Source organism: Podarcis cretensis (assembly GCF_951804945.1).
Source record: "Podarcis cretensis genome assembly, chromosome: 5".
Taxonomy (NCBI): domain Eukaryota; kingdom Metazoa; phylum Chordata; class Lepidosauria; order Squamata; family Lacertidae; genus Podarcis; species Podarcis cretensis.
The window spans coordinates 99,764,759-99,908,937 of NC_137174.1; the positions used below are offsets into that span (position 1 = coordinate 99,764,759).

The 144,179-nt window shown below is 46.5% G+C and overlaps 1 protein-coding gene and 2 long non-coding RNA genes across 8 annotated transcripts; 2 read left to right on the forward strand and 1 right to left on the reverse strand.

Annotated features, from left to right (window-relative positions):
- Positions 1-6,206: 6,206 nt before the first annotated feature.
- Positions 6,207-82,136, reverse strand: BCL6 (BCL6 transcription repressor). 6 transcript variants are annotated; one of them, XM_079977871.1, is made up of 11 exons: positions 25,809-26,093; positions 24,589-24,701; positions 23,335-23,373; positions 21,413-21,585; positions 20,872-21,093; positions 19,022-20,017; positions 17,060-17,241; positions 15,003-15,170; positions 12,943-13,097; positions 10,339-10,476; positions 6,207-7,774 (listed from the first exon to the last, which is right to left on the reverse strand). In XM_079977871.1, exons 4-11 carry the CDS (start codon positions 21,571-21,573, stop codon positions 7,631-7,633), a joined length of 2,166 nt encoding a protein of 721 aa, XP_079833997.1. In that variant the 5' UTR covers positions 21,574-21,585; positions 23,335-23,373; positions 24,589-24,701; positions 25,809-26,093; the 3' UTR covers positions 6,207-7,630. The 6 variants fall into 6 exon arrangements, with proteins under 6 accessions (XP_079833997.1, XP_079834001.1, XP_079833999.1 ...); XM_079977875.1 differs by having other exon boundaries at positions 12,943-13,073; positions 25,809-26,064; XM_079977873.1 differs by lacking the exons at positions 24,589-24,701; positions 25,809-26,093 and adding an exon at positions 81,791-82,136.
- Positions 28,185-38,431, forward strand: LOC307217213. Its single transcript, XR_013839437.1, has 2 exons — positions 28,185-28,959; positions 29,063-38,431. It is a non-coding gene; the product is annotated as an uncharacterized lncRNA (long non-coding RNA).
- On the forward strand, positions 41,421-52,334 carry LOC307217199. Its single transcript, XR_013839420.1, has 2 exons — positions 41,421-48,875; positions 52,204-52,334. It is a non-coding gene; the product is annotated as an uncharacterized lncRNA (long non-coding RNA).
- Positions 82,137-144,179: the final 62,043 nt, after the last annotated feature.

Here is a 144,179-nt window from a genome sequence, read left to right on the forward strand (position 1 = left end):
CAGTTTAGTCCTGCTGGCCACATGACCCGGAAAGCTGTCTGTGGACAAACGCCGGCTCCCTTGGCCTGAAAGCAAGATGAGCGCTGCAATCCCATAGTTGCCTTTGACTGGACTTAACCGTCCAGGAGTCCTTTACCTTTACCTTTTTTACTCCAGCAATTAGACTTATCAATTCTTAGTTAAATTCTCAGGAGCCCCTTAATTTGTCCCCTCTCAGCAGACTTGCCACTGTAAAGATGACAACCCTTCCTAAACTTTTGGTTTTTATTTATTTATTTCAAGTTTATGTTTCTGGGTAATCTTCCCTGCCCTTCTGTTTCATATCGCTAGGTTGTTCTGCCCATCACTTGTCTGCGCTTCATATCCTGGCCAAATCACCTGGACCAACTTTGAGAGCAAAATAAGTGCCATTCCAAATCTGGGGTGCTTGGATTTCTGGTGTCCTACTGAATATTCGGTGCAGTGCAGAAATATTAAGAACAGCTGAAGATTCTTTGAGCTAAACAGCTCTTGTTTGATGTTGGAGAAATCAGGTACTCCTCTGCCCTCCACTGGGTATCAGGCTCTATAGCAGGCATTCAACCTTTCTTTATATCCTAAATTTTTTTGAGTTGAACATTAGAGTGACTTTAACAGCCTGCTTTGGCACCATAATTGTCTCCTATATGGATTTGCCGCTACTGTTGCAGAACTGGCATTGTCACGGGCGCCACATAATACTTGCTCTGCAGTTGCAAGAATCTGATCTTTGCGACCTGTTGGAATGTAATGTAAAAGCGCTGTGTAAAATGTATCTTCTTCTTTTTCTTTAGCGATCCCTTGTAGCTGAGTAAGATTGTCTTCCATAAACACGGTCTTAACAGCGAGTCCGTAAGTAAATGAGAAGGCCAATTCTGGATCCACATGTCCTTCCACAGTGGGGACATTGGTTTCCGGGCGGGAGTTGATCACGATGTGGATTTGCCAAGTGTGCCTTCCTCTTAGCATGTGTCTCCCTTTCGTCCTGAGTTCGAGGGTCTTCAAAGCCCATGACACCTTTGGTAAAGACTGTTCTCCAACTGGAGCGCTTGCAGGCCAATGTTGCCCAGTTGTCGGTGTTTATACTACATTTTTAAAGGTTTGCCTTGAGACAGTCTTCAAACCTCTTTTGTTGACCACGGCATTATGCTTGAACTCAGGAGGCAAGGGAGAAACGTGCTAAGAAGAAGGCACCCTTAGCAAATCTACACCGTGATCAACTCTTGCCCGGAAACCCATGTCCCCACTGTGGAAGGACGTGTGGATCCAGAATTGGCCTCCACAGTCACTTATGGACTCACTGCTAAAACTGTGTTTATGGAAGATAATCTTACTTGGCTATGAGGATCGCCAAAGAGGAAGAGTTAAGCACCATGCAAAAGGATGTAGGTTGGGGCAAAATGAGTACCATCTTACTCAGCTACGAGAGATCGCCAAAAAAGAAAGAAGACTCCGAGTAGACTCATTGAAATGCATGGTAATGTTCATTAATTTCAGTGGGTCTAGTTAGTTGACTGCATCCCAATGCAAGTAAAGTTACCCCCCAAAACATATTTACTGTTCACATGATACTTAAATCTTGCCTCAATCTGCCACCTTGTGGTTGTAGTGGAAATTGTCATTCTTGCTGCCAGTGGCATTTGATTGGCCCAGTGGTGCCCAAACTCTGTGGCGTAGCATGGGGGGTGCAGGAGGGGCCAACCGCACCGGGCGCAACATCTGGGGGGGGCGCTCACCGCCTCCGGAGCCGCCGAAGAGCCTCAGGCGCAGGCTGTAGCAGAGCCCCATGTCTCGCGGAACCGACAAGCTGTGCGTGCGTCCGGGCTGAAGGCGTCCGGCAGGCAGCGGCTCTCAGCGCTCGCCACGGTCCCCGCGCGTCAGGGCCGTGGAGTGTGCACCAGGCAGCCCCTCCTCACAGCCCCGCCGCCGCCGCCGCTGCTGCAGCTGCTGGGCCATGTTGCATTTTCCTCGCCTCTCTGCCCTCCTCCTCCTCCGGGCAAGAACTCGCCTCAGATCACCTGACATGGACCCGCCACCGCCGCCGTGGCTACCTTACCGTAAATACCCCAGCCCAGGCAGCAGCAAGAAGAAGCTGGCAGCGGCAGCAGGTTAGGGGTTAGGGGCGCAAATTACTTGCCTTGCCCCAGGTTAGGGGGCACAAATTACTTGCCTTGCCCCGGGTTAGGGGCGCAAATTACTTGCCTTGCCCCGGGTGCTGACAGCCCACACTACGCCGCTGCCCAGACTTTTTTCAAAGAGGGCCAGATTTGATGAAGTGAACATGCATGAGGGCCGGCAGGATTAGGCCCCTGAAACGGACTTTGGACATTTTTATTTTGCAATACTGCTTGGACTTGAAATATTGCCGCAAGCTGCTTTTCTGGAGAAGGGCTCCAAAAAGCACTGTGGCCATTTTATCAAAATGATTAGATAATAATAATAATAATAATAATAATAATAATAATAATAATAAATAATAAATAATTTATTATTTATTATTTATACCCCGCCCATCTGGCTGGGCTTCCCCAGCCACTCTGGGCGGCTTCCAAAAAAATATTAAAATACTATAATACATCAAACATTAAAAGCTTCCCTAAGCAGGGCTGCCTTCAGATGTCTTCTATAAGTCTGGTAGTTGTTGTTCTCTTTGACATCTAGTGATAGGGCGTTCCACAGGGTGGGTGCCACCACCAAGAAGGCCTCTGCCTGGTTCCCTGTATCATGGCTTCTCGCAGTGAGGGAACCGCCAGAAGGCCCTCGATGCTGGATCTCAGTGTCCGGGTAGAACTATGGGGGTGGAGACGCTCCTTCAGATATACTGGGCCGAGGCCATTTAGGGCTTTAAAGGTCAGCACCAACACTTTGAATTGTTCTCGGAAACATACTGGGAGCCAATGTAGATCTTTCAAGACTGGTGTTATGTGGTCTCTGCAGTCACCCCCAGTCACCAGTCTAGCTGCCGCATTCTGGATTAGTTGTAGTTTCCGGGTCACCCCACGTAAAGCGCATGGCAGTAGTCCAAGCGGGAGATAACCAGAGCAAGCACCACTCTGGCCAGACAGTCTGTGGGCAGGGAGGGTCTCAGCCTGTGTACCAGATGGTAAAAATGTGGAAAATTAATTTTAAAAAATTAAAAAAAAGATTATGGTGTACGTTTTCACAGACTATAAGTTTCCACTTCATCAGCCGTGTTCATGCTGTTGTCCCCAAATCTTAAACTGGTGGTTCCCAAAGGGGATAGTGAGGGTTACCTAGGGGAGGTACAGGGGTCCCTCGGATTAAGTACTTAATTTGTTCTGGAGGTCCGTACTTAACCTGAAACTGTTCTTAACCTGAAGCACCACTTTAGTTAATGGGGCCTCCTGCTGCTGCCGCGTCGCTGGAGCATGATTTCTGTTCTCATCCTGAAGCAAAGTTCTTAACCTGAAGCACTATTTCTGGGTTAGCGGAGTCTGTAACCTGAAGCGTATGTAACCTGAAGCATTTGGGGTTTTTTTGAAATATAATTTTTATTAACAGGCCAGTCAAATCACATCAATTCCAAATCACATTAGTTCCAAATTATAGAGCCAAATTTTTAAAATTTTGTTGTGGGTACCCATACTTCAAGCTCCGAAAGGGATCCAAACATCACTCTTGCTGCTGCTTTAATTAAACAGTTCTATACAGTTCTGTCCAGATAGTCTCTTTGTTATTTTCCTCATCTTCTTGTTGTTATCATATATTCCTTTCTTTGTGATCTCTGAGAATCTTCACAAGCGGGTTGAAAACAAACATATCCTGTGTGGGTTTTACACTCTCCAAGAGTCCTATCACATAAAGGACAGACGCCATTTCCACACCTCCATAAAAAACATTCCCACACTCTGTCCGTTGATTTCCACAGGCTTGCCAATCTATATCTCAGGGGGCTCTGCCAGGTCAAGATCACATTCCGATCACCATACATTCACATTCCGATGACCCTGGTCCTCCCCCCCCCCCCGTCCTCCTGTAAGCAAGCCTGTCTTAACGAAGCTCCATTAGTAACTGCGTTATAAAGCTTTCTTTCCATTCCCAGATGTTTCCACCAGTCCTCTCTTTAATCAATAATTTATTTCCACACAGTTCTTATTCTCCTGATTGTGATTAGTAATTTGCAACGATTCTTCTCTCTGGAGGGGAAGGTTATTAATACTCACATAAGACAAAAAAAGAAAAGTTTTTTCCTCCCCCCCCCTTTCCGGTTCAGTCCAACATACCGATCTTTTAATGATGATTCTTCACTTGATTTATTGTCCAGCTCGTCGCTCCGCTCACAGAGATCCCATTATTCAGCAGTCTTTACTCCCGATCTTCACTTGATGTATGTGCATTAGCTTCTTTCCAATTATATGTTTCCAATTATATATTTTGAGCTAATGCAACCAGTGCGCGATTAGAGACAGTGTCAGGGAGAGCTGACCTCACTCAAGGGCTTCGTGCCAAGTGCCCACACCCCCTTCTTTCGAATCCGGGGGTGAATTATGGACACAGCTGGCAAGGCACTCCCCCCATTCCCTTGGGGGGGGGCAAGGGAGGCTGCATACTCCCATATCAGCCTCTTAATTACCTCGTGTGAGTCGGAGAGATGTTATTGTCGGCCATCTTCCAATGCGCCCCCTGGTGGCCCCCAACCTGAAGCATTTGTAACCCGAGGTACCACTGCAGTAAGAACCAAGCAGCCACAGCTGTTGGAAGATAAAGGTATAAATGGCTATTGGACTTTGGAAAACTGCTATCACTGGATCAAGTTCATTAATTCCATTGAATTCATTAAACTAAATAGTTTTAGAGTTGTGCCTCGGCTCCCAAATCCCTTGGGAGTCAAATATTCCAGCTCCCGAACTATCGAAAACTGGAAGTGAGTGTTCTGGTTTTCAAATGTTTTTTGGGAGCCAAACATCCGGTGTGGCTTCTGCTATTGTTTCCAGTGCCCCTGCGTAATCAGAAACCAGTCGGAAGCTGTGCCTTGGTTTCTGAACGTTTTGGATGTCAGATGGACTTCCGGAACGGATTTTGTTTGACTTCCGAGGTACGACTGTACTTGTTAGCATCTGTCTGTCTCAGGAGACAGTGGAAAGTGTGCCTTGAGGGGTGAAGTCAAACCTGTGGCTGTAGAGACCAATACAGGAGAGACATATTTTGTTGCAGTTGGGGCAGGTGAAGGGACCGGTTTTCAATGAAGTTGCAACTGCTTCAAATTTTATTGAGTCCTTATCTTCCTTAGTGGTTTAGCTTTCTACAGGGTAGTAGCCACTGGGGAGGAATATATGGAACTTGTAGGGGGGAGGGTAAAAAAGTTTAGGAACCATTGGCATAACCTATAATAAATTTGTTAGTCTTTAGGATGCAACAAGATTCTTTGTTGAGTTTCCTGCAAGACATGAACAGAGCTCCAGCCCCTCTGGAAGTGGTTAACCTTGTCATGTTACCGGGGGGGGGGGGGTAAGAAGTTGTTTGTGAAGAGAGGATTTCACAAATTAATACATGTGGACTGCTTTTTATTTCTGTATGGTTCAGCTGACTACGCCTTGGTATTCAGAGTGGAAGGGAAGAAGGGTCACTGATATCTTGAAGTTACAACTTTTGTCATCTGTAAGATAGCATTTGACTGATACGTGTGGATACACCAGAACCCACTCGGTCAGGTTAGGACAGGGATCAGCAAACTTTTTCAGCAGGGGGCCGGTCCACTGTTCCTCAGACCTTGGGGGGGGGATGGACTATATATTTTTTTTGGGGGGGGGAATGAACAAATTCCTATGCCCCACAAATAAACCCAGAGATGCATTTTAAATAAAAGGACACATTCTACTCATGTAAAAGCACGCTGATTCCTGGACCGTCCGTGGGCTGGATTGAAAAGGGAACTGGACCCGATCCAGCCCCCTGGGCCTTAGTTTGCCTACCGATGGGTTAGGAGGAATCATTTGCAAGACTTGTCTCTGCATCTTCCACTTCCCATCAGCTCCAGGCAACATGAGAGGCCAAAGGAGAATGGTCTTGCTGGCTGGGAATGGGTGAGAGTTTGAATTCTGGGCACCAGGAGGGCACCAGGTTGAAGAACGCTGCATTGGACCTTGAACTGGCACAAAGGGATGCCTTCTCAAGAAACAACTGCTGGGGCAGGTAGGAAGGAAAAGAAACACACCACACAGCCTTGCTCATGGTTGCTTTCTGCCGTTTTATTTTTGAATTTGTACAGCTATATTTTACAGAACGCATTAATGCAGTTTGACACACCCCCAAACCCTGTCACCCGAGATTGACTGATTGCAACACAAGTGTATAAAATGAGACCAAATTATTATTATCTTAAAAAAAAACACAACACCTGACATTCTCCATCAAGAGTCTGCAACGACCCCCTTTATAGCGACACCGTACCTCAAAACTGGGCTCTAATTTAGTCGAAAAGAAAGGCACTGTGAGAAAACGCAAAAAAAGAGAGAAATAAAAATAAAACCCCAAACGAACATTATACATATATACAGACTGGGGGAAAGGAAATAAAGAAAGAAGGAAAACAGAACACAAAATTACGTTTTTTTAAATTATTTTAAATTCCTTCTGCAGCTTTGTTGGTTTAATACACACTCTTTTTTTTTGTAAATTGTAAACCTTCACTTGCAAAAAATACAAATACACACTCAATGCTCTTAGACAAAATATTTTCTCACTAATACAGATGCAATACTTTTAAAATATCTTGTTAAGTGCTTTGTCACAATAAAGACTCCCGGATCAGCCATCTGCCTGCAGAGGCCTAGCAGGAGACTTTAATGCATATATATATATGTATATGTGTGTGTGTGTGTGTGTCTCTCTGTGTGTGTATATATATATATATATATGCATTTAATATCTCTCTTTTAAAGGTTTATATTTTTTATATATTTATATTTATATATATATATATATATATATTCATATATTTACAACTCTGCCATAGATTCCATCACCTTTGGTTAAAAAGTTAAAGCCCTCTCCACTCTGATAGCATATACAATCTCCCCGCCCGCCGCCCCCACTCTTTCGTTAAAAAACACACAATTTCATTTGCGAAAAAAAAGGAAAAAGAAAAAGGAAAAGGAAATAACAATTTGTTCCCATGAAACGATCTACATTCCTCGTCTCCTGGCTGCGAAAGGGTCAGGCCTTTTGCAGCGCAGACTTTTAAAAGTCAGGGGTTCTTGCCCCCCAGCTCCAAAACCCAAAATCTCTTGCACGTAAACACACACACACACACACACACACACACACATACACAAAATGTTGATCTGACTATATATATATAGATATATATAGAGAGATATATAGATATATATATACTTTTTTGAAAATTCACATAACTGGGAAGCAGGAGAAAACAAAAAGGAAATGTAAAACCCGTGACATTATACTAGTTCTCCTCCTCTGCAACTGCGCTCCGGGCTTCGAGAGGCACTCCATTGTGTGACAATAAAGAATAATAAAGTTTTTGTCCCGTCCCCCCCCCTAAAGTGTTACAAGTTTCCTTTGGACATCGCCCCACTGCCCTTCCTCCTCCTAAGCCAGACCCTCTTCTCCCGAGAAGCAGATCATTCCTTCAGCAAGCCTTCGGGAGCTCAGCGGCGCCTTCCACTGTCGAGACGCGGTACTGCACCTTGGTGTTGGTGATGGCGCCGTGCTTCTGGCGCAAGTGCAGGCGCAGCTGGCTTTTGTGGCGGAAGTGCAGGTTGCACTTTTCACACTGGAGGGAGGGGGAGAGGAGAAAAAAAGCGAAAAGGCATCAAGTCAGGGCTCTAATAACAACAGGGATAAATTGTCTTGTCTGGTCTTTCTGTATGCAACAGCAGCAGCAGCTGTTGGTAGCCAGTCATTGGAAAGGAAATTATATCCCAACAAAAGGGGAATGGTTAAGTAAACTGTGTGAGTACCTGGAGTTAGCAAAACGGACGGATTTAATAAGGCATAAACCAAAAATTATAATTCAGTAGCAATGGGAACGCTTAAATGAATATTTATACAAGCAGGTTTCCTGAGGTTTCCGCAACCTGAAGACTGCTTCTGTGCATGCATAATAATAATAATAATAATAATAAATTTTATTTATATCCCGCCCTCCCCAGCTGAAGCTGGGCTCAGGGTGGCTAACAACAATCAAAATAATCCAACAATTCTAAAAACATTTCATTATAAAAATTAATTAAAATCAAATTGATGGCAACCAATAAGCAAAGTTCTGTGCAGGTTGCCAGAGGAGGGGGGGGGGTTCAGGCTGCACCCTGACCAAAGGCCTGGTGGAACAGCTCTGTCTTGCAGGCCCTGCGGAAAGATGTCAAGTCCCGCAGGGCCCTAGTCTCTTGTGACAGAGCGTTCCACCAGATTGGAGCCACGGCCAAAAAGGCCCTGGCTCTAGTTGAGGCCAGCCTAACTTCTCTGTGGCCTGGGATCTTCAAGATGTTTTTATTTGCAGACCGTAAGTTCCTCTGTGGGACATACCAGGAGAGGCGGTCCCGAAGGTACGAGGGTCCTAGGCCGTATAGGGCTTTAAAGGTTAAAACCAGCACCTTAAACCTGATCCTGTACTCCACCGGGAGCCAGTGCAGCTGGTATAGCACCGGATGAATGTGATCTCGCAGCGAAGACCCCATAAGGAGTCTCGCCGCGGCATTCTGCACCCGCTGGAGTTTCTGGGTCAGTCTCAAGGGCAGCCCCACGTAGAGCGAGTTACAATAATCCAGTCTGGAGGTGACCATCGTGTGGATCACAGTGGCTAGGTCAGGGCGAGAGAGATAAGGGGCCAACTGCTTAGCTTGGCGGAGATGAAAAAATGCCGCCTTTGTTATAGCTGTTATCTGCGCCTCCATAGAGAGGGAGGTATCGAAGATTACACCCAAACTCTTAACGGACGATGCTGGCACTAATTGCACCCCCGCAAGAGATGGGAGTTGCCCCCTCAATCCCATATCGCCCCGTCCCAGCCAGAGGACCTCTGTCTTCTAAGGATTTAACTTCAACCGGCTCCCACGTAACCATCCAGCCACAGCTTCCAGACATCTGGTCAGTGTGTCTGGGGCCGAGTCAGGATGGCCATCCATCAACAGATAGATGCACAGACCATTCTGATGCCCAGAACTGGACACAGTATTCCAAGTGTGGTCTGACCAAGACAGAATAGAGTGGCGCTGTGGTCTAAACCAGGCATCCCCAACCTTCGGCCCTCCAGATGTTTTGGACTACAATTCCCACTGGTCTTGTTAGCTAGGGATCATGGGAGTTGTAGGCCAAAGCTTCTGGAGGGATGCAAGTTGGGGATGCCTGGTCTAAACCACTGAGCCTCTTGGGCTTGCCAATCAGAAGGTCGGCGGTTCGAATCCATGCGATGGGGTGAGCTCCCATTGCTCGGTCCCTGCTCCTGCCAACCTAGCAGTTCGAAAGCACGTCAAGTGCAAGTAGATAAATAGGTACCACTCCGGCGGGAAGGTAAACGGTGTTTCCGTGTGCTGCTCTGGTTCGCCAGAAACGGCTTAGTCATGTTGGCCACATAACCCGGAAGCTGTATGCTGACTCCCTCGGCCAGTAAAGCGAGATGAGCGCCGCAACCCCAGAGTCGGCCACGACTGGACCTAACGGTCAGGGGTCCCTTTTTACCTTTCAATAAGCAATGCTTTTTCTCTGTATTAAATTTAGTGCTTTTGATATGTAAGTTTTATCTACGTTACATGTGATTTACGCAGTATTTTTAAGATGCATACTTCTAAGTAGAAATGTGATTTTATATAGTATTTTATATTGTGGGTTTCTGTGCTATACCTATTCATCTTATACATGAATGGCCTGTGGCCTGAGAATTACTGTATTTTTTGCTCTATAAGACTCACTCCCCCCCCCCTAAAAAGTAAGGGGAAATGTGTGTATGTCTTAAGGAGCGAATGCAGGCTGCACAGCTATCCCAGAAGCCAGAACAGCAAGACGGATTGCTGCTTTCACTGCGCAGCGATCCCTCTTGCTCTTCTGGCTTCTGAGATTCAGAATTCCCCCCCCCTCTTGTTTTCCTCCTCCAAAAACTAGGTGCGTCTTGTGGTCTGGTGCATCTTATAGAGCGAAAAATACGGTAATAAAACCACAACTTTTAAAGCCATCTAGGTTTTTGGGCCACTGCTAGCTGCTGGGGGAGAGCACCAGCTTGGCGAAGCCTGGCTTACAAGATTCTAGAATTGTAGAATTGGAAGGGACCCCGTGGGAAATCTAGTCTAACCCCCTGCAATGCAAGAATCTCCAGCCACGGGGCATTCAGACGCTGCGACTTACATGGTAGGGCTTTTCCCCAGTGTGGATTCGCAGGTGGCTCTTGAGAGTCTGCAGATGCCGGAATCGGGTCCCACAGATTTCGCACGGGTAGGGCTTCTCGCCGGTGTGTATCAGCACATGAGCTCTCAGGTGTGCTACCTGGCGAAAGGAATACAGGGGTCAAGAGGGGCGGTTCCCATGAGTTCATTTGGGTTGTCAAAAGAAACAGGATTACAGTGGTGCCCCGCAAGACGAACGCCTCACAAGACGGAAAACCCGCTAGACGAAAGGGTTTTCCGTTTTGGAGGCGCTTCGCCAAACGAAAATGTCTTGCGAGTTCCTGCGGGTTTTTTTCCCTCCCCCCCCCTTTTTCTAAGCCGCTAAGCCACTTATCAGCTGATCCGCTGATAAGCCGCTTAACAGCTGATCGCTAAAAGCCGCTAAAACACTAATAGCGCTAATCCGCTAAGCTGTCAATGGTCTTGCTTCGCAAGACGAAAAAACCACTATACGAAGAGCCTCACGGAACGGATTAATTTCGTCTTGCGAGGCACCACTGTAATAAGAAATCAAGGTTAAAAAAAGAATGGAATTGCTTTTTAAAGATGAATAGGAACCCTTTACAAAGAAACAACAAAACAAACTGGACTCCTTGGCAGGCTTTGAATAAACATTCACAAACTTTTTATTGATAACATTTAGATAGATACCGTATTTTTTGCTCTATAAGACTCACTTTTCCCCTCCTAAAAAGTAAGGGGAAATGTGTGTACGTCTTATGGAGTGAATGCAGGCTGCGCAGCTATCCCAGAAGCCAGAACAGCAAGAGCGATCCCTCTTGCTGTTCTGGCTTCTGGGATTCAGAATATTTTTTTCTTGTTTTCCTCCTCCAAAAACTAGGTGCGTCTTGTGGTCTGGTGCATCTTATAGAGCGAAAAATACAGTCAATTAAGGATCTGTACATTTTTGTAACATGCAGAAAATAACATATGTTGATAAACCAGAGAGAGGAGCGGAGAGAAGTCTGGGGGGGGGAGAGTGGGTTATGTTTTGGGGGAGGGGGAGGGGACAAACAGAGGGGGGAATTTAAGGATGATATGTTTTTTGATAAAATGTGATGTTGAAATTACTAATAAAAAATTTTTAAAAAAGAAAAAGAAAAAAAGCTACTTGACAAAATAAGATTCCAATAACGATACTTGGTTGTGTGACTAGATTAACTTCAGAGGAATAAGGGAATTTTCTTTTTATAACTGAATAGAGATTACTTAAATGTAAGAGAAGTGTTGAAGCCACAAAGAGATAGAGGGAAGTCAATAAACATATAAGGGACTCAAGTCAGTTTTGGGGAAGAGAAAGAATGTGACTGTAAGGGGAGGGGAGGAGAGAAGAAATATGAAGGTAACTTCTTTCTATGAATTTTGTGTATAGAATATTCAAATTATGGTTTGTACTCCTTAAAGAATTTTGTGTATTTGACAAATATCTTTTTCTTTTTATAATTTCCTTTAATGTATTTTCTTTTTTTAAAATATACGTGGGTGTAAGGCTGAATGTTTTCTCTTTTTTTGTAAATTTTATAAATGCAATAAAGATTATATTACAAAATTTAAAACACACAAAAGAAAGACCCCCTTTGGTGCTGGCAAAGGGGTTCCAGAAGGGCCAAATTCTCTCTCTCTCTCTCTCTTTAAATAATCTTTATTAATTTAAATTACACACATATACAAAGAATTTACAATCTCATACTACAAAAAGAAAATTAAAGAAAAAACAATTAAGAAAAAAGAAAAGAAGAAAATACAGGAAAAAAGAAAGAAGAAAAAGCAGATTTGTGTGCATAAAAAAACCCCTTAATCTTCCTAATTACAGTCGTACCTCGGCGGGTTGAATACGCTTTGAGTTGAGCGCATTCGTGTTGCGCTCCGCGGCAACCCGGAAGTAATGGAGCTCATTACTTCTGGGTTTTGCCGCTTGCGCATGCGCAGACACTCAAAATGACGTCACGCGCATGCGCAGAAGCGGTGAAAAGCGGCGCGCGCTTGTGCAGACATGCCGTCGCTAGTTACGTTTGCTTCTAGATGTGAACGGGTCTCCGGAACGGATCCCGTTCGTATCTAGAGGTACCACTGTAATACTTAAATAAACACTTAAATAAAAAAGACTTCTGACAAAACAAGTCTTCCAATCATTCTCATTGTACTGTTTATACTGTCGTTTTTTCTGCAAAGTTTTATATTCTTTAATATTGTTCCCGTCTACTCCACAAACGGTATTGGTTGTGTTTACAGTGGTGCCCCGCAAGACGAATGCCTCGTAAGACGAAAAACCCGCTAGATGAAAGGGTTTCCCGTTTTTCGAGGCGCTTCGCAAGACGAATTTCTCTATGGGCTTGCTTCGCAAGACGAAAACGTCTTGCGAGTCTTGCGATTTTTTTTGCTCCCCCCCCCTTTTTCTAAGCCGCTTTGCCGCTAATAGCGCTAATCCGCTAAGCCACTAATAGGGTTGCTTCACAAGACGAAGAGACTCGCGGAACGGATTCTTTTCGTCTTGCGAGGCACCACTGTACAAGTATCACTCAAGTTCTGCTAATACGGCCAAATCCTCTGCCTACCAACTACCCACCTGGACAAACCTCGCCCCGCAGGTCTCGCACTTGTAGGGCTTTTCTCCCGAGTGGATCCGCGTGTGGGTCTTCAGGTTGGCCGGCCGGTTGAACTGGGCCCCGCAAATGCTGCAGCGATACGGCTTCTCGCCTGTCTCGACAAACAGAACGGAGCCTGTTTAGTGTCGCAGTATGAGGCAAAAGAAAGAAAAAAAGAGAAGGTGCTTCTATGAAAGTGCGTGTGGCCCGCCTAGAAGGGAGGGCGCTCCTTTGGGTAAGAAATGGGGCCTGGGCGACTAGGGTGCCCCCTCGCCTTCAAAACTCTCAGCACCAAGGACCCAAACAGATAGGAAAGCCATAGGAAGTTGCCTTATACGGAGCCACACCATTGGCCCCTGCAGCTCAGTATTGTCTACACGGGCTGGCTGCATCTCCTAGCCCTGGCCTGGAGATGCCATGGGACCTTAATAATATAATAATTTATTATTTATACCCCGCCCACCTGGCTGGGTTTCCCCAGCCACTCTGGGCAGCTCCCAACAGAATATTAAAAGCACAATAAAACATCAAACATTAAAAACTTCCCTAAACAGGGATGCCTTCAGATGTCTTCTAAAAGTCAGATAGCTGTTTATTTCCTTGACATCCTCCTGGGAGAGACATGGTGGCTCCGCGCTGCCCAAACGGTCCACCCACTGTCTCCCCCCCCCCCAGCTGTAGGGTGGCTGACTGGGAGGAAGCAGGCAGACTCTGGAGGCCCCGCGTTGCGCACTGCCCCTATGGGTGGCTTGCCCTGCCTCTGGGTGCGCTGCCCCCGGCGCCTGAGCGGCTTCCTCTGTCTCCACCCCCATCGTTATGTCTGGACACTGAGGTCCAGCGCCAAGGGCCTTCTGGAAGAAGCCAAGTTACAGGGAAGCAGGCAGAGGGCCTTCTCGGTAGTGGCGCCCGCCCTGTGGAACGCCCTCCCACCAGATGTCAAAGAGAACAACAACTACCAGACTTTTAGAAGACATCTGAAGGCAGCCCTGTTTAGGGAAGCTTTTAATGTTTGATGGACTGTTGTATTTTAATATTTTGTTGGAAGCCGTCCAGGGTGGCTGGGGAAACCCAATCAGATGGGTGGGGTATAAATAATAAATTATTATTATTATTATTATTATTATTATTATTATTATTATTTACCTGCATCCAGCGCAACCAAACCTACAGCGTACAGATACTTAGACTGCGTACACTTTTTTCCACGTTACATGTGAATAACTCTACAAGGATACAGCTCAGCTTTTTGCGTACCCAGGTTGCATACTCGTTAAAACGTTACATGTGAGCGCCCCTCATGATTTCCCCAGAACCGGATAAGGGTTTGCCCCCATTTTACAGATGAGGAGCGGAGGTTGCAAAGGCCAGCCAGAGAGTCCATGGCCAAGGCAAGGTCATTTGAACTGCTGACTCCCTGGCTCAAAGCTCGCTCCCTTAACTCAATGATGCTGCTTGTCTCAGATCCTTCCGCTGCCACAGATCACAAAGTGCTTTACAAACAGAAACAGCTTTGTCCCTCGAAAAAGGGCACCTCAACACTGAAGGTTTTTGGGGTTTAGTTTCATTTCAGCCAGACATACGGGGGGAAATGGAAGGTGGAACGGACTCCTTGAGGAGCTGGTGGACTTGTTTCTTGGAGGTGCTTTAGAAGAAGTTGGACGACCATCTGCCAGGGATGCTATAGCTGAGATTCCAGCATTGCAGGGGGTTGGACTAGATGTCCCTTGGGGAGCCCTTCAATGATTCATTGGATGTTTTCAAACAGAACTTGGGTGGGCAACTGTCGGGGTTCTTTAGAGTTCTAGGATTCCGTGATCCTATGACCTCGGAAGGTGGTGGATCCTCCTTCGCCAGAGACTTTTAAACAGAGCTCAGAGGGCTGTCTGTCCAGGATCCCTGCATTGTAGGGGGTCAGACTAGATGACCGCTTGAGGCCCCTTCCAACCCGGCAATCCTGCGGTTCCGCGGCTCCCTCGGCCTGACCATCCACCATCCCGACAGACCTCTCCCCTGCCCCTGTGGCGGCCCGGAAGCGCAGTACCTGTGTGCACAGTTTTATGGCTGGCAAGGTTCCCTTTGTAGCGGAAGGAGGCCTGGCAACGGTCACACTTGTAGGGCTTGTCGCTGTGCATTTGGAGGGAGTGTCTCTTCAGCGACGCCTCTTCCGAAAAGCGGCAATGGCACTCGTTGCAGAAAAAGGTTCCGTTCTCTGTCGGGGGAACCGAAGGAGGAAGAGGCGGCCGGGAGTCAGAGGAAGCTAAGCGCAAGAGCTAAGCACACACAAACACACACATACAGGGGGCTAGCTTGTGCTGGTATTGCTGCTTGGGGAACGGGAAGATCCAGTGGGACCCTCAATCCCTCCTCGCTGGAAATCCTTGTCCGCCAGAGACAACGTGTGCTGGACCTGGGTTTGAATCCCCATGAACTCGCTGGGTTTGCCTTTTGGCACCAGACACTGCCTTCTCTGAGCCTAGCCTACCTCGTAGAGTTGTCGTTGTGGGGTTTAAAGGGGGGAGGCAGGAGGCGGGAGCCACGTGCTCCACCTCAAGCTCCTCTGTAGGAATGATCACTGGGTGCGGAGCACACCCGCCCTCACAGATAAGGCCACAGCTGTCTGAACATCTTGCCCTCTGTCTAACCTTTTGCGGTCTCAGAAGTCTGCTGTGTCCTGTCTGTGACCTTTGTCCCTGAGACCTTTGTCTCCTTCACCACACACTGTGCAAGGGGGGAATGACGCGGTGGAAACAGGTGCCAGAATAGCTTTGTACCACCCCACGATCTCGGGACTGGAAGATGTGCAAAGGTCGCAGCCCAAAATGTATCTGCCTGGGTTTGCATATTGTGTCAATAAAAGGAGCCTCCACAGAGCTGGCCGGCAGCTTGCTTACAGCTCACCTGTGCGCAGCTCACCTGCATTATCAACTCCTGCCTCATGTCCTTCACTTCACTCCTCGGAGGAGGAAAAGGTGAGATACAGATGAATTGGGTAAGATAAAGTGCTGCTGCTTGCTCTAGGGCAGAGGCGAAATTGCACGGCGAATGCAGGCGCCGGCTTCTCCTGGCAGAGTGGGGCAAATGCCAGGAGACCCTGCCGTTAATATAAAGCCCCGTTGGCACTGGTACCAGAGCTGATCCGGCTCAGCTAGTGGGGAGGGGGAAGGGGCGCCGTGCAAAACTCCAGGCTTGCGGGTGGAGCAGAGGACCTCAGTGCTAGATGTCAGCAGGGTGGCGCACAATGTTGGATGCATGGCTTGACACTCCCCCCCCCCCAAATCCAGGCCTTATCCTACAAAAGTCACGTCTGGCCTATGCAAAAGAGGTTTGTACAGCACTATGTGATCCGAAAGGATGTGAAACGGCTTTGCCCACCCCATCCCCACAAATAGAGATTCTGAACCAGATGTTGCTGGAGCTGGAGAAATACATTTTGGGTGGTTGTTGTTTTTTTAAATCCAATTTGAAAATTATTCAGTCCAATTTTGGAGAATTTCAGAGCCTTGGATCGCTTTGGCTTTAGGTTTTCGGAACCTGAATTCGGGACGTTCTGAATTTCCGAATTCCGGCATGCAATATTTGGGTTGCGAGGATGCGACTCTGAAAGGGATATGCCGCACAGGAATGATCTGGTTCCAGAAACAAACCATTTGACTCTGATTTGGTTTTTTAAGAGACCTTTTTTTAAAAAAACCCAACAATCTTTGAATTGGGAAAGGCACCAAATCATGATCTGAATGGATTTCATTGGCGGAAAAGGGGTTTCCTGCTTGCTACATGTTGTATCTTATAGGGCCAGAGATCGGCTTCTGGGTACCTATATATTGTGTACCCATAGAGTGAGCAAGCAGGGGAATTGAGAGCGTGCAGGGAACATAGGGAATCTTGCTTTATGGCGAATCAGACCATTGCACCGTCTGATCCGCTATCGCCCACAATGCTCTCCAGGGTTTCAGGCAGAGGGCAATCCCAACCCTGCCTGGCAGCGCCAACCTGGGATTGAACCCGCCGGGGCCTTCTGCAAGCCAAGCAGGTGTCCCTGCGCCGAGCTACGGAACTCCTTTGCTGAAATAACCATGAAATGGATTGGTCTGGGCTTACCACAACTGGAGTCGGAGTATTCCGATTGCGTTTCTCCCATCTCCTCTCCGAAGTGTGAGCCGGGGGTATGAAGGCACATCTCAGAATGCTGGGGGGATTGCGAACCGCAGGAGCTGCACTTGGAAGAATGCAGGTACAAAGGCGACTGGTCGTCGCTGCCGCGAGGAGACCCATCTAGGGACCTAGGCAGAGCGGGTGGGGGAAGGAGTGTAAGCAACGTAGACGGAATCACAGAACTGTAGACCTGGGAGGGGGCCCCCCGAGGGTCATCCAGTCCAACCCACGGCAGTGCAAGGAATCCCAGCTAAAGAACCCCTTTGGCAGATGGCCCCCTGAATCCTGTTTCATGGCAACCCCTGTTTCATCTCTCCTCCTTCTCTCATGACACAACCAGAACTCGTGGACATCCAAAGTGTTGGAAGATTCAGAGTAAATATAGTGGTGCCCCGCAAGACGAACGCCTCGCAAGACGGAAAACCCGCTAGACGAAAGGGTTTTCCGTTTTGGAGGCGCTTCGCAAAACGAATTTCCCTATGGGCTTTCTTCGCAAGATGAAAACGTCTTGCGAGTTCCTGAGGGTTTCCCCCCCTTCCCCCCCCTTTTCCTAAGCCGCTAAGCCGCTTATCAGCTGATCCGCTAAAAGCCGCTAAACCGCTAATAGTGCTAATCCGCTAAGCTGTCAATGGGCTTGCTTCGCAAGACGAAAAAACCGCTATACGAAGAGCCTCACGGAACGGATTAATTTCGTCTTGCGAGGCACCACTGTAAAAGAAAGTCCTACTCCACGCGTCGTAGAGTTAAACTGTGGAACTCCCTCCCACAGGAGCCAGTGACGGCCAGACAGCTTTAAAAGAGGACTGGACAAATTCATGGAGTAGGGGGACTATCAATGTCTTCTAGCCACCATGACATGCTGTGCCTCACACAGTTGGAGGCAGCAATGTTCCTGGAAGCGTCAGGAGAGGAGAGGGCTCTCGCACTTGGATCCTGCTAGCAGACTTCATGAGAACAGGATGCTGAGCAGATTGGGCCACTGGCCTTATCCAACAGGCTATTCTGATGTTCTTATTGGGGGGAAATGGGATCCCACAGCTAATTCTCCCCCGGTCTCCTCACTGGGCCAAATAGGACTAATTTAGCCAGCTAGCCCTGGTGATCATCTAATGTTTATTGAATGGATTCTCCCCCTAAATTGATTTTTGAATTTATTGTTATTCATGTTTTATACTGTATTTTATGCTGGTTTTTTGTTGCATCAATTAAGTGTTTTAAATTTGTTCAAATATATTAGTTTTAATGAGAAATAAGATTAAACAAAGTAAAAATGGATGGATAATTGGTGAAAGAGAGAATGAAAAATTACAGTATATTAAGATAAATTATTAGGATAAAAACAAAGATGAAGGATTTGCTGAAATACCTATCTGAACTGGAATATAAAGAGGGGAGGTGCGAGGAAGTCAAGGAAATAAGTTAAAGAAAGAAAAATATGTAAAGGTTTGATTTGTTCTTTTTTTCTTTTTGATTGTATGTATTTTTTTAAAAAAAAAACTTTTTTCTTTTTTATCTGTTTTCGCTCTTTTATTTTTATTTTTTGGATGTGATTTGCTTTTATGTATTGTTTTGTTTTCCTTTTTTGATTTCTTTTGTAACCTTTAAAATTTGAATAAACATTACTTTAAAAAAATAAAATAAAAATTGTTGTTAGACGCCCTGAGCCCGGTTTTCTGAACCGGGAAGGACAGGGTATAAATAAAAAATTATAATAATAATAATAATAATAATAATAATTTTAGGAAAAGGCAGGCCTGCCTCTCATCCCTCTTTGCTCTGCCCGAAGCTGAGGGCTTCAGTGATGGGGAGGAGAGTGGAGAAAGAAAATGGAAGCTCTCCACCTCTTTGCCACACTCAGTGGGCCTTTGGTGAGCTCGTAAGGAGCCCCAACCAACCGGGAGCTTTTACCTGTTGACGATGTTGTTCAGCCTGCTGGCCTGAGGGATCGTCGAGTCCTCCCCATTGACGCTCATCTTGGTGGGGGACTGCACATCCAAGCTCTCAGGCTCCATCGACTGCTGGCAGGTCAGGGAGGGGGCATAGGTGTGGGGGGAGAGGGTCCCCGCCTCGCCCTGCTCCGGGCCGTCCGCCTTGGCGCTCTGGTTGAGCGAGTTGAGCACGATGAACTTGTACTTCTTCCAGTTGCAAGCCTTGGGGTCGGTGGGGCTTTTGGCCGAGGGTGGCCCACCGGGCCCTTGCCCGATGCAGGCGTTCTTGCTGCTGCTGGACTCGGTGGGCGAGTTGGGCTGGCAGTCTGACTTCTGCGGGCTTTGAGGGCTGACCAAGATCTTGCGGTTCATGGGGGCGTTGCTTGCCTTGAAGCGCTGGCTGATGTCATCTTCAGCAGGGGACCTTTCCTCCTCTTTCCCTGCCTTGTCGCAGGGGAAGTAGGCACTGTTCCGGGCTACCAAGGGGGCGGCAGGCTTGGGGGCAGGGGCGCCGCTGTAGTGCACATCACTTTTGACCTCTTCGGCAGCAGCTTTCTTCGGGGAGTAGATGGCAGCCTGGCACATGCCGGGCGATACCTCGGTGACGCTCCGGGCATAACCGGCAGCGCCCGTCCGGGAAGCGCCGCACGGCAGCGCCCGCTCCCTCGGGAAAGGGTTGGCCCTAGAAATGTCCGACAGGGGCATTCTTGCTTCCCGCAGCTCATCGTCTGAGAAGAGGTACCCGCCAACGGGCATGGGGCTGTATCCAGTGTAGGAGATGGGGGAGCCCGAAAGGCCGCTGTACAAGCCGGGGACGAAGGCTCTTCCATCGCAGATGGACCCATTTCGGAGAGGCAGCCCGCTTTCGGAGACTTCCCTGCTGCTCCTGTATGCCATCATGTCCGGGTGGCTGGCCAGGCGGCCGCCCAGAAAATCTTCCCGCTGGGTCTTCACGGCAGACATCATCTCTGTGTCACTGGACGTGGTGGGAAGGGAGAGAAAGAGAGAGGGAAATGTTGGAATAATTGATAGATCATGGTCACAACATGCAATTCCTTCTTCCTACATAAGAACACAGATAGAAGATACTGTCCTCTGCCCCAGCTGCAACCAAGCATGTCTCTCCTGTATCTACAGCCACAGCAGGCACTGTGACTCTCCAACAGTTTCATAGAATTGTAGACTTGGAAGGAGCCCCGAGGATCATCTCGTCCAACCCGCTGCAAGGCAGGAATATTCAGCTGTCCCCATATGAGGATCAAACCTGCAACCTTGGCATTAGCGCCATGCTCTAACCAACTGAGCTATTGACCCCCGAAGGTGTACTCTTCTTCCATTGTCTCCTGAGACAGATGGATGCCAACCAACATAAGAGGGTAAGATGAGCCTGCTGGACCAGGCCAATCTAGTCCAGCATCCTGTTCTCATGGTGGCCAAGGGAAACCCAGGAGCAGGATCAGAGCACAACAACAGCACTCTCCACCTTCTGTGGTTTCCAGCAACAGACCTCTCTTCCTCCAGGAATTTGTCTCCTCCTCTTTGAAAGCCATCTAGATCAATGGTCACCACTGCAGGAGCAAGTTCCATAGACAGATAAAAGAAGAACTTTTGTTCTTCCAACATTCTGCTTCCTTGGATGTCCACGATTTCTAGTGTTTCCTACTTTGGGGTGAAACCAGGGCTGGTGGTGGTAGAGTTAACACAGCAGACCCCTAACAGTGAGGAGTGCTGGACCCAGCAGTAGAAGGAGCTACCCTAAGAGCACACAACATTCTCGAAAAATGCATAACCATGGACTGACCTCGCTGAGGTTAGCCCAGGCCAACTCACCTGGTGTTGACCAGCCTCCGGCACGTATCTACCACGTGTTCCATCTGCAGGTAGAGAGCCGTGGTCATGACAGCCATGATGTTGCTTTCCCGCAGGTTGAGACGGGAGGTGTACATGAACTCCAAAAGGATACCAAAGCCTTCGGGGTTGATCTCTGGGTCCAAGTTGATGACGTTCAAATTGCACTTCAGCTGATCGGTGAAAATGCTGTAGAAAAGGCCACTGGGATGAAGAGAAGAAGAAAAAACAGAAGTGGAGGAGTGTTTATTTATTCATTTTACAGCCCACCTATCTTCCAAGGAGCTTAAGGTACATGGCTCTTACTCAGAATTGCAATCTCTGAGTAATGGCCAAGAAGCCATTGATAGCCCTCTGCTCCATCAATTAGCCTCCAGCCATCCCAGTTGGTGGCCGTCCTGTGGCAGTGAGTTCCACAGTTAACTACGCGCTGTGTGAAGAAGGAACTTCCTTTTATCAGCCCTGCATCTCCCAGCACTCAGCTTCGGGGGACGTTGGCGAGTCCTGGGGTCGTTCTCCTCACCTGCAGGCCATCAGGACTGTTTTGTGGGCTCGGAACTGTTCCCGGTTGACGATGATCACCACGTCCGTCATGATATCCCTGCTCCTGAGGCGGTTGAGATTGAGGAGGACGTCGCTCGCGTGTCGGGTGAACTGGATGCAACTGTCTGCCGGTGAAGCCATCTTGGGTCTGTCCTGTCGGCGTGCAGAAGAAGGGAGCAAAGGCGGAAATTATTACAAGCACTGCAAAGAGGTCCTGGCTGCAGGTGTTCCTGGGTGGAGATCTATGGGGTCAGGAGGGCTCTTCATTTCAGCAGGGTGAGCTCATCTATAGAACACACACCTGAGGCTCTAGTCAAGACTTCCTGAACCTGGGGCCCTCGAGAAGATTCGGACTACAACTCCAATCAGCCCCATACACTCCAAACACATGGTTAGGCCTGTTTGACTCCCACCACAAAGCTGTTGTGAAGGAGCAGCAGCCCTTAGAGAAACAGGCCTGCTAGATATTACCAGCAGTGCATGGGACCTTAGAGTAGAACCTCCATAGCCAGAGAGAGTGTACCTCTAACATAGATTGCAAGTGAACTGGTGGAACTGCAACACCCCTCCATGCCCTGCTTCTAAGCTCACAAAGGCAACTGGAAAGTGAAGCTTTAACTGGTTGGGACTGGCCTGATCCAGAAAAGGCCACGCCAAACTGGAAAGATGCCATGCCAGGCTGGCAGTGGCTGGGAGCTGAACATTTTCACTGGTGGAAATTCCTTGGAGCGGATTTTTTTTTTTTTTTTTTTTTTTGCCTAAGGAGGATTGTCAGCTTATTTCATCCGCCCCAGAAATTTCTTCGAAGGCTCGTTTTGAATTTTAGAGCCGGATGGCTGAATGCTGGCGATTGTCCTCATTGCCTTTTAATTGCACTTTGAAACCATCTTTTTAAATTACCATATTTTTTGCTCTATAAGACTCACTTTTTCCCTCCTAAAAAGTAAGGGGAAATGTGTGTGCGTCTTATGGAGCGAATGCAGGCTGTGCAGCTATCCCTGAAGCCAGAACAGCAAGAGGGATTGCTGCTTTCACTGCGCAGCGATCCCTCTTGCTGTTCTGGCTTCTGAGATTCAGAATATTTTTTTTCTTGTTTTCCTCCTCCAAAAACTAGGTGCGTCTTGTGGTCTGGTGCGTCTTATAGAGCAAAAAATACGGTATTTCAAAGTGTATCATGGTGGGTCTTATTTGCCGTTTCTGGTTTTGACTCTGCAAAAGCTGCTCTGAGGCCCCGGGGGGGGGGGGGTCACAAACATGGCCAAGAAATTTAAGAAAAACCAAAACACCAAGAAGTAGAGACCGCAAAGTACCGTATTTTTCGCCCTATAGGACGCACCGTCCCATAAGGCGCACCTAGTTTTTTTGGGGGGAAATAAAGGGAAAAAAATTATTTTCCCCCAAGCTTCCCTCGACCCCAGTCCCCAAACAGGCAGCTCTCTGCAAGCCGTGGGAGCCCAGCGCTGGCTCCTGCTGCTTGCTGAGAGGTCCGCGAAGCCTGGACGTGCTGATCTCAGCGCGCGCACGCTTCGGCATGCAGGTGCGCACCGACCCCTCTCGCTCTCCAGGCTTCAGCGAAAGCCTGCATTCGTCCCATAGGACGCACACACATTTCCCCTTCATTTTTGGAGGGGAAAAAGTGTGTCCTATAGGGCGAAAAATACGGTAATTCCGTCCCGAAGAGGGGCAGGTGGAAGGAAGCCTTCGACACCTGACTGCGGGAGGGCAGCCTCCATCAAACCCACCCACTCGGTTCCCATTAGCAAGGGAGGGAGGACGCCACTTGTGTTTTTATTTCCTTAAATCAAGCCAGACGCCCTCCTGAAAAAGGCTTCCAGCTGAGCCGGCTGCAATATTCCATTCGATACACTTGAAGGAATGAGGCATGCAATTACGGAGCCATACCTCCTGCTTCAATTCACAGTCGAAGGGTTTCTTTCAGACCTGCACAGACAAAACACAAAGAACCTCGTAAGTATGTATATAAGCAGAGCCTGCACGATTGAGCCAGTGGCTCATTTAGTCTACCATTCTGTTCTTACAGTGGCCAACCAGACACCCCAATGGGAAAACCACAAGTATTCCTATAATTATCATTAATTGTGTTTATATTCCGCCTTTCTCCTAAGCTGGGATTCAAGGTGGCTCCTGACATTTAAAAACAACATTATAAAATGCAAAGTAATGAATGCAAACTGGTTAAAAACAATAATTAAAATACACCAGGACACACTGAGAACCAGCAATTAAAAATACAGTTTGCCCCGAGAGCAGCCCAGCGGTCAGCGATGTCTGCACCTTCATCTCCAAAGGCCTTTCTGAAACCAGGAGGATAACAAAGAGGGAGCCAGGCTGGCCTCTCTTGGGAGTGAATTCGTAGGATCATAGAGTTGGAGGGACCCCAAGGAATCTCCTTCCTTGTAATCATAGAGTTGGAAGGGACCCAAAGCACAGCCAGTGCCCCAATATGGGAGCAGCCACAGAAAAGGCTCTGTCTAGGTCACCACCAGCTGTGCTTCGGATGTTGATGAGACTAAGGGAACTCAGCAAGACCGAGAGAAGATGCTCACCCAGGGATCTCAGCATCTGGGCAAGTTCATAATGGGAGATGTGATCTTTCAGGTAGCTTGGACACTTTGAATTGTGCCCAGAAACAGATCAATAGTGAGTGAAGTCGTTTTAACAAGGGAGTGGCATGTTCCCTTTGTCTGGCAACATTCAGCAGTTTGGAATTGCGGTCAACAACAACAACAACAACAATTATTAGCTGCCCATCTGACTGGGTTGTCCCTGGCCACTCTGGGTGGCTCTTAACAAAATATTATAAACAAAATAAAACTACAGTGCTAGCCAGGTATTAACATGATGGGGACCCAAGTGGTCAATGCTTTTTTTCTATAGTACAGTGTGAAAGTTATAACTCCATAGAAGATGCTCAGTGCATGACCAGTAGTTGTCTTTCACCTACTCTGCCCCAAAGGTCTTACAAAGGCATTTGGACCACAAAATCAGGGTGGGGTTTGTCAGAGCAGCAACAAAACCCAACACACACTTCTGCAAAACTCCCTCCCAGGACCTTTTCCAAACATCACAAGTCACACAACAGATGTGTGGTTGTTGTTTTTAATAAAAAAAATAATAGAGGTGTCAGGCTCTTACACAAAAAGCACAGAAGAATCTTGTGGCACCACAAATTTATCATGGCATAAAGCTCCCATGGACTCGAGCCTATGTCGTCAGATACCCGGTGCGAAATCTTAGGTGGCCGGTATCTAAAAGGAGAATATCGAAAGGTGGGAGTTGAATGGCAATGGAATGCAAAGATTACAGTTGGTGAAGATTACAGTTTAAATATAGTTTTGCTGCAACAGATGCAGTTTGCACCTCAAAAGCCTCTCCAGATTCAGAAGGGACAGAGAGATGGAGCTGAGTGCGAACCATAGATTGATGACACTTCACTCCAGAACTCCTGATCACAACTCCCAGATGTCAGACAGCAAAGGGGACAAAATGTGGGACCCTGTGGGAAACCATAGGACAATTCCTGTGGTGCCAACAATAGCTTCCCATCAATAGTCATCTTCAAATATCTCAAGGGCTGTCACATGTGAGATGGAGCAAGACTGTTTTCTGTGGACTAATTTGGAAGGTGGTGGACTCTCTTTCCTTGGAGACTGTTAAGCAGAGGTTGGATGTCCATCTGTCATGTAAATTGCATCCAGCTGAGATCCCTGCATTGCAGGGGGTTCGACTAGATGACCCTTGAGGGTCCCTACAATTCTCTGATCTGCAGGGATTGGAATGGAGGTGGAACCAAAAGCATCCCACACATTATTATTTTTTAATTCTGCAGTTCTTTCTTTTAAATCTAGCTGGGGACGGATGTCCTGTCTTCCCAGCGTTGCATTTTGAAATCTCAATAAAAACCACACTGTAAAAAAAAAAAAATCCTCTGTTATGTGGCTCTTGTGATCTGGCCCATAAAAACACTCCCACACCCACAAAGGAAAAAACAGTGTGGGACGTGTGGCGCTGAATTGCAATGCAGCATCTAATTGCCAGCGTAAAAATATGTGTGCCATTACGATTCCATTTCGGAGACATGAAAGGGAGAGCAGCCCCTCCACAAAGCCGCCTGGAATCTTGCATAATTGCCGCTTCAGATTTTGAAGGCTCAGGGGAGAGCCTCTCTTGACACAGCTTGTCTCAAGCCATCAAGCTTGAAGAGGGAGTGCCAGGGGCGCGTTGCGGCTGTGGCAGTTGTGATGACACAAGACGCAGGGAGCTACCGGCAGCTAGAACAGGTGTGCCAGCGCCTAACATCTGGGCTTATTAGCTACCAGACCAAATCCAAGGCGTTCCTCTTGGGAGCAGTTTACCTGTGAGATTGCTTCATCCTAGATGTGCCCACCTGATCTCTTCAATCAGTAGAACGGGCAGCCCAGGTGCCAAATCACATCTGTTCTGCGTGTGTAAGAACTCAATGTTTGAGTGTGACAGTGCCCGTACTTTGGAACTCCCTGCCTAGTGATATCAGTGTATTCTTTTCAAGCCTATCCTGATGCTTAGAAACTTGATGTGAGTTTCAACCTGTTTCAGTATTTTAACTTTTTGTATGTTTTTGAGGTACAGTGGTAATTTTTTCTTGATTTTCCCGTTTTATCTTTTCGTAAACTGCTCTGAGGATTTGGTTTCTTAAAAAAAACACCCCATCAAGCATTGTATAACTCCCATGAAATAAATAAATGGACAGCAACAAAACCAAGAGGGCCAATTGCTCTGCTTCCAGATTCCTGCACTCAAGCGGGAAAACGTTTGATATTTTTAAAAATCAATGTTTTTATTAGGAATTTTTAAAACAAATAACAAGTCTAGTCTAGCGAAAACATCAATCATGTTGCAAAAAGATTTGCCACAATTGCAAAAAAATATTGCATAGGAGCTGATAAGGTATTTTGGAAACAGTTTGTGGAAGATTGAACAATAAAATCTTGCTGGCGGCCTGCAAAGTTTAGCAACTCCTGCAAAGTTGGCAGAATTGATGCCTTGTGAACGGTACCCCATGAACATGCAAGCACCCTTTCCGAACTCCTCATTCCTCCTTCAGTTTCTAAAGGGAACCACCCCCCTTTCCTGCTCATAGCCTACTCCTGCTTTGCTAAAATGTGCAAAAGCATTGCTCCAGTCGCCCACTGATATGCCCTCATCACCACCTGTTTGTGGACAACCCAGAGGCGTCTTGGGTTTTCTTGATCTCTCGACCAGAGTTTCCACTTTTAATAGTTGGGTTGTTTTACCGAGATTGTTTTATAGTGCGTTTTAATTACAGGTGATATAATGTTTGTGTAATTGGCGGCTTCACTGTGTAAACCACTCAGAAGCCTATTTGGGCATGTAAATGATATATGAATTAAATTATCGTCATCAACTGGTTGGCAGCTGCGGGACAAAAGGCTACTGGCCTCTTCTGATTTGCAGATCTTTCGCCTTTTTCCCCTTGCTTAAATCAGCTGCACCAAAGGCTGGGGCAGGTCACAAACTCCCAATTATATACCCATTTGGATGTTTGTCAGAGCTTCTCATTAAAAGCCATCAAGGGAAGCTGTGATTTACTTGTTAGGGATTGGAACTATATTTTGCTATTGTTGACCAGCCTGTTTCCTATACCAACAGGAAGAAGAGAAAGCACGTTGACCATTAACTCTCCAGACCAGATCTCACTTTCAGAGGCAGAGAGAGCCGTTTCTGTGCATCTCCAACTCAGCTGCCATCCTCCACTTTAACACAAAAACCGCTATGCTAAAATTAATCATCATCGCGCTTGCCCTCATCAGAAAGTTTCATACTAAAATTGTAACCACTTTTCTCTCCACAAGAGGGCAGCCTTGCATGAGAAATACACCCAAGTCCCTTTTTGCAGTTCCTTTTATTGAAGGAATTTAGATCACAAGCCAGCCTTGCAATCATTTACCAGCTACCCACTTATACAGCTGGCACAACAGAATGGCTACACACAGAATGGAAAGCTACCGGATCCAATCATCCAGTCGCCTGCCTTCCTGCTCCACACAATGTCCCGGCCTTCCCTAAGCTGCAAATCCTTACACCAACAGAAGCTGGCCCAATAAAAGATAAGACATCAAGATCTCCCAATGCTTCGGGGAAAGAGGATAAAAAAACGCTCATGCAATTTCTCACCATGCACAAGAGAAATCCAGACTCCTACAGGGAAATTGTAGGACTGTGTCCACAATTTAAGAAGGATGTTGACGAACTGGAATGTAGGGTGACCAAGATGATCAAAGGTCTGGAAACCAAGCCTGATGAGGAACGGTTGAGGGAGTTGGGGATGAGGGAGTTGAGACTACGAGGAGAAAAGATAGCCGCCTTCAAATATCTGAAGGGCTGCCACATAATAATAATATTTTTTTATTTATACCCCGCCCTTCCGGGTTCAAAAACCGGGCTCAGGGCGGCTAACAACAAATTTAAAACACTTAATTATAAAAGCAGCATAAAATACAGTATAGAAACATGAATAACAATAAAATTCAAAAATCAATTTAGGGGAAATAAGCATTAGATAATCCCCAGGGCTAGCTGGTTGAATTGGTCCTACTTGGGCCAGCAAGGAGGCCAGGGGAGAATTAGCTGTGGGATCTCAGAGCTTCATAAAAGGGGAGGGGGAGGGAAGGGAAGGGAAATAAAAGATGAGGCTGAATTCAAATTAAAGGCCAGGCAGAATCTTACAGGCCCGACGGAAGGAGGTTAAATCCTGAAGGGCCCTGGTCTCATGGGACAGAACGTTCCACCAGGTCGGAGCCATCACTGTGAAGGCCCTGGTGGAGGATAGTCTGACTTCCTTAGGGCCCGGGACCTCTAAACTATGGTTATTCATAGACCTTAAGGTCCTCTGCAGGGCAGACCAGGAGAGGCCGTCCCGTAGATACGGTCCCATAGATATGGAAGGCAGAGCAGGAGCCAAACCAATGCATTCAAGTTACAAGATTCCAAGAAAACATTGGGAAGAGCTTTCTGAGACATTGGAACGGAATTCCTCCAAAGGTTGTGGACTCTCCTTCCTTGGAGGTTTTCAAGCAGAGATTGCATGGCCATCTGTCATGGATTCTCTGGCTGTGGTTCCTGCGTTGCAGGGGGTCAGGCTAGATGACGCCTGGTGTCTCTTCCAACTCTGCCTTTGGACAGTATCTGGAAAGCAATTCCATCATCCCCAAACATCCTTCATTGTCCCCCTTTCTGAAGGCAGCATCACCTCTGCTGCATTTGGGTTCTTTTTCACGGAATCATAGAATTGGAAGGGACCCAAAGGGTCACTGGGTTCAAGGCCTTGCAGGGAAGGAATTTTTAACTGCATTCCGTACTGTTTCATTTCAGTTGCAAGGCACGCCCTCGCCAAAAAAGGTGGTTTTTATTTTTAAAGTATATTTCTTATGCTTCAGCACCACCACTGCTTGGAAAAATTTTAATACATCATTTCTGAATTGTGTTAATTGTTTTGATGGATTTGCTGTCGCCGTTTGCTTTGTCTATATGCTGTTCGGCTTGATACTTCAGCGGCTACAATGTGTTGTTGTTCCTTAATGTTCCTTAATGCTACTGCGATCCTTCTGAGCTACCTTTTTGCCCAACATTTGTTTCTGGGAAAGCAAAATGCAAATGCCAAAGCAAATCCGAAGGGAACCTGGTATCCCTCAGAAGGAATACAGCCACAGTTGTGAGGCTCCCCCCCCCCCGAAGCAGATCTGCAATGGCAAACAAGCCTCCCAGGACAACTTATAGGCCCTCTGCATAACGTGACCATAGGAGTAGCAGGTGCTCTCCTGTCTCTGCTCTCGGCTCGCCCAAGGCGATGCTGAAATCCTAAAGTTCTGGCAAACGCAGGAAGATAGGAAACTGCTTTAGATAGAGCCATAGTGCTGGTCTGACTAGCTCAGCATTTCCCACACTGACTGGCAGCATCTTCTCTCCAGGGTTTCAAGGCAGATATCCCAGGGATGGAAGGAGACCTTCTTTCTGCCTGCTGCTCCGTCACTGAGCTATGGCTGTTCCAGCGTTAGAAACTCAGATATATAACCTAGGCGCCGAATGGCACCTTGAATCTAGATTGCGGTTGCCAATGCAGAATGTCAGTTTGCCCAGGGGTTGGACTAAATGGCCTTTGGGATCCCCTAGACAGGTGACTGGGAGTGGCCGCCGGGACCACATAACACCGGTCCTGAGAGACCTACATTGGCTTCCAGTACGTTTCCGAGCACAATTCAAAGTGTTGGTGTTGACCTTTAAAGCCCTAAACGGCCTCGGCCCAGTAGACCTGAAGGAGCGTCTCCACCCCCATCGTTCAGCCCAGACCCTGAGGTCCAGCGCTGAGGGCCTTCTGGCGGTTCCATCATTGCGAGAAGTGAGGTTACAGGGAACCAGGCAGTGGGCCTTCTTGGTGCTGGCTTCCGCCCTGTGGAACACCCTCCCACCAGATGTGAAGGAAATAAGCAGCTATCCTATCTTTAAAAGACATCTTAAGGCAGCCCAGTTCAGGGAAGTTTTTAACATTTAATGCTGTATTGTTTTTAATATTTGATTGGGAGCTGCCCAGAGTGGCTGGGGAAACTCAGCCAGATGGGCGGGGTATAAATAATAAATTATTATTATAATATTATTATTATTCCAATGCTACAATTCCACGATTCTTTGATATTGCGCTTGCTCTTACAATTTGCTTGTCCCAGTATGCAAGAAAAAGAAACACGCACAGTGGAAACAGAAACAGTATTGACTACAGAGTAAGGCAGAGGTTTTTAAACCTGGTGCCCAGAAATCTCCATGTGGTTGCAAATGGGACCTGCACCGGTAGCAAAACGCGCCTGGTACCCGGCTAATTTCGAACACTGGCACTGTTCCTGGTGCTCATGAACTCTGTGCAAGGCAATTGGACCCCAACCAGGAGTTCTGCAGCAAGCAGATTGATGCAGAAAGAGTTCTCGGAAGAGGGGAAATTTGGAAGTCACTGATCTTCGCCACAGCATTTCTCGCAATGAGCAAAGATGCTTGCTGGGTTTTCCCCCTCCTGGTAGACGGACTTGAGAGGCCTTTTTTCTCTCACTTCCCAAGTCAGCCGTCCCTGTCTGCTGTCTAAGACAAGCGACCGGAGATTCGATAGCAGCAGCGAGAGGAAAATGGAGTTGGGGGCGACGAGAATGGAGGCCAACCACGGCTCTCAGCATCGAAACTCCTTAGTCAGTGCAGATCAAAGAGACTTTGATTCTGCCAGCTTCCTCCCCTCCTGTACTGTGCGCCTAAGAGGTTACCACACTGAGCATTTTCTTCCAAGCTCCTGCATGATCCAGTTTCCTGCCAGAGCAGACACAAATGCTTCTAGGAAACACAATGGCAGAGAAAGGGGGCAGGTTTGTTAGCCTGTAACCAGGAAAACAAAAAGCCAGACACACACGCACGCGGTCTCCACTCAGAATTGCCGAAAGGAGAAGACTAGGGAGGTGGGAAGCACTTTTTTTTGCGACGACTCAGGTAAGGAGGCCTGCAACTTTGTACGATGTCCTCGTTCCTCCACTCTTCAAAGCGTTAGGAAGGTGAGGAGAGGCTACTGGATTAGGCCAGTGGCCCCATCTCATCTACCATCTTGTTCTCGCAGTAGCCAGCCAGATGCCTGAAGGAAACCCGCAAGCAGGATTCGAACACAACACCCCTCTTGTGGCTTCCAGCAGCTGGCGTTCAGAATCATTTGCTGCCTCCAACCGTGGAAGGCAGAGCATTGCCATTGTGGCTAGTAGCCACCCTCCATGAATTTGTCCAGTCCTCTTTTAAAGCCACCACCACCTCTTGTGGGAGGGAGTTCCGTAGGCTAACATGTGCTGCACGAATAAGACATTTCATCCAGCCATCCAGAATCTCCCAATGTTCAGCTTCATTAGATGTCTACAAGTTCTACGCTCAGTGTTAAAAGGGCGCCGTCTCTGGCGGCAATCACTGCCCCCTGTGGCAGTGAGTTCCACAGTTTAACTCTGCACCGGGTGAAGGAGGAGCTTCGTTCTAAAAACATCACTACCCTGCTCAGTGTTGAGGCACGTTTTACTAAATCCACGCTCTGCTTTTCAACTCAGGAGACCCACAAACCAGCTGACCATGAGCACAAACAGTAATACAGCCAGTTACAAATGCATGCTGGCCATGCAAAACCATTACGAGAAGGTTGCATGCAAGAAGATCCCAGGTTGAATTTCCAGCATTGTCAGTTAAAGCGATCTGAGCACAGGAACATAGGAACCCACTGGCCCATTGAGCTCAGAACTGTCGGTCCTGAATTGCAGCGGCTCTCCGTGGTTTTAGGCGGAGAATTTTCCCAGACCTACCCGGAGATGCTGAGGATTCGAATCTGGGACATTCTGTTTGCAAAATGCATGCTCTGCTACTGAGCTATGGTGCTTCTTCCCACAAAGGTGCAGGCTACGTAAGGTATACTTGAATTCAGCAGTAGATCTCCCTGCAAGGATTTCTGACTCAAGCCCATTCTCATTGGCCAAGTTGCTCACCCCTACAGAACAACAAACCCCTGTGTTGCAAACTTAACACAACAAACAATACAAGCAACACGAAGACCAGTATACTAGACAGCACTGCAATTCTTATTGCATAATATACATGATTTAGTACAACAAAAACAAAACGTGTACACTTGTAAATTCTCTAATATATTTGTAACCAAACAAACACACGTCTGCCAAGCTTTGAAAGTCCGTAGAAGTATAATAAGTCTATGATTGAAACAAAGTAATAGATGCTATCCTGTGGGCTAAGCGGTAAAACTTTTTTTTAGGAGTTCATGGTGCCGAAGTAGTAAGTGAATAACAACGTAGGACAGTGATCCCGGATAATCTGACTGTTTCGCTGGAATCTTTTTCAGCACAACCCATAGGTTAAAAAAATGCACAAGAAGCAGTCATCATAAGGATATGTAACCACTGCTCACCCTGATATGCCCAGAACTTGCCAACACTCCCTCCTTTCTTTCTGCTCAGGGCACCCCATGTCCGCCCCCCCCCCTTATCACACAGGCTGCCTGACTCACGCACAGACACACTCTCTTCTCGTGTGCAAAATGTTTGAGTTGTTGCTGCTTTCCCAAAGGCCAATTCCCGTACACAAGAAAATTAGTCTCCCCCTGTACACATACATATACGGTAAAAGGTCTGATAACAGGTCTGGAAACCAAGCCTGATGAGGAACGGTTGAGGGAGTTGGGTTTGTTTATCTGAGAGAATGAGAATGAGAGCCATCTTATAAGCAGGACCCAAACCAATGGATTCCAATGACAGGAAAGGAGATTACAACTAAACTTCAGGAAGAACTTTCTGTTGGTAATAACTGTTTGATTCCATGATTTCACAAACACCCTCCTCCTCTGCCAGTTCGCAGGGATCAGCGATCCTCCCCGGTGGATTTCAACCAGGGATGGAAGCTCAAAGTCAAATGTTCTGACAAAGAGGATCAGCTATGGATCTGGGTTCAAATCCTGGCTCGCTTATGCAGGGGTGCCAGCTGGTCCTGGGGAAAGTATGATCACTACGTCGCAGCTGTCAGCTGCAGAAGGGAAACCTCAGCAGAGATGTAGCAAAAGAGGACGAACTAAGGGTTAGAGTCCATGGCGATTTCCTTACAGATCAGGCAGGCTACTTAATTATAGAAGAAGAAGAAGAAGAAGAAGAAGAAGAAGAAGAAGAAGAAGAAGAAGAATAGTAGTAGTAGTAGTAGTAGAAGTAGTTTGGATTTGATATCCCGCTTTATCAATACCCTAAGGAGTCTCAAAGCAGCTAACAATCTCCTTTTCCCTTCCTCCCCAACAAAAAACACTCTGTGGGGTGAGTGGGGCTGAGAGAAGTGTGACTAGCCCAAGGTCACCCAGCAGCTGCATGTGGAGGAGCGGGGAAGCGAACACAGTTCACCAGACTACAAGTCCACCCCTCTTAACCACTACACCACGCTGGCTCTGATTTTATTCTATAATCAATGGACACTGGGGGGCAGGGATCCGGGTGGATGCTAAGAGGCAAGAGGGAGGCAAGGGGGCACTAGAGGTGTAAATGACTGGCAGACCATCTTCAGAAGCAGCCCCAAATATAACACGTTGCCTTAATCTAACCTAGAGGTTACAGGAGTGTGGACAACAGAAGTTTGGCAATCGTCACCTAAAGGGTGCCCCATTCCCCATCCCCGGGCTCAACAAAGGGTTGGATCCAGACTTAAGTTATGCTTAGAGGAGACCCAATGAAATTGATTAGATTTCCCCTCAATTACAGTGGATCTGCTAACAAATTTACTAAGGTCTGGAAGTCAACTGCAGACGTCTTCAGAAGGGGAGAATTTCTTAACGCCTCTGGTTCATTTGGGACACTTGACTTACAGATTCTTACCCTCCTGATATTTCACCTATCCCTCCCCCAGAAAGGGAAAACGGTAGTAGCATTGCCACCAGGAATATTTTGATGGGGTGGGGACCTTGGACCCACATTGGGGCTATCACACAAAGTTATAAAGACCCCCGAGCAAATCGGAAGTTGTCTATCTTAAATTTTCACTGTAGTTAATTTTGCACTGCGGTCATTTTATTGCTTTGTCTTTTAACGAAAACCGCTTTGAGGTTTTCTTTGCAATCAAGCAGGGTATAAAATTACTGAAATGGGTAAATAAAATCAAGCTTTGTGTTGGGTGGCTAAGTTTCGTGAGAATTGTTTGATGAATGAATGAAGAGCACAGAAAATAAATCAGTAACCATAACATGCAAGGGGTTTTAATAATAATAATAATAATAATAATAACAATAATAATAATAATAATAATAATAATAATAATAATAATAATGTTTTTATGCCCACAATGAGTAAGAGAACAGATTAGAAGTGGTGGAGGGGGACCTGCAAACAGAGAGTTTTTATATAACCTGCCACTGGGAGAGTGAGAGCGAGAGTGAAAACAGGACTCCGTGGCCGTAACCACTTCCCCAAAGCCATCTCTTTCTTCACCCCCTCCTCCCGCTCCCTTGCCTCCCCAGTAACCACAAGTGATACTGACCCAAAAAACAAAGTGAAAGTTCGTGGGAGACGAAGGAGGAAGAGTAAACAAGCTTCTCGCATGCTGACCACCGTGCTAAAACCAGTGTTGCATTTCACTCCAACCAGCTCAGACTTTGCTAATGGGATTTCTTCCAGTGCAGAGCAGCCTTTGCCAAGCCGGTGCCCTCCAGATGTTTCAGATAAAACACCTGGAGCGTGCTGGCTTGGCCAAGGACAACGCAGAGCCAACCTTGACGGGCCCAGTTCTGAATTGGCTCAGTACTTACGAGTACATATTTGGAGGGAGGTGGAAAGCATTGTTCAATTTTCCAAGGGTTCCTCTGCACACAGAGACTTCAGTGCAACATGAGCAACACAAAACCCATTAATCCAGCCTATCAAGCACACAGAAAGTCCATTCATTTCAATGGGAGAGCTAAGCACGCGTTTCCTGAAACTGAAATGGCTGAAATCCTAGGATCAGGTTTTTTCCTGATTGACTGGTATTTTGGTTTGTTTGTTTTAAAAAAAGGCAACTCTGATGTGCCCTGCTGGCTTTCCAGTTACCAGCACCCGATCTCCAAATTCAAGTTTCAAAACTGACCCCAGCCCCCACCAATTAACACCCCCACTCACCTCTTCACACCTTTGCAGAACTCAAAAAGTTTTCTTAAAATTAAGCTACAGCTCTTGGCATCCTTTAGTTTGGGAAGCTGAAACTTGAGGCTTCATCCACTGTGTTGCGCAAACCCCATTGAAATGAGAAGTTGTGCAAGGCAAAACAGTGGGTGTTGACATATATGGGGAGACATAGTCCAACAAGTAGGTCTCTTGCTGCTGCCCCCAAATCATTTGACTTCTGGTATCACAGAATTGTCAAATTGGATTACCCTCCAAGGTAATCTAGTCTACCACCACACGGTATCCCTCACAGGTGGCCATCCAAGCTCTGCTTAAAAAACCTCCAACAATGGAGAAACCATCAGCTATATTTCCACTCTCAAACAGCTCCTACTCTCAAAATGTTTAGTTGGAATCTCGCTTTCTTGCAATCTGAATCCATCGGTTTGAGCCCTACCCTCAAGCAGCAGAAGACAAGCTCGGTCCTTTGCCGACCTTGCGCCCTCCATAGATTGGACTACAACTCACATCAATCTCCCACAGGGGCTGATGGGAGTTGTTGTCCAGTGCCTGGAAGGCACCAGGTGGGCCACGCCTAGGTTAAGGGGCCATGCTTTGAGCCGGGAACCCACCAGTGCAAATAAAGCTACTGTTCTTCCAGAAACCTATCTGGAAGAGGGCACCAGGATGATGAAGGCCGATTTTAACCAAACCAGGTGATCTTTGCACAGCAGCCAAGAGTCATCAGAAGACCCAACACTCAGGTGAAAAAGATGTATTTCCTTTTACAGGTTGTCTGATAAACTTCCCTGAGATAAAACAAAATTAAAAAAAAAAATCCCTTCTAGTAGCACCTTAGAGACCAACTAAGTTTGTTATTGGTATCCGATTTGAAATCAAAGGTAATCCTGAGAGTTGATGGACCCTTTCCCTTCTGAAGTTCTGCACTTTCCCCCCTACCTATATGAGAAGACCTTCTACTTGAGAGTAGTTACCCATCCATTCAGCTGGATAAATGTTAGTTATTGATGCAGTTTCTCTCTCTTTTCCAATAGATTGTCTCAATTTACTCTGAAGCAAGCTTGGACACCCCCTCCCCTACTCTAAGGGTTGAAGGCAGACTGTCCTTTGTATTCCTCCTTTAAATCTCTCCCTGCGGCGTCGCAAACAATAATTAAAACATTTTTTTAAAAAAAACAAACAAACCTCCGATCAAGCCTCTCTTTGTGTTTTGATTTGATGGAAGTGGAAAAACACAAGCCTTGTACTAGATGGTAAGGAGGTTTCTCCCACTGCCAAACTCTAGTGTGTCAAACCCTGGAGCTTCCTGGTTTGATTTTAAGACCCAGGAGTGAGGAACCTGAAGTTTTTCAGATGATGCTGGACTCGAACACCTGCCTGTCAGTCAGCCTGAGGATGGCCAACAAGATGAGGAGAAGAGGCCAGAGACCATCTAGACGACCACAGGTTCCCCATTCCTATTTTAGACCCTGCAAAATTCCTTTCTATTGCTCATATACACAGTTTAAATGTGGGGCAGAATCACACGTAAGAACATAAGGAGAGCCTGTCTGGATCAGGCCTAGAATCCAGAATCCTGTTCTCACAGTGGCCAACCAGATGTCTTTCTGGGGAAACCCACAAGCAGGATCTGAGCACAAGAGGAACCCTCTCCCCTTCTGTGTCTCTAGTACCTGACATACAGACACCCATATTCAGACTCCCTGCTCTGCCCGTGGTTTTGAAGCCTCAGTTTCCCCATCTGCAAAATGGGCCTGGGGTTATTTTAAACTCATGTTTCAAATTTTGATACAGCCCTTCATTTGAGGGTCACAGGGCGGGTTTGCTGGTGGACAGAGACGATCCAGAGCCCAAAAGAAAACTCCGCAAACAAACTCTAGGCCTTTTGCAAAGCATTGTGAAAGTTGGGCAAATGCGGTTTTATATAAGAGGCAGCACCTCACCCACAGCACAAGGGCAAACCCCAACAGGGCTCTCTACATTTCACAGCACCCACAACTCAGGTTATTTTGCAATACAGTACGCACACCCCACAGATTTGCCAAATAGGGGGCAGGTTGGGGGGGGAGGGGAGAGCGATCCTGCTCCGCTATTCCACATTTAACCACCAGGGGTCAATCTTGCCCCACACACAAACATACCGATTTAAATCAGAAGTCTCTCCCCCCCCCACCTCCAACTCACAACAAAGTTTTCCCACCCCCCCACCCCCCACTCCGGAGGAGAAGACACACCTAAACACACTCTGTCATGCGAAGGACGGGGAAATCCTCGATTATTATTATTTTTTTAATAAAGAGGTTGGATTTCTAACAACTTTCCCTTACACCTGGATAACTTTGTCCCCAAGAGAACATGATTCCCCCCTCTCCCCCCCCCCGTAAATATAGACCCCTTTATTCTAAGGAAGCGCTTTAAGAAATTTACAAAAAGTGCCGGAGGGGGAGAGAGCGAGGATTGAACTCTCGGAGTTGGCTGCGCTCGATCTCCTTTCGCCTTGGCCGTTCCTTAAGCAAACAAACAAGACTTCGCCGCCTTCTCCACGGCCCCGCTCTCGCCCTCCAAAGCATTTTAATTTGGGGAAGGGGGGGGGATACCAAAACAAACAGGCACCCCTGACTCGTGGGTCTTTGGCTCAGCAGAGGGGGCAGTTAGTTGCCCTGGTCTTTAGGGCTTTGGAGAGGGCTCCCCACCCCCACCTTGTCCAAACCCAGATCCTAAATTTTGCCTCTTTCTCTGCAGGGATTAAGGAGATCAGTTTACAGACGGGTAAGTGTTAATAAATGCGTCTCCTTCCCCGCTATTAATTCCTGTGTTCCCTTCCAGGAACGCTTCTTCAAGCGTCTGGGTTTGTTTGTTTTTTAAAGGGGCCGTCTGGGCCATTCTGGAGAGATAGGGGAAGCCTGGAGCAACCAGCGAGGCTTAACTGCGCGGTAACTGCCCCACTTCCATAGTCAAGGGGTAGAGAAAGCTGGGGTCTCCCATCTCCCCACACATATTTCAAGGCTTAATGTCTAGGGGAGCGGAGTGGCAAAATTTGGCTAGCATGGAATTGGCGAAGGGGTCTGTTATTCCGGGGTAGGTGACTCCAGAATAAGAGCAAAAAGACCCTCCCCCCCCAAAAAAAAATAAAACCGCACCCCAGGCTTGCCTGATCTCCCCATCACCAATCCTAACGTCCAGCAATAACATCTACAGATTAAATTCTAGTGTCCCCCATATCGGTTACAGTATATTACATGTATCTTTCAAATGTACTGGTTTTTTTTTTTTCTTCTTCTAAAAATTGGGCTCGTGTTTCGGAAACCAGACTTCCTTACATCCTCCAGAGAGGCTCGTTTTTTAATTGTTTCTTGAAAATAAAGTCGCCACATTTGCTGTCTGGCGAGGGAGGGGGGGCGAAAAGAAGAGAAAACAGGGATTAATATTAATCCAACAGCCACCTCCACCAGGCAGACTCTGTTTTCATGGCACAGCTTCTGTTCCCAGGCTCAGCTGGCTGCCTCCCCCCCCCCCCCGCCACCATCCCCACGCACACACACGCCGGGGAGCCTGGAAACATTCGCGCGCCGGCAGGACCCGACCCGCGCCAGCCGATATCGAACGCAGATGGAGTCTCCTCGGGGCCGGGACCTGCCTATTTTTCGCTCAGGAAAAACACAACAACCCGGCGCCCCGCGGAGGCAGGGGCGCGGATATAAATAAACAAGAGGGTCTGTCCCCTAACATTTTCTATTCACCCCGCCCTACCCAAATATAACCCACCCTGGAGAATTCTGCTGCGTGATAAAGTCCCCCGGCATCGCCAAAGTATCCAAGATGAAGGATTTCACCTTTCCTAATATTTTTCAAAGACACGAGTCCCCCATATATTCATATTTTTAAAGAGAGAAACAAAACGCATCATGGCAAATATTTTTTCCTGCAGCTCCATTTTAAAATATATATATATTATTTATATATATATATACTGTACATGCACATGTGAAATTGCGATGCGGGGGTAGAGATGTTGGGAACTGCCTGCCTCTCTGGGTTTGCGGCAGAGGCTGCCGGCGGAACCAGACAGGTTTTTTCCCTTTTTTTTCTGGGGCTGTTACGGGAGGGAAGCACCGTCCTACGTTGGGCTCGTGCGCGCATCTTGCGCGCCGGGCCAGGGACCTCCGCCTCCCGCGCTCCTCCGCGCGCGCGCCCGCCTTTGGAAGAGCCCCGGCGCTCTCCGGCTTCGCGCGCGGCGCTCCGGCGGCGGCTACCCGGGCCGCGCCGGATGACAGCCGGCCGAGAAGGAGAAGGAGGAGGAGGAGGAGGAGGAAGGAGAGAGGAGGAGGCCGGCCCGGCCATTGGGAGGCGAGTGGCAGGCACGCAGCCCCGGCCGCCGCAGAAATACACACACAGCGCGAGGCCAGAGAGGCGCCCCCCTCCCTCTCCGGCCCCGATCCCGGGAGACGCGCCGCGGCAGGTGCCCAAAGCGTCGGGACCCGGCCGATCTCTTTAGGGGGCGAGTTGCCCGGACATAAGTCAGTCGTAAGCTGGCTTTTTGTCTGCCCCCGAGAAAAGACAAAAAGGGAATTTTGGGGGTGCGTGTTTTCTATCCTCTGCATGTTTCCTCGGGAGTAAGCCCCATTGGGGAAACCCCTTCACCCCGGCGCGCAATCCTATATATACACGCTTTGGTGGGTTTCGGAGCGCCAGCCGGTTGCATGTTTACTTGTGCTTGTTTATTTATATTTGGGTCGCCCGGTGGAACAAACAAACAACCGTCCCCTCCTCCTCCTCCTCCTCCTCTGCTTCTTTCCCTTCCGCGGCTGCCCTTGTGCGCTTCGCCCGCGCGCCCGCGAGGCCCTGGTCGGTGGAGCGGCGCCAGGCGAGCGAGGCGAGCTGGCGTTATCGAGCGCCCGAAAGGAAAGAGACTAGAGGGGGGAGAAGGAAAAAACAAAACACGTTTCGGGGGACCCAGTTTTGCAAAGTGATTGAAAATGAAAATAAAAATAAGAGGGTGGGGGAAATATGAAAAATGCCTCCATGGCCAAAAAATATTAAGACCCGGTCACGATGGGACAAACACGAGCAAAGGCGGCCGCCGGCTCTGTGCATGGGGGGGACTCGCGGAGAAGAGGTGCCCTGCTCGGCTCGCCCGATCAGAAGCACCACCAGCTTCCCCCAGAGCTCTCTGGCGCTCTCCCTCCCTCCCTCCCCGCCAGCTTCCTTCCACGGGCAGCCCTTCCAAAAAAACAGCCCAGGAAACACGCGATCCTGACACAACAGCCACGATCCTCGGCAAAACGCCCCGCGCCTCCTCGCCTTCCAAAATGAAACTGACAAGCGTCAAAACAGCCACCCTCTCTGCTCCCTGCAAGCAGAAATTGACTAGCTCAGGAGAGGCAGGCAGGCAGCAAACCCTGCCGGGGAGACTGACAAGGCTTAAGAGCCAAGCATGGCTTTCCCCCCCCCCCCTCCTGGTGGCTCTGGGCGATTGGAGAGCAGGGGGAGCCCTCTGCGCGCCCGCCCGCCCGCCTTCCACCTGCCGCGCCAGGGAGAAGGAAAGAGAGGGGGACACACACATACAACGCGAGAAACAGACCCCCCCTTTGCAAAAGCACCAGCAGCGCCGAACGGGACCAGAGCCTCCCCCCCCCTCCAGCCACCTCCCCCTCCTTGCTCAAAAAGCCCCCGATTTCCAGGCAACAAAAAAGGTGGCAATGGGATGGATGGAAATGAAAGAGGCGCAGCGCGCAACGGAGCCCTGGCACCGCCGCCGTCGCCGCCAGCATCTTGGCTGCGTTGCTATTGTTATTGCTCTCAATATTATTATGGTTATTATTCTGGTTATTATTAATCATCCTCATCCAACGAGGCACGGCGCAGGCAGCAGCAGCAGCAGCAGCAGCAGCAGCAGCCCGGACAGCGGCAGCAATGCAAAGCAGCGAGCGAGAGCGAATCACCTGGTCTCCGCGCTTTCCTAGAAACTCCTTGCATCACCACTTCTAAGAACCCCAGTTCTAAGAATCAACACAGCTCAATTCTCGGAATTTGAGCGGCAGGCGCTACCATCGCAGGCAGCCCGGGGAGGATCCAGGGGAAGGGCTTTCTGCCAGGAGGGGCCAAAGGGGGCCCGGAACCCACTCGAGAACACCCCCGAGTTTGTAGAGAGACTAATGGAAAGGGTCTCCAAGGAGACCCCCGGGAAAAAGCTTGCGGGAAGGGGCCAGGAGGGAGGTGCGGGCCCCGGGCCCCCCCGTCGCCAATGGTAGGCTCCTCTCTGGCAGTCACGTGGGGACCTTGCCTACCGTGACGTCAGGGATCGGCCTCAATACAATGTTGCAGAGTTCTATTCGCTTTCCTCCCCCCCTCCTCCCTCCCGCCCGCCTCCCCCCGCTGGAATTCTGAGAACTAATTTGCTTGGCGGTGACATAAGAGAAATCCGGGGATCCGGGGCGAATTCCATTTCGCAGCTTCGGTTCCCACCCCCCCATCCCAGCATCTCTTTAAGGGGAGAAAAAAAAAAAAGCTTTAACAACCCCCCCCCTCGTTCCAAAGGCTTTTGCATTTGCTTTTCAGGTCCTAAGCAGAGAGAGAGAGAGAGAGAGAGAGACCCAAAACATGGTGATAATAATATGCAGCTTTTGATGAAGGGGGGGGGGGGTTGCTTTGACTTTTTGCTTTTTCTCTCCCCGCCCCCCACCGCCGCCAGCAATATTCAGTAGGAAAGGGGAGAAAAAGAAACGAGAGCAGGAGGAGGGCAAAGAGAAATCCTCGTTGCGCCGCAGGCGCTGTTAAGGGTGAAGAATTGGAGTAAGTTTCGTATTTTTAAAAAACTGAAAAAGGAAGAAGCGGGGGGGGGGGGGGACACCCAGACCTGCAGTTTTTCGGGCTGAGAGCGAGGAAGAAGGAGGAGAAGCCCGTTCAGAAATAAGACGCTTTTGTTTTTTGCTTTGTTTTGTTTTTCTTCTTTGCTCTACTGGGGAATTTTGCGTGTGTTTGTGCGTGCAAATACCTTGTCTTTTTTTTTAATTTATCGACAGTGCGTTTGTGGAACGTTCCTTTCGAGAGAGACCTGGGACTTGCTTTTTGCTTTTTTGGAAAACATCTCCTCTGGGCTCTTGTGATTTCAGAGAAGGGGGAGGATTCGCTGCTGGAGAAACAAGGTCGTGGCTTGTTTGTGGATTCTTGTTTTTGTTTTTCCGTTCTAGATACTTTTTCTAGAAGTTTTTCAGTTTCGTGGGGTTCCCCCTCCGTTTCAACTGGCTCTTCCATAAATCAAGGACTCTTGATCAAACTCAATTTGCTGGGAGGACTCACTCGGCTTATCTTTCTGAAGGATTCTGGCGTGGTGGTTCGGTTCTGGGACGCTTCACTTTTCCCCCCTTTCCCCTGTTCAGATTGTGGGCCTTCGGGGGCTCCCAAATGGACCAGCTCCTTTCACTCCTTTGCAGTGGGGAAGGCAAGAGGAAAAGTTGCAGAAGGAGCCCACTTTGCTTATGGTGGAACCGCAAGCGGGCCTTGCAGTACCCACGCCTGGGTTGCAGCTGTGGGGTGGGCAGCTGGGTGACGGGGCAGGGGAGATCCAGACTCCCTTGTGCCCTGCAGGCTGGGTCATAGCAGATCTCTGGCTTTGAAGGGGAGTTGTGTGTGTTGGGGGGGGGGGTGTTCCATCTGGAGCAAATGTAAAATGAAACCAAGGTTTGGGAATCCCTGGCTGTCAAAACAGTTTTCTGCCTCGAAAGCTTGTCCTTGATTAGAAATGAGAGCAGTTTAATGCGGATCGTTCTGCGTGCTCCAGAGTCTCTGCAAAGCCTTTATTTTAAAGTTGTAGATTGAAAATTATTGCTAGGAATTTTTTTTTTTGGGGGGGGGGGTTATTTGTTCGCTTTGTAGCATTTCAGAACTGCCTGTGTGTTTGTGTGAAAAGGCCTCCCATCTTTTTAACTGTTGAAGGAGACTTTAGACCTGGAAACATGTGTGGCCTGTTGGGTTTTATCAAGCTAAATAGATTGTAAATATATATATGTATCTCTGCATGGCCTGAGAGGGGGCATGGAGGGGGAAGACGGTTTGCCAAAACTTTGAGGATCAAAGGTGTTGTTGTTCTTGTTTTGGAACGATGCAGATGTCTTTCCGACTTTCACTATATCAGGGCCTAACCAGCATGCCATCCTATCAAGCGGAGTTCTCAATTATTTGTTTATTTAATGATAATAAACCTCTAATTGTTATGAGATTGTGGGAGGATCTATAAATAGCTCAGTGACTCTTTCTCTCTTAAACTCCCCCCCCCCTTTGACAGAAGGGGGAGGGGAAGAGAATCAAGGAAGCTCGATAAACTATGAATGGGAATTTGTTTACAACAATCTCTCCAAGTTTGAATCACAGCACAGTCACACTGGCTAATCAAATTGCTTAGGGAAACTGATTAAATGACATGCAAATTGTTTGAAACACTCAGCTGTAACTTCAGTGTGTGTGTTTAATTCTCAGTATAAATATTGCATAGATCCTCTCAGATCTTTGAGAAAGGAAGAAATACGTATGATTTGGGGGTTATGCACCTTCCAGCGATTAATGTCTTGCAGAGAATCCAGACCTTAAATGCAGTTTAAGAAAAACTGCAATTCAGGAACATGGATTTATCTCATTTTGTCAATTGCAGAGCAAAGGGCACAATGTTTTGGTGGATGTCTGCAAATAGAGCCATAAATCAGAGGGACGATTTGTCCTTGCGTTTGTTTGCTTGTGTGCAGATAGATAACAACTATATTTACAAGTCATTATTTTCCTGAAAATAAAAATCTATATTTTCCTGAAATTTAAATCTCTCGAGTTTGAGGCAGTGAATGGGCTGTTCGAACGGTTTGACATTGACCACTTTAATGCTTTAGCACAATCGCAGTTTGAAAGGGGAGACAAAATTCCTATTGTGTTTCCTTGGAGTATGAAAACTCGTTTCAAATTCATTATTGCGAACCATGCTCCCACCCACTAGATGACAGGATGTCAGCCAATACAGAGCCAAAAAGAATATAAATGCATATGTGTGTTGTAAATAATGGACCAAACTGGCTGAAATTATTTACTTGGATGTCTGCCTGTGGCCCCAAGTAAAATGGACCTCAAGGCTTTGAGTGCGCCTCCTATTTGCGCTCCTCCCTGTGTGTCATTGTCTGCCCGCAGCCTAATATTTCCTCCCTATAGGCTGATTTTAAGTGGGGAAGAAATGTATTATTCTTCAGAGCCATTCCCCTTCAGAGGTCAGAGGGTAGTGTTCCTAAAGTAGCCAGAGGGGGCACTGCAGAGCAGGAGGAAGAAGCCATGAATCGCCTTTGCAAGTTCCCAGCTGGGTTTCAAGCGCTGTTCTCAAGGGACCAGATTCCCCCCCTGCCCCCCCCCAAGCCCATCAACCCTGCAAAGCGAGCGTCTTTTAGCAAGTGCACACAAACACACACATTGCACCTGCTTCCATGTTTTTAAAGCCTCGGTAGAGAGGCCCCGAGAAAAGGATCTGGGTAGGAAACAGCTGTTTGTTTATTTGCAATAGCCCCTCTGTGCAAAAGAGAAAAGAATGGGGAGGAATATCTGATTTTGCCATTTTCCCATTGCATGCTTTGAAGTCCCAGTGTTTGCAAATATCCCAGCAAGGTGTCATCTCCATAAGTATCTGTCAGGGATGCTTTAGCTGAGATTCCTGCATTGCAGTGGAGCTGGACTAGATGACACTTAGGGTCTGTCCCAACTGTACGGTTCTATGATTCTAAGTATCTGGGAGGGTCCCCAATTCTGTTACACCCCATTCCCCACTTTGAAAGTGGAACCTGCCATTTTTAATATGGGAATCGCGAGACTGAATGCCCTCGCACAGTTGACTGTGAGGGGGAATTGTCTTACCGAGATGAACAACATTGAGAGCCCTGGAAAGGCACAATATAAATGCAAAGCCAAAGTGTATATGGGGTAAAAAGGTATAGACAGGAGCCTTGATCGATAGGTGGCTATGGAATTCGACCACCCACCATGCATACTGGAGATGAGGGAGAAATTGAGTTCGGTTTTGCATTTAAAGGCAAACCGACCTAATTCGCACTTTCTGTGAATAATAAGCAAACCGAAAAGTGGAAGTATCCTTCGAAATTTGCACTTTTCTGAATTCTGCAAGGCAGTTCTACAGCGGAGTAATGTGTACGGAAATGCATATTCTGGTGCAAAGTATGTATGCATTAAAGGCATACATTACTGGTTTTTTTCTTTCTTAAAGAAATCGTAACATTCTTTTCAATAGTAGCAAAAGAGAAAAATCATGGACAACTCTGGCACAATGCAATGCAACAGAATTACATACAATATTAAGTCTGCTATACACCTGAAAGCCCAAACTAAGTCACTAATATTTTCAAATAAAACTGCCATGAAGATGACTGAATCACTGGAGGCTCTCTAAACTCACCTCCGCCATTAATAAACTTTAAGAAGGGATATTATTCTTTATCAAACAAGCTGAGTTCAGTCTCCCCTTGAATTACTCAGCAGTGGTTAGATGTTTCAAGAGATGTTTCGATGTTTCGAGGGAACTCTACCTCATGCATTGTTATAACACATCTCTTTTACATTATATTGTAAATTACACTGTGATCTTCAGATGAAGGGCGGTATAGAAAGTTAGTTAGTTAATAAATAAATAAATAAATAAATGTTGGCATTTGCCCTTTAGATTTCCAGTCCTTGTCTCACAGAAGCTAACAGCAGAACTGTCTGAGTCTTACGTGCTGCTGCAGAATGTATTGGAGGGAAATGTTTTTGCAAAAAATATGTTTATTAGGCAGATCTGCATGCAGAATTGTGTATATTAGGAGATATTTGCAGTAGCGATGAATATTTATGAAAACTTTGAAAAGTGGTTTTTTAAAAAATAAAAACTGATATGGAAAGGTGAAGTGAATTTAACATTTGCAAAAAATGAGAAACTGAAGGAAACTGAAACTGACCATTTTGCCCACCCACCCCTCATGAAATACAATAAATAAGGTCCCTTATATTTTAAAATCTTAGTTCTGTCTCCAGCTGGTTCATCTATATATTTTCATCCAGCTCTCACTGTGGATCCTGCCCTCTCCATCGATTTTGCTTCATGCAGCTGAGGAGGGAATTTAGCTTTCACCCCAGGACCCTGCCGGATAAGTCACTGATTTTCCCATATAAGTGAATGGAGGGGCTTTTGTTTCATCTGAGAGCAATCAGGAGATAATGGGGTGTGGGACATCCACTGTGGCCAGTGGGGATGGCTTGGCCCTGCGTGCAGGAAAAAACCCACAACAACAACAACAACAACAACAACAACAACAACAACAACAACAAGTGGGCATCTGCTTTGCATTTGGGTTGGAGCTGCTATTTCTGATCGGATGGAAATTAAAACGGGCATATTTGAGCCTTGGCTCCGCAGCCAAATGGCTCACTCTTGTCTGCCCACTCCCTGGCCTCGCATTCGGAGAAGTTAGCCTGCTGTTTCCCTTCCTGGAAAAGCTCTGTGCAGGGATGGCACAAAACATTTTAGCCATTTAATTGTCGTGCTCTTAAGTGACCGTTCGATGAGCAGTCAGGTTAAAATGCACATTGCAGGACCCCAGCAAGCACCCTCGAAATAACCCTCCTCTCCAAAGCTTTACTGATCCAGAAAATGACTTAAACACAGGAGTGTTCGATGATGCCGTTGAGACGTGAACATGTTTACTTGGAAGTAAATCCCAATGATTTCAACATGCCTTGGAGGAGCTTAGCCAGAGTGCTGCTTCTAGGAGCAGATCTACACTCAAATTCATCCCTTTAAATAAGCTGACATCCTGTCACTAAACTTGTTTTTTTCGATTGGAGGAATTAAGCAAATGAAGTGTCCTCTGAAGGATGGTGCCTAAATCACCAAAAAGGCACAGATATTTTGTAACGAGGGCCCTGTCACGGGATCTTTTCCTAAGAGGACTGAAGCACAGATTATGAAATACACATTTTAAAGTCACAATTTATTCTTACGGTACAATTCTGTTATGCTTTTGCAACTGCAAATAATTTCTATTTTGATACAGTGGTACCTCGGGTTACAGACGCTTCAGGTTACAGACTCCGCTAACCCAGAAATAGTACCTTGGGTTAAGAACTTTGCTTCAGGATGAGAACAGAAATCGCACGGCAGCAATGGGAAGCCCCATTAGCTAAAGTGGTACCTCAGGTTAAGAACGGACCTCCAGAACGAATTAAGTTCTTAACCTGAGGTGCCACTGTACCTTCTCTTGTTTCCCCTCACCCAAATTGTATGGTTCAGAGGGAGCAGAACTTTAGCTTGATGATTTCTGGGTGAATAACTGATGCAGTCCATTTTGCATGCCACAGTGCCCCCCAAAACTGAGAGCTGGGACATTGGGAGGGGCAAACAAGAGAAATCATGCAACTGTCTGGAACTCAAAAGAAGTGTTTGCAAACCTCCAAACTTCAATCAAGTCCCAAATTGGAATCTCCGGCATTAGAAATCTGAATGTGAAGCTTTTCAAAATTTGAAACTCTAGCCTTGTGGGTGTCTTGCGGATTGCACTGGCAGGCATGAAATGTGAAATCCCGTAAGCTGTCAGCTGTCAAGTGCTAAATGCTGGGCCATGCCCTGCTAGCAAACAGCATTGCTTGTCAGCTATCAAACAGTGTCGACTGGCAGTCATCAAAAGGTTTGGAATCAAATAATCATGAGGCTGGTTTCAATGCAAGTTAAGAAATCTTTGGTGAATATTGCTTGGCAAATATTCGAGCATTCAGGGAAGAGTTAGCAGCCGTTTTGTTTGGGCTGCACTTTTGGTTCTACGGCCGTCCCAAACCCGATGAAGGCTGTTCAGTGATCTCACAGTCCAAGAGGAACTGGCCTTAGATAGGGTGATCTCCAAGACCCTGAAGGAAAGCTGCCGAATTTATTCCTCGGTTTTCTTCCTGGTTCTTCACCACATGGTTTAAGGGCAGGAGCGACAATAGAATAATGTGCAGTTCTAGGGAGCAGAACGAGTCCAGTTCCAAAAGAAAGCAAAGCCCTTCCAAATGGAGCAGGGCAGCTCACGGGAAATTAAACCGGTTGCATGTTTGTGTTGTGTTGACTGCTGTCCTGTCCTTGGTTGTGACAGACGCACACCTTTCCCTCTCTGACGTGGAGGCTTGACAGCAAGGCCCACGCGGTAACATGACAGCTGTCATTACATGCAATCAACCCTACCTTCCATGGCAGGACATAATGGAACTTGTAATATGTTTCTTCTTCTTTTTCTCCTTCCTATTTTCAAAATTAACCTCCACCTACGTTCCTCACTCTTCCCCCCACGAAAACGAGAGAAGAATGCGTATTTTAATAACCCAATTACATCTTCAATTGCAACAATTTTAGGGAGGGGAAGCATTAACCTATTCAGGGAACACAGGCTCATAAACGAGCTTGATAAGTTGCCCTGTAGCACATCTCCACTGTGGTTTAGAGACCCTCAAAGTGATTTATGTGATGCACAGAGGGAAAGTAGATTTTCACCTTTTTCAGACCACAAAAAATATTTATGGGAAATTATCTCTGGAATTTTAATCCATGCATTTTTTAAAAATTTTAAAACTTTGATTTATATCCCACTTTTAGAAGCCAAGGCAATGTACAAGGGGTTCCCCAGAAGTCTCCCACCTGGATTATGACAAGAAGACATGTTTAGCATCTGCAATGAGGTAGCTTCATGAGTCTTCGGATCATGTATTATTATTATTATTATTATTATTATTATTATTATTTCTGCGGATACTCAAAGGTATGCAGTACTGGCACCATTATATCTGGAAGAAAAGCACTGGTTAAAAATGTGGCACTTACTGTAATGACTTCATGAAGAGTACCAGTACCATTTTTTCTAGAAGAAAAGCACTGGTGATTATTATCTAAAGATATCTAACAAGGAATGTGTGTGCATATGTGAAACCGATAGTCATTCCTGACTGATTAACCCAGATTAAGAACAGAGTGGGCATATTCCATGCATATTATCTGGTGGATATAAAACCCATCTGCTTTTGTCCTTGCAGTGGTGAATATTATGGGCTACATTTTAATGGTGTCGGGTTGTTTTTTTTAATTAAATTGAACGTTTCCTCTTTTTCTTCTTCTTCGCATGAGCCCATAAAATACAAACAAGGGCATCCACCCTTGTTATCCCCCTTCATCCCTCAATATGTCAAAACAACATAACTATTGCACTGCCAGCTTTGTACTAGCTGCCTCTTGAGCATCCTAACCAAAATGTGGATTGTTTGCACATTAGGGAGAGCCCTGTTGCCTGCTATTTGTCCAGTTAGTGAGCACTTCAGCCTTACGTTGCAATCGATCTAGCTTTCTTCGTTTTCCTCCTCCTCTTCTTCTTCTTTTTAAAAAGTTTGAGGCTGGGTGGCAGCTTTCTGTACAGCCCCTGTGCTATTTCCAGGTCTGACATATAATTTTCTCCTGCTACTACCTTTCTTATTTGTTTGTTCCCAAGCGTCGGTATAATTCACAGCAGACTGCTTGAGGTGTCCCAAGATCTTATCTCCCTGATGTTCAGTTTTTAACTGCCTGCTTGCTTGCTTGCTTAATGTACATAAACATCACATGGCCGTATGATTTTTATTTTTTTTAATATTATGTGTCTTCTGGTTTTATAGCATCAGCAATACATGTAACCAGGCTGCTAGGGTTTGCTTTTCTGCTCCTTGCCTGGACTACAGATGCACTTAAATAATTAGCTGAGAGCAAGCCTCCAACTGATCTCCAAAACAGCATTCTAGTTTATAATACCAGTGATGGCAGAATTGTTTTGAAATGGGCGCTGCACTAAAGCTGAACTTTTGCAAAAGCATCATAATGTGTTCCTTCGTATGATGCAGCCCAAACATTTCCAGGCCCCTTGTTCCCATAAGCTCATCTCCTCATGCCCCTTACCCAACTCTATAAAAGGCATTATTCGGAACAGCAGTTTGCACAACTCACTAAGCAATACAATTCAGAAACAGCAACAATTAATTGCACGGTTATCCAAAATCCAATTAAAACTAATTTGTTTAATTCAACAAAATTGATGATCCAACTTTTCTGATAGTCATTTATCCCTCCGGGACCGCCCCCCCCTTGCCTCTTAACATCACCTAGGTTACTCCCCTCCCCTCGAGTGGTACCACCCAATTTGGTAACCAGTGTTTTAGATCATTTAAACGAGTGGACTGGCTGATTTAGATACATCCATCATTGCTTAACCCGGTGCTGAGTGTCTAAAGTTGGGAAGGAGAAGATCTGTACCTCTTCAGAGCTGCTTGGAGGGATGCAAATGTTCCCCACCCCAGATCCTATAGCCCTTGGGCAGGGGACAAACCTTAGGATCACTGCAGGGGACAACCTGGGTGCTGAATTTAGGACTTAATACATGTAGAACTTTGCATCTCCAAACATGACCTCCTCTCTTCCTATGAGTAGACCCAGGGCCGGATTTAGGTTTGATGAGGCCCTCAGCTCCTGAAGGTCATGGGGCCCTTTCTATGTCCAGCTGTCCTTTGTCAACAACGAATAGCCACTGTTTTTTGTGTTGAATGTATGCTATATGGTAATTTATGGACCTCATAGGAGCCTATACAACACAAAACACTGTTGCTATATGTAGGTTTTATTTTATTCGTCTTTTATCTTGGAAATGTGCATCCAGGGTTTGTTTTCCCTTCCTTTAATTTTTTGGGGGACCCCCCCAAGAGAGTGGGGCCCTAAGCTAGAGCATGTTTAGCTTATACGTAAATCTGGCACTGAACAGACCCCATCGTTTTCTTCCCCTAAGAACATGCATGTGTCACAAATGCCTTTCTGCAACGAGAGGCGTGGTTTGAGCATTCCTGGAAGTTAGGCTTTTTAAACCAGAAAACCCTTTGCTACCTCAGAGGTGTGGGAGCTAATTGTGGCTGCTTCGTGGTGACAATCCCTTAAAAGCTTTTGTTTATTAGGCGTGATGGCTTTTTTTTTTTTTTTTTAAAAAGAAAGATTTCCATTTGCAGAGTCAGTATACCTCCGAAAGCCAAACGCTTGAGCACAAATATTGGGGAGGGGGCATTCTGAGGGCCCCACACTCTGCTGGTGGAGAATCTGCTTGGGCAGAAGATGCAGGATTAGGTGGGCAAATGGCCTAATCCAGGATGAGCCTTCAGTTATTCCTACGAAGGAAAGGCACAGTCCTCTCCATCTCTCCAACTGAACTTTGGTAATGATCAAGCCTGGGTAAAGTTCCACATGAAGTATTACAATCTGGGAGGATGTAGGCAGATTTATATAAATAAATTTCTGCTATTAGAGGCCAGAATGCTCTGTGCTTTAAGTGCAGTATTTTCCCGTCTATAAGATGCCCCCATGTATAAGATGCCCCTTATTTTGGGGGACTCCGATTTAAGAAAACGAGGGGAGATACTATCTGTGTATAAGATGAGCCCAGATTCTGAGCATTATTGTAGAGTAAAAAAACTACATAGTCTTATACACGGAAAAGTACGGTATATTGCCAGGGTGAATATTCTATCACCGCCTCATTTCCCACTCTTTCATTTCCCCCTCTCTGGTTGTTTTGCCAAATGTAGGAATACATTTAAGCTTAACCATTTGGAGCTCTGGTATTCAAAGGTTTGGCAAATTGCCCTTCTGGAAAAGATATCTCAGAAACTGAAAGTATCTAAAGAACTTGATGGCATGATTTTATTCCATATGCAAATACTGAGTTTCTACCAGCATATGCAAAGGTCTAGCTCATTTAAGACGAGATAGAACCTTTATTCTCAATAATGATGGGACTCACACCAGTGGAGAATGCTTTTATTTTATAAATCTTTATTATTTGCGAAGGGAATCTTTGCAGGAGTTAAGATATTATTATTTCCTTGGAGCTTCCCTGTGCCTTTGTGCCCTTTCAGACTGTGACGCTTTGTGGTTTAAACGTCTGATTCTTTGTCTTTCTTTTTCTGTTTTTGTTATGTTTGCCCTTTGTTCATAAATCAATAAAAGAAAATAAATCCGGAATATTAAAGTGGAAAACGCAGCATTTAGAAATTATAACAGAAATGTGTTGGAAATATCAAAATACCATGGCTAGTTTTCCAGAGCTCAATGAATAAACATGAGATATATTGGCAAAACTGTATCTTCTCTTGTCTTCTTTCTTTGAGTTAAATTATTTCTGCTAAGTTTTGACATTTCCGTGACGTGCCACACTTTGACAGATAGAGATGTACTGCAACACCGATTCTTTGCAACAATTATCTTGGTCGCTGCCTGAAGCTTTGGGAATCCGTAAAGGAGTTGTGCTCTGCCTAATAAATCTAAATAACCCAGCCAATAGATCTGACGAGAAAACCCACAGTCTCATTAATTTTATTTTCCTTTCAACTGCAGTCCTACTCACACCGATCTGAGAGTAAGTCCTATCGAACTCAGCGGGACTTTGGAATAAACATGCTAATTTCTAAACTCAATAATATTGTGGTCCGTTCTACAGATGTGTAGGAAAACTGCAAACAAACAGTTGTACCACCAGGGTTTATTAAAGTGCTCTCTGTATATTTTTTCCAATTCATGCGGTGCGAAATGCAAATTTGCAAAGCATCCCACAATGGCTTTTCTCTAAGGGAAATTCCTTCGTGAAGTTCTTGCACAACTCTGATCCCATAATGCTTCTCCCCCGCACAATGTCCTATTTTGCTGGACATTATTTCGAGACAGATAATGATGTCAGTACCATATATTATAGTTGAATAAAACTTTGATCGTACCGCTTTGAATTCTGTGCCACAGTTAATCACTATGTATCAATTGAGCCGAGGGAGGACCCAATCCCATTTACTCTCTGATCATTAAGGGTATCTTCACATTCAAATTATTGAAGCCAGCAGGGATTTCCCCCTCCCCTCGTAAAATGCGTAATCAATTGATAACCGATTAAGCAAGTCCTCTTTTGAAATACACCCTTGACTCATCCCATCCCAAATTTTCTTATCCAGTGTGTGGTGAAATACATTTCCAATTTGATTTATTTACTTCCTTATTTTCTTTCTTTCTTTCTCTCCTGCAATAACTGGCACAGAGGCCAGTTGTGCCCAGGGAGGAATTTCCTTGCCGTTTCATGATTCTCAGAGACTTATTCATTTATTATTTCATGTATTTATTGCATTTATAACCTCTTCTCTCCCCCCCCCAAGGAGCTCAAGGTGGAAATACGTGCCTTCTTCCCCTCCTCATTTAATCCCCACAACATCCTGACAAGGTAGGACAGGCTGAAAGGTGGAGACTGGCACCCAGCGAGCTTCATGGCCCTGGCACTGGTATCTCCCAGCCCTTAGTCCAACAAATCTAACCACTACACCACACTGCCTCTCTCAACAGAGGCAAATAATTGCTCACCTTCTAACATTGTGCATGCCATCAAATGCCAGCAGTGCCCTTCAGCTCTCTATATTGGACAAACAGGACAAACCCTACGCCAAAGGATAAGTGGACATAAATCTGACATCAGGAATCGCAAGACAGAGAAGCCAGTAGGAGAACATTTCAGTCTCCCAGGACATTCAATACAGAATCTCCAAGCAGCTGTCTTATTACAAAAGAATTTCAGAAACAGGCTTGAAGGAGAAGTTGCTGAATTACAACTTATCACTAACTATGGAAAACTATGGAGAGACCTGGCCTGAATAGAGATATGGGATTCCTGTCTCATTACATATGCTAATCATCTGCATACTATCCCTTGCTTTTTCCTGTAGGACTAATTGCAGTCGTTAACAGTCGTCATGAGTCAATCACCCATCTCCTAAAACCCCACCCCACCCTCCCACTATATATAAGGGTCTGGTGACTTCTGTTTCAGTGTATCTAAAGAAGTGTGCATGCACATGAAAGCTTATACCCAGAACAAACTTAGTTGGTCTATAAAGAGCTACTAGACATTTTTTTATTATTTTTATTATTATTATTCCAGAAGCAAATAGTTAACCAAAGAGAAAAAGTCCTTCCTGGTTCTGTTCTGATTTTGTGGGGTGAGGGAAGTGACGCTGAGCTTAAAGAGCCTTACTCTCGAGTAAGTCCACAACTTCGGAGACCCTTTAGAGGTGCTGGCTTAAAAGAAGACTATGGATGGCTGTGATATGTCTGGTTATTATTTATGGATAGCATTTATGTGTCCCAAGTCTGCAAGGTTTATAATAGCAATGCACACGTCTGCACACAGACAACAGACACATACAAAAATCAGGTTGCAAATTTGGGAAAGTCCCGCTGGAGAAACACTGTCAATCAAAGCAGACAGTTCTGGACTAAGATGGATCAATGGATTTGATTCAGGATACGACAGATTTCCATTTCCAATCATTGCATTCTTAAACTTGCCCCGTACCACTAAAACAGAATGCTTCCATTATATTTGATATTTCTCTAAGCAAACCATGGTGATATTTCAGATCCCTTCTTCTGTTGCAGATGATGGAGACACGTTAGCTGAATATAATTATCAATATATAGCAAGACAGCAGTGACTTTGTATTTGCTATAGGGTCCTTTCGGGTCGGGGGGAGTTCTCTGCAAGGCGGTAGGGCTAAGTATTTCCTCGGCTGCAGAGAGTGTTTTGCCAGATGTTAACTACTGAGATTTCAAGAGTGTGGACCTGAATGCAAAATCTGGGCTTTCTTAAATAGAGAGCATCTCTCAAGGCACATTTATCTCAACAGTCGCCGTTCTGCCTAACCACATAAACTACAGGCAGCAATCTCCCGGGACGTCTTCTTGAACCCGGTTTTTCACCTCGGCAATGAAAATCCCCTAAACCAATTGCCGGAGAGCTATTGTAATAGTTTTGAGGGCCTAAATGCATATCAAATTCCATCGTAATTCTTTTTACCTCTTTGAGGGTTTAGAATGCATAAAATGTATGAATTGTATTAAATGAAAAGTAAAAATAAGTAATATTCCTTTTTAAAATAAATAAATAAATACAGGATTTATATAGTAGCTCTGTCCTAATTTTGCTGATGCTATAAACTGGAATTTAACTTTTAATACTCGTTGGCATATTTATTCATGATTTCAGGCCGTATGCAGTGTCAGCCCTACTCAGAGTAAGCCCACTGACTGTAAGCGAGCAATCCCTATGCACAAGAAAGGGGCATAGAGGTAAGTGTCGTAAATTAAGCCAGCGTAAATTTACACCGGATCCAAACCCCAGTCACCGACGGGGCTACTAAGCCTGGCAGACAGAAAATAAAAACTTTTAAACTGTGCTCTGCTCCGTGACTCCTCTGAATGGGCTTAGGATCCGACCTCTGTTGCCATCTCTAGTCCTGCCTCTTCCATGCCCCCTTTGTGGGGGACTTACGCCAGCCTCGACTCAGCACAGGAAAATATCATTTCCGGATCAGGTCCACTGCCCATCTAAACATGCATCCTGTCGCCACAGTGGCCAAGCAGATCTTGCTCCAAATGGGCCGTGATCACCCCCAAAATCGGTGCCACTGGCAGTGGTGCTTCTCCAACACTGGCGGAGGTGGCGATCAGGCAGGGCACCCATGGGTCTGCCACCTTGATAGCTTCTGCTGCCTGAAGCAGGGCCAGATTTAGGTTTGATGAGGCCCTAAGCTACTGAAGGTAATGGGGCCCTTGATATGGATAAAAGCCCCCCATCCAAGCAATGACTATCATCAATGCAGGCAAGGAAAAAAAAAATCATTTTCATTTTTATCATCTACAATGATATTTATTTATTCATTTATTTTACTATTTATTTATTTATTTATTTATTTATTTATTTATTTATTTATTTTAATTTATTATTTGTTTATTAGAAGACATCTGAAGGCAGCACTCTTAAGGGAAGCTTTTAATGTTTGATGCATTACTGTATTTTAATATTTTGTTGAAAGCCGCCCAGAGTTGTTGTTGTTGTTATTATTATTATTATTATTATTATTATTATTATTAATTTTATAGTACAGTACACTGCTCATTGCTTTCATTTTATGGATCAGTGGTCCCGTTAGATAGCAAAATGCATGTTCGATTGCTGTTTTAGGGGTTGTTTTTAAAAGTCTGGAACGGATTAACCCGATTTGCATGACCTTCTATGGGAAAGCGCGCCTTGGTTTCGGAACGCTTTGGTTTTGGAACGGACTTCCGGAACGGATTAAGTTTGAGAACCAAGGTACCGCTGTATATAGAAATGAGCAAAGCAGTGATATTTTAGGGAGCAGGCTAGCAGGCGGGGCCCATGATGTACATCATAGGAGCCAACACAACACAAAACACAGTTGCTGCATGTAGGTTTTATTTTATTTGTTTTTTATCTTATATTTTGGAAATGTACATCCAGGTTTTTCCCCTTTAAATTTTTTGGGGGGGCCCCCAAGAGAGTGGGGCCCTGAGCTATAGCTTGTTTAGCTATAAATCCGGCACTGGGAAACCTGCAGACATCCTCCTTTTATTTCCAGCAACTGGTATTAGAAACATCGTCTGATACAGTTCAATGTCTGGAGCAGTGATTTCTCCTTCTGCTTATTTATTTGCATTTTATTAGTTTCACGTACTCAACTAATTGCAACAATATCGATTACATACCGCAGATGACACTATGGTAGGGAGAAAAACATAGGTTCTAGGTTCATTAGGAAAACTTGTCAAAAAGCTCAATTTAGCTCTATTTCAGGCCCTGTTTTCAGGAACCAGAATTTAATGTTCATTGTGCGACGATATTTCTGGTTTTCACAACCATCGTTCTTGCTGTGGTAGTTGGGGTGCCAGCCAGTCCCCTCGGTCTTGCCATTTAATAATTCCCAGAGACCGCGAGGAGGTAAACGTCCCACTTAATTGTGCTATTAAAAGCAGATTAGATCATTAGACAAATTCGTGGGTGAGAAAGGCATGGGGGCTGTGTACCACCTCCACCATTTGGGATATTATGGGCTGTATTCAACTGTGTTCTCTTCTGCGTAAGAATTAAGGCACCTCAGTTTGTCATCTCTGTTCATTTCAGTGGGTCTACTTTGAGTAAGACCAATGATGCACATGCCTCTGAATTCCAGTTACTGGTGATCACAAGAGAGAGAGCTGGCTGTTGGTTTTATGCATGGCTTCTGGACTTTGCAGAAGACAAGATACTGCATTTAATGGGCTGTTGGTCTGATCTAGCATGCTTTTTATTATTTAATAATAATAATAATAATAATAATAATAATAATAATAAACATTAGCTAAACTTGCAAGCCTCAGTCAGTTTGATCAGTATCTAATCAGCTAAAACTCTAGAAGATCATCAGGGGAGAGGCTCATTTTAATTGGCAGGGCTGAGAACTGAGTTATTTATGTATATTTTTACAGAATATCTCTGCAGCCTTTAAAGTTTTATACCGGCTCTTAAAGTTGCTCATAAGCTTGAAGGCAAAATAAAAAATATTGGAAGCAGTACTGGTTTTGGAGCTGACCAAAACCTTTCTCTCTCTCTCTTTTTTTTTTTTTACCAAATATGTAAATCTGAACTGGAATTTAATATATATATATATTATAAATTTTATTTTATAATGTATATTTTAAAACTACAGATTCCCCTCCCTAAAAATTAAGCCTAACTTTTTTTTAACATCTAGCTTTTATCAGTAAATTTAATGCAAGTTTTATATATTTTTGTAAACCACTTAGAACTTTTGATGTTTCAGTGACAGAGAAACCTGGTTAAATAAATAAATAAAAGCAATATTTCTGTGATATGATTATTAGTTTTATCCAAGTAACTTTTTAAATTACATTTTATGAATATTGTGTTATCTATTTTACATTTGTAATTATGTTTCTATGTTGTAAACCAAACTGTGGCTTTCCGGTGAAGAAAAGTCAGCAAAGTAAAAACAATCATCAATTCACCCAAGTAAAATCAGCCACAACAGTTTATTTAATTTTTTTAGTTTAGTCCATTGAGCTTCTTTTGATTCAGGTTTGTTACTTGATCAAGGACGTAAACAGAGCACGAAGCATCATTTACTGCTTCATATTGAAAGGTAACCTGCATGGAATTTGGCTAACCTGCACATTCATTTTGATTTAACAGATTAATTAATTGATCCATCACTTCACTGGCAAATGATCAGTCAACTGACAAATCTCGTAACTGGTTGACAGCCCTGGATTTAGGGCTCTTTCTCAGACCCTCCAAGTGTCCCTATTTTCCAGGGACAGTCCCGGATTTGCAGAAGCTGTCCTGGTTTCCAGTTTGATCCTGGAATGTCCCACTTTTCCTTCAGACATCCCTATTTTCACCGGAGAAATTTTGGAGCGTATGGAGTTAGGGGATCCCTGAGCTAAGGAGACAAGGAACTAAGCAACCTTTAGAAGACACCTGAAGGCAGCCCTGTACAGGGAAGGGGTGTTTTTTAAAAAAATGTTTAATGTTTTATTATGTTTCTCTATATAAGTTGGAAGCTGCCCAGAGTGGCTGGGGCAAACCAGTCAGATGGGCGGGGTATAAATAATAAAATTGTTATCATGATGGAATAGGATGCCCCTGTTTTAACTGGAGAAAAGTTGGAGGGTGTGCTTTCTCACAGATCCTAGAATCACAGGGACCCCAAGAGTCATTGAGTCCAGCCCCCTGCAATTTTCAGCTAAAGCATACCCCCCTTTTAAGCCATATGTAAAGTAGACCCCTCCTCTCAATTGTATGTTCTCAGTTATCTACATCAGTGCAGATAACAACAACAACAAAAACAATTTATTATTTATACTCCACCCATCTGGCTGGATTTCCCCAGCCACTCTGGGCGTCTCCCAACAGAATATTAAAAATACAATAAAACATCAAGCATTAAAAACTTCCCTAAACAGGGCTGCCTTCAGATGTCTTCTAGAAGTCAGATAGCTGTTTATTTCCTTGACATCTGGTGAGAGGGTGTTCCACAGGGAGGGCGCCACCACCGAGAAGGCCCTCTGCCTTGTTCCCTGTGACTTCGCTTCTCGCAATGAGGGAACCACCAGAAGACCCTCGGAGCTGGACCTCAGTGTCTGGGCAGAACGCTAGGGGTGGAGACGCTCCTTCAGGTCTACTGGGCTGAGGCCGTTTAGGGCTTTAAAGGCCAGTACCAACACTTTGAATTGCCCTCTCCTCCTCCACGAATCTGTCTAATCCTCTCATAAAGCCATCTAGGATGGCGGCCATAATTGCCTCTTGTGGGGAAGAGCTCTGCGGCATAGTTTCTTTCTTTCAAAGCCAACTCTACTTCATAGCCATCATGTCTCCATTATATTGACATGGTTCTCATGCGCTCCATGCAAGTTGCACCCCAATCCAACCCCTTCCGGGCATTTCTGCCCTTCTGGCGACCATGAAGCATATTTGTGGTGTCTTAGTTGTGGGCACAGACCTTTCCCTATCAATGCTCATGTGTTGTGGCCTAGATAGAGTTACTAAATGCAATAATCCCACTGGAACAAGCTAGCCAGTGACTTGAGAGAACGTGCAGCTCTCTGGGCATTTAATTTTGGTTGGGTTATGAAACAGATTCCACCGAGCGGGTGCCACCACCGAGAAGGTCCTCTTCCTGGTTCCCTGTAACCTCACTTCTTGCAGGGAGGGAACCACCAGAAGGCCCTCTGAGCTGGACCTCAGTGTCTGGGCAGAACGATGGGGGTGGATAATAATGCTATCAGTCATACTGAGATTCCTGCATTGCAGAGGGCTGGACTAGATAACTCATTGGCTCCCTTCCAAGTCTACAATTCTATGATTTTATGAAACCACAGGAAGGGAGAGTTACTATTGTGTTCGGATCCTGTTTGCAGGTTTCCCACAGGTATGTGGTCGGCCAATGTGAGACCAGGATGCCAGACTAGATGGGCCATGGGCCTGATCCGAGGAACAGACTCCCTTGGGAGGTGGTGAGCTCTAATTCCTTGGAAGTTTTAAAACCGAGGTTAGATGGCCATCGGCCAGAGATTCTTTGGCTGCCATTCCTGTGTTGCAGGGGGGTTGGACTAGATGGCCCTTGGCATCCCAATCACGCCATTCCGTGATCTAGCGGGCTCTTCTTATTTTCTAGCTCGGATTGGGATGTTTTCGAAACCACAAGGCTGCTGCGACCACAGAAATGGGGGCAAAAGAGGAGCTGTTCCAGATTAATTAATCCGATCCAAATGGCGTGACTTTCTGCGACACACCCTTTCCGAGGAACAAAAAAAGCAGGCCAGTGAGACTGGCGCTTATAAATCTCGCAGACTGTCTCCTGGGCACATTTGGAAGCGGGGGGGGGGGGGGAGAGGATGTGCAGAGGGGCAAAGTTTGGAAATCTCAACAGCTGCTCCCAGAAGCGTCCCCCGGAGAAGCTGGCAGCCAGTCCTCATGAATTTTATTTGACTCTTTGAAATGCCAGCTTGCGTTATTTAGTTTAATAAGTTATAGGAGGGGAGAGGAAGGGAGCTGGTGTGTGTGTGTGTAGATGTCTAACACTCTCTGCCCAGCGAGCCGCAGATGTTCTGCTTTTCCTCGCCACAAGTCAAGATCTCGCTGTGACGTCGGGAGAACTCCTCGGAATCCAGAGGCTGCTTCTTCGGCCCGCCTGAGAGCTTTTGAGTCACCACTGCACGGTTGCAAGAAAAGAAAGTAGCAGGAAGAATGTGCAGTATTGAGCTGGTGCAGGGAGAGAAAGAGACTATTTCTCCTTGTCAAAACGAAAGAAAGGGTCTGGCATGACTTTTGCTCATTAGCCAGTCCTATTTGTTTGACTGTGGAGTGTTTTGGTTGCATGACTGGATCTTTTCCTGCCAGCCCAAGGGAGGGGAGCAGTCAAACCAGACTGGCCTGCCTTGTTTTCGTGCAACACGCCCTCCGTATGAACACACACACACACACACACACACACACACACACACACACCTGCCTGCACAAGGCAGGCTGCTCCACACTCCGCTCTGAGCCAGGCCTGCAACGTGCTTTGGGGAGTAGAGAGACGTTGTAGTTTTCCATTCCTGCAAAGTTCCCTTGTTTATCCCAGGCAAGAACCTTTAGACAGGGTGAGCTGCTCTTTCAAGGTGCCCCTGCTCTCCCTCTGGACAAAGTGTGCTCAAAGTCGAAGGGCAGATAAGAGGGTTTTTAAAAGGGGGGCTCCAAGGATGGGTGGTGGGCGATTGCGAACGGACAGAGGTCTTTCGCAGACTCCTTCCCTGAGACAATTGCAGTTCCCACCACCACAACCCTCAGATGCACGGAGCAATAAACCACAATAAAAGCCACAAGGCATCATGAAACAGCATCAATAAAAAATTCAAAAAAATTGCACGGAGCAGCAAAGAAAAACATTGCCGCTTTGGATGGCAAACAACCGAATGGCAAACTATTAAAATGAAATTTCCATCTCGGCACGAGGCTAAAAGCAAAATCAGACGTGGAAAAAGAAAAGGAAAGGCGGAAGGCGAAGGGAACAGTCAGGCATATGATCAGGGTGTTTGGGTTTAATTTAATGTGATATTTACATAGTATCCAAAGCCTTTAAAAAAAGAAGAAGGCAACAACTGAAATGTGGAAAGTATTCAAAACACAAGCGGGTTCAAATCCAACCCCCGCCACGATTTCTGAAGTCACGTGAAATTTGTTTTCCATGCTCACAGAAGTTATGCAGAGGGAAGTGAGTGTGATTGCTGTTGGAAATTTGGGGGTACCATTTGTTTGTTTGCATTTCAATCCCACCATTTTTTTCTGAGGAGCTCACGGTGGCAGGCCCACTTCTTCTTCCTCTCCTCATTTCATCCCCACAATAACGCAGAAGTAGGTCCAGCTGAGAGTCAGTGAATGGCCCAAAGGTCATCAATCATAGAATATCTCACCGGAGTGGTGCATGCTCTGGTTATCTCCCGCTTGGACTACTGCAATGCATTCTACGTGGGGCTACCTTTGAAGGTGACCCGGAAACTACAACTAATCCAGAATGTGGCAGCTAGACTGGGGACTGGGGGCGGCCGCCAAGACCACATAACTCCGGTCCTGAAAGACCTACATTGGCTCCCAGTATGTTTCCAAGCACAATTCAAAGTGTTGGTAAAGGTAAAGGTAAAGGTACCCCTGCCCGTACGGGCCAGTCTTGCCAGACTCTAGGGTTGTGCACTCATCTCACTTAAGAGACCAGGAGCCATTGCTGTCCGGAGACACTTCCGGGTCACGTGGCCAGCGTGACGAAGCTGCTCTGGTGAGCCAGCACCAGTGCAGCACACGGAAACGCCATTTACCTTCCCGCTATAAAGCAGTACCTATTTATCTACTTGCACTCAAGGGTGCTTTTGAACTGCTAGGTGGGCAGGAGCTGGGACCGAAGACAGGAGCTCACCCCACCGCAGGGATTCGAACCGCCGACCATACGATCGGCAAGTCCTAGGCACTGAGGTTTTACCCACAGCGCCACCCGCGTCCGTGTCAGTGTTGGTGCTGACCTTGAAAGCCCTAAATGGCCTGGGTCCTGTATACCTGAAGGAGCGTTTCCACCCCCATCATTCAGCCCAGACACTGAGGTCCAGCTCCGAGGGCCTTCTGCCAGTTCCCTCCCTGCGAGAAGTGAGGCTACAGGGAGCCAGACAGAGGGCCTTCTCGGTGGTGGCACCCGCCCTGTGGAACGCCCTCCCTTCAGATTTCAAGGAAATAAGCAGCTATCCCATCTTTAAAAGACATCTGAAGGCAGCCCTGTTTAGGGAAGTTTTTGATGTTTAATAGGTTATTGTATTTTAATATTCCATTGGAAGCCACCCAGAGTGGCTGGAGAAACCCAGCCAGATGGGTGGAGTATTATTATTATTATTATTATTATTATTATTATTATTATTATTATTATTATTACTTTGCGGCCAAGCAGGGATTTGAACCCTGATCTCCCAACTCTTAGTCTAACACTCTAACCCATGGGTAGGCAAACTAAGGCCCGGGGGCCGGATGCAGCCCAAGTGCCTTCTCAATTTGGCCCGTGGACGGTCCGGGAATCAGCATGTTTTTACATGAGTAGAATTGTGCTTTTATTTAAACTGCATCTCTGAGGTATTTGTGGGGCATAGGAATTCGTTCTCCCCCCCCCCCCAAATTGGCCCCCCACAAGGTCTGAGGGACAGTGGACTGGCCCCCTGCTGAAAAAGTTTGCTGACCCCTGCTCTAACCATTATGCAACGCTACCTGTGCAGATTATTTGGTCACTTCCCAGCTTCAGGAATCGCCCGCCTCACCCATGTCAGGCTATTCTCTCTTACACATCTGCAATGGCCTTTCCAGTCTTGTGCAGTCTTTCCATAGAAAACCAATCCTTTACCCATCAAAATTTTGTGAGTGCTAAGGCTCCTGGGCCCCTTGGAGTTGGCACCACTGCTTCCAGGGTCAGTGGCAAGTGATGGATGTGGTTTCTCACAGCTCAAACTAATAAAAACTTACATGTGCACATGTTTCCAAAGAGACCAGTTTGCTTGGCCAACTATATCACTTGAAAACACCCAAGTATCGGCACTTGACCCGAAGGAACTGGTGATAAAATTTGCAAAGGAAAAGGATTTTGAATCGAAACTTTTGAGAAACTTGCATTACAAAACCGCAGTCCAGAAGCTTATTCAAAATGACCCACGTGCTAAAACATTTCTGTCAGGGAACTGCCATCGGAGCCAGAGGGAGAGGGAGGGCTCCAGAGGGATTCCGGAGAGCGTACCGGGAGGGAGAGAAGCAGCCCATCTTCTGGGGAAAGAAATCAGCGTAACACTAGTGGAGAAGGGGGGCAGATGGGGGAATCGGCGAGGTGGCTCCATGACTCCTCGCCGGAGACCAGCGGGGAGAGCACGGGTCCTCCGCTGCCCACACCCTCCTTGCGCAGAAGGCTTCCGCGCAGGGAGAGTAGGCGGAGACTAGGCGTCAAAGAGTTTCTTTGCTGGAAGAAGTTCAAGAAACGCCCACTGACGGATTGTGCCAGCGATTGAGACAGCCACGGGCGAGTGGCTGTCCAGACAGAAAGGGTTCACCCAGGTAACTCAGCCAAGCGTGGCGCTGATTTACACACGAGCAACCCCTAGAACCATTACAATTTCCTTTTGCATTTGAGAAAAAAACAATCAAATATCATTGCATCATTTGTTTTTGCAATTTAAAATAAATTTAGTGGTTTCAACTTTTGTGCTTTTCCATTTTTTTCCTACAAGACATCTGTTTTTGAAAATGGAAATGAGCAATGGGGTGGGGATTGCAAATAGTTAGCATTGCGTATTGGCATGATTTTGAATACTATGCTCACAAAAAGTATCCTGCATTGTGCACTTATTAAAGGTAAAGGGAGCCCTGACCATTAGGTCCAATCGCGGACGACTCATCTCGCTTTATTGGCCAAGGGAGCCGGCGTACAGTCTTCTCTTCTCATGAGGAGGCCAAAGTATTGGAGCCTCAGCTTCACGATCTGTCCTTCCAGTGAGCACTCAGGGCTGATTTCCTTAAGAATGGATCGGTTTGTTCTTCTTGCAGTCCATGGGACTCTCAAGAGTCTCCTCCAGCACCAGAATTCAAAAGTGTCAATTCTTCGGTGATCAGCCTTCTTTATGGTCCAGCTCTCACTTCCATATATCACTACTGGGAAAACCATAGCTTTTACTATACGGACCTTTGTTGGCAAGGTGATGTCTCTACTTTTTAAGATGCTATCTAGGTTTGTCATTGCTTTCCTCCCAAGAAGCAGGCGTCTCTTAATTTCGTGGCTGCTGTCGCCATCTACGGTGATCCACTGCTAAGTAGTCATTGCTATTCTCTGCTGTGTATCCCCTGCACAATCTGACTTAATGAGGAAGCAACAGGCCTGCCAATTAGGAGGTGTTAAGCCAATCAAGGGCAATTAATCTCCCTCACTGACCCACCTTCCTCCAAATCAATTTTTAACTCCTTGCTGAGCAAAGTCTTTATTTTGCTTTTTACGCTGAGTAAGCAGGTGGCAGGACGAAAATAGGTCTCCTGTCGGCAGTGGGAGGGAAGGCGGGCAGAGCTCTGCCCCAGTGTGCCCTACTGATTTTGAATATATTGATATGCAGTCATATGCGCGTACCCACCCACACGCAAGGTGCGCTTACAAATATGCCTTTCCAGGAACGCCTCAGCTTGTCGCTTGCAAAGGTTTGAAATGCAAAAATAAGCGTTCCTCCCACCCTCATCGTTCTAAAAGTATTTATTTATTATTTTGCATATTTATAAAGCACAGCAAGAAACGACCGAAGAGGTCCACAAGAAGACGGAACAGGGAAAAATGCAAAAGATAACAAACTCTCAAAACAGGTAAACCATTTCTGAAAACTCTAAAGGCAATCCTAGAATTGGAAGGGACCCTAAGAGTCATCTAGTCCAATCTCCTATAATGCAGGAATCTCAGCTCAGGCATCCACGACAGATGGCCATGGTCACCATTTCTGCAGTTCTGTGGTTAATATTCCATAAACGGACAGGCCCGCCCTTTCTAGGGAAACCCCCCCCCCCCGACAGGAGAGTCTGGATGGACAAAGAAAGGACCATTAACCTATGGAACTCTCTGTCTCAGGAGAAAGTGATGGCCGCCAGTTTAGATGTCTTTAAAAGAGGATTAGACAGATTCCTGGAGAGGGCTCTCGATGGTTACTGGGTGAAGCAAACAGGGGTCTCCTAAACAAATCTTAGCAGCATCCTTTATCAAACGACAGTTCCCAGGATTATTTGAGGGAAGCCATGACTGCGAATGCAGTGGTATAAGACTGCTCCCCTTCCCCGGTGGCGCGGCATTACCGGAGGACATCCAGGACCTCACAGTGAATTGGGAGTGGCCGGAGGGATGCTCCCGGTGGTGTCATGCCCCCCCGGGTGACCAATCGGGTTAGCCAGGGGGCGTGGCCCCTTGCCGTTTAAACCGTGGCGTGGCTGGGAGGCAGCTTCCACTCGCCTTCTCGCTGGATCTCCCAGCCCATCCACCCTCTACTTCATGTGTTGCTTGACTTTGGCCTTGCCAATTTCCCCCCTAATTTTTAAAGCTGGATTTTAATCAATTGCTTGGTTGTGTTTTAATGTACAGTGGTACCTCAGGTTACAGGCGCTTCAAGTTACGCATTTTGGGGTTGTGCACCGCTCCAAACCTGGAAGTACCAGAACGGGTTATTTCTGGGTTTCGGCGCTCGCGCATGTGCAAAAACACTAAATCACGCTTTGCACATGAGCAGTAGTGCCAAATCGGGACGCTGCAGGTTGCGAACGCTGGGGGTTGTGAACGTGCCTCCTGCACGGATCAAGTTCGTAACCCAAAGTTCCACTGTATTTGATGTTAGCCGCCCTGAGTCCAGTCTTGGCTGGGGAGGGCGGGTATAAATAAAAATCTACTTACTTGCTTGCTTACTATGGACTAACGTCGGTCACCTGGTTGTGGGGGCCAGATAGGAATTTTCCCACTTGGCAAACTGGCACCAGCCATTTGGTTTTCACCCCCTTTGTAGCAATCATCACAACTTTGTAAGGTTAGGCAATGGGTAAGCCTTGTTGATGGGAGGGGAGATTGTTGCATCCGCCTGCCCCTCCTTGTTAAGGGCGTCCTGTTAAAGGGATCCGGGGATGTGGTTCCTGTCCGAAGCCTGGGCATGGGCTTGGGCCATGGCACGACCCCATCGGGGACCCCAGGGTGCTCCGATTTGATGTACAGTAGACCCTCGTTTGGCATGGGTGGTGCTGTGGGTTAAACCACAGAGCCTAGAACTTGCCGATCAGAAGGTCAGCAGTTTGAATCCCCACGACGGGGTGAGCTCCCGCTGCTCGGTCCCTGCTCCTGCCCACCTAGCAGTTCAAAAGCATGTCAAAGTGCAAGTAGATAAATAGGTACCGCTCCGGCGGGGAGGTAAACAGCGTACCGTGCGCTGCTCTGGTTCGCCAGAAGCGGCTTAGTCTTGCTAGCCACATGACGTGGAAGCTGTACGCCGGCTCCCTCGGCCAGTAAAGCGAGATGAGCGCCGCAACCCTAGAGTCGGCCATGACTGGACCTAATGGTCAGGGGTCCCTTTACCTTTACGTAGACCCTTGGGTTATGTTACTCTCGAGTAATGTCAACTTTGGGCCGCAAAAGCGGCAAACCCAGAAGCACTTTTCCGGGTTTTGCCACTCGCGCATGCACAAAAGGGCTCTATCGCGCCACGTGCGTGCGCTGAAGCGGCGTTCTGGATATGGATTTTTGGGGTTGTGCATGGACCCCCGGAACAAATTTAATTCGTATCCAGAGGGTCCACTGTATATCATCGGTGGTTGACCCTCGAGAGACTTCCTGAAGTCAGATAGGAGAGTCAGGATATAATCTGGCTTCACCCAAATGCCTCAGCCAGTGGCCTAATTTATCCCATTAACCCAACATACTCATGTCTGTGTGTTTGTTTCTGAGGGGAACTGCAGGGCCCGGGGCCCCGCCAAGCAGAAGTGCTTTTAAGGTAAGGTGCAGATGGGGCCTAAAATCCACCCACTTCTTTCTCTTGGAAGATAAGCTACTGTTGTGCCCTTGCCGTAATTCAATTATTTTAGCACTGTTTTCTCAACGGGAGCTGCTCTGCGACTCTTATCTCAGTCAGATGGAGCAGTGGATATAGACACGGGCCCCGATCCAAAGGGCTGTGGGGCTCTGAGGCACAAACAGGTTTGTTAAATCACCACGTGCGCTTGGGGTATCAAGTCGTGTTCTGTGCATGTGTGCCACTCTGCTCCCAGATGGGTTTCCTGGCACTGCAGAGAGTGGGAAAAGAGAGAATTAGATCTGCTTTGAAGATTATAGCTCACCGAGGGCATATCTCATGATACAGGCCTAAACCGGTTCAACAGACATTTCCTCTCTTCAAGGCACCTACGGGAACTTGAAAGTGGCTACAGCAGCCTTTGCCAACTGGGTGCCTTCAAGATCTTCTGCACTACAACTCCCATCAGTCAAGGCCAGCACTTAGGACAGATGAAAAGAAAGAAAGAAATTCAAAGAAAGCACTTCTTCACACAGCGCAGAGTTCAACTGTGGAACTCCCTGACACAGGAGGCAATGATGGCCACCAAGCTAGACTGATTTTAAAGGATTGGACAAATTCTGCTGAAGGCAGCCCTGTTTAGGGAACCTTTTAATGTTTAATAGGTTATTGTATTTTAATATTCCGTTGGAAACCGCCCAGAGTGGCTGGAGAAACCCAGCCAGATGGGCACGGTATAAATAATAAATTATTATTATTATTATTATTATTATTATTATTATTATTATTATTGGAGGAGGAGAGGGCTACTGATGGCTTCTAGCCGGGATGGCTCTGCCCCACCTCCACAGTTGGAGGCAGAAATGCTTCCGAATACCAGTTGCTGAAGGGACGCAGGTGGCGCTGTGGGTTAAACCACTGAGACTTGGGCTTGCCGATCGGAAGGCCGGTGGTTCGAATCCCCGTGATGGGGTGAGCTCCCGTTGCTCGGTCCCTGCTCCTGCCAACCTAGCAGTTCGAAAGCACGTCAAAGTGCAAGTAGATAAATAGGTACCGCTCCAGCGGGAAGGTAAACGGCGTTTCCGTGCGCTGCTCTGGATTGCCAGAAACGGCTTAGTCATGCTGGCCACATGACCCGGAAGCTGTCTGCCGGCTCCTTCAACCAATAAAGCAAGATGAGCACCGCATCCACAGAGTCGTCCGCGATTGGTTGTTGGAAACCACAGGAGGGGAGAGCCACTCTTGTGTTCGAATCTCGCTTGCTGGTTTCCTACAGGGGTATCTGGTTGGCCACTGTGAGGCCAGGATTCTGGGCTTTATAAAACCCGCTGACATGGTCCAGCACACTCTTCTTATGATCTTGTGGGGGGGTGGGGGTGGGACCTTGTGGCGATGCAGCTCTGCCATTCATTTCAGCTGCACTCACTCAGCACTCAAACCCCAACAGCAACGAAAGCCTATAGAGATTGCCTGGATTGGACTGACACACTTCACCCTTGGAAGAGATAAAGGCGACAGTTTGCTTTCTAGGATCAAAACAGATAGCTCATCAGCCGGCTGTCACAGAGGCGATAGATAAGCTTTTTATTGGGCTGCTATTAATTGTTTGCACCGCAGTTTGGTGCCAGAAGGGAAACGGGTAGCTGTTGCAGAAGGCAGTGACATTATTCATGCATCTGTTTTTAATATATTTGATTGCAAATATTTGATTTAGAATACGGTGGATCAGCTGTGGACAAGGTAATGGCAGAGAGAGAGGGAGAGATGTTTCTTTTACAGCCATTGGATCCTTACTGCTAATATGCAAAATCTTGGAATCAACAACAGTGATGCATTTGGCAACGTGCTAACAGGAACCCTGCAGTCACTCAAGGAATTGTCTCCGTGTCTTTTGCAATCTATGTTGATGCACTTATTAATAGGAGCACTTACAGTTTCCCTGGAGCTTAGATAGACTCAAGAACTTCCAGCAGTTTAGATAAAGGTAGGAATCGCTTTGACATGTGAAGAGGCTCTATGGGTCTCACATGAGTCCACCGTGTGATGCAGCTGCGAAAAAGGCTAATGCGATTCCAGGCTGCTGCAACAGAATTCTAGTGTCCAGATCAAGGGAAGTTATGTTGTTGTTGTTTAGTCGTTTAGTCATGTCCGACTCTTCGTGACCCCCTGGACCAGAGCACGCCAGGCCCTCCTGTCTTCCATTGACTCCCGCAGTTTGGTCAAACTCATGCTGGTAGCTTCAAGAACACTGTCCAACCATCTCGTCCTCTGCCGTCCCCTTCTCTTTGTGCCCTCCATCTTTCCCAACATCAGGGTCTTTTCCGGGGAGTCTTCTCTTCTCATGAGGTGGCCAAAGTCTTGGAGCCTCAGCTTCAGGATCTGTCCTTCCAGTGAGCACTCAGGGCTGATTTCCTTCAGAATGGAGAGGTTTGATCTCCTTGCAGTCCATGGGACTCTCAAGAATCTCCTCCAGGACCAGAATTCAAAAGCATCAATTATTCCGCGATCACCCTTCTTTATGGTCCAGCTCTCACTTCCATACATCACGACTGGGAAAAACAGAGCTTTAACTATACGATAGGGTTGGTGATATGGTTGGTGCAGTGCAAACGCACCAGCAGGCACACCGAACCAGCTCTGCCAGTGGAGTCTGTAACCTGAAGCGTATGTAACCTGAAGTGTATGTAACCCGAGGTACCACAGTAACCAAAAAAGCCTAAAAAAAACAAAACTCCAAATAAATAGCAAAAACAAAAGCACCAAACTTAATCCGTTCCGGCAGTCTGTTTTACTTCCAAAATTTTCTAAAACCAAGGCGCAGCTTCTGATTGGTGCAGACGCCCCGGAAACAATAGCCGACAGCCGCATCAGACGTTCAGCTTCTGAAAAACGTTAGAAAACTGGAACACTTACTTCCGAGTTTTCGGCATTTGGGAACCAAGGCGTTTGAATACCAAGGCACCGCTGTAGTTTTGGCACCCTGTGGCATCCCCTTCGCTTGGCAACCAGTGCAGCAGAACCGATTGTGCTGCCCTAAATCTGCCTCTGCATTAGGAGAATGCACAAAATCATTGCACTGGGAGTGAGGGCGAAAGCATCGTCCAATACACCTCTATCATGCTCCCCAACTTGCTTGCCTTTTCTCCAACCCCTAATGCCTCAAAAGTTGTGTTTGGCTTGGAGCAGCAAGAGGGAATGTCTGTGCTGCATCTAACCACTCTGAAGTAGGGGGTGCAAGAACCTGCCAATTTCAGTTTCCCTCCGTTCCTCATTTCTGCCGTCTTAAGTTTGGTCCTCCACATTTGCCGTTTGCAAATACTTTATCTAAGTTCATCGTGAAAATTCACCAGCACTCAAGCGCGAATGTCTCCAAATCAATCAATCTGTCAGAATCAAGGAGCTGGAATTAATCCAATCTATATCTATCTATCCAATTTTGCCTAACATGCATATTTTTGCAAAGCAATTTCCCTCAATACAAGGCATTTTTCGCTTGCACGTTCACTAATAACTGCATTTTTATGCACATGTTCACCTTATGCACACATCTGCATTATTATGATTTTTTTGCACATTTCTCAACCGGAGAACTGCATTGCAAAATTTGGAGAAATGCTAATTTCGAAGGATGGATGCGTTTCGTTCCACGTATTGCTTTTGGAAACTGCCAGTTAGGTGGTGGGGTTATGGCTCTGCCTTGAAATATGAACTGAACTGAATTTCACCCTCATTCCTAAACTGATCTTAATTCCCACCCCTACCCCCACCCTGTTTTAAGTCTGTGTTGATCAAAATGCACCTTTTCCTGGGTGCTCCCCATACGAATGCAGTGAGGTGATTAAGAAGTCACAACTAAAATTTCAGCTTGAGCTTGCACTCCCTGGGTGGCCCCTGCCAAATCGCCGTCTCCCAGGTCTCCATCTCCCACGAAGAGAAAAACAGCAATAATGCTGGGCCCCTAATAGGTTGATTAATCTACTGATTGGACAGATTAAATCTTGCCGCCTAATTATTTCTCATATGAAAAACCGAAGACTGAGGTTCAGATTGTACGGTTTCTCTAGACCTCACAGGGAGTTCAGGGCTGAAGAAAGGACATAGCTTTCTGGAGGAAATGCAGAAGATGTGTTTTATCTACGGACGCGGATGGACAGGTAGCTGTTTTGGGGTTCGTGAAAGTTTTGCATGAGCCATAAGTCATGAGGACATAAGAAATGCCCTGTAGCTGGATCAAGTTACAAGCTCATCTAAACCTCTTCTCATTAGTAAAGGTAAAGGGACCCCTGACCATTAGGTCCAGTAATGACCGACTCTGGGGTTGCGGTGCTCATCTCGCTTTATTGGCCAAGGGAGCCGGCGTACAGCTTCCGGGTCATGTGGCCAGCATGACTAAGCCGCTTCTGGAGAAGAAGAGCAGCGCACAGAAACACTGTTTACCTTCTTGCCAGAGCGGTACCTATTTATCTACTTGCACTTTGATGTGCTTTCGAACTGCTAGGTTGGCAGGAGCAGGGACTGAGCAATGGGAGCTCACCCCATCGCGGGGATTCGAACTGCTAACCTTCTGATTGGCAAGCCCTAGGCTCTGTGGTTTAACGCGCAGTGCCACCCACGTCCCCTCTTATCATTACTGCCCCCTAAATCTGTTCTGGGGGAGGGGGTTCTCCAACCCTCCAGAGCAGATTTGGGGGCATTGTGGGGTGTGAGCGGGGAGGGAGGAGGGAATCCTTTTGCACAAGTGCTAATCCTTGCACTTTTACACAAAGTTAGTTGAAGGTTCATCATCTGAGTCAACACAACACATATGAAATAGAACCAAAACCCACAGCTCCGTTTGGCTCGAAGTGCAGAGTGTTTGAGGACCAGGACATTCACGTGGAAATCAAAATGCTTGTTTACAGAGCTATTGTACTACCAGCCTTACTGTATGCTTGTGAAACATGGCCCACTTATAAACACCATCTCCAACTCCTCAAAAGATTCCATCAACGGTGTCTCCAAAAATTTTTACACATCACTTGGGAAGACAGGAGAACTAATGCCAGTGTACTGGAAGAAGCAAAGATCTCCAGTGTTGAAGCAAGGATTTTTCAACATCAACTTTGTTGGACTGGTCATGTTGTGCGGATATCGGATGATCGTCCTCCAAAGCAACTACTCTATTCCCAACTTAAAAATGGAAAGCGTAATGCTGGTGGTCAACAAAAGAGGTTTAAATAATCTTTTAAAATGTAGTATAAACACCAACAACTGGGAAACACTGGCCTGCAAGCGCTCCAATTGAAGAACAGCCTTGACCAAAGGTGTCATGGGCTTTGAAGACACTCAAACTCAGGACGCAAGGGAGAAACGTGATAAGAGGAAGGCATGTTTGGCAAACCCTCACCGTGATCAACTCCCACCCAGAAACCAATGTCCCCACTGTGGAAGGGTGCTCGGATCTAGAATTGGCCTCCACAGTCACTTACGGACTCACTGTTAAGACCATGTTTATGGAACACAATCTTACTTGGCTACGAGGGATCACAGAAGGAGGTGGAGTTGGAGGTACATTTTGCATGGCTCCCTCCTAAGCTTGGAACTGAGGGGTGGGGGTTGTCAGAAGGGAGACTTCCCAGATGCTCCAAACTCCTCAATAACACAACATGATCATAGAACTGGAAGCGAGCCCAAGGGTTATTTAGTTCAGCTCCCTGAATCCAGCACTGCAGAGTTGGCACTGAGGAGGGGGGTTGGGATAGATGACCTATGGGAACATTTCCAATTCTGTGGTTCTGGAGCCATCACAGACTTGTAGGGAGGAGTATTGGCAAAATAATGGTCCTCGTGCAACATTATTAATTGCATGGGTCTCATGCAACACCATTTACCAATATTACTGTTAACAAGCTGTGCTATCATAATGATTAAGGCCTTAAATGATAATTTTAGGTTATATGTTAGTGACTAAGTTTTAATTTATATTTTTTTTAACTGTTGCTATATCTGTAGTGTCCCTGTTATACGTAATTGCAAATTCAAATGTATCCCTATTGTTTTTTATGACTTCCTTGATATTGTATGTGGGCTGGAACTGGTCTGTGACCGAAATAATAAAATTCAATTCAATATTACTGTTATATCTGTTTTGCAAGCAATACAAGAGCAAACAGCAATAAACGTTGAATTAGGGCACAGCTCCTTCTGCACTCCTGTGCAGCTGTACTGAGTAGGCAGGTTGAAAAGAAAGCAGACAGATGGCCTTGATAGGAGACTACAACAGTGGCCCTCAATATTTATATAGTTGTTTACAGTTATAGACCGCTCTCCGCTGTGTATTTTCAATCCCAGAGCAACGAAGAAAGTGAGGAAAAAACAACAGGAAGACAATGACCAGCAAAATTAATTCAAACAAGAAAAACAATAGAATTAAAAAGAAAAGAGCAATATGCAATAATCACAAAAACGCATGAACAGGTCCAATAAACAACAAATTAACTCTTCTGCCCTAAGGTTGACAAGCAAAACTACGAGAAAAATTAAGATTCCCAGTTTTGCCAACTTCCTAGGATAGAAAACCAAGCCCAGGACAATCCAATTGGATTAAACGGCCAACCGTCTTCTTAGCAACGGTTACCACCCTGACAACAACAGCATAAAACTTCCTTCCTCTTCCCACCCATCCACCTCTTACATAACCTGCCACGAATGCCTTGAAACCGCCTCTTCAAGGAAATCTCTTTCTAGTAAAATACCAGTCCTCTCAACCCACCTAGCTGCAACCAAAAGCAGCAGACAGTGTCTTATTTTCCTTCTACAGGGGATCAACACATCAAGACACAGCTAATAGAAGAAGTGGGGAGGAAATCCAAAGGGCATCTCGCAATTGAATATGGCGGCTAATTTGGTGCTCGCTTCTGTGCCAAAGGCAATTTTTTACTTCTGTAGTGCAGCGGAGGGACCCGGGAGCAAATAATTCACTTTCTGCTTGGCACGGAGGCTCAAGCCTTGACTTCTAAAATCCGAGCTCATATCTAGTAGACTGCGCCACGCCGGTCTGCCAAGCGCCATCCCTAGCTGCCTAAGTTTGGCCAGGATCATCATCATCATCATCAAACCTTTTATTGGCATCACATACATACATCCAAAACAAATCAATACAGAATTGCCACTTCCCCAGTGGCACAAAACATTTGCTAAAAGAAAGGAGGCAGAGCAGTCTATTGTCACATCTCTTGGTCTCCAGGGAGATCAGGCGTCTGCAGTGTATTTCGACGACAATAAAAACAATCCGAGATATTTAGCCACTCATTTGGTGAGCTCCTGATCATTCCCCAGTAATAGAAAATGTATGATCTCCGACTCTGGTTTCCATTTGGGGATACAGAGTTGGTCTAGAAATTGCTGGCAGAGATCAACATATACCGTATTTTTCGCTCTATAGGATGCACCCAACCATAGGACACACCTAGTTTTAGAGGGGGAGAACAAGAAAAAAAATTTCTCTCCCTCTCTGCGCAGCGCCCCTTCAGTGAAGCGGCAGGAGAAACGGAGCCCCTTCCATTTCTCCTCCTGCTTCGCTGAAGGGGTTCTTCGCAGAGAGGGAAAGCTGCGTAGCGCCTCTCCAGTGAAGCGAAGCCAGGAGAGCAACGCGAAGCCTCTGGAGGCTTCGGGTGGCCATCCCTGAAGCCTGGAGAGTGAGAGGGATCGCTGTGCACAACCCCTCTCGCTCTCCAGGCTTCAGCGAAAGCAACGCTGCACTCCGGTGGCTTTGCGTTGCTTTCGATGAAGCCATGGAGCCTGCTTTCACTCCATAAGACTCACACACATTTCCCCTTAATTTTTGGAGGGGGAAAAGTGCGTCTTATAGAGTGAAAAAATACGGTAGTTTACAATTAAGAACCATATGTGTAAGGGTTTCCACCAGATGGTTTTCACATGGGCAAGTTCTTTCTCCTTCCACCAGGCCTGAGAACCTTCCCCAAAGGAGGTTTGATGGATTTGAATTAAACCGGGCCAGGATCAATGCGATGCATCCTTCGTGATGCAAAGGGCTAAGGAGGCGAGACATATTCCCAGCTGGCTTTCATCCCTGCCAGTTCCGCCCATCCCACCCATTATTTTGTGATTCCTGCATTTCAGGGGGTACCTTCCGACTCTACAATTTTATGATCCTATGATCAAGCATAAAACTTCCTACCAGTGCGGACGTCCTTGTTCTAGAGCAGGTGTTTCATAACTTCCTTGAGTGTTTTGGCCTTGCCGGGACATATCCTCAAACTCCAATAATTCCTCCAATAAATCCTGGGATCCCGAGGTCAGTATATGGTTACCAGACCTTTTTCAATGAATCCGGGGAAACTGGGCAACGGCTGCCTGCCCGCAACTCCCGAGCCTTCCCTGATCTGTCCAAACAAAGGGGGAAGGGGGCAGGAGATCGGGGGAGGCTCGGGAGTCATGGGTGTGTGGCGTGCCGTAGCCTAGTTCTTTTCAAAAACTGTGCATTTATATTTCACAGGGTGTGAAAGAACTGCTTTGCACCTTGCCCGGCAGAAAAACCACACACAAGAAACATTATGGGGACTTCCGAAGAGGAAAAAAGGCAGGCGCCATGGCAGCGAGCAGCTCCTGAAGCCAGCCAGAGCCAACTGTGCTTCCAGGCTGGCTCCAGGCTGCTGAGGCTGCCGCTGCCATGTTTCCTAGGAACAGATTTGCAAATCTGGGGACTGTCCCCGGGAACCGGGGACGTCTGGTAACCCTAGGTCAGTACCCACCCAGACAGTGGAATTCCGCAGGTTCCTTAACTGGACCTTTGTCCAAATTTGCATCTTTTGCCAGGAATCGAAAACCATTTCTTGACAATCACCTGCAGTGCCAGCTTTCATTGCCTCAAGTTTTAAGACGTAATATCTTTAATCCGTGCTGCTCTCGGGCTGTTGTTTCACCCTTAAGTGTTAATTGCATTATTGTTCACCGGAGGTTTTAAAACAGAAGTTTGCATGGCCATCTACAGATAGGTAGCCGTGTTGGTCTGCCATAGTCAAAACAAAATAAAAAAATTCCTTCCAGTAGCACCTTAAAGACCAACTAAGTTAGTTCTTGGTATGAGCTTTCGTGTGCATGCACACTTCTTCAGATACACTGAAACAGAAGTCACCAGACCCTTCTATATAGTGAGAAGGTGGGGAGGGGTATTACTCAGAAGGGTGGTGGGATTGGGTGATTGGCAGATAGCTGTGATGAGCCTGTTGACGACTCTTAACGACTGCAATAGGCCTTACAGGAAAAAGCAAGGGGTGAGAAGGTGGAAAATGGCTTTGTCATGTATAATGAGATAAGAATCCAATGTCTTTGTTCAGACCAGGTCTCTCCGTGGTTTTAAGTTTGGTGATAAGTTGCAATTCAGCAGCTTCTCTTTCCAGTCTATTTCTGACATTCCTTTGTAATAGAACAGCTACTTTGAGATCTTGTATAGAATGTCCTGGGAGATTGAAGTGTTCTCCTACTGGTTTCTCTGTCTTGTGGTTCCTGATGTCGGATTTATGTCCGTTTATTCTTTGGCGTAAGGTTTGGCCTGTTTGTCCAATATAGCAGTGTTTCCCAACCTTGTGCCTCCAGCTGTTTTTGGACTACAATTCCCATCATCCCTTGCCACTGGTCTTGCTAGTCAGGGATGATGGGAGTTGTAGTTCAAAAACAGCTGGAGGCACAAGGTTGGGAAACACTGCAATATAGATAGCTGAAGGACACTGTTGGCATTTGATGGCATACACAATGTTAGACGATGAGCAATTAAATAGTCCCGAGATAGTATGTGTGATGTTGTTGGGGCCAGTAATGGTGTTGTCCGGGTGTATGTGGCAGCAAAGTTGGCATCTGGGTTTATTGCAGGCTCTGGTGCCAGTGTCCGTGTTAAGTCTGGTTGTAGTATTATTGTGGGTTAGGAGTTGTTTAAGATTGGGTGGCTGTCTGTAGGCAATGAAAGGTCTTCCTCCCAGAGCTTGAGAAAGAGAACTGTCGTTGTCCAAGAGAGGTTGTAGATCTCTGATGATGCGTTGTACTGTTTTAACTTGGGAGCTGTATGTGATGACTAGAGGTGTTCTGTTATTTTCTTTTTTGGGTCTGTCTTGCAGCAAGTTCTCTCTGGGTATCAGTCTGGCTCTGTTGATCTGTTGTCTAACTTCATCTGCTGGGTATTTTAGTTCTAAAAAGGTTTGTTGTAGATCTCTTAGGTGAGAGTCTCTGTCTGTAGAATTGGAGCAGATGCGGCTGTAACGTAGTGCCTGGCTATATACAATGGACTGTTTGGTATGTTTGGGATGGTAGCTAGAGGCATGTAGATATGTTTGTCGGTCAGTTGGTTTACGGTATAAGGTGGTGTCTATGCGCCCATCCTGTATTTTTATAGTAGTGTCCAAAAAATGTATTTCTTGCATAGATTGATTCATTGTTAGGTTGATTGTGGGGTGAAAATCATTGAATTTCTGGTGGAAAGTGTCCAGGGTCTGTTGACCATGTGTCCAGACGATAAAAATATCGTCAATGTATCGTAGGTACAAGAGAGGTTTGAGTGGGTAGGAGTTTAGGAAACGTTGTTCTAAATCCGCCATGAAGATGTTGGCATACTGTGGGGCCATGCGGGTGCCCATTGCTGTGCCGCTGATCTGAAGGAACAGGTCATCACCGAATTTGAAGTTGTTGTGGGTAAGGACAAATTGGCAGAGTTTGGTAGCAAAGTCCGCTGTGGTTTTATCTGAAATGGTGTTCCTTATAGCTTGTAGACCATCGTTGTGTGGGATGTTGGTATACAGAGATTCCACATCTGTAAGGGATTATTCAGTACAGTGGTACCTTGGTTCTCAAACTTAATCCGTTCCGGAATTCCGTTCCAAAACCAAAGCGTTCCAGAACCAAGGCGTGCTTTCCCATAGAAAGTAATGCAAAATGGATTAATCCAGACTTTTAAAAACAACCCCTAAAACAGCAACTTAACATGAATTTTGCTATCTAATGAGACCATTGATCCCTAAAATGAAAGCAACAAACAATGTACTGCAGTCACACAATCAATCAATAGCTGAACTAGGTTCCACAGTCACAAAAACAAAAAAAGAGCCACAAAAATGCAAAATAAATAGCAAAAACAGACAGACTTCAGCGTAACACTCAAAACGGAATTGTGGCACTCAAATCGGAAGGCTAACACTCAAAACGGAGAACGTTCGGCTTCTGAAAACCAGAACACTTACTTCTGGGTTTGCAGTGTTTGGGTTCCAAGTTGTTTGAGTACCAAGGCCTTTGAGAATCAAGGTACCACCCTAGTTTGCTTTGGACTGGCCTAGATGACGCTTTGGGTCCCTCCCGACTCTACAGTTATTTACTGTATGTTCTGGTGTACAATATGACTTTTTATCCCTGGAAAATCAGCCCAAAAGTCGGGGGTCGTCTTATACGGCAGGTATACGCGTTGGAAAGGAGGAGAGGGAGCCGGTGAGCAGAGGTGCCCCTTCTGCCATCGCTCCTCCTCCCTCCCCTCAGAAGGGGACGCGGAAAGTCCTTCCGAGCGCAGTGCTTACCCGCCCGCCCGCAAAACGCCTTGTCTCGGGCTGCTGCTACTGCTGCTGCGATGGCAGAGGCAGCAGAGGGGTGCGCGCTCTGCCCCTGGTGGCACTCAAACTCTATAACTCTAAAACTCTAAAATTGAACATCAAAAGTTGGGGGTCATTTTATATGCCCAGTCACCGGAATCTATGGTATGTTTCTTCTATACTACGTCCAGAAATTCTTTGCTGGACATCAGTGGGGCAGTGGTCTGGGGTTGCAGACCTCAACCTATTTCTGCACCATGGTCCCACCCAATTGGCATGTAAAAGTGTGTTTGAGTCACTGAGAATAAGTCCTATTCCCCTTTGTGCTGGCTGTAGCTAATTGGAGTAAAAGGAAGTGAGGAATGGCTTCTAGGATCCATCTGAGAGAGAGCACCCAGGAAGAATACCAAACAGTTCTTATTCTTTGTGCTCCAAAGCTAAGCATTTCTGGACACCAGAAGCACCAGGTGCTTCAGTTTTCAGAGAACGGTGGGCAACTCCTGCTAAGTATTAAGGTTGCTACACTGGAAGAAGCTGCTGGAGCATGCCAAATGATTTGCCTGAGTATGTTGCACAGAAAACAGGTCTGGCTGAAGGGCAACGCAGGGAGAGCTGTGCTAATTGTCGGCGATGCACTCCTCGTTGTTAACGTTGTATAATTACAGAATTCCTGCATAAACCCAAAAGGATATGTAACCTTAGCAGAGGCATGGCCGTCAGAGGGAGTGGCTGAGCCTCTCGCGAAGGAATCACTTCTATTGATTACCGTATTTGCCCGAATATAAGCCGCACCCGAACATAAGCCACACCTTTAAAATTCAAGGAGGGGAAGGGAAGGGGGAAAAGACAATACCTGAATATAAGCCAGCCCTTTAAAATTCCACAGGCGCTCACACCCGTTCTGTTTTACCGTATGTCTGTTTCAGCAGCGATATCGTAACAGCCGATTTTTGCAAATTTAAGCCGCACTTTAACTCACTTTTCACGTTCAGAATTTGGAAAAAACGTGAGGCTTATACTCAGGCCAATACGGTATGTGACATGGTTTAGGAAAACAGTTCCCAAAGTGGTCCGTACCATCCACTAGGCAGAGGGATATCCTAGGGGTGTGCTAAGACAAGGAGGCAGCTGTGGAGGGGAGGGTGCTGAAGGTGTAAATAAAAAACACTATTCTTCCTCATTTGTTAGTAGCACTATCAGTAGTGTTCTGACCTTAATACCTGGGCAAGTTCATACAGGGTGAAGTGGAAACCTGAGTTTGAAAAATGAGGAGCAGCTCATGGAATAGACTATTTGAATTTATATGTTTAAATAATCCCCCCCCCCAATTATATATTTTTAGTTTTTCTCCATTCCTCTCCTTTACTAAATTTGCAAATAATAATTCATGAAAAGTAAGAATACTCAGAGCAGACCATTATTATACTCAGTGCTGGATTTACGTATAAGATAAACCAGCTATAGCTTAGGGCCCCACTCTCTTGCCCCCCCCCCCCAAAAAAAAAAATAAAGGAAACAACCTGGATGTACATTTCCAAAATATAAGATAAAAATAAATAAAAATAAATCCTACATACCGATGAGGTCCATAAATTACCATATAGCATATATACAATACTAACAATAGTGACAATTTGTTGTTGACAAAGGACAGCTGGACATATAAAGGGCCCCATGACCTTCAGGAGCTGAGGGCCTCATCAAACCTAAATCCGGCCCTGATTATAAAGGTAAAGGTAAAGGTACCCCTGCCCGTACGGGCCAGTCTTGACAGACTCTGGGGTTGTGCGCCCATCTCACTTAAGAGGCCAGGGGCCAGCGCTGTCCGGAGACACTTCCGGGTCACGTGGCCAGCGTGACATCGCTGCTCTGGCCAGAGCCAGAGCCGCACACGGAAACGCCGTTTACCTTCCCGCTGGTAAGCGGTCCCTATTTATCTACTTGCACCCGGAGGTGCTTTCGAACTGCTAGGTTGGCAGGCGCTGGGACCGAGCAGCGGGAGCGCACCCCGCCGCAGGGATTCGAACCGCCGACCTTTCGATCGGCAAGTCCTAGGCACTGAGGCTTTAACCCACAGTGCCACCTGCGTCCCTGGCCCTGATTATACGATGCTTCAAATGGGTGCATCTAAGTGGCTGACCACAACATCCTTATGTAAAATACGAAGTAGGTTCAGCTCATGTTATAAATCTCGATAGCAAGAAGAATCTAAACACTGCTCTGTTCCACTAAGAATAATGTGTGGATGCAGTTAAGCCTTGCAGTTAAGCCTTGCAGTTAAGAAAGGTTTGGGAAGAAAATAAAAGGGTTTGCAGAAGGCAACCAAATGTATAGAGTTATGGAGCCTGCCTTCTCTGCACAAGGATGTGAGTAAGCGATTGGTCTCACAGCTTCTAAGAACTCGTTCCTAGAGATTGCCTGCCATTAGACCATCTGTTGATCCTCGTGGGCATTGTTGACTGAGATCCTTTCCATACTTGCGTCAAATAAAAAAATGTTGTGTGTTTCTCATTCTGCATCAAAGCACGGGGTTTCAGGTTAGCAGAAACTGTTGATCACAGGCTTACCTTGCCTTTCTGAGGGTGCTACAGTCGCATCTTCGAAGGTTCCTCCTTGCCTCTGTTGACTCCGGTTCAACCACTTTCTACTCCGAAGTCGCCACTCTGGTTTCCACACATTTGCCAGCTTTTACAATGCCTGCCGGCTCTTTTCCTGTCTCTGAACTTGGGCAAGCTCCCAGTACCATATTGAATCTAGTCAAGTAGGGGTGTGTCCCCGGGACACCTCATGCTTGCCTAAACAGCCAAGGTTGTGTCCTGGTGGAGCACAGATCCTTGTGGAAGCTGCCAAGTCTCCCCGGTTGAAAGCACAAAAGCTTTTGGGACGCCTGATTTCAGTCAACAGTGAGAAGGTGCCTTTCCAGTTCACCAAAGGCAGGTTTGGAGAGACACGCCCCAAGATGTGAGCCAGTGATTGAAAGGCAAACAGCTCACTCTAGGAACCAGCCTCTTGGAAGGATGAAACCAAATGAGACAGGAGTCATAAGATGAATGCTTGGCCAATGGAATCTGCAAAGGTTCAGGATTTTGAGGCTCTTCTCATTCTAAAGGAACAGTGCATGCCTTGTGGTTTAATCTCAGGAATAAGGAGAGAGCCAGGGGATGACGGATAATTAAAACGAGCAATTTGCATTTTGTTTAAGGTGAGAAAGAGATGCTTCTCTTATGTGGAGCCAACTATGAGCGAAGATGATCAAAGGCGGTACCCATGATACGATAAAATTAAAAAATAATCTTACAAGCCACCCCATTCTCTGAGTGGTGAGAGATTCCAGAATTTCCCCAGGGTTCTGTTTCCAGAGAATGGAGGTCAGTGGAGACGGTGGAGTTTTTAGGACACATGGTTTTACTTACACACATGTACAACCTGAGCATAAGGTGGGGGAGCTCAGGGCATCAACACCCCAACAGATCTTGCAAATCCATTAGTCGCAGCTTTGGATCCAGCACAGAGCAAGCAGGTCTCTGTGGATCCAGCTTCCAGCCTGTTCCAGCTCAGCTCAAACACCTTCTCTGTCTACAGTTCTCCTACTTCAGAGGCGCCCAAACCAAAGAGGGCCAAATTTGATGAAGTGAACGTGCGTGAGGGCCGACCAAAATTATTGACCTTTTTTAGGATTGAGGCTGTTGAGCTTTTTTGGGGGTTTTACCCCAAAATTGTTGAGCTCTTTTTTTTAGGATTGAAGTTGTTGGGCTTTTTTAAAAAATAAATAAATAATTTTTTATTAGTTTTTCAACATATCATTTTCAACAATAATTAAACATACTTTCATATCTTATACCATTTTTTTGACTTCCATCAATCACATCTGAAAATTTTCCAATCTATTCACTTAATATACATTTCTTACTTTGACTATTACATTTAAATCTCATAACTAATATCTCTATTCTTTCTCTACTTTGCAATATTTCATATATTTCTCCTTACAAAACTTCTTGTAGTCCTACTAGCGTAATTTGTTGATTACAGTTGCTCTTCAAATAGTTCGTATATTTCTTCCAATCTTCTGTGAATCTCTGGTCCCACAGGTTTCAAATCCTTCCTGTCATTTTATCTAATTCTGTGTAGTCCATTAATTTTGTCTGCCATTCTTCTTTCGTCAGAATTTCTTCTTGCTTCCATTTCTGGCTAACAATACTCTTGCTGTTGTTGTTGCATATAAAAACAATTTAACATCTTGCCTATTAATATATTCACCTATAATACCAAGTAAAAATGCTTCTGGTTTTTTTTAAAAAATGTATATTTCAACATCTTTTTCATCTCATTATATATCATTTCCCAGAAGTTTTTTTACTTTCTTACATTCCCCACCAGAAGTTGTTGGGCTTTTGGGGGGATTTTACCCCAGGAGATAAACTGCCCCAGGATTATTTTTTTAAAAAAATAATATTTATTAAAGTTTTAAATGTTACAAAAAGAGAAAGAGATAATTCCAAGTTAAACAAAAACTTAACAACACATGACAATAAAGAAAGAAGAGAATAGAAAAAAAAACACCTGCCCCAGGATTGAACTGACCGGACGTGTCTGTCCTACCTAATATCTAGGTTAGAAGGGAAGCCCCCCACCCATTTGCCCTATGGCACAGAGCACCTTTGTTGGTTACGCCAATTGTGCTTAACCAATCAGCCAAAACCATCACCTAGACAAAGTGACTGGTTTGCCAAGCTTGCTCCCATACATTCTACCACCCCTCCAGACACAGAACCCCAGGAACTGGAAGGGATGCAGGCAGGGCTGGATTTAGGTTTGTTGAGTCCCTAAGCTACTGAAGGTCATGGGGCCCTTTATATGTCCAGCTGTCCTTTGTCAACAACCAACTGTCACTGTTCTTTTGTGTTGAATATATGCTGCATGGTAATTTATGGACGTAATTACATCACAGGAGCCCACACAACACAAAACACTGCTGCTGCATGTAGGTTTTGTTTTATTTGTTTTTTATCTTATATTTTGGAAATGTACATCCAGGTTTTTTTTCCTTTAAATTTTTGGGGGCCCCCAAGAGAGTGGGACCCTAAACTACAATATAGATTGTTTATTTTATATGTAAATCTGGCAGTGGATTCGAGGCATCATCCAGACTGATACTTCTCCAAACTCATAACAATAAATTGAAAACACTACCATGACAAAAACCCTATACAGTGGTACCTCAAGTTAAGTACTTAATTCGTTCCGCAGGTCTGTTCTTAACCTGAAACTGTTCTTAACCTGAAGCACCATTTTAGCTAATGGGGCCTCCCGCTGCCGCCACGCTGCCAGAACACGATTTCTGTTCTCATCCTGAAGCAAAGTTCTTAACCTGAAGCAATATTTCTGGGTTAGCGGAGTCTGTAACCTGAAGCGTATGTAAGATGAAGTGTCTGTAACCCGAGGTACCACTGTAGTTTTTGTAAAATGTGAAGTCCCCCCCCCCCCCATTACCTAGGATACGACATTGATACTCGGCTATTTCCTTCATGCAATGTGCTCAGATCCAAGGCATCACCACCCATCCTCACATAAGAACATAAGAAGAGCTTGCTGGATTAGACCAGTGCTCTATTTAGTCCAGCATCTTATTCCCACAGTGGCCAATGAGATGCTCGTGGGAACCACGCAAGCAGCATTTGAGTACAAGAGTTGACTCTCCCCTCCTATGATTTCCAGCAACTAGCGCTCTCCTCTTCCATGAATTTGTCTAATCTTATTTCAAAGCCATCCCAGTTGGTGACCCTTACTCACTGCCTCCTGTGGGAGGGAGTTCCATGGTTTAATTACATGATGCATGGAGAAGGGCTTTATTTTATCTGTCCTGAATCTTCCAATGCAACACTCCTCGCACAACTTGTGTCAACTGAAACCATCCCATTTGCCACTCCCCCCAAAGACACAACCATCTCTTTGGAGAATACCATATTTTTTGCTCTATAAGACTCACTTTTCCCCTCCTAAAAAGTAAGGGGAAATGTGTGTGCGTCTTATGGAGCGAATGCAGGCTGCGCAGCTATCCCAGAAGCCAGAACAGCAAGAGGGATCGCTGCTTTCACTGCGCAGCAATCCCTCTTGCTGTTCTGGCTTCTGAGATTCAGAATATTTTTTTTCTTGTTTTCCTCCTCCCAAAACTAGGTGCGTCTTGTGGTCTGGTGCATCTTATAGAGCGAAAAATACGGTATATGGCATGGTACCTTCCCCAGGTCACGTTGGCTTGCTGATTCCAAATCTTCAAAGAAATGAGATCAAGGCATGCTGGCAGACAGGGTGTTGTGGGTGGAGGCCAGGCCTGCTGCCTGTGGTAGATTTATTTCAAGAAGGTCCAGGGTTGCCAGCTCTCTGTTGCTAAATCTGTTTCCCAACCCAACCAAAATTAAATGCCCAGAGAGCTGCACGTTCCCTCAAGTCACTGGCTCGCTCGTTCCAGTGGGATTATTGCATTTAATAACTCTATCTAGGCCACAACACCTGGGCGTTGATGGGGAAAGATCTATGCCACAACTAAGACACCACAAATATGCTTCATGGTCTCCAGAAGGGCAGAAATGCCCCGAAGGGGTTGGATTGGGGTGCAACTTGCATGGAGCACATGAGAACCATCTTAATATAATGGAGACATGATGGCTATGAAGTAGAGTTGGCTTTGAAAGAAAGAAACTATGCCGCACATGGTTAAACTGCAGAGCTCTTCCCCACAATAGGCAATTATGGCTGCCATCCTAGATGGATTTATGAGAGGATTAGACAGATTCATGGAGGAGGAGAGGGCAATTCAAAGTGTTGGTGCTGACCTTGAAAGCCCTCAACAGCCTCGGTCCAGTAGACCTGAAGGAGTGTCTCCATTCCCATCATTCAGCCCGGACACTGAGGTCCAACTCCAAGGGCCTTCTGGCGGTTCCCTCACTGTGAGAAGCCAAATTAGAGGGAACCAGGCAGAGGGCCTTCTCGGTGGTGGCGCCCGCCCTGTGGAACGCCCTCCCATCAGATGTCAAAGAGATAAACAACTAGCTGACATTTAGAAGACATCTGAAGGCATCCCTGTTTAGGGAAGTTTTTAATGTTTGATGTTTTACCTGTTTTTAATGTTCTGTTGAAAGCCGCCCAGAGTGGCTGGGGAAATAATAAATTATTATTATTATTACTTCTAACCATTATGTAGGCTGTGCTCTGTCTCCACAGCTGGAGGAAATAAATGCTTCTGGAACCCAGTTGCCATTCTTGTGCTGAGATCCTGCTTGTGGCGCTCCCATAATGGGCATCCGGTTGGCCACTGTGAGAAGTGGACGAGTTGGGCCATTGGCCTGATCCAACAGCCTCTCCTCATGTTCTTAATCCTAAACCAATGTCGGTTGCTTTGGACAGGTGTGGGTCTGGTCTGGGTTGAAGCCCAATGTCTCCAAAGTGCTCCAAACTGGGATGGAGGATCTCTAAAGTCTTGTTGGGCAATTCAGAGGTTTCAGAAATCATGCAGGGTGCCTGCCCAAAATCGAAGCATTTGTTCTAGCTATAAAAGGGAAACAACATGGCGGGGAGAGCCAGGGGCAGAGTTCCCTTGTGAGTGACAGGTTGTTAGCATAAAGTGTTTATTTTTGTTGTTGTTGTTTAGTCGTTTAGTCGTGTCCGCCTCTTCGTGACCCCCTGGACCAGAGCACGCCAGGAACTCCTGTCTTCCACTGCCTCCCGCAGTTTGGTCAAACTCATCATGGAAGCTTCGAGAACACAGTCCCACCATCTCGTCCTCTGTCGTCCCCTTCTCCCTGTGCCCTCCATCTTCCCCAACATCAGGGTCTTTTCCAGGGAGTCTTCTCTTCTCATGAGGTTTATACGCAGCGGTAAAAGTTGACTTCAGCTAAATGAATCCATGCTTGGAACACACCTTCGGTTGAAACGTACAGTCATAGGTAAAGGTAAAGGGACCCCAGACAATTAGGTCCAGTCGTGACCGACTCAGTGGTTGCGGCGCTCATCTTGCTTTATTGGCCGAGGGAGCTGGCGTACAGCTTCCAGTTCGTGTGGCCTGCATGACTAAGCTGCTTCTGGCAAACCAGAGCAGCGCACAGAAACCCACCAGAGCGGTACCTATTTCTCTACTTGCACTTTGACGTGCTTTCGAACTGCTAGGTTGGCAGGAGCTAGGACCGAGCAATGGGAGCTCACCCCATCGTGGGGATTCGAACCTCCAACCTTCTGATTGGCAAGCCCTAGGCTCTGTGGTTTAACCCACAGCGCCACCTCGGGATAAATATGCTTCAAGATAAGTATTTTCGGGTTGCGCTTCACGGTGACCCAGAAGTAACGGAGCGTGTTACTTCCGGGTTTCGCTGCTCGCGCATGTGCAGATGGTCAAAATGATGTCACACGCATGCGCGGAAGCGGCGAAACGCGACCCAGGCACGCGCAGACACACTATCGCATCTTATGTTCTATTCAGGATGTGAATGGGGCTCTGGAACAGATCCCATTTGCATCCCGAGGTACCAATGTATTGGACATGTCTAGTAAACTGGATCGGTAGTTGGGTTCCTGTTGTCGAGCCAACATGACAGCGAGGAGGGATTGAGGATTGGAGTGATTGTTCTGTGATATTATGGCAGTGGACAATACTATATTGTAACTTTTGAATAAATGTGTTTAATAATAATAAAAAGAAAGGTATTCAGAGTGAGACTTGGTATAAAGTAAGTTCTTAATTTAAACCAAGTTTCCATCTAAATACCTTAAAATATGCAGGGATTTATGTTATGCAAATTGAACCATGGAAAGAGAAGAAATAAATAATAATAATAATTTTAAAAATGATAATAATGATGATGATGATAATAATAATAATAATAATAATAATAATAATAAAATTATTTATACCCTGCCCTCCTCAGCCAAGACCGGGCTCAGGGCGGCTAACACCAGGTATAAAAACAATTGATTAAAATACATCTTAAAAACAAGATTAAAGGTAAAGGTAAAGGTACCCCTGCCCGTACGGGCCAGTCTTGACAGACTCTGGGGTTGTGCGCCCATCTCACTTAAGAGGCCAGGGGCCAGCGCTGTCCAGAGACACTTCCGGGTCACGTGGCCAGCGTGACATCGCTGCTCTGGCGAGCCAGAGCCGCACACGGAAACGCCGTTTACCTTCCCGCTGGTAAGCGGTCCCTATTTATCTACTTGCACCCGGAGGTGCTTTCGAACTGCTAGGTTGGCAGGCGCTGGGACCGAGCAGCGGGAGCGCACCCCGCCGCAGGGATTCGAACCGCCGACCTTTCGATCGGCAAGCCCTAGGCGCTGAGGCTTTAACCCACAGCGCCACCTGCGTCCCAGATTAAAATACATTAAAATGCAAGATTAAAATACATTAAAATGCAGCCTCATTTCAGTAGAAACTCAAATTAAAAACTTTTGTGGATGAAAACATCAAGTCTTCACCAAGAAAGGGAAGTTACTGATATTTTAAGGTTGTTTAAATTTATATTCAAAAATGTAAAACAGAAAATTTAATAAAAATTATGAAGGGGAAAAAAGTGTTACGCAACCATTGGATGAGGGGAGTCTTTGCACCTGAGAGACTGGGGCAGTTCAGCAATTCCTAGAAAGTGTAGCTGTTCTGGTGAGGTCACGATGAATGGAGTTTCTTCACAGGCAATGGAAGGTGGCAACTTTGGGGGAAGTCATGGCCTTTTGGGGTGGTTTTGCAGTGTTTTAAATCTATGGTGTGAATGCGGCCAGACTATTGGTCCGCCTGGTTCAGTATGGTCCACATTGATTGACAGCCGCTCTCCAGGATTACAAAGCGGGAGTCTGCCTGGAGATGCCATGAGGGATCAAACTGGAACCTTCTGCATTCCAGGCAGATGTTCTGCCACTGAGCTATGGCCCTCCCCAAATCTCGGGCTTTTGAGATGCACAGCACAGGGTTGGTGTGTCGTGGCTGAAGCACTTGAGAATCTCTCTGAGCAAAAAGAAAATGAATTGTGCAAGAGGACACTCAACCTCTCCATTGATGGGAGATCCCACACATTTATCTCAGCGTTGACCTTGGTGCTTGGGTGGAAGCTGAAGGAGGACAACCATGTTGCCGTCTGGAGAGATGAGGGCAACAAACACCACATGACAGGTCTCCCCTGTTGTTGTTGTTGTTTAGTCATTTAGTCGTGTCCGCCTCTTCGTGACCCCCTGGACCAGAGCACGCCAGGCACTCCTGTCTCCCACTGCCTCCCGCAGTTTGGTCAAACTCATGCTGGTAGCTTCAAGAACACTGTCCAACCATCTCACCCTCTGTCGTCCCCTTCTCCTTGTGCCCTCCATCTTTCCCAACATCAGGGTCTTTTCCAGGGAGTCTTCTCTTCTCATGAGGTGGCCAAAGTCTTGGAGCCTCAGCTTCAGGATCTGTCCTTCCAGTGAGCACTCAGGGCTGATTTCCTTCAGAATGGTTTGATCTTCTTGCAGTCCATGGGACTCTCAAGAGTCTCCCCGAGCAATCCTTGTTTAACCTTCCAATGGGAAGCCACGCCTTTCAAACACAGCCGAGTACCTTGGGTGCTCTAAGGACAGCTCCAGGAGGTCAACTCAGATCCTCTCTTCAGATGAAGTCTTGGTCAGTTCTCATTTCTTCCGGGAGATGGACCAGTTCATTCTGCTCCTGTTTTCACCTCCAGCCTTGGTGGGGTTCTGGCATCGCTCCCTTGGCTTTTGGACAAGTTGAGGTGCTTCAGAAAAGGGAAAATGAAGAAGAGGAGAAGCAAGGCTGGAAGCAATGGGGAGACAAAAAGGTTGGGAGTCCTTCATGGAGCCTCAGTAAAGCTGTGAAGCTCCTGAGATGTGGGCAACACCAGGCTGTGCCTTGATCGCTTCTGGATTCCCAGGTTGTTATAGATAGCTCTGGAGGAAATCTGGAGACATGAAGGTTCCTTGAGGGGAGGCAATGTCCGTCTTTACACTGCTGCCATTATTATTATCTGTCACATTTTCTCTCTGCTCATTTATCAATTTATTTTAAAAATAGGGTGTATTTATTTTTAAAATATGTGTACAGTGGTACCTCGGGTTACAGACGCTTCAGTTTACAGACTCCGCTAACCCAGAAATAGTACCTCAGGTTAAGAACTTTGCTTCAGGATGAGAACAGAAATTGTGCTCCGGCGGCACAGCAGCAGCAGCAGGAGGCCCCTTTAGCTAAAGTGGTGCTTCAGGTTAAGAACATGTCAGGGAACTGACATCAGGGCCAGAGGGAGAGAGCGGGCTCCAGAGGGATTCCAGAGAGCGTTCCGGGATGGGGAGAGGCAGCCAAACAGGGACAGCCGGAGAGACGGAGCAACAAGCCGTGGTGTGAGGTCTGGTCGAGAGGAACCGAGACCTGGAGGCGCATGTAGCTACCCTGACAGCGCGGCTGGAGGAGAGACGGGCTCAGGATGCACAGGTCAGAACCACCCCCATCGCAAGGAAGGTACCGGGGCTGGTACACAAGTTTGGGGGAAAGCCCCAAGACTACAATGCTTTCCGAACGGTAGTTCAGTACGCTTTGGAACTGCAGAAAAATGACTTTGCTGATGACGGGGAGAGGGTGGCTTACATTGTGGGACATCTGCAGGATGGGGCGCGCGAATGGATCAGGCCCCTCCGAAGAGGAGGGAGGGGAGGTGTCAGAGGGAGAATAATCATATTTAGCAAGTAATATAATTTGGATAAAAAAGTTGGCTTCCAGGTGGAAAAATCAAAATTGGAAACAGAATTGTTAGATCCCAAAACTAAGAATTTGTCAAGAATGTATAATTTGCTGTTGAAATGGAACACTCAGGATGAAACGGTGAAATCAGCTATGATTAAATGAGCACAAGATGTTGGACATAACATTATGATGGCTGACTGGGAACAGTTATGGACCACAGGTATGAAATTTACGGCATGTAATGCCCTAAGAGAGAATTTAATGAAAACGATTTACAGGTGGTACATGACACCAGTCAAGCTTGCAAAAATTTACCATTTGCCCGAAAATAAATGTTGGAAATGTAATGAGACTGAAGGTACATTCTTTCACCTTTGGTGGACATGCCCAAGGATTAAGACATTCTGGGAGATGATTTACAATGAAATGAAAAAGGTATTTAAATATACCTTTCTGAAGAAACCAGAGGCCTTTCTCCTGAGCATGGTCAGCCAATTGGTGCCAAAGAAGGACAGAACTTTCCTTATGTATGCAACAACAGCAGCAAGAATACTCATCGCGAAGTATTGGAAGACACAAGATTTACCCACCCGGGAAGAATGGCAGATGAAGTTGATGGACTATATGGAATTGACGGAAATGACTGGCAGAATCTGAGACCAGGGAGAAGAGTCGGTGGAAGAAGATTGGAAAAAAATTAAAGATTATTTACAGAAATATTGTAAAATTAATGAGCTATAGAAAAATGGTGGAATGAAGTTATATGGCTTTGGCAGAAATGTTATAAGGAACTAGGTACAGATAGATTGTTAATGTATTAAAGGGAAAAAACAAGGTTAGAATATGTTAAGATTAATTACAGGACAGAAAATAGATGAAGATGGAAAGGAATTTCTGAAACAGTTAATTGAAGTGGAATACAAAAAGGGAGGCGTGAGGAAGTCAATGAAACAAGTGAATGAAAGTTAAGATTGAAAATATTGGAAGTGTTTTTAATTGTTTTTGTTTTGTTTTGTTAATTCAATGTTTTAAGTAGTGTTTTTGTTTTTGTTTTTGTATTTTATTATGTTGATTTGTTTAATTCTTTTTCTTTCTTTTTGTAATCTTTAAACTCTTAATAAATAATATTTAAAAAAACAACAACAGAGGGAGAAGAATCAGACTGGGAGGTTCAACCTGCGGGAAGAGATCTGAGCAGATGGGAGGCTGGTTTTGAATCCTCAGAGGATGATGACAGCTCCTTCAGGGGATTCCCCGCATCTACGGCCAAGGAGAGAGAGGAGGTTGTATCGGAAAATAGCGCAGGGGGTGGAGGGGGTCCTGGGGAGGAGGTGGATGTCAGGGAACTGCCATCAGGGCCAGAGGGAGAGAGCGGGCTCCAGAGGGATTCCAGAGAGCGTCCTGGGATGGGGAGAGGCAGCCCATCTTCTGGGGAAGGGAATCAGCGTAGCACCAGTGGAGAAGGGGGGCAGATGGGGGAATCGGTGAGGCGGTCCCATGACTCCTCGCCGGGGACCAGCGGGGAGAGTAAGGGTCCTCCGCTGCCCACACCCTCCTTGCGCAGAAGGCTTTCGCGCAGAGAGAGTAGGAGGAGACTAGGCGTCAAAGAGCTTCTTTGCTGGAAGAAGTTCAAGAAACGCCCACTGATGGATGCTGCCAGCGATTGAGACAGCCACGGGTGAGTGGCTGTCCGGACAGAAAAGGTTCACTCAGGCAACCCAGCCAGGTGTGGTGCCGGTTTACGCACGAGCAACCCCTAGAACCATTACAGAACAGTTTCAGGTTAAGAATGGACCTCTGGAATGAATTAAGTTCTTAACCCGAGGTACCACTGTATACTGCTGTGTCATATATGGTTTAATAAAAACATAACACCATGCAACAAAAACAAAAAAGTTAAAAATAGCCATCATTTAGCCACTGTGTTAGGCTGTTCCTCCTTCTTTGCAACCATAAGTTTAGTTCTCCACATTAATTTGTGATTCGCCCACAAAAATCTCTCACAAAACTCACCAGTATTTTAGTGCAGATTCCTCCCCTTATATACATTTTTTGTATGTGACTTTCCCTAATATGCACAATTTTTAAAACCAATTTCCACTACTGCGATGCAGTTTTGTGTGTTATTTTCACAAATGTGTGCATCTTTACGTACATTTTCCCCTGATGTACATACTGAATTCCACCAAGAAACAGTGGTCTTATAGTAATACAAGAAACAGTGGATATAGCAATTAAATAAATAAATAGCACTTCATTAATGGTGGACCACTCGCTATTTAGAGGTGAAGGCTGCCATTCTGGTTCCACCATATGCAAAATTAAGGGAATTGGGGTGGGTGTGAGGAGCATGTATAAAAATAGGGAGAGATTTCATGAGAAACTCTTTTGAAAGTGCTCCTCCACACACGCACCCCATGCCTTTTCCAAAGATGATCCATTTGCATGTATAAATTTCACCTAGAAAAGGGTAATCTGGGAAATGCAAGCAGGAGATTGCATTTGAAAGAAAGGCTTTATTAATTCTCAGAGATGAGCTAGCAATTGAGCAAATCTTCCCTGAGTGGTTGTCATGGGACCAGCATCCATTTGGTGTTTCATACAGAAGGAGCAGCTGGGGGTAACCCACATTGTTTGGACAATTATAGCACTTCACTGCCATAATGTGATATCTGTGGTCCTTATAAAGCAAATTAGAATTGCATTGTCTAGTTCAATTTCCAATCTTATTGTATTACTGCAATTTGTTTTATCTAACATTGTGGCTGTCTCTGCTCTGCTGCGGTAGGAGATTTAGTGGTGCAAGAAGACATTGGATAGAAACACCATCTCCAGCTCCTTGAAAGATTCCATCAACGGTGTCTTCGAAAATTTTTACACATCGCTTGGGAAGACAGGTAAACTAATGCCAGCGTCCTGGAAGAAGCAAAGATCGCCAGTGTCAAAGTGATGATTCTTCAACACCAACTTCATTGGACTAGTCATGTTGTGCGGATGCCTGATGATCGTCCTCCAAAGCAACAACTCTATTCCCAACTTAAAAATGGAAAGCGTAATGCTGGTGGTCAACAAAAGAGGTTTAAAGACTGTCTCAAGGCAAATCTAAAAAAAAGTAGTATAAACACTGACAACTGGGAAACATTTGCCTGTGAGCCCCCCAGTTGGAGAACAGCCTTTCCCAAAGGTGTCATGGACTTTGAAAACGCTCAAACTCAGGACGCAAGGGAGAAACGTGCTAAGATGAAGGCACCCTTGGCAAACCCTCACCGTGATCAACTCCCGCTCAGAAACCTATGTCCCCACTGTGGAAGGATGTGTGGATCTAGAATTGGCCTCCGCAGTCACTTACGGACTCATTGTTAAAACTGTGTTCATGGAAGACAATCTTACTTGGCTATGAGTGATCGTCAAAGAGGAAGAAGAGGATAGAAATCTTGCACAGTTTTGCTCAGCCAAGTGCTTGGACTTTACTCCAACGTTCCTTCTATCCATTGAGTTGTACCTGGCTGAGTCTTTACTCACAGCAGACTTACTGGAATCAATGGACTTCAGTTAGTAATGCCAGAGACATCACCTTGCCAACAAAGGTCCGTATAGTTAAAGCTATGGTTTTCCCAGTAGTGATGTATGGAAGTGAGAGCTGGACCATAATGAAGGCTGATTGCCGAAGAATTGATGCTTTTGAATTCTGGTGTTGGAGGAGACTCTTGAGAGTCCCATGGGCTGCAAGAAGATCCAACCTCTTCATTCTGAAGGAAATCAGCCCTGAGTGCTCACTGGAATGACAGATCCTGAAGCTGAGACTCAAATACTTTGGCCACTTCATGAGAAGAGAAGACTCCCTGGAAAAGACCCTGATGTTGGGAAAGATGGAGGGCACAAGGAGAAGGGGACGAGATGGTTGGATAGTGTTTTCGAAGCTAGGAACATGAGTTTGACCAAACCGCAGCAGGCAGTGGAAGACAGGAGTGCCTGGCGTGTTCTAGTCCAGGGGGTCACGAAGAGTCGGACATGACTAAATGACTAAACAACAACGACAAACCTAGGGAGCAATCCTCAGGATGGGAAGCCCGCCGAAGCTCCCTTGGCTTGAGTTAAGCTGGTGTAAAGCAGACCTTCATGAATCATTGCCTTGTCATGGCGGAGGGGCTTGAATAACTCCAAGAAGCTGTGAGCTATGCTGTGCAGGGCCACCCAAGACGGACAGGTCATAGCCGAGAGTTTAGACTAAATGTGACCCACCTGGAGAAGGAACTGGCAAACCACTCCAGAGTTTTGCCAAGAAAACTTCATGGACATAAAAAAGGAGAAGCTTTGAGAAGAAAGTGAGTTTCCAAGGCATGCTGTGGTTCATGGGGTCATGAAGAGCAGAACACGACTAAGACGACTAAACAACAACTAAACGAAGCAGACCAGACAGGTGCTGAAGCCACAGGAGGAGAGAGGGCTGAATCATGCTTGCGGGTTTGCCATTGGGGCATCTGGTTGATCACTGTGAGAACAGTGTGCTGGGCCCAGGGGTAACCCATGAAACATGGTCCAGGACCTGTCCAGAATCCAAAGGTTCCGCTAGGAGTCAGTCTGACAAGGCTAAGGCAGGAAACTAGGCAAGGACAGGTACAGGATCTCAGGCAGGTTCTGGCAAACAGTAATGTTGCTCCAACAGCCTTTTATCTTTGTCAGGGTAATGGCCGGTCCTGATCCCCCGGTGACTCACCTCCCTGTTTTGCCCAAAGGCGAGCACTCCTCCTGCGAGTACTCAGGTCTCTCCTTCTCTCAGACCTTCGTCTCTGCAGTTCGGGAGACATCGGTGGGTTACTAGACCCAGAGGCCACCTCAGCTTCCCCTGATCCAACCGGTAGTGGAGCAGCTGTAAGTGATGGCCCAGCTGAAGGCAACAAGGTCATCCCCGCATCTGGAGCCAGGGCAGGCTCAGGCCCATGACTCAGCCCAACTAGGTTTGTTGCAAGGGAACCTGTGTAGACTGGGACTCTTCAGGATCAGGCCCCAGACATGGTTCAGATGATGCCTGAGGCAAAGGATCCGGTGCAGACTGAGTCTCCTCTGGTTCCAAGTCCGAGCCCGAGTCCCAGGCCATCACAAACAGGATGCTAGACTAGATGGGTCACTAGCCTGATCCAGAGTCTCTTATTACATTATTGCGTTCATACCTGCAGTCACCACTGTCTGTGGTCATTGTTGGCAGGATCACCTGGTGCAATGATGGTCTCAAGGGAACAGACAGGTCCACGTGGGAGCAAGTGGCCTTTCAGCTGGCCAGGTCCCCAGCCCATCCTTCCTCTTTCTTTCTTTTCTGAATAAATTTTTATTGAGTTTTACAAATTTTATTATTATCACAATCAACATTATCTCAAAAACAATATAGAATATAAATCCCCAACCCCCCTCCCCCCCTCACAACTTCCCTCAACTTCCTTTTCTGATTCTTTGAATGTTTACTTCCCCCTCTTGCTTTATTTTACCTTAATATGCAGTCTTTAACTTAAATGTTATTCTATTCTTCACATTTTTATACCCTACTTATTTTTACATTTCCTCTGGCACTTTATCATTTTCCAATTTTTACATCTTAATTTCTGTGTTGTTAATTGTAAATGCTTACTCAAACCCTGCTAGTGAGTCTACATCATTACAGTTTTTCTGTAGGTACAACATAAATGGTTCCCAGTCTTTTTAAAAATCTCTATTGTCTCTAAGTTTTGTGGTTAATTTCACCACTTCAGCCTATTCCATCAGTTTTTCTTGCCCATCCTTCCATCAGCTCCCCGATAAACATTTCTCCCTCTTTCGATCCATGCCGAACAGGGTCAGTATACTTTGGCACACCTAATCCAAGCTAATTTAGCTCTGTTTGCTTAAGAAAGGTGTATCCTCTCCAATTATCAAGATATAGGCTGATAATAGACGTCAGAAGCAGATAACAAACACCAACATAAAACCTACAATAAAACAATCTACCTAAAATCAGCACAATCAAAATAGCACCATGTTAAACGATATGACGCAGGTGGCGCTGTGGGTTAAAGCCTCAGCGCCTAGGGCTTGCCGATCGAAAGGTCGGCGGTTCGAATCCCTGCGGCGGGGTGCGCTCCCGCTGCTCGGTCCCAGCGCCTGCCAACCTAGCAGTTCGAAAGCACCTCCGGGTGCAAGTACATAAATAGGGACCGCTTACCGGCGGGAAGGTAAACGGCGTTTCCGTGTGCGGCTCTGGCTCGCCAGATGCAGCTTTGTCACGCTGGCCACGTGACCCGGAAGTGTCTCCGGACAGCGCTGGCCCCCGACCTCTTGAGTGAGATGGGCGCACAACCCCAGAGTCTGTCAAGACTGGCCCATACGGGCAGGGGTACCTTTACCTTTACCTTAAACGATATGATACGATACGATCATCTTTATTGTCCTTGTCCCATACAGAACAACGAAATTGAAAAAATCTACACCAGACATTCAAAAACCCACAAGCCTGCTATCCCAGCTATCCCAGCCTGGTTAGCCCCCTTTGATACCCCATAATTAAATACAATATACTCCCACAGAGACTACCTTACATTGCGTTTAAAACCAAAATCGCATTTGAATAGAAACTGTTTCTCAGGCGGCTACTCCTAGTCTTTATAACCCTGTACCTTCTTCCAGAAGGTAGATTTGATCTAAGGTGGGAAGAGTGCACCCAATTATTCTCTCCGCAGTCTTTACAACCCTGGACACACCATCTATCTATCTATCTATCTATCTATCTATCTATCTATCTATCTATCATCTATCTATCTATCTATCTATCTATCTGTCTATCTATCTATCTATCTATCTGCAAACTTTGTTGGAAATCCATGCTGTTAAGCTGTGCTAGAGCAACCATGTTTTTGCAGGATTTGGGGCAACCACAGAGAAGGATGAGCCACAAATCTCACCAACTTTGTTGCAGGGAGTTGGACTAGAAATAGCTCTGGGTCTCTTCCAACTCCACAGCTCACTAGTATAATAATAATAATAATAATAATAATAATAATAATAATTTATTAATTTATTATTTGTATCCCGCTCATCTGGTTGGGTTTCCCCAGCCACTCTGGGCGCCTTCCACAAAAACAAAAAACACACTAATATGTCATACATTAAAAACTTCCCTGAACAGGGCTGCCTTCAGATGTCTTCTGAATGTCAGGTAGTTGTTTATCTCTTTGACATCTGATGGGAGGGCGTTCCCACAGGGCAGGCGCCACCACCGAGAAGGCTCTCTGCCTGGTTCCTTATAGCTTTGCTTCTCGCAATGAGGGAAACGCCAGAAGGCTCTCGGCGTCCAGGCAGAATGAGTGGAGTGGGACTCCATCCTGATCTTAAGGGACAGGTAGTGGCATTCTCTGACACAGGGGTGAAGAGAAAGTAGACTCAGCTGAGGGCCAGATCTACTATGAAACTTATGAAGCTTGAGCTTAATAATTCTGGAGAGGCCCAGAAGCAATTTTATATATGCATGCATATAGCATTTCCCCAATTTTCACCCCCCCATAACCCCCCAAAAATGAGGCATAGGACTTTTTTTATTCACACCAATGACTTTGACATGTGAGATAATCCAGTACAGCAATTCTAATCAAAATCTGACATGTAGTAGTTAATTTCTTCAAGAGAATTTGTGGTGATCTTTCGTGGAAGAACTCCATTGAAGACGATAACAGGGGTTACCCAGACCTTGTTGATGATTGCAAAGGTGACCCCATAGTGGTTCAGGCTTCAGGGTCCCCCCAAATGTAGGTCTGCCACTGGTTCTGCCGGTGGAATTCTGGGTGCAAAGGAGCTCAGCATAGGGATGGAAATCAAGATGCCGTCTCGCACTGTTCGTCTTTGGCAAATTGCTGAGCCCACGCCACTTTGCAGTGCTTTCTCTTTTGCGGTAAGACTTGCAGGCTGCGTACAAAGCGGAAGAAGTACCTTGACAATCTTCCTTGTGTATTGGCCTCCACAATGGAAATTCCCACAATTTCTGCCGGAGTACAGCATGCCTGATCCCTGGCTGCACTGCAACTTTGCGGATGAATTATAGGAACAGCTTGCCAGCTGGCACCCAAAAGTGCTGTGCAAATATTCTCTCACCAGGCTGGAGCTCTAACATCCCTCAAAGGTGTTTGCACCTGTTTCCTTGTGCATGGCAAAGCTGTCCTTTTACGCACCCAGGAATGATTCACTCATTGTAGTATATCAGTAGTATTCGTGAGAGTATTAGCTAAGGGCTTTTTAAGAGCTAGTGAATTGCCCAGGTAGGAGTAACAGATACTGTGTAGAACATTCAGATTGAAATGGTGGGTGGGAAGCAGTTTGTGTTGGAGTCCAAATTAATTATGAGCTGCCAAATCCTATTTTATGTCATCTTCTGTTTGGAAACAGGGGGAAACTAAGGTAGGTGGGATTGGAGCCCCAAAGATGAAGGGTTGGGATTCAAATTCTAGGTTAAAGAGCTTATTTTTGAATGACACACACACACACACACACACACACACTGATGGTACAAGCTGTTTAACAGTGGAACAGACTGCCTCAGGAGGTGGTGAATTGTCTTCTTCATTAGAGGTTTTTAAGCAGACTCTGGGCGAACAGGAGGGATGGGGGAGAAGCTACCTTCAGTTTGCATTTAAAGCCAAATCAGATTTCCAAAACAATAGGAAAACCGAAACAGACATCCTTTGAGATTTGCACAAATCTGAATTTTGCAATGCAGTTCTCCAACCGAGGTTTACAAAAACATGAAGTTGGAGGGAAAGGGCACCAAAAGGACCACATTAGTGAAAATAACATGGAGAAATGTGTTATATTAGGAGGGATTCCTCGTGAAGATGTGTATCTTAACCAAAACTGCATACAAAAATGTGTTTATTGGGAGAGATTTACTTTAATATGCTTCTTGTGCCCCCTCCAGGAGAGGTTTGGAGGATGGCGACATGGGAATGGGCCTTTTCTGTGGTGGCACCGGAAGTCAGGTTTCTGAGACCTCACAAGCCTTGTATAGCATCTCCGAGGTCTCATGAGGCCTGGGACGTGACTTCCAGTGCTTCACGAGGCACCGGAAGTTGTGTCGTGGGCCCTGCAGTGTGGGGGCTACAACAATTTTTTTGGTGGGTGCTCGGGCCCCCAGGGCCCCCTATAGTTGGTGCCCCTGCAGCATTAAAATACAACATAAAAGCAATTTAAAACTACTTCCAACCATAAAAATAAGGTGGCTCATTTATGGCACATCATAGCTCTAATACCACCTATAGGGTGTTCATATAACGAACAATCAAGCATGCAATTGCCATCACACTCAGAGTGCTGTCTGTTGGATTTTGGGAAACATGACAGTCTCAATTTATCGGTTACAGCAAGGTTGACTTGAATCAAGAGACTCAATCTATACTGGTAAAGTTGAAATGGTTGCAAAATGTGTAGGACTCAAATTTAATGCACCTTGTTCAATTATTCAAGGCAGTGTTTTGTTGTGTTTTGTTTTCTTGTTGTTCTTTTCCCTGGGAATCCATTTGTATTTTACATAATTCAAGGTGAGTGTTGAGTCAGTCTCACGTTGGTTCATGAAAAAGCAGATGTCCCACCGCTGAACTATGGCCCTTTGAGGGTGATCATCAAACAATTTTCTCCTTCAAGGGTCCTATTTTACTTCTCTAGCGCTACCTCCTTCTCTTCCTCTAAGCTCATTGTGCCAATCCATTTCTTGGCACCGCAGTCCAAGAAGAACATTGACAAGCTGGAAGGTGTGCAGAGGAGGGCAACCAAGATGTTCAAGGGTCTGGAAACCAAGCCTGATGAGGAATGGTTGAAGGAGTTGGGTATGTTGAGCCCGGGGAAGAAGAGAAGACTGTGAGCAGATATGAAAGCCATAGTCAAATATGTGAAGGACTGTCAATGGAGCAAGCTTGTTTTTTGCTGTTCCCGAGGGCAGAACCTGAACCTGGTGTGCGTAGTTGTTCCAGTTGATGGAAGTCCAAAGCTGGAGTCTAGGGGACACCTCCTTCAGCGTCAGAGCTCAAAAGGGAACTTAAATGAGGGGCGGTGAATAATTTCATTGGGGCAAATTGCATTTGCAAAAGAATACAGTGGTACCTCGGGTTACATAGGCTTCAGGTTACACATGCATCAGGTTACAGACTCTGCTAACCCAGAAATATTACCTCGGGTTAAGAACTTTGCTTCAGGATGAGAACAGAAATCGTGCTCCAGCGGCACGGCAGCAGCAAGAGGCCCCATTAGCTAAAGTGGTGCTTCAGGTTAAGAACAGATTCAGGTTAAGTACGGACCTCCAGAACGAATCAAGTACTTAACCTGAGGTACCACTGTACACAGCCTCACCATTAGAGAAATGGTGGCAAACTCCAGCGGGTGCAGGATGCCATGGCGAGGCTCCTTATGGGGTCCTTGCCACGGGATCACATTCATCCAGTGCTTTACGAACTGCACTGGCTCCTGGTGGAGTACAGGATCGGGTTTAAGGTGCTGGTTTTGACCTTTCAAGCCCTATGCGGCCTAGGACCCTCGTACCTACGGGACCGCCTCTCCTGGTATGCCCCACGGAGGACCTTAAGGTCCACAAATGACAACACTTTGGAGGTCCCAGGTCGCAAAGATTGGTCTCAACTAGGGCCAGGGCCTTTTCAGTACTGGCCCCAACTTGGTGGAACGCTCTGTCACAAGAGACTAGAGCCCTGCGGGACTTGACATCTTTCTGCAGGGACTGCAAGACAGAGCTGTTCCACCTGGCCTTTGGTTTGGACTCAGTCTGACCCTTATGTTTCCCTCCCCTTACGGTTTTGATCTATGGGCTACTTTTAAAATGAGGCTGCATTTTACATTGCATTTCAACCTGTATTTTAAATTGGTTTTTTTTCCTCCCCCCCTTCCCTATTATGTTTTTACTGTAATTTTTACTGTTGTTAGCCACCCTGAGCCTGGCTCTGGCCAGGGAAGGTGGGGGTATAAACAAAATTTATTATTATTATTATAAGTTTCGTTGATGCATTTGTTGGCTAGAATAAGCAAAATGACTTACTGCCGCACTCCATAGATGGGAGAATATGAGCAGAGAAGGAGCAAACACTTGTGCAATTCCATTTGCAGGTGTGCAATCAAGATGTGCAGTGGCAGTAATAGCTGCCACCTTTGACCAGGATAAGCTAAGCTTGCAGATGCAGAACACAAGGCGAGTGCCTTGTTCGCCATATTCACACTGACGCACCTGCAAACCTCCTATCAGTGTCATGCAGCCTAATTCATTTCCAGTTCAAATTTAGGCACTTGCTCATATCTGGGTGCATTTGATAAATTTCTCAACTTGTTTCTGTGTGCACCACATCAAATTGTGGCACGCACTCTCAACTCAGAGCCGCAACTTGAAGCCGCATGAGAGATGCTTCTTGCTTAAAGGCGTAACGTCTTTAACCGATGCAGATTTTGCCAGCTGCTTAACATCAGCTGTGGCATTACGTGAAATCAATGTTCCCCCTCAATTTGCAGTGGGAAAAGGTGAGGAAAGCTGTCAGAGCTGCCCCTAGGTCCCAGCTCACAGAGGACCAACGCGAGGCTGTCGTTATGTACAAAAGTCTTTATTGAGGTTCAGTTTCCATTTCAAAGCCGCAGCGCGCAGCTCTACGTCTTACACCCTAGACCGGCGAAGTACCGTCTGAGTCTCCTCCCCTCTGACACCAGTTTAAGATCCTAGCCCTGCTCCACCTTTTCCGCTGCTTTCTCCTCCTCTGGGTCCTCCTGCCCGCTGGGGCATCCCCCTTTCTGGACTCTTCTGACGCTGAGTCGCTTAGCTCCTCCCCCTCCCTCCGGCGGGCTTTAGGACCCGGTTCCCCATCCTCATTCTCTGCTGTCCCGCGCTCCTGTACATTTGAACTTGCCTCTTGCGCCAACCCAGTGACCTTCCTCCTGACCGTTACACTACTCCTGTCACTGCTTCCCTCTTCTGGGATACTGGCCGGATCTGACCTCCCCTCCGTTGTCTGACTCTCCGATGGAGGTGTGGTCAGCCCTGCCTTATCTTCTCTCCCTGGTGGGGAATGCACTGGCCCCGATCCTTGGGACTCTTCCCCCCCACTCTGCTCTGGTGGGGAAGCTGGTCCTGATTTCCAGCTACTGCTCTGGGAGTCCCTGCTGCCCCCTTGCTCCTGGGGCGTTCCCCTTGGGAACCCCCTACCCCTGGCCACTGGCGCCCCCTTCTGTGAATCTTCCGATTCGCTGGAGAGGCTCATGGAATCCCTCGGTCCACTGTCCTCTTCTCCTACGCTCCCCTCGGATTCTTCCCCTTCGCTCTCCATCTCCTCTCTTCCCTGTGCCTCTGCTCCTGAACCCCTGAAATTATGTTTATAGGGGGCCGTCTTATTCACAGATAGTGCAAGGGGGGGGTGATTTGTGGCAGCCGCGAGCAGGAGATTGTCAGCTGTGATTGGGCGGGTGATTGGTGGCTGCGGCAATCTCTGGGCAATCTCCCCCCATTTCCTTAATTTGGAGTCCCCCCAAAGTAAGGGTCATCTTATACACGGGGGCATGTTATACACGGGAAAATACAGTCTGTGGTGCTTTCCCCATGGCATTTGCTATGGCCAGGAGACTCAAAAGCTGGAAGTGATTCTGAACCAGGGTCTTCTGTGTCTTTCAAGGAGGCCAAGGCATCTAGGGTGCCCTAACCCCTCAAAGTCCTTCCTCTGTCTCGCTGTCCCCTGACACTATGTGTTCTCCCGCAATGTTTGTCCTGGAAGTGCTCCTCTGAAGAGGATTTCTCCATCAGGGTCGCAGCAGCTGAGATAGAGAGGCCCGCGGTCTGACTCAGTATAACACACATTCCCATATCCCTATATTTCACAGCAAGGCAGAGAACGACAGGATCTTTGCACACAGGCTTACCAACTAGATAAGCAGACATGTGTGGAAAAGAAGACAAGACAATGAAAAAAGAGTACATGAACTGCAAAATAAGACCACCCGACTTCACCTTCTGCTAGAGGCCGGTCACTTCTGCATTGCCCCCCCCCCCCCCCCCGCCAAAAGGGGCAACTGCATAACCAAAACGGATGGCAAAAGAAGACATGGATTTGCATAACCTTTACATGTCTCCATTAATACATATAGGTGTGAATTTCAAAATAATTGCTGTGATTGAAATAGAAATGTAATCTATCAGGCCATCATGGGGGAAGCTGTGACTGGGGTGGGGCTGGGGAGGTTGGTGTTCCTGCTGAGTCTGCATCTTCAAGGCCCCTCCTGCCATTTCTTACAGAATCATAGAACTGTAGAGTTGAAAGAGCCCCCGAGGGTCACCTAGTCCATATCCTTCTGAAATGGTGGTGCCCTGAACTAGACACAGTATTCCAGGTGTGGTCTGACCAAGGTAGAATAGAGCGATACTATGACTTCCCTTGATCACGACACTAGACTTCTGTTGATGCAACCTAGAATAGCATTAGCAGGAGTTTGCTGCTGCATCACGCTGTTGGCTCATGTTAAGCTTGCGGTCTAATCACCATAATCCTATTCAGGTGCTTTATCTTTAAACTAGAGTGACACCAGGCAGCCTGTGAAACAGAGAACCTTTAAGGAGGAGGCTGTGCTCAGCCTCAGGTTGCAATGAGGGAAGTCTTTCTTCAATGGAGCTTAGGTAAACTATGGAACTCTCTACCACAGCAGGCAGTGATGGCCAGTGGCGTAGCGTGGGGGGTGCAGGGGGGGCGGCCGCACCGGGCGCAACATCTGGGGGGGCGTGCTCGCACTTGCAGCTCTCTGCCCCTACTAAAATCCATGGGTTAGGGGGCGCAAATTACTTGCCTTGCCCCGGGTGCTGACAACCCACGCTACGCCACTGGTGATGGCTGCCAACTTGGATGGCTTTAAAAGAGGTTGATGATGATGATGATGATGATGATAATATTTTATTTATAGCCCTCCCTCCCCAACCGAAGCCAGGCTCAGAGCAGCTAACAACAGTAAAAGTAACACAGTTTACATAAAATCACAATCAATTAATAGAAATACATTCTAAAATCAATTCATTCTAAAATCAATTCAGAATCAAATTAATGGCAACCATTGGGCTAGAGTTCTATGAGGATTACAGAAGGAGAGAGGGGGCCAGCCTGTGCCTTGGCCAAAGGCCTGGTGGAACAGCTCCATCTTGCAGACCCTACGGAAAAATGTCAAGTCCCACAGGGCCCTAATCTCTTGTGACAGAGCATTCACAATGGCCGAAAAAGCCCTGGCTCTGGTTGAGGCCAGCCTAACCTCCCTGTGGCCCAGGACCTCCAAGATGTTTTTGTTTGAAGACCGTAATGTCCTCTGTGGGACATACCAGGAGAGGCGGTCCCGTAGGTACGAGGGTCCTAGGTCGTATAGGGCCTAGGCATGGCAAACAACAGTTGTTTGTGCTCTAGGCAAGCGAATGGGCACATCTGCTAGTGGGTTGGTCCTGTGGGGTTTGTTTCAATGTGCTTGGTGCCAGAGGTGCCAGTTCAGTATCCAACTTACTCTCCTGGAGGAGGCTCCTTACCGATAGGAGGAACTGGCAGCTGCATCGACCCTATCGGAGGTGCCTGACTGATATCACAGGGGTGAGACACTTCTCTGACAACCTGCTTGAACCTTCACCAGAATCAAACTCCTGATCAAAGTAGACAAATTCATGGAGATGGAGAGGGTTGTTGGTGGCCACCAGCCAGGATGGCTGTGCTCTGCTTCCACAGTTGGAGGTCTCAGTGCTTCTGAATCCTCATTGCTGGAAGTCACGGAACGGGAGAGGACAATTGTGCTCAAATTCTGCTTGCCTGTTTTGCATTGCCAGTTGGCCACTGTGAGAACAGGGTGCTGGACTGCATGGGCCACTGTTCTCCTCAAACGGCTCTTCACATGTTCTTATGTCCTCTTAAAGACTTTGAACTGGGAACTGCCCTCAGCAAAGTAAGCCACAGGGCCACACTGCAAGAGAGGTGTCATTTTGGGTTCAATCAACCTCTCTTCTCCAAGCTAAACCATCTGCTAGCAAGCAAGCAAAGTCCTTTGCTGGTTCCATTCTGTGGGACAACCAGCCTCATCCAACCAACATGCTGAAGTCCAATGAAGGGGTTAAGGCCATAGAGTAAGCTGCCCTGCCAGGCTTAGATCACTTTGGGAGGAAATGGGTAATGAAGCCTATTATTCAACCTCCAGTCTACCTGAGAAGCTCAGTTGCTCCAGCTCAGACCACATGGTTCTCGCAAGCCACTCTTGAGTTTCTATACCAATAATTTAGGAACTTTCACCGCTGTAACTAAACCAAGTTGTACTGCCTAAGCAACTTTTTTCTGAATGCTGTATGGAAAAGCACATGAATCCAGCCTTTGAAGAGTTTGTAAGTAAACCATTTTAAGCTTAACAAATGTTTGGTCTTCTTCTATGCTAGGGGAAGAGAGGAACTGTGGAAGGATCTCAGAAGCACATATTTTAAAGGTCTAACAGCCTATATTTCCAGGTGTTACTTTGCTGCATAATTTGTAATTTTAATTCTATGCTTGGGTTCTCTAACCAAAGAGTACTTGCCCCAAATTTGGATATTGGCATCCAGGAATTCTCCTTTTATACCTATTTTCCCCCCTTGCAACCAACACATTCCATGGCGATATTTAAAGGGGTTCTGATGTTATTCTGCCAGGTTTCTTAAGACCTTGGACTGTTTGGAGACCTGCAACAAAACACACGTCTTCCATGTTCTTTTAATGGGTTGTTTTACAGTGTTGTCATACTCCGTTTACAGTGGTTTTATTGTAAGCGGGCCCGAGGGCCCTGTTGGGAAAAGCAGTCTATAAATTTAGCTACAACACAAAATAAGAAACAGGCATCTTTAGAGCTGATTCTCCTGACTACTCTTTTTTTTTAAAAAAATAAAAAATTAATAAATTAAAAATTAATCCATATTACCCAAATAACAAAACAGAACTTGCTGAGACAAACACATAAAATCTTCAAAACAAAATAAAAAAATTCCTTCCAGTAGCACGTTAAAGACCAACTAAGTTAGTTCTTGGTATGACCAAGAACTAACTTAGTTGGTCTTTAAGGTGCTACTGGAAGGAATTTTTTTATTTTGTTTTGACTATGGCAGACCAACACGGCTACCTATCTGTAACATAAAATCTTAACTGAGCCAAGCCAAGGCTGGGACGTAGTGTTACATTCACAAGGGAAAAAATGATAATGTCAGGGGTTCAGGAGCAGAGGCACAGGGAGGAGAGGAGATGGACAACGGAGGGGAGGTCAGATCCGGCCAGTATCCCGGAAGAGGGAAGCAGTGACAGAAGTAGTGTAATGGTCAGGAGAAAGGTCACTGGGTTGGCGCGAGAGGCAAGTTCAAATGTACAGGAGCGCGGGACAGCAGAGAATGAGGATTGGGAACCGGGTCCTAAAGCCCGCCGGAGGGAGGGGGAGGAGCTAAGCGACTCAGCGTCGGAAGAGTCCAGAAAGGGCAATGCCCCAGCGGGCAGGAGGACCCAGAAGAGGAGAGAGCAGCGGAAAAGGTGGAGCAGGGCTAGGATCTTAAACTGGTGTCAGAGGGGAGGAGACTCAGACGGGACTTCGCCGATCTAGGGTTTAAGACGTAGGGCTGCACGCTGTGGCATTGAAATGGAAACTGAACTTCAATAAAGACTTTTGTACATTACTACAGCCTAGCGTTGGTCCTCTGTGAGCTGGGACCTAGGGGCAGCTCTGACAGATAATATCTGGATGTTTGTGATAAGGCACAGATTAGAGGATTAGTGGAGAGCACAATGTAAGAAAAAGAGAGAGAGAGATCAAGAGGTGTAACACATGTGACTTGCAAAATGTACAGAAACGTAAACCTGAAACTGAAATCATCAGAGGCACAAGGAGTACGAAGAACAAAAGGCTCTGTATTACATCAATAATTCCCCCCACCAGCCAATTAGACGCTACTTATCCAAGCAACTATTGATGCTACAAAGAACCTACATCTCAGGCCACTCTTCTTCCAAGGAGGTGCATTCTTGTGAGATTCAGGTTATTCAAGTTGCCTTTCACTTGAAACATGACTGTAGAAGAACACCTGTTCAAAGATTTCTCCTGGACTACTGGCCATCTTCAAATCTCAGAAGAAGAAGAAGAAGTTTGGATTTGATATCCCGCTTTATCACTACCCGAAGGAGTCTCAAAGTGGCTAAAAATCTCCTTTCCCTTCCTCCCCCACAACAAACACTCTGGGAGGTGAGTGGGGCTGAGAGACTTCAGAGAAGTGCGACTGGCCCAAGGTCACCTAGCAGCTGCAGGTGGAGGAGCAGAGACGCGAACCCGGTTCCCCAGATTACGAGACTACTGCTCTTAACCACTACACCACACTGGCTCTCAGAAGGGTTGTTGCATGCAAGACAGAGCAAGTTTGTTTTCTGTGGCTCCAGGGGGTAGGGCCTGAACCAGTGGGTTCAAATGATCCAGGGGAAGGCTCCAGTGGGATACTGGGAGTGGCCTCTGCCTACCGCAAGGGGGGTGTTTAACCAGCTCCCTGGAAGATGGTGTGCCCTCCAATAGGAAGTACAACAATCCAGAATGTGGCAGCTAGACTGATAGCTGGTAGCAGCCACTGGGGCCATATAACACCAGTCCTAAAAGATCTGCATTGGTTTCCAGTATGTTTCTTATCTCAATTCAGTATTGGTACTAGCCGTTAAAGCCCTAAATGGCCTTGGCCCTGTATACCTGAAGGAGCGTCTCCACCCCCATCATTCTGCCCGGACACTGAGGTCCAGCGCCGAGGGCCTTCTGGGGGTTCCCTCATTGGGATTAGTCAAGTTACAGGGAACCAGGCAGAGGGCCTTCTCGGTGGTGGCACCCTCCCTGTGGAATGCCCTCCCATCAGATGTCAAGGAGATAAAGAGCTGTCTGACTTTTAGAAGACATCTGAAGGCAGCCCTGTTCAGGGAAGTTTTTAATATCTGACATTTTATTATTTTTTATATTTTGCTGGAAGCCGCCAGAACATTTCAGAACTCGAACTACATAAACCTGGAAGTAAATGCTTCCATTTTTGAACACACCTCGGAAGTCGAACGGAATCCGTTCCAGAAGTCTGTTTGATTTCCAAAATGTTCAATAACCAAGGCGTGGCTTCTGATTGGTTTCTGATTGCACAGGCGTGCCGGAAACAATAGCGGAAGCCACACCGGACGTTCAGCTTCCAAAAAAAATGTTCAAAAACCGGAACACTCAATTCCAGTTTTTGATCATACGGGAGCCGTAACGTTCGACTCTCAAGGCCTTCGGGAGCCTAGGTACATCTGTATATGTTATTCTTCCCAATTTTCTCTGTTAGATTTGCAGACCGCCCTTTGCGCCTCGGTTTTCGGACGTTTCGGAATTCAAACAGTCTTCCGGAATGGATTACATTGGAAAACCGAGGTACCATTGTGTTTTGAATTGGGCCTGAAAGGTCACACTGGCAGGCAGAGTAGGCAAGGCAGGATCCGTGTCATGTGCTCAAAAGCTATCGCCAGACGAGTTCCACCTCTCATAGAATCATAGAATCATAGAGTTGGAAGAGACCACAAGGGCCATCGAGTCCAACCCCCTGCCAAGCAGGAAACACCATCAGAGCACTCTGTAGTGCTTCTGAATACCAGGGAACCACAGGTGCAAAGAGTGCTATTGCGCTGATCTCTTGCTTGCAGACTCCTCAGAGACATCTCACAGGTGGGGCTTTGGCCTGATCCAGGCGTGCTCTTCTCATGTTCTTATGTTCTCATGACATGCAAAGGATAGCATTGACCCTTCTCTCCCCAGCTGCAACTAACTTCTGTGTGGCAGTTAGGTTTGGGCAAAGCTCTGTGTGAGCTGTGGAGCCCAGAACATGGAACCATGCCAGCTTTGGGGCTTGCTGGTTCTCACGACTGGCAAGGAAGTTTCCCTTCATCTCAGCATTCTTGGGAACATTTGGGAGCAAAATCTCCTGATGATGCCAACCTCGTCCACTCTGGTCTCCAGTCTGCGGCTGCAACAACAACAAAAAGCCACCATGCCAACTGGCGCCATGAATTATGCACATGCCATGGATTACACTGGCACCAAGCGCAAGGCGTTGCTCTTGATTGCCAGCTGCGCCCATTTAGAACCCAGGAGCAGCACCCACCAGCAGGGTGCAGGAATAGGGGAGTGGGCAAGAGGGGGAGCGTACAAAACATGCAATCTGCCAGAGAAGCAGCTGTGCCGAACACTGGAAAAACTTGGAGGGAGGGAGCGTCATATTGAGTTTGTTCACATTATCTAGGCTGCCAAATATCTGTGGCACAAGTGCTAAACTCACTCTGGCTTCCGTCACTAAGGGTGGGTGAATCTCTCTGTCTTGGCTTCTCTCAGTTTCTCATTTTTCCAACCTTAACTTCAATTCTCCATATCAATTTGCATTTTTTTTTTTTAAAAAAAATAGGCATTTCAGTGCAAATTTCTATAAATGCACACATTTTGCCTGGTATGTGCAGATTTCACCCCATACCAGTTTTCCCCAATATAATGCATCTTGGGGTGGTTTTTAATGAATATATGCATTTTTTAAAAAATGTGTGCTTTACCCTAATATATGCATTTCTGTGTACATTACTTGGTCAGAGAACTGCCTGGCAAAAAATACATTGCGGGAATGGCCTTTTTTCGGCCAATGTATCATTTTGGAAAGTGCATTATGAGGTAAATTTGCCTTTAAATGCAAACCAAATCAAATCCCTGTTCTTCACTAACAGTTTATTCTGACTTCCTTTTCATCTGCTGTCAAATACTACACACTCCACCTTTTTTTTTTTGGTTGGGGAAATCAAAATTGATTCTTCCTGTAGATCACCTACCTACAGGTGGTACATGACACCAGTCAAGCTTGCAAAAATCTACCATTTGCCCGATAATAAATGTTGGAAATGTAAAGAGACTGAAGGTACATTCTTTCACCTTTGGTGGACGTGCCCAAGGATTAAGGCTTTCTGGGAGATGATTTATAATGAAATGAAAAAGGTATTTAGGTATTTAGGTATACCTTCCTGAAGAAACCAGAGGCCTTTCTCCTGGGCATGGTCGGCCAATTGGTGCCAAAGAAGGATAGAACTTTCTTTATGTATGCAACAACGGCAGCAAGAATACTTATTGCAAAGTATTGGAAGACACAAGATCTACCCACCCTGGAAGAGTGGCAGATGAAGGTGATGGACTATATGGAATTAGCGGAAATGACTGGCAGAATCCGAGACCTGGGAGAAGAGCTGGTGGAACAAGATTGGAAGAAATTTAAAGATTATTTGTGGAAACACTGTAAAATTAATGAATGTTAAAATGATGTTAAATTGAAAATAAGTGGTACTAGCAACAAAAGTTAAAAAGAGTATGCAAAAATGAATTAAAAAATTGGTGAAATTATAGGGTTATAATATGTTAAGATTTAGAGTTAAGATAAATGAAAGAGGATAAGGATTTGTTGATTTGAATACTTTAATGGGAATACAAAAAGGGGAGGTGTGAGGAAGTCAAAGAAACAAGTTAATGAGCTCAAAATTATCAAAAATGGAGTGGTTTTAATTTTCTATTTTCTATTTTTTTACTTTTCTTGTTTTTTTGTATTTTGTATTCTTGTTTGAGAGTTTCTTCTGTTTCTTGTTCTATTATGCATTTTTTTATTTTTGATTTTGTAAAATTTTAATAAATATTATTAAAAAAAACAAAAAAACAAAATTGATTCTTCCTGACCCTTTTTAAGAACATAAGCTTTTTTTCCTCAGGCAACTGTGCGCAACATGACCACGGGGGAGTTGTACAGTCCCACAGCTCTTCCTACGTGCTTAGCTTCTTCACACAAGCAATGTATCAGCCGGGACTTCTATCAAATTCATTTTTCGTTTTTTCCTATTTCCTCCCCAGTCTTAAATTCAGTTTGCCATATTTCTCCATGAGCTTGCATAACAATAACAAGTCCTCATGAAGATTTTTCAGCATTTTAGTGAGTTTATTTTCACGGTATTCAATTCATTTTTGGTCTAACGCACACAATTTCCTGCTATGTAATAAAGCATTATTTTTGGTTATTTTCACTGATGTATTGGTTCTTTCTTTTTTTTTAAATGCTTTATTGAAATTAGGGGGGGGGACAAAGTTATGTATAACAAAAAGGGGGGAAAGGGAAAAGAGATTAGTGTTTGTTACATTATATCACATTCTTCTTAAGATTCTAATGACTTCCCGCCAAACCCTCATGCCTCTAAACATTGTTTTACGTATTGCACTATTTATTTCAATTTTCTTTTGTTAAGTTCCATATATATTATGCTTTTTAATACTCATCCAATATCTCACAGAAGTTATTCAAGAGCTGCCACAGACTTTATGTTATCACAACAATCCTTGAGATACTTTTGTACATGCCCCATTTCCTAATAAAAGTTTGTTCAGTGTGGTCTCGCAGTTTTTCTGTTAATTTCGCCAAATCAGCATATTCCAACAATTTATTCTGCCTGTCCAGCTTTGTCAGTATTCTATCACCCTTCCAGTTCATAGCTATCAATATTCTTGCAGCCACTGTGGCGTACAAGAATATTTCTCTTGCATTTTTTGGTATTTCAGGGCCTAGTATCCCCAAGAGAAAAGCCTCTGGTGTGTTTTTTTTTTTTTTAAGATATCTTAAACATTCTTTTAAGCTCATTGTAGATATATTGGTTCTTAATGTACACATCAAGCACAAACTCTGTATGCAAAATGAAAGTCTATTGTGCACTAGACATCTCAAATGCACACATGCATTTTTGAACCCCTTTATTTGGGTTGCGCAACTGCATTACAAAATTTGGAGAAGTGCGAATCTCAAAAGATAACTGACTTAAGGTCTGCAGATTATTTCAGGAAGTGGAAACTGGGTAGGTTGCATTAAAAAGCCAAACTGAACTTCTCCTTCATCTCTTGCTGCCACCAAACCATTCTGATGTTCTTCTTTTTTATGGTGGCACAAGTAGAACTGCAGCCTCTGCATGCTGTATGGTCAAGGGAAGTGATAGTGAAGCTCTATTCTGCCTTGGTCAGAGTACACTTGGAGTCCGGTGTCCAGTTCTGGGCACCACAATCTAGGAAGGATGACAACCTGGAACATGTGCAGAGGAGGGCAACCAAGATGATCTGGAAACCATGCCTGATGAAGAACAGTTGAAGGAGCTGCATATGTTAGCCTGGAAAAGACGAGACTAGGAGGAGATGTGATAGCCATTTTCAAATATCTCGAGGGCTATCACATGGAAGATGGAGCAAGCTTGTTTTCTCCTGCTCTGGAGGGTAGGACTCGAATCCATGGCTTCAAGTTACAAGGAAGGAGATACAGACTAAACACCAGGAAGACCTTTTTGGCAGCAAGAGCTGCAGAACAGGGGAACAGACTCACTTATGATGTGGTACTCTGTCCTGGATGCTTTAGCTGAGATTCCTGCATTGCAGGGGGCTAGACTAGATGATCCTTGGGGTTCCTTCCAGCTCTAAGATTCTATGATTCTGTGGTGCTGCAGAAACTGGATTGGTGGAGGTAAACTTTTTTATTTATTGAGAAGCATCACCCATTTGGGGCCGTTGGACCTTCCCCAATTCCCCGTTCTGTTGCCCCCTGCCCACACCAAAAGTTAAGTAATGAAAATGTTTCCCCAACTATTAAGCAGTTGCTTGCAGCTGGCAAAACATCTAAACGGCAACATGAAGTCCGTTTATCCCATTTTACAGATGGGGAACACAGGCGCAGGGATCAGCCATTTCTCCGCAGATGTTTCAGGCACAAGAACTGCCCCTCTGTCCCAATTCACCCCTTTTTATGGGCAGGCAAGCATCCAAAAGTTCAAACGTTTGGCCCATCAGGAATGAAAAATCTTCATGAGTGCTGGGGTCCACCAGTATACCCAACCCAACCCACTGGGCTGCCCCTCTGACTCCACCTACCCTGGTCTTTATCTCCTGGCCTAGATTTCTGCTCCAGAACGCACCTGATACCCAATTTTAAAAATTCATTTTAAGCGTTGACAGCACTAGTCATTAGGCTATGTGCCTGGTGCAATCCTGAGCTTTGCTGTTTAAATTACAATGAATTACAACTTGTTCCCAGAAGTTTGACACCTATCTGAAAGGACGGAAAACTGTTGCCAGGGTGGTTGGAACGAGTTGTTACCAATATGTGGAGGACATCTGATTCTATCTTTCTCTTCCATCTAAACAAGGACAGGTGCTTGAGGCAGTAGGTTGGTGCTTTGAGGTGGTGATCTGAATTTGGGCTCATAAATTGAAGCTGAATCTTGCCTGGACAGGGGTATACTGAATTCTCACATCCGCAATGACAAAGAACTTGCCTGCTGCAGACACACCAGTGCTTCCCCAGAAGGAACTTTGCGGTGAGGCAGTTGCCCTGACTCCAACCCTGAGGCTCAGGTGATGTCAGGGACTGGTTGGATGTGGAAGAGTGATAGATGCCACCTGCCCAAGAACCCCCCTGGGGCAGTGCCAGATCAAACCCCCTAGAGGCCTCTGTTGTTGTTGTTTAGTCATGTCCGACTCTCCGTGATCCCCTGGACCAGAGCACACCAGGCCTTCCTGTCTTCCACTGCCTCCCACAGTTTGGTCAAACTCATGCTGGTAGCTTCAAGAACACTGTCCAGCCATCTCGTCCTCTGTTGTCCCCTTCTCCTTGTGCCCTCCATCTTTCCCAACATCAGGGTCTTTTCCAGGGAGTCTTCTCTTCTCATGAGGTGGCCAAAGTCTTGGAGCCTCAGCTTCAGGATCTGCCCTTCCAGTGAGCACTCAGGGCTGATTTCCTTCAGAATGGATCGGTTGGAGTCCATGGGACTCTCAAGAGTCTCCTCCAGCACCAGAATTCAAAAGCATCAATTCTTCGGCGATCAGCCTTCTTTATGGTCCAGCTCTCACTTCCATACATATGGAAGTGAGAGGCCTCTAGACAGTCAAAATCTTACCCGCCCCCCTGCAAATAATCTAATACGTTTTTTATTTGATATTTCAAGATCAAATCAGCATTTATCTGGTATGCAGGCTGAGACCCTCCATGCCCACAGACTGTCTCGCCAGAGTGGTGCATGCTCTGGTTATCTCCTGCTTGGACTACTGCCATGCGCTCTACGTGGGGCTACCTTTGAAGGTGACCCAGAAACTGCAACTAATCCAGAATGCGGCAGATAGACTGGTGACTGGGAGCGGCCGCCGAGACCATATAACACTGGACCTGAAAGACCTACATTGGCTCCCAGTACGTTTCAGATCACAATTCAAAGTGTTGTTAGTGTTTTGACTTCTGCTGTGTTATTATGCAAGCTGCCTTGAGCAAGGAAAGGTGGGATATTGATAAATATAAATAATAGTTTCAAACTCCACTCTGCAGTATGGGAAGAATGATGCTGATGTGTCTTAAAAGGCACCTGTTGTTGTTACCTAGAACAGTCTTTACCAAAGGTGTCATGGGCTTTGAAGAAACTCGAACTCAGGACACAAGGGAGAAACGTGCTAAGAGGAAGGCACGCTTGGCAAACCCTCACCGTGATCAACTCCTGCCTGAAAACTAATGTCCCCACTGTGGAAGGACGTGTGGGTCCAGAATTGGCCTCCACAGTCACTTACGGACTCACTTTTAAAACCGTGTTCATGGAAGACAATATTACTCAGCAGTAAATCTACATTGTTGTTTTGTTGTAGCAGTTTTGTTTTTTAATGTTTGATGTTCTACTCTGTTTTTATATGTGTTGTAAGCTGCCCAGAGTGGCTGGGGAAACCCAGCAAGATGGGTGGGATATAAATTTCAAAAAATTATTATTAAATCATCATCATCATCTTTCTTAGCAGGCCGTGCAAACCGCTATTCCGAAGAATGCTTTTTATAGGGGAGGGGGCACTGGGGATGAGTTCATGGAACCAAGATGGTCCAAAAACAAGTAATGGAAAATATGGAGATGGCGGAAATGACTGGCAGAATCCGAGACCAGGGAGAAGAGTTGGTGGAAGAAGATTGGAAGAAATTTAAAATTTATTTACAGAAATATTGTAAAATTGTTGAAAGTTAAAGGCATTGAAATGAATTGAAGGGATTCTAGCAACGAGGCTAAAAATAAGATTGGATGGATAATTAGACAAATAAATTGGATATGAATTTGCTGAATTAATTTGCAACAGGGATACAAAAGAGGGAGATGTGAGGAAGTCAAGAAAATAAGTGAATCAAAGATGAGAAGCAAAAAGAGGGATTTTTGTGTTTTTTCTCTTTTTTCTTAAAATGTCTTCTTTCTTTTCTTTTTTGAAACTATTTTTTTTATTTTTTATGTATTTTATAATTTTGTATCTTTGTGTATTTGTTCTTGTTTTTTCTTATGTTTGTTGTCTTTTCTAAAACTTAATAAAACATTTATAAAAAACAACAACAACAAAAACATTTGGGAACCCCTGATTTGGCTCAGTACTCTGCTGACTTGCAGCTGAACTCCAGTGTTTAAGGCAGAAAATTGTCTTTCCCAGCCCTGCCTTAGCTGCAAGTGCTCTGCCATTGAACTCTGTCCCCTCACCTCAGGAATAAGGTGTGTGGGTTTTCTCTATTTCTTTTTATTTTGCAGCATTTTCTGCGTATTACAACGAAACCTTTTAATAAAGTCAAGCACGCCTCTGCACTTCATCACCCTTTGAAATTGCAGCCTCAGCTGCCCCCAGGAAACAATCGAAGGATACGGGGTCAATCCCAGGTACAAGCGTTGCCTGCGCCCAAATTGCATCATTTCCCGGGGTGCTTGAGGTTGCAGTTTCAATGTGCATGCTCTTGCAGCTCCCAAACTGAGCTTGCGTTTGTGCTGGGTCGGGGGTTAACCCCAAAAATATAGAAGGAACACGAGAAAAGCCTCCCTGCTGGATCAGACCAGTGCCCAACCCAGTCCAGCATCCTGTTCTCACAGTGGCTACCCAGATGCCTACTGGATACCTTCAAGCAGGATTTGAACTCAAGAGCAAGTCTCCCCTCTGCTGTGGTTTCCAGAACTGGCATTCAGAAGCATCACTGCCTCTGACTGTGGAGGCATTGACCAAACCCAGACCTGCTTATAGACTCAAAGACTCATAGAACTGTAATGTTGGAAGGGACCCTAAGAGTCATCTAGTCCAACCCGCTGCAGTGCAGGAATCGCAACCTGGGGCCAGATCATACTCTGGTCTGGCAGGTTCTAGAAGCCCCGTCTGCACACACACAGAGAGAAGGGCCTGTGCGTTGTCACCTTGGGCCAATATATAAAACATAAGTTGCATTATGCCTGCGTTGCAGAGGGTTGGACTAGATGACCATCGGGGTGCCCTCTAACTCTACAATTCTAGGATTCTGAGATTCTATGAAATGTCAATCCAGAAGAAAAAAACCTGATAGCCATTTGCTTGGATTCAGTGGTAGAAATTGGGTTTCCAGGGGAATTTACGGGGCAAGGACAAGTCTGGATGAGGCCTTAGAGCAGTTGTTCCCAACCTTTTATTGGCCACCTAAGCACCTCTAAAATCCTGGTGCCACCCCATGACATATAATTCTTATTGCAGTCATACCTCTAGTTGCGTTTGGTTCAAGTTGCGGACTTTCGGGTTGTGAACACGGCAAGCCCAGAAGTGTATACTTCCAGGTTTCGCCGCGCATGCACACACAGAAGTGTTCTGTGCACTTCATGCATGCGAAGGAGCGCTGTATTGCGTCACACGCACACGCAGAAGCAGCACTCAACTTATGGACTTTTCGGGGTGCAAATGGCACCCCGGAATGGATCGCATCCATAAGTAGAGGTATCACTGTATTCAAAAAGTAAACTCCTATTCACATGGAGGGTGCCTAAAAGGCCATCAACTGTTAATAACTCATTCTCGAATTACCCCCCTTAAAAATCAAATCGCCCCCCTGTGGGGCGTGTGCCCCACATTGGGAACCACAGCCCTAGAGTGTGGAGTGGTAAAAGGTAAAGGGACCCCTGACCATTAGGTCCAGTCGTGACCGACTCTGGGGTTACGGCGCTCATCTTGCTTTACTGGCCGAGGGAGCCGGTGTACAGCTTCCGGGTCATGTGGCCGCTTCTGGTGAACCAGAGCAGCACACGGAAACGCTGTTTACCTTCCTGCTGGAGCAGTACCTATTTATCTACTTGCACTTGACGTGCTTTCGAACTGCTAGGTTGGCAGGAGCAGGGACCGAGCACCGGGAGCTCACCCCGTTGCGGGGATTCGAACCGCCAACCTTCTGATCAGCAAGCCCTAGGCTCTGCAGTTTAACCCACAGCGCCACCCGCGTCCCTTGTGTGGAATGGAGGCATGACCTAATAAGTCACTGGGGTTTAAGCCACCTGTGCAAGCAGAGCAGACAACCAGGCCTCTAAGCCGGGCTTTGCCTTGTCCCTGAGCTGGGATTTAAAGTTCTGCTCCAAATGCAAGCACTTCTCGTGAGTAGGGCTGGGCTGGCAACACTTCTTAGGAAAGAGGTTGGAAGACTGGAACCACATTACAAGGACAGGGCAGCTTTCAAAGGCTTTGGCCGCTCCCAGGAGCTTAAACCCTGCAGGACAACAGCTGCACGCCTCCATGTGCATGACGGACGCGGCAACTGCATTTTGTCCTCTCTCCTCCCCAGCTCGGAAAAGGAATCCAGGACAAGGCTCCAAAGAGTAGGACGCAAGGGCGCATTCCAAACAGGCCTTTTCATAATAGCTTTCACACCTGCGAGAGAAGAGGCTGGTTTATTGCCTCGGTAAACAAAAGTTCGAATCCAGGCAAAGTACAAACTCTGCCCCAGGCTGTTCTGAGAGCACACCTTCTGTTGGTAAAATGAACTCGGTGAGATATAGGCGAGAGCCACGTGAGGGAACGGGGCGCTTTCTGGCTCCCTCAGCTGATGTGTCCAGGGTTTAAAAGTTCAGTTTTAATTCTCGTTCTTTAAGGTTGTTAAGGGAGTTTTATGCACCGTGGCTGCTGCCTCTTTCAGAAAGCCTTCTGGGAAGCAACGCGGTGGTTGACTCTCAGGGTCCAGTGCTGGATTTACATATAAACTAAACAAGTTATAGCTTAGGGCCCCACTCTCTTGGGGCCCCAAAAAAATTACAGAAAAAAACCTGGATGTACATTTCCAAAATATAAGATAAAAAATAAATAAAATAAAACCTAAAGGTAAAGGGACCCCTGACCATTAGGTCCAATTGTGGCCAACTCTGGGGTTGCGGCGCTCATCTCACTTTATTGGCTGAGGGAGCTGGCGTACAGCTTCCAGGTCATGTGGCCAGCATGACTAAGCCACTTTTGGCGAACCAGAGCAGTGCATGGAAACACCGTTTACCTTCCCGCCAGAGCAGTACCTATTTATCTACTTGCACTTCGTGCTTTCAAACTGCTAGGTGGGCAGGAGCAGGGACCGAGCAACGGGAGCTCACCCTGTCGCGGGGATTCGAACCGCCGACCTTCCGATCGGCAAGCCCTAGGCTCTGTGGTTTAGACCACAGCGCCACCCGCGTCTCCTACATACAGCAAAAGTGTTTTGTGCATGCGGACTGATTTTAATTCACTGAAATCAAAACATGCAGCCAGGGCGGTCTTAAGCATATCCAGCGCCGTGGTGCAAAGATCCCTCCAGTGCCCCCATTTCCCAGAGTTGTCGACCTCTGCGGGGATCACTCTACTCCTGCGGAGGCTTGATTTGATCCTGGAATGTCCCGGTTTTCTTTAGGACCTCCCTATTTTCATCAGATAAATGTCAGAGGGTATGACGTAGCCCTCATGGCTAATAGCCCTCAATAGCATATTCTTCCGTGAATTTGCCTAATCCTTGTCTAAAGCCATCCAAGATGGCGGACATCACTGTGTCCTGTGGCAGGGAGTTCCACAGTTTACACTGCACAAAGAAATCCTACCCTAAATTTTCCAACGTACAGCTTCACTGGATGTCCCTGAGTTCTCATGTTATGAGAAGGTGGGGGGAAATCTTCTCTAACCATGCATAATGTCATAAACTTCTATCAATGTCCCCCAAAACCAGGGTGCCCTGCTTCTTCCTTGGTACTCCTCCCTCTCTGCAGATATTATTAAAAGTAGAAGAGGCTTCTGCAAAGCTGGACACAGCTGTGCAACTCTGCAGGTGTGCATTTGCAGAAACTTCTTCTTTTTTTGAGGGGGGTGGGAATCTGCACAGTTGTTCCCAGCTGTAGGGCAAGTTCACATCAAAAATAATAACAAAAAAGTTATACAGCTGACATACCAGCCAGCTCAAGGAAGATCAGGTAGGGGAAACTCAGTTGTATCCTTCAGGAAACCCCTCCAAAGATGTAAATGGGGCAGAAAGGTTCCCTAATAGGCTGTGCAGGCGAAAACACTTTCACTTTACAAATGTAAGGCCCTATACTTAGGCAGGAAGAGAAAGCTACAGAATTAAAAGATGGACTCAATGGACTGCAAGCTTAACAAGAGTCAACAGTGTGATGCAGCAGCAAAAAAGGCTAATGCTATTCTAGGCTGCATCCACAGAAGTCTAGTGTCCAGGTAATAGAGGTACCCCCTGCCCGTACGGGCCAGTCTTGACAGACTCTGGGGTTGTGTGCCCATCTCACTTAAGAGGCCAGGGGCCAGCGCTGTCCGGAGACACTTCCGGGTCACGTGGCCAGCGTGACATCGCTGCTCTGGCCAGAGCCAGAGCCAGAGCCAGAGCCGCACACGGAAACGCCGTTTACCTTCCCGCTGGTAAGCGGTCCCTATTTATCTACTTGCACCCGGAGGTGCTTTCGAACTGCTAGGTTGGCAGGCGCTGGGACCGAGCAGCGGGAGCGCACCCCGCCGCAGGGATTCGAACCGCCGACCTTTCGATCGGCAAGCCCTAGGCGCTGAGGCTTTAACCCACAGCGCCTATCACACTATTCTGCCTTAGTCAGACCACACTTGGAATACTGTGTCCAATTCTGGGCACCACAATTTACCATATTTTTTGCTCTATAAGACTCACTTTTTCCCTCCTAAAAAGTAAAGGAAAATGTGTGTGTGTCTTATGGAGCGAATGCAGGCTGCGCAGCTAACCCAGAAGCCAGAACAGCAAGAGGGATTGCTGCTTTCACTGTGGAGCGATTCCACTTGCTATTCTGGTTTCTGAGATTCAATTTTTTTCTTCTTCTCGTTTTCCTCCTCCAAAAACTAGGTGCGTCTTGTGGTCTGGTGCATCTTATAGAGCGAAAAATACGGTAATTATCTTGGGGGTGACCAAGATGATCAAGGGTCTGGAAACCAAGCCTTATGAGGAACGGTTGAAGGAGCTGGGTATATTTTACATGGTTAAGAGGAGACTGAGAGGAGATAGATAGATAAGACAAAACTTTATTCGCATTAGCCAATGGCCATAGCAAAAGTAAAACATTACAGTATATAGTGATACCTCAGGTTACATACGCTTCAGATTACATACGCTTCAGGTTACAGACTCTGCTAACCCAGAAATATTACCTCGGGTTAAGAACTTTGCTTCAGGATGAGAACAGAAATTGTGCAGCGGTGGTGCAGCAGCAGCAGGAGGCCCCATTAGCTAAAGTGGTGCTTCAGGTTAAGAACAGTTTCAGGTTAAGAACGGACCTCCGGAACGAATTAAGTACGTAACCAGAGGTACCACTGTACATGGAAAGGAAATTTGATATAAGAGCACAATCAGTTAGTGGCCCTTATTCTCATTGCCCCTGCTATGAACATAGCAACCTTTGCTGTTATCTGCTCATTTTGATCTGATAGAAGAAAGGAGATTGTGGCAGTGGTTGAGCGCCCTGGGATGGTTAGTACGAGTGGAGTGGTGATCTCGTTCCTCAGGTCTTTGTAGAGAGTACAAGACAGGAGGACGTGTGCCGCTGTTTCGGTGCTACCATCTCCACAGGGGCAAAGACATTTCTCAGGTGTGATCTTTTGGAATTGACCCTCAAGTATCGCAGATGGCAAAACATCCAGTCTTGCGAGTGTAAAAGCACATCTGTATTTTGGGAGATCTTCAAATATCTTCATCTTCAAATATCTGAAGGGCTGTCTTATGGAAGAAGGAACAAGCCAGGTTTCTCCTGCTGTGGAGGGTAGGACTCGAACCCATGGCTTCAAGTTACAATAAAGGAGATTCCGACAAAACTTACGGAAAGGCTTTCTGTTCGACAGAGGAACGGTCTCCCTCAGAAGGTGGTGGACTCTCCTTCCTTGGAAGTTTGTAAGCAGCGGTTGGATGGATGCTTTAGCTGAGATCCCTGCATTGCACGGGGTTGGGCTAGATGACCTTTGGGTGCCTTTACAATTCTGTGATTCTGTGATCTGGAAGCTGCAGTTAGTGCAAAATGCTGCAGCACAATTGCTGTCGGGTTGAGGCCTTGCTGGCATACAACCCCTGTGCTCCGAGATCTGTGCTGATTTGCTATCGGACCAAGATCAAGGTGTTATTAGTATATAATGGCCTTGACAACTCGGGACCAGTTTATCTCTGAGATCCCCTTACCCCAAATATGTCCACTCAACCACTTTGTTCAGTAAAACTGGCTCCGTTATAGGTGCCATATAATACCCGTTCCACATTTGTAGGAACTTGATATTTTAGCACCTGAACTTTGGAACTCCCTGCCTAGTGATACCAGGCAGATGTGTTCCCTCTTTCGGCACCTGTTAAAAACATTTCTGTTTAGGCAAGCCTAGCCTGATGTTTAGGAAGCTGATGCGAGTTTTAATCTGCTTTTAGTCTATTCTTATTTTAACTTTCAAAGTTTCAAATTATTGCGGTTATTTCTTTGTAGTGACAATTTTATTTTATTTTTTTGTAAAGTGCTTTGAATTTTTTTGGGGTTTTTTTTTGACAATCAAGCAATGTAGATTTTTTTTTTTTCAAAATACAAAAATAAAGCCACTCGTGCCATTAAAGCATAATGGTTGGCAAGACTGCAAACATTCATGCGGTGATGATGCAACATACCTTAAAACAGGCGACGGAGGGGGAAAATGGAGCCAAGAGGGGGAAGTTGCAGGGACGCATCTGTTTACATGCAGGCTGGCAATTGTGTCCAGAGGATTATTGAGAGATCAAGACATTGCAGTGATTGTGTTGTGCAAACCTGTTATGCAAAATGCAAAACTCAGACTGGTAATTTGACCTGTGGTAGCACCTTGTGTGCATCATCAATCCTTACTAGACGGATTGCAGGAGCTGTAGGGACATAAGAAGTCGCCTTGTACCAACTCAGCCCATGGGTCAATCTAACACAGTACTGTCTACACGGGCCGGCAGCACCTCTCCAGGGTTTGGGGCATGCTATTTTGGAATTGAACAATGGGACCTCCTGCATGTAAACAGATGCTGTACCACTGAGCTAAGGCCCTTCCCATAGAAATAAAGATGGTAGTCCTCATGGTTTTGAACAAACACCTGATTTTAAATAGGAGCTGCTGCCTGACCCTGAATCAGATCATTGGCCCTCAGTAGCATTGACACAGACTGGAAGCAGCTCTTTGGGATTTCAGTCTCTCGCAACCCTACCTGAGGAATGAACCTGGGACCTTCTGCCTGTTGCTCTACCCATTGAACTTACAGCCCTTCCCCTTGTTTTCATCTACTGCCCCTGCGGTAATGTTAAGTAGACCTGGAAATATGTGGGTAGCGCCAATCCCATGAGTGTCCATCACCCTGGACCTCTACAGGTTTTGGGGGGGGGTGTTTAGGGTGGGTTGTACCCCCCTACTGCTTACACGAGAAAGCACTTCATTGTGCAGCACAGAGTTAAACTATGGAACTCCCTGCCTCAGGAAGCAATGATACCAACCAACTTGGGTGGCTTTAAAAGAGGGTTAGGCAAATCCATGGAGAAGGCCACTAGCCAGGATGTCTATACTTTGCCTCCACAGTTAGAGGCAGCCATGCTTCTGAATACCAGGTGCTGGAAACCGCAAGACGAGAGAGTGTTGCTCTTGAGCTCAGGTCCTGCTTGTGGGATCATGTGTTTGAATCCTGCCTGCAGGCTTCCCACGGGCATCTGGTTGGCCACTGTGAGAAGAGGATGCTGGACCAAATGGGCCACTGGCCTCATCCCGCAAGTTCTTCTTATGCTCTTAAGTCTCAGTTTGCTGGTTCTTGCTCTTCCCAGGCTCAGAAAGGACAAGCAGAAATGCTGGGCAGGAGAAGCAGCAGATAGAGTCAGCATTATAACCACCCCTGATCCAAGCTATGAAGCAATTGCAGAGGAAGGACAGAGAATCACTGAATCTTAGAGCTGGAAGGGACCCCAAGGGGTCATCTAGTCCAACCCCTGCAATGCAGGAATCTCAGCTAAAGCATCCATGGCAGATGGCCACCCAACCTCTGTTTACAAACCTCCAAGGAAGGAGAGCCCACCACCTCCCGAGGGGGTTTGTTCCACTGTCCAACAGCTCTTACTGTCAGAAAGTTTTTCCTAATGTTGAGTCGGAATCCCCTTTCTTGTAACTTGAAGCCATGGGTTCGAGTCCTACCCCCCAGAGCAGGAGAAAACAAGCAGGGACAAAGGGGTCTCCCAGGTGGTGCTACTTTGAAAGGACCAGTACCCCTCTCTCTGCTGCTGCAAGGTCTGAAAAGGGCGCCTTCGATAGGTGGCCAAAAAACGTTGGCGCTTGAAGTTGGCCTTGAGAAGGTTTTGCAAAGCGGCACATGGCCGTGAATCCTTTGCACACTGCTGCAATTTTGCAATGAAGGACAAGGTTAATTTCCAGGCTTTGAAAGGGATGCGGAATTCATTAGGCTTTATTAAAGGCAAAACAAATGATCCACAAAAAAACAAAAGCCTTCATCATTGTAATGATTTTTTAACTGCAAGGAGGGGGATAAGGATGTATCTCTGCCAGCCAGTCACTGTTTTTTAGAGAGATGGCGTGTTTGGAGCGAGAGGGAGCGTTTCGTCAGGAGCCAGGAGCCGGGCAGGGAAGGTGATGTCACCCACAAGAACGCGGAGTCAGCTTTCTAAGCAAAGCTTCTGTTGACCCAGTCACTTTGCCGGATTACAAAATAAAGGGCAAACTCCAACAGAGGCCTCTGACGTAGCTCCCATCCCTTTTAAGCAAGACAGCTTCCCAGCAGAGTTTGCCCTAAGTCACGACGGCTCCTTTTCACTTCTGGTGATGCAGTTGAATTTGTTGGCTCAGTTCTTTGCAAGCTTTATTTATTTTTTTCTTCCTTCCCCCTCCGAAAGAAAGAGGGAGAAACATCTCAGAAGATGGGTATTTAGAGACAGGAAACATGCATTTTGAAACAAAGATGACTTGCGTGAGGCTTGTGGAGAGTTGGTCCCACTGGAGACGGCGGCAGCCCCCAATCTGCATGGCTTTAAAAAGAAGATTGCAAAAATTTATGGAGGAATGGGGGGAGGGGGCTGTATCGATGGCTCCTAGCCAGGACGGCTCTGCTAAGCTCAGTTTCCCTAGTTTTGATTTCTCTGATTTAACAAAAAATAAAAACCCAAAGCCCTTCAGTTTTCCGCATGCAGTATTTAGACAGCTTCACTTCTGGCAAAAGGTTGGGTGAAGAACAAGGTATGGTGAAGAGATCCAAAAGGATCTCTCATAGTTGAGTCAATGGGTGCTAAGTGATGCGCAGTGGAACAAACCATCCATCCCTAATTTCACCGTTATCTCTGAACAAGTATGGAGTGACTAGGAAAAGAGTCTTGAAGGAGAGAGCTGCATGAAAATGTCAGCTCTGGGTGCCTTAGTTGTGAAAGGCAAAATTCCATGGTAAAAAATATAAACAGGATTAAAAGTGAAACTGCCAACATCATGACTGTGTTGTACAAATTTATGGTGATGCGTTACTTGGAATACTGTGTATAGTTCTGGTTTCCTCTACCTGCGCCTTTGTTGTTGTTTAGTCGTTTACGTGTCCAACTCTTCGTGACCCCCTGGACCAGAGCACGCCAGGCCCTCCTGTCTTCCACTACCTCCCGCAGTTTGGTCAAACTCATGCTGGTAGCTTCGAGAACACTGTCCCACCATCTCGTCCTCTGTCGCCCCCTTCTCCTTGTGCCCTCCATCTTTCCCAGCATCAGGGTCTTTTCCAGGGAGTCTTCTCTTCTCATGAGGTGGCCAAAGTCTTGGAGCCTCAGCTTCAGGATCTGTCCTTCCAGTGAGCACTCAGGGCTGATTTCCCTCAGAATGGAGAGGTTTGATCTTCTTGCAGTCCATGGGACTCTCAAGAGTCTCCTCCAGCACCAGAATTCAAAAGCATCAATTCTTCGGCCATCAGCCTTCTTTATGGTCCAGCTCTCACTTCCTGCGCCTTAGTGCATCACAATCAGGACACACCACTGCGATGCTGCTCCGTAAAATGCATATTCAGACTCTAATGTCACACAACAGAGGAATGGTGTCCAGATCATGAGAAGTCATAAATCTGCTCCTGTCTCAGCACCGGTCAAGCCACATCTGAAGCTCTGTCCTGGATGCCAGATAATAATAATAATAATAATAATAATAATAATAATAATTTATACCCCGCCCTCCCCAGCCAAGGCCGGGCTCAGGGCGGCTAACAAGCAATAATAAAAACAAGTTGAATGAATACAACTTAAAAACAAGATTAAAATACAACATTAAAATATTGAAACATTAAAATACTAAAATGCAGCCTCATCACAGGAGGAGAAAGAAAAAAGAAAGAGGGGGAGGGAATCAAATTGGCTCCAAGCTAAAGGCCAGGCGAACAACTCTGTCTTACAGGCCCTGTGGAAAGAAATCAGATCCTGCAGGGCCCTGGTCTCAGGAGACAGAGCGTTCCACCAGGCCGGAGCCACCACTGAGAAGGCCCTGGCTCTGGTTGAGGCTAATCTGACTTCCTTAGGGCCCAGGGCCACTAAGAAGCACATGTGCTACCTGGAGCATGTCTTAAAGAAGGTGACTAAGATGTTGAGAGGTCTAGAAACCACATCTTATGAGAACTTTTTTTTTTTTTTTTTAAAAAAGAGCTGGCTATGTTTCCGCTTAGCCTGGAGAAGAGAAGGTTAAGGGGAGGCATACTAGTGCACTTCAGATATCAGAAGTATAGAAAACCTGCAGCTTGCAAAAAACAGGGTCTGCATGGGGCTAAGACAGTGAGGAATATCCACATTCCCAGACTACCCCTGCACCTTTAACCCATCAGCTCACTTCTCTATCTCTTTGTTTGTTTACTAGACTGATATGTCTTGGGTTGCAGCCCATTAACCCCTGCCCCCTCCCCTTTTCTCTCAGACCTCGGAATGAAAGGTCCCCTTTGAACTATCCTCTGAGAGGACAGAGGAACAAGCACCGCTGCCTTTGCTCACCTCCAGACTAGCCAGTTGCACTACAACTAGAAACCTTTTCTATCCAAGTGATGCGTTTCCTGCAATAAGCAACTTTGCTATTTTATTGCATGCAAGCATTTCTCTTTCTGTGTTTTTGCAACAGGTGAAGTCTACCCTCTAACCAAGGTGTTCACCCTGCATTCTGAAGGGTTCAGTCAGTCATTCGACCCTGTTGCCCTAATAGGACAGGCTGCACTATAAAAGGTGGAGTCAGATTGCTCTTTGGACTGCCGAGTTAGAAGGTGAATAAGTAAAGGACCCCTGGACAGTTAAGTCCAGTCAAAGGCAACTATGGGGTGTGGCTCTCATCTCGCTTTCAGGCCGAGGGAGCCAGTGTTTGTCCACAGACAGCTTTCCGGATCATGTGGCCAGCAGGACTAAACTGCTCCTGGTGCAACGGAACAGCGTGACGGAAACCAGAGCGCACGGAAATGCAGTTTTGCCTGCCTTGCACAGCGGTACCTATTTATCTACTTGCACTGGTGTGCTTTTGAACTACTAGGTTGGCAGGAGCTGGGACAGAGCAATGGGAGCTTACCCCATTGTGGGGATTTGAACCGCCAACCTTCAGATCGGCAAGCCCAAGAGGCTCAGTGGTTTAGACCACAGCTCCTCCATGAGTTAGAAGAGACCCCAACGATCATCTAGTCATAGAATCATAGAATCATAGAGTTGGAAGAGACCACAAGGGCCATGGAGTCCAACCCCCTGCCAAGCAGGAAACACCATCAGAGCACTCCTGACATATGGTTGTCAAGCCTCTGCTTCAAGACCTCCAAAGAAGGAGACTCCACCACACTCCTTGGCAGCAAATTCCACTGTCAAACAGCTCTTACTGTCAGGAAGTTCTTCCTAATGTTTAGGTGGAATCTTCTTTCTTGTAGTTTGGATCCATTGCTCCGTGTCCGCTTCTCTGGAGCAGCAGAAAACAACCTTTCTCCCTCCTCTATGTGACATCCTTTTATATATTGGAACATGGCTATCATATCCCCCCTTAACCTCCTCTTCTCCAGGCTAAACATGCCCAGCTCCCTTAGCCGTTCCTCATAAGGCATCGTTTCCAGGCCTTTGACCATTTTGGTTGCCCTCCTCTGGACACGTTCCAGTTTGTCAGTGTCCTTCTTGAACTGTGGTGCCCAGAACTGGACACAGTATTCCAGGTGAGGTCTGACCAGAGCAGAATACAGTGGCACTATTACTTCCCTTGATCTAGATGCTATACTCCTATTGATGCAGGACGACCCCTAGCAATGCTGGAATCACAGCCATTCAACCTTCATTTGTTCCAGAGGACAGAACTATGAGTGGGAAGTGCAAGGGAACAGAAACTCCCTAAGGGTTGTGGGATCTCCTTTGCTGGATATATATTTGACAGCTGCCTGTCAGGGATGCTGTCATCACATCCTAGATGGCAGATTCTGCATTGGAAAGGGATTGGGGGGGGGCGGTTAGACTAGATGACTTCCACGTCCCCATCCAATACCTGGGCTTCTGTGAAACAGCCAAGAAACCTGGATATCGTGTAAATTTCAGAAGGACATTACTGCTGAATTTCAAGTGGGAATAGGCAATTGAAAAAGGCAGGAAGGCCTAAGAACCCGCACCCTGAGAAAGGTGTCAACAAGTAAAGTTAACACTTTGAGCACCTGATCCCCTGCAAATGTCTGGGAATTCAAGTAATCCAACACAAACATTTGCAAGAATGAAATTGAAGGGGAAAGAGTAGTCATAGGAAATCTTGTAAAAACCAACTCTTCTATCTTGTATAAATAAACAGGCACCTAAGCCGCTGCCGCCACCACGACATGTGTGATAATAAATAGAAATGGGAAAGAAACCTTTGAAAAAAGAAAAAAATCCTTTCGTTCACTTCACTTTCCCGTAAGCCTCTTCGATGATTAATCATGGGGAAAGTGCGAGTTACCTCAGAGCGCAAATGTTGGTCACAACACAGGGCCTTGTTGGTTTCAGATTTGTTCAAAATCACTTTCTAGCTCTCACCAATTGCCGGGGAGGCTATTTTGCATTTTAAGATTTGGTCCCCGTTGAAATTGGGGCCCGTCTCTGAGCTTTGCAGACTGACTGGCTTTTGCAAATGTGGTCTCGGGCGCGGTCTGGGTGCAGCATTTGTGCAAAGAGTCACATATACGGTATAAATGAGGCTCTTCCAGAAACTGCAAAGACCTCCTGGCGTTAGGTTCTGAGCAGCAGCCTCTTTGCGGTCAGCTTTCTCTTTTTCGCTGTGACTCTTTTGGCTAAGCAGCTGAGTCTCCGAGCTTGGTAGCCTCTCAGAGAGGTGGTCCGTCATGGGACAGTGATACATTCAAATTCCAGCAGAGATCAGGAAAGCTTTAAAAACGCTCAGAACAGACCGTGCCCCCTCCCTCATCCTTGCTCCCTGAAAATGAGGAATATTTTTTGGTGGGGTCAGGAGTTGTTTCATCTCAGTCCTAGACGAAATATATGTTTGGAGGTCAGATGAGAAAAAATACTAGTTGGTTGGGGAAACTGATGCCAGGGTGTGAAACCTTGGGATGCACTCTGGTCCTGCTCCACAGGTCCTTCAAACACTCCCTAGGCCTTCCTCGAATGCTTTTGCCGAGTGGAGAGGTGTTCTTGGACTCCCATGATGGCTCTTGCTGGCCAGGATGCAGGATAGAGAGGGGTCTGTGTATGGTAAAAGCTACTCTACCTTACAAATGTGGGAATGTCCAGGGAGGCATATTGTTTATTGATATCCTTCCAAACTTGCGCTAGCGAGTTCTATAACTTAGCAGAGTTTTACATTCCCCTTTTAAACACACAGCAGATAGCTGGTTGCAGGCTTGTTTAAGCCTCTCAGTATTGGATTCCTGGTAAGTTCCTTTGTTGTTGTTATTTAGTCGTTTAGCCGTGTCCGACTCTTCGTGACCCCCTGGACCAGAGCACGCCAGGCACTCCTGTCTTCCACTGCCTCCCGCAGTTTGGTCAAACTTATGCTGGTAGCTTCGAGAACACTGTCCAACCATCTTGTCCTCTTCTCCTTGTGCCCTCCATCTTTCCCAACATCAGGGTCTTTTCCAGGGAGTCTTCTCTTCTCATGAGCTGGCCAAAGTATTGGAGCCTCAGCTTCAGGATCTGTCCTTCCAGTGAGCACACAGGACTGATTTCCCCTTCATGGATCATTGCCTTGCCATGGCGAAGGGGCTTGAATAACTCAGAGAAGCTATGAACTATGCCGAGCAGGGGACCCAAGATGAACAGGTCATAGTGGAGAGTTTTGACCAAACATGATCCACCTGGAAGAGGGACCGGCAAGCCACTGCAGTATCCCTGCCAAGAAAACTCCATGAACAAAGACAACAGGCATAAGAATAAACATGCCACAATCTTGTGTAAAGTATATAAAAGAAGTTTACTCACATCATCAGTTCACAGTTGGATCCCTGAAGGCAGACTTAGTTACAAAGTATATACATGTGGATCTGTCCCATATGGAGATAGTCCCAGTGTCCTCTGTTGGCTGAGAGCCAAGAGAGCAATTCTAGCTAAAAGCTGCTGCTCCAACGACAGAGGAAGTCAAAGAGAGAGAGAGTATGGCAGCATGCCTTGTCCCTTTTCTTACCTGAACAGGTAAGGCCACACCCACCTCTAGTCACATGCAAAGGAAGTATGTCCCAGCCAGGAGGAAACAGGAAGTTGTCGACTGGCTGGACCAAACATTCCCCTGCATGTCCACTCTAGGAAAACAAGGAATGTTCTACTTGACTGCTACTTATGTATCACATCCTACAACAAAGGTAAAATGATCAACGGTTGCTCTCCAGGCTCCCACTCACAGATTTGCTCCTCGGACTCTCAGCTCAATTCAGAACACAATGACATGAGGAAAGCCTGCTGGATTAGGCCAGTGACCCATCCAGTCCAGCATCCTGTTCTCACAGGTGGGAAACTAGCAAGTAGGATTCAAGCACAGCTGTCGCGGTAAGTCGTCTTCTCCTGCTGCATGAATTTGTCCATTAATTTCACAGCCATCCAAGTTGGCGGTCATCACTGCCTCCTGTGGCAGCGAGTTCCACAGATTAACTATGCGTTGCACGAAGAAGTCTTTCATTTTATCTGTCCTGAATCTTCCAGCCTTCAGCTTCATTGGATGTCCACGAGTTCTGTTGCTATGAGAGAGGGAGGAAAACCTTTCTCTGTCCACCCTCTCTATGTTGTGCATAACTTTATAAACTCCTATCATATTGTCTCAGTGCGCAGACAAAATATCAGGAACGGGAACAGTCATGACGTGCAAAGTATCCTGGAAGCCAAATGCTTTTTGTCCTTGGCCTTTGTCGGTAGTCTCTGCATTGTGCACATAAAAACTGCTTGACATATTAGCAAATGTGGCTTTACAAACAAATTAACATAGGACGCGGGTGGCTCTGTGGTCTAAACCACTGAGCCTCTTGGGCTTGCCGATCAGAAGGTTAGCGGTTCGAATCCGTGCGATGGGGTGAGCTCTTGTTGCTCTGTCCCACCTCCTGCCAACCTAGCAGTTCAAAAGCACACCAGCGCAAGTAGATAAATAGGTACTGCTCTGGCAGGAAGGTAAACGGTGTTTCCATGCGCTCTGGCTTCCATCACAGTGTCCCATTGCACCAGAAGCGGTTTAGTCCTGCTGGCCACATGACCCGGAAAGCTGTCTGTGGACAAACGCCGACTCCCTCGGCCTGAAAGCGAGATGAGTGTCGCAACCCCATAGTTGCCTTTGGCTGGACCTAACTGTCCTTTACCTTTACCTTTTTTTAAAACCTTACCATAGATACAAATTTAAAAATGACACCACCTGCAAATACATATTATCAATATTGTTAACTATTTGGAAAAAAATGAATTAATATATTGGTCAAAATACATACTTTTGACCAATATTTTAATTCATTTTTTTATATATCAAAGCAATACTCACCAACAAAAATACTTTGTAGCCTTTGAGTGCCACACTCAAACATGTGAATGAGCTCTCCAAGAACAAGAACATGAACTGCCCTTCTAAATGGAGCCTCAAAACAGCGGGGGGGGGGGGAATCCCTATTTATTGCGAATTGTGCATGGAATACAAGTAATATTAGTTTAACACACATATCATCCTACACGTGGTACTTAGGTAAAGGTAAAGGGACCCCTGGCCATTAGGTCCAGTCGTGGATGACTCTGGGGTTGTGGTGCTCATCTCGCTTTACTGACCAAGGGAGCTGGCGTACAGCTTCCGGGTCATGACTAAGCCACTTCTGGTGAACCAGAGCAGTGCACGGAAATGCTGTTTACCTTCCCACCGGAGCGGTACCTCTTTATCTACTTGCATTTGACGTGCTTTCGAACTGCTAGGTTGGCAGGAGCAGGGACCGAGTAACAGGAGCTCACCCCGTTGCGGGGATTCGAAGCGCCGACCTTCTGATCAGCAAGCCCAAGAGGCTCAGTGGTTTAGACCACAGTGCCTCCCACGTCCCTCCTACATGTGGTACTTACTTACTGGTAGTTTAAAAACAGTTTGGCTAGTGAGCCACCAAATATCCCTGTGTCTCCTTGAGCTGCTATCTGGCTCCCCAATGAATTGGTTGGCAAATTTGTTCTCTTCTCTACTTCCAAGTCCTTCTGGGTGGTGTTACTGATAATGCAAATGCAAGTTAACAACAAAAAGTATTCGCTTAAAGGGATGCCGCCAATATTTATCCCACAAAAGTACAAACGTTTCCAGTAACACATATAGGTTAATAACAGAAAATGTAATGACCTAACATTTATGTCTCCTTAGACTGATTTAGCCTCGCTCCTCCTGCCATCCATCCTGGTTTGTGGCAGCAGACTCAGATGGAGGTGAGGAGGTCAGGTGAGTGGCACAGATCCACTGCATCATCCACTGCTGGATGCTGACCTGGTAAGGAAGGAAAGGCAGAGGGGGAGAGGAAGGTCATAGAATCATAGAATCCTAGAGTTGGAAGAGACCACAAGGGCCATCGAGTCCAACCCCCTGCCAAGCAGGAAACACCATCAGAGCACTCCTGACATATGGTTGTCAAGCCTCTGCTTAAAGACCTCCAAAGAAGGAGACTCCACCACACTCCTTGGCAGCAAATTCCACTGTCGAACAGCTCTTACTGTCTGTCAGGAAGTTCTTCCTAATGTTTAGGTGGAATCTTCTTTCTTGTAGTTTGGAGCCATTGCTCCGTGTCCGCTTCTCTGGAGCAGCAGAAAACAACCTTTCTCCCTCCTCTATGTGACATCCTTTTATATATTTGAACATGGCTATCATATCCCCCCTTAACCTCCTCTTCTCCAGGCTAAACATGCCCAGCTCCCTTAGCCGTTCCTCATAAGGCATCGTTTCCAGGCCTTTGACCATTTTGGTTGCCCTCCTCTGGACATGTTCCAGTTTGTCCGTGTCCTTCTTGAACTGTGGTGCCCAGAACTGGACACAGTACTCCAGGTGAGGTCTGACCAGAGCAGAATACAGTGGCACTATTACTTCCCTTGATCTAGATGCTATACTCCTATTGATGCAGCCCAGAATTGCATTGGCTTTTTTAGCTGCTGCATCACACTGTTGGCTCATGTCAAGTTTGTGGTCAACCAAGACTCCTAGATCCTTTTCACATGTACTGCTCTCAAGCCAGGTGTCACCCATCTTGTATTTGTGCCTCTCATTTTTTTTGCCCAAGTGCAATACTTTACATTTCTCCCTATTAAAATTAATCTTGTTTGTTTTGGTCTATGAATAGAGGTTGGAGTGTTTAGGACTCTTCGTTTAGAGCAGGGATCAGCAAACTTTTTCAGCAGGGGGCTGGTCCACTGTCACTCAGACCTTGTGGGGGGCTGGACTACATTTTTTTTTTGGGGGGGGGGGGATGAACGAATTCCTATGCCCCACAAATAACCCAGAGATGCATTTTAAATAAAAGGACACATTCTACTCATGTAAAAACACACTGATTCCCAGACCATCCACAGGCAGAATTTAGAAGGCGATTGGGCTGAATCCGGCCCCCGGGCCTTAGTTTGCCTACCCATGGTTTAGAGCAGTGGTTCTCAACTTGTGGGTCCCCAGATTTTGTTGGACTACAACTCCCATCATCCCTGAGCTCTGGCCTTGCTAGCTAGGGATGATGGGAGTTGTAGTCCCAAAACATCTGGGGATCCACAGGTTGAGAAAGGCTGGTTTAGAGAAAAGGCAAGAGGCAGCATGATAGAAGTTTGCAAAATCAGGTGTGGTGGGGAGAAAGTGGGCAGAAAAAAGTCAGCCCCCCCCCTTGTAATACTAGAACTGGCGGAAATCCAATGAAGCTGAGAGTTGGAAGATTCAAGTCATATACAAGAACATCCTTCTTCATGCAGCGCATTGTTAAACTATGGAACTCCTTCCCACAGGAGTTAGTGATGGCTGCCAACCATTGGACAAATTCTTGGAGGGGGGAGGGCTCCTGATGCAGGATGGCAGTGCTTCTGAATACAACATGCTGGAAACCACAGGAGAAGAGAAAGTGCTTTCTGTGCTAATTTCGTGCTTGCAAGCTTCCCACAGGTATCTGGTTGCCCCTGTGAGAACAGGATGCTGGACTAAGTGGACCAGTGGCCTGATCCAGCAGAAAGGCTCTCCTTCTGATTTTAATTACAGATTTCCTATTGACATATATACCCAGGGCTTTTTTCCAGCCAGAATTCACAGAAACTCAGTTCTGGTCCCCCTCAGGTGGGCTCCACTGCCATTACAGTGGTAGCTCTGGTTGCAAACGGGATCCGTTCCGGAGGCCTGTTCGCAACATGAAAAGCCTGCAGCCCGAAGCACCATATCTGTGCAGGTGTGCGGTGTGATTTGGCAATTGTGCACATGCACGAAGTGCGACTTAGCTCTACTGCGCGTGCACGAGCAGCGAAATCTGGAAGTAACCCTTTCCAGTACTTCTGGGTTGCTGTGGGACGCAACCTGAAAAAAACGTAACATGAAGCGAATGTAACATGAGGCATGACTGTATAAGAGAACAAGGGAGGTGTTCACCTCTTTTCCTAGGAAAAAGAAGACTGCATATACTGCAGCCTGGCGCCCTCTAGGTGCTGCTGGACTAAAACTCCCATCATACTTGACCATTGGCCATGCAGGCTGGGACAACTGGGAACCGAGTCTTCGAGGATGCAGAGAGCACCAGGTTGGGGAAGAGTAGCATGCTGTTTGATGAAGCAGATGTTCTCTCCAGCAGAGCATTATGCAACAATTAATATCTTGAAATTGGAGTGACTCACCAGCTTTTGAATGCCGTGCCTGATAGGAACGTTGTAGGTAGGAGCTCGAAATATACAATCACCACCCGGTGTGACTAAGTGTCATTACTGCATTGTGGCTTCGGGGCTGCCCATGCAACAGAAGCTATCGCAGTTTAATCATGCACCATCCTTAATGAGGATGCCAGCTGTTGGCACACAGATTTCTGGTGAACTGGGCAGGGTCACAGGGTGAAGCGCAAAGACTGTGCTCTGTTTATGTAAGGCGCACCACTCCTTGCGTGTGCTTACAAGTCCCCTGACACCGATGCTGCCTTGACATGATAACAGGCCATCAGGGATCAAAGCACTGCAGCCCCAACTACAAGTGTTTCACAAGCACCGAGCAAGACGGAAACAAGCACACAGTAGTCAGTTGTGGAACACATCTTCTGCGCGCAGAAGGCCACCCTGGATCCCGCCCAGTACGAAAGAGATCTTTACGCAGGCAAATAACTGTACAGGCTTGGCAGCAGAAACATGGAACAGTAGTCATGACTGAGGAGCTCAGTAACAGGTGAGAAGTTCAGAACTGGATGCAAGCAATGAAGATGTCCCAACAAGTTCGCTCACCCACTCCCACCAAGCTTTAAAAAGAGAGACATGGCACACTCACTTGCAAGACCCTTTCACCTTGTGGGAATATCAAGATTGCGAGCAGGCATTCCACCGCGGAGGGCGAATCAGCTCCCATCTGCAAAGGTGGTGCCTGGTTCTATATATTTATTTAACTGCATTTCTATCCCTTTTTCTCCCAAGAGCTCAAGGTGGTGTAGAAGCTTCTCCCCCTCCTCATTTAATCCCCACAGCCACCCTGTGAAGTAGGTTAGGCTGAGAGAAGGCAGTGACTGACACCCAAGGTCACCCAACGAACTTTGTGGCCAAGTGGGGATTTGAACCCAGGTCCCCCAGGTCTTAGTCTGATATGCTAACCACTACACCACATTGGCTCTTGACAAAAAGACTGCATCCTCCTGTTCTCCTGCTGCCATCTCCTGCTCAGCCTTTCCACTGTGGTTGGTCAAAGACCTCCCTAACTTTCTTCAGTTCTCTAGTCTGCAAGGAGGTCAGATGTGAAAGCCAACATCCCTTATCTTCCAACCCACATTCCCGCAAGTTAGAGCCCCTCTCATTTCTCCTCCTCCTCCTCCTCATCTGTCATAGCCTACCTACCCATGTCTGATCTTGGTGTATCATGGCCAGTCTTAGATTCAACCCCCAGTATTATAGCAATGGTGAGTAGACCTCCACTAAAGAATCATAGAACTGTACAGTTGAAAAGAGGGATGCAGGTGGCGCTGTGGGTTAAACCACAGAGCCTAGGGCTTGCCGATCAGAAGGTTGGCGGTTCGAATCCCCGTGACGGGGTGAACTCCCGTTGCTCGGTCCCTGCTCCTGCCAACCTAGCAGTTCAAAAGCATGCCAGTGCAATTAGATAAATAGGTACCGCTCCGGCGGGAAGGTAAACAGCGTTTCTGTGCGCTGCTCTGGTTCGCCAGAAGCGGCTTAGTCATGCTGGCCACATGACCTGGAAGCTGTACGCTGGCTCCCTTGGCCAATAAAGTGAGATGAACGGCGCAACTCCAGAGTCGGCCACGACTGGACCTAATGGTCAGGGGTCCCTTTACCTTACAGTTGAAAAGGACTACAGGTGTCATCTAATCCAAGCCCTGCAATACAGGAATCTCAACTGAAGCATCCATGACAGATGGCCATCCAACCTCTGCTTAAAAACATCTGAGGAAGGAGAATCCACCACCTTCCAAGGTAGTCCATTCCGCTGTTGAACAACCCTTAGTTGGAATCTCCTTACTCCTGGAGTAAGAGAAAACAAGCCTGCTCCATCTTCCGTGTGATAGCCCTTAAGATATTTGAAGGTGGTTTTTACATCTTCTCTCCTCTTTTCAAGGTTCAACATACCCAGCTCCCTCAACCGTTCCTCATAAGGCCTGGCTTCCAGATCCTTGATCATCTTGGTCACCCATCCAGATTTTTCTGGACTCCACCTCCCATCATCCCTGAACACCAGCCAAGCTGGATGGAGTTGTTGGGAGTTGGAGTCCAACAATATCTCAAAGGCCACAGGTTCCCCATCCCTGAATCAAAGGTTCTTGGGCAGGAGAGATGGGGAAGCTCCTTCTCTGCCTGAGACCTAGGGGGGCTGCTGCCAGTCAGAGTTGATTTTACCAGGCTAGAGCACAGTGTTGCTGCCCAGGGAAGATAATGGGGTCGGCTTTTCTCAAAACTAAAAGGTGTGCTGGGCCCGGGGGTAACCTGAGCAACGCTGTCCAGGTCTGGTCCCAAATCCAAGGGTTCCACTAGGAGTCAGTCCGACAGGGCCAAGGCAGGACACGAGGCAGGAAACCAAGCAAGGACAGGCACAGGGTCTCAGGCAGGATCTGGCAAACAGCAATGTGGCTCCCGCAACCTGGGGCAGGTGCCGACAGCCTTTTATCTTTGTTGGGGTAGCAGCCGGTCCTGATCCCCCTGCGACTCACCTCCCTGTTTCTCCCGAAGCTGAGCACTCCTCCTGCCAGTACTCAGGTCTCTCCTTCTCTCAGACCTCAGTCTCTGCAGCTCGGGAGACGTCAGTGGGTTACTAGACCCAGGGGCCACCTCAGCCTCCCCTGACCCAAGTGGAGCAGCTGTAAGTGATGGCCCAGCTGAAGGCAACAATGTCATCCCCACATCTGGAGCCAGGGCAGGCTCAGGCCCCTGACTCGGCCCAGTTGGTGCTTGTAGCAGGGGAACCTGTGCAGACTGGGACTCTTCAGGATCAGGCCCCAGACTTGGTTCAGATGCCACCTGAGGCAAAGGATCTGGTGCAGACTGAGACTCCTCTGGTTCTGAGTCCGAGCCCGAGTCCCAGGCCATCACACATGTTATCAGATGCTGCAACCTTTCTTCTTAAGGGCGTTGCTCCATCCCTTTGATTGCTTTGGTTGCCTTTCTCTGCAAACTGGGAGCCAGAAAGGGAGGAAAAGAGAGAAGATCTTCCACGGTTTCAGTACCAGCTTTCCCCCACAATACATGGTGCTCTTTGTAAAGATATTTGGTTGCACAAATCTAAGCATATGGCTTGTGACATGGCAAAGACAATCTGTTTTTCTGGAAAATGGCAAGGACCAGTAAAAAGGTAAAGGTACCCCCTGCCCGTACGGGCCAGTCTTGACAGACTCTGGGGTTGTGCGCCCATCTCACTTAAGAGGCCAGGGGCCAGCGCTGTCCGGAGACACTTCCGGGTCACGTGGCCAGCGTGACATCGCTGCTCTGGCGAGCCAGAGCCGCACACGGAAACGCCGTTTACCTTCCCGCTGGTAAGCGGTCCCTATTTATCTACTTGCACCCGGAGGTGCTTTCGAACTGCTAGGTTGGCAGGCGCTGGGACCGAGCAGCGGGAGCGCACCCCGCCGCAGGGATTCGAACCGCCGACCTTTCGATCGGCAAGCCCTAGGCGCTGAGGCTTTAACCCACAGCGCCACCTGCGTCCCTGGCAAGGACCAGTAGGTCATTGCAAAGGGTGTTTGGGGGCACCGTCTATCATTTAGAGAGCATCTCTCCAAGATGACATTTGGGTGCCTGGAAATCTCTTTCGATTAAGAAGAGCAATCCTATTGCTTTCATTCCTTCCTTCCCCACCCCCCTCTAAAGCCGCTCCTTGGCCTGCTGCTTCCTCCAGGCGAAATTATGAAACGCTCAACTTTTTGAAGTCCTTATTATGTCAAAACAAATGGAGACATATTAGGGCACGGATTAGCTTAATTCTGACCTTGCCAGGAAATGTGTCAAGAGTTGCTGGAGCAATGTAGGGCACAGAAGAGCTTTCACTGACTTGAACCCCTGACTTGGTCTTCAGGTAAACTTTGGAAACAGGTGAGCACTGGGATGGCACACAGGTGGTAGGAGAGAGTTGGCATTTGGTGCCCAGTTTGTGAGCTTCCAGGTTCCACTGGGAGAAACAGAAGGTGCAATGTAGTGGTTATGGTGTCCGACCAAGACCTGAGAACCCAGAGTATTTCAAATCCCTACTCAAGCATGAATCTCACTGGGTGACAGTGGGGGACAAGTCACGGCTTCTCAGACTGACCTACCTCACAGGGTTGTTGTGTGGATTAAATGAGGAGAGATAGAACCATGTGCATCACCTAGAGTTGCTTGGAGGAAAAGGTGGGATATAAAAGCAAACAAGCAATAAATAAATAAATAACATTGTATTAAATTATATTATTAAATTATTAAATTATTTTCTTGGGAGAAAAGTAATGGCAAACCTAGACAGCATCTTAAAAATCAGAGACATCACCTTGCCAACAAAGGTCCGTTATAGTTCAAGCTATGGTTTTCCCAGTAGTGATGTATGGAAGTGAGAGCTGGACCATAAAGAAGGCTGATCGCCAAAGAATGGATGCTTTTGAATTATGGTGCTGGAGGAGACTCTTGAGAGTCCCATGGACTGCAAGAAGAGCAAACCTCTCCATTCTGAAGGAAATCAGCCCTGAGTGCTCACTTGGAAGGACAGATCCTGAAGCTGAGGCTCCAAGACTTTGGCCACCTCATGAGAAGAGAAGACTCCCTGGAAAAGACCCTGATGTTGGGAAAGATGGAGGGCACAAGGAGAAGGGGACGACAGAGGACGAGATGGATGGACAGTGTTCTCGAAGCTACCAGCATGAGTTTGACCAAACTGCGGGAGGCAGTGGAAGACAGGAGTGCCTGGCGTGCTCTGGACCAGGGGGTCATGGAGAGTCGGACACGACTAAACGACTCAACAACAAGAAGGCTGAGAAAGCCACCTGAGGGGGTTGGATGCAGAAGCACCTCCCAAGGTACAGGCCTATTCCTTGCAGGGGATGAAGCTCAGCCCAGCAGAGCCCATCTCTCCACCTTTTGAACTCGAACACCTAGCACCGACATTTCCTCAATCCAGTTTCAATTTATTGGCTCACGTCCAGCTCATCAACACTTCAAAGCACTGGTGCAGCACCCCAACCGCCTCCCCTGATTTAGATGGAGCAGAGAGATAGAGTTGGGTGTCGTCACCCGTGCGTTGGTGACACCTCACTCCAAATAACAGCTCCCAGTGGTTTCAGATAGGTGTTTAATAGCACAGGGGACACTAAGCTATGGATTGTAATTTAAATCGCAAAGCAAAGGATTGCGCCAAGTGTTCAAGTGCGGTCAGCAATTGCGTCAAGGGTAGAGCGACTGACTTTTGGAAAAGGGAAAGGGAAATCTGGTTCCCACTGTGTTCTGGAGCAGAATTCTCGGTCCGGAGATAAAAATCGGAGCAGGTGGAGCTGGAGCTAGTGGCTTTTGGGCGTATGTGCTGGTGGACCCCAGCACTGGTGCAGACTATTTACAGAATTACAGAGCTGGATGGGACCCAAAGGGTCACCTAGTCCAGGCCCATGCAATGCAGGCATCACAGCTAAAGAATACCTAACAGAGATATTCATTGCAGCTGGGCATCTCTCTCTCTCTCTCTCTCTCTCTCTCTCTCTCTCTCTCTCTGGGACAGCTTTCCATCTTTTGCATTTTGCATTCCTCTATCTAGTTAGCTAGCTCTTTCTCTATGGTCTGGAGCATAACAAGAGTTATAACCCTTTGTTGGGTTGGTAGCTGCCATTTCAGATTTCCAGAATGCCTTGCCGCAGGAATGGTACCTCCATCGCGATGGCTTTAATCCTACCCCAAAATGCCCATCGGGACGGTGCATTCTGGGAAATCCAAAATGGCGACTCATCCCCACATAGAACATCAGGAACTCTGGTACATTTCTCCCTCCAGCTCCTGAAATTATTCCGCCAAAGTGGCTGGGAATTGTTTCCAAACAGAGCCACGAAAGCCGGTGCGGCTGAGGAACGAATCCTGCTCACTACTTACTTGCTGTATTTACAGAGTGCCTTTCAGCTCTAACAAATCCCCAGGCAGTTTACAATTAAAAGCAAAGTAATGTGATACACAGCCAAAGCAATCCTGGTTTGAAAGGGAACACCAATGTCTAACCAGCAGGACATTTAAGCAGGATGAGGCTCAGAACAAGAGCAATATTTGCTCAGCCTCATGATATGCTCACAGAATCCCAGGACTGTCCCTATTGCCCAACACAAGGTAAAAGATTTATATTTGATATTGGCCATCTGACACCTGGCAAGGGTGATGATATCTCTATGAATCATTGCACCTCTCCTCCACCCCAGCGACACTCTCTCCCGACGGCTGAGGGTTGCACTCAGACAAGACCAGCTGCCTCATCTTAATAGTGCAAACTAGGTCAGCTTTATCATCCACGATCATGTCCTGGATTAATTCCATGTGTTTGTGTATCTTTGGCAAAATGAATGACTGATCATGCCGTAAGCAGCCTCACATGCGCTGGCTACCCCTCGTTCGTCTGTAGTTTTGACTGGAAAGGGAGGATATTGTATTTCGTGGAAAAGTCAAGTGAGAATAGCCAGGAGGATCAGCTTTCAGAAATGGCACAAATGCTGCCATCTTGGATCACACCCACCAAGTGTTCCTGTTTTCCAGGAATGGCCCTGGATTTGTAGAAGCCTTAAATGGATCAGGAGCACAATACCTCAAAGAATGAACCATATGAACCAACCCGGACTCTGTGCTTGGCATCTAGGACCCTTCTCTATGTCCCCCCAGAGGTCCTGAGGGTGAGAACATGAGAATGGGCCTTTTTTGTGGTGGCTCCCTGTTTGCAGGATGCTCTCCCGAAGAAGGCTCACCTGGTACGGTCTTTATGTATCTTTAGGCACCAGGCAAAAACATTCCTCTTCTTCTAGGCCTTTGACTAATTAAACACTCTATGGCCTTTTAACACTGAAGGATTGATGCTTTTGAATTCTGGTGCTGGAGGAGACTCTTGAGAGTCCCATGGACTGCAAGAAGATCAAACCTCTCCATTCTGAAGGAAATCAGCCCTGAGTGCTCACTGGAAGGACAGATCCTGAAGCTGAGGCTCCAAGACTTTGGCCACCTCATGAGAAGAGAAGACTCCCTGGAAAAGACCCTGATGTTGGGAAAGATGGAGGGCACAAGGAGAAGGGGAGGGCAGAGGACGAGATGGTTGGACAGTGTTTTCAAAGCTACCAGCATGAGTTTGACCAAACTGCGGGAGGCAGTGGAAGACAGGAGTGCCTGGCGTGCTCTGGTCCAGGGGGTCACCAAGAGTCAGACACGACTAAACGACTAAACAACAACAACATGGCCTTTTAAACCAAGGGAGGTTATTGTCTTTGCTTGTTGCTGTGGGATCTTTGTTTTTGTTTTTGTAATGTAAACAGCCCTGTGATCTTCGGATGAAGGGTGATATACAAAGTTAGTAAGGAAATCAATCCATATGGCATCAAATTGGCGAACCCTACGCTGGTCCAGCTAGCCAGTTTGACTGGAAGTGGCTCTGCAAGGTCTCAGCCTGAGGGTCTTTTCTCCAGGGAAGCTACCTGAGATACTTCTGAAGAGCAATGCTGGGCTTTGAGCCCATGACATTCTGAATGCCTAGCATCTGCACTGCCACTGAGCTACATCGCCCCTCCCACAGCCTTGTTCAACCCAATTTTACTGCCCAAACCGGTATGATCCTGGCTGTCTGGCAACCCTGTTCCAGAAAGTGTTTCATCGCTTTCCTTCCTTCGCCTTTGGAATCCAGCCAAACGGAAGATTTTAGAGGCACATGATGCTCCTCTTCCAAATGTTAGGTTACGAAATACATTTCCTCTAGGAAAGTGGGGGGTCACATGGTGGAGAACTCCTCCTCCCCTCATAATTCCATAACAAGTCATAAATTGTTCATGCCAACGATCGTCGGAGATCAGAGCTCCTCCACCAGAGCGGAATTATGAAACTGTTACTGTCTTAAAAGGGCTGGATCCCTGGGAGGGGCTGCTTGTGCAATCGGTGGCTAAATTTAGCCTGAGATTTTCGTCTTTGCCTACTGTTTTCACACACTGGGAGAATTAAAATCTTGCCCTTCCAAGTTCTTGGGGTGGGGTTGGGGTATGAGTGGCGCAACCTCAAGGGGTTGGCGGGCTACAAAACAGAAAGCCATTAAGGAGTTACATTGCGTGTGTTTGTGGGTCTCTTACCACAGGCTCCTCTGCAGAGGCAGAAAACAAAGATCAGTTGGCTTGTGTTACGCAAAGTTATGTAACTTTTATGCTAAGCATGGGAGAGCAGAAAAGGACCCAGGCGAGCAGTTGTTCTGTTGGAAGGCTCAAGTTCATAGAGACCATTTCCACCAAAAATATCACAGTCTGGAGGAGGGTGGAAGATTGCAGAGCAGCGCGTTTGTATGTCTAGGGCTGCAATATAATATCAGCCTGGTCCAGTCATTCAGCAAGGTGTTTAATGAATCAGTGTGCTTGCATGTGTGCACCAGTGGCTAGAAATCTCAGGAGGAGAGTGTGCACTTGAGTTTGAAATCTGATTGCAGGTTTCCCACAGGCATCCAGTTGACCACTGTGAACACAGGATGCTGGACTGGGTGAGCCAACGCCTGATCTAGCAGATGCTTCTTATGCTCTGATGGGCAGAGGGCCTTCTTGGTGGTGGTGCCGGCCCTGTGGAACGCCCTCCCATGAGATGTCAAGG

Coding starts and splice junctions, on each gene's coding strand:
- BCL6 (XM_079977873.1), bottom strand. CDS start 21,573: ATGGCTTCACCGGCAGACAGTTGCATCCAGTTCACCCGACACGCGAGC. Junction 10,477..12,942: donor GCGGGGCGAGGTTTGTCCAG/GTGGGTAGTTGG, acceptor TCCTTTCGCCAG/GTAGCACACCTGAGAGCTCA. Junction 7,775..10,338: donor CTGGGGAAAAGCCCTACCAT/GTAAGTCGCAGC, acceptor CCCTCCCTCCAG/TGTGAAAAGTGCAACCTGCA.